Source organism: Arvicanthis niloticus, chromosome X (assembly GCF_011762505.2).
Source record: "Arvicanthis niloticus isolate mArvNil1 chromosome X, mArvNil1.pat.X, whole genome shotgun sequence".
Taxonomy (NCBI): Eukaryota; Metazoa; Chordata; class Mammalia; order Rodentia; family Muridae; genus Arvicanthis; species Arvicanthis niloticus.
Window position 1 is genome coordinate 22881024 of NC_047679.1, and position 144179 is coordinate 23025202.

Below are 144179 nucleotides of genomic sequence, written 5' to 3' on the forward strand. Positions count from 1 at the left end.
TCGTTTTTCACATGCTTCCAAAAAGATACAAATATTTAAGAGTCTTGGTTTTTGTTTTTCTTTAAGTGGTTTCCAGTACCAACCAGCACTACAATAAAATTTCAAATGCTTTCACTGACTCTGAAAGAATTAGTCTAGAGTAATTAATGGCTACTTCCAATTGCTCAAATGAATGTTGGGAGGTGTTGTCCAAGGAGGGTCAGGACATGAGATCTGGTTGGAGAATATTCCAGTCTTTATGGGGGGGGGGCTCTTCCTGCCAAGCAGTTGCCTGGCACCTTAAGAGGAAGCTGGCCACACATTTCAGAAGGAAGTGATCCCTTAGAAGATGGGGACACATCCTCCTTCACCTTGCCATCTGGGAGTTCATCCAAGTGAGACATTGCAGTTAGAGTCTATTGGGTCTTATTCAAGGTTCTGGGGTTCCAGGTACAAAGCAGCTGGCTTTAGCATTGTCAGTAGCCCCAAGCAGGAGCCACAATTTCATCTAAGCTGAATTCTATGATTGATGGTCACCTATCACACTAGACTCCAGGCCAGTGGAATTGGACTAAGAATTTGGCCCTACCAAAAGAGCCCAAATGGGAGACAAAGGCTGGGAACTCTACCTTCATCCCTGTGTGGAAACTGTTTCCCCAGTGTCCTCAAAGCCAGTGACTATGGTGCCTAGACTTAAAATCACACATACACACACACTCACACCCAACTGTGAGGACAGAGACAGAGAGAGCAAGGCAGAGAGAGACTCAGAGAAAGACACAGAGAGACAGAGTGACATCTTTAATGCTGGTTTAAAAAATATATAAAGTTGGTCTATGCAAACATTTAGAGAAAACAAAGACCTACAATAATTTTAGGGTTTTTACTTCTGGTCACTGTATGGCATGATATTCCAGGGTGGAAAATGGCGCTGTTTTTTCTCCCTGTAAGGAAAGAATGAGGAGGGATGTCCTTTTAGAAAATGTTATTAATTTTTGAGATTATAACATAATTATATCATTCCCCCCTTCTTCCTTCAAAGCCCTCTCATATATCCTTCCAGGTTCTCTTTCAAGTTCATGATATATATATATATATATATATATATATATATATATATATATTCCTACATATATACATATATATTCCTAAATATAGTCTGTCTTGCCTGAATATGTATACTTGCATGTATGTTTTCAGTCTGACCATTTAGTATTAGATAAGTAGTTGGTGTGCTGTATTCCTCTCAGGGTTCCTTAGTTGCCTGCAGTTCATGGTGTTGGGTTTAATCCCTCCCCCTTTTAACAGAAAGTTACCGTCATAGTTCTCCACTCAGGAGAAGTCATCCCAGTCAATGTTTGGTTTGGAAGGAAAAAAGAAAAAAGATATGTGGATTTTGGTTAAAAGATAACCCACTTAGCCCAGATAGATGGCTCAGTGCTCAAGAGCGCTTGCTGGAGCTGAAAAGATGACTCTGCAGTTAAGAGCATTGACTGTTCCTCCCAAGGCCTTGAGTTTAGTTCCTAGCACCCATATGGAGGCTCATGACATCTGTAGCGCTAATCCCAGGGAATATTCTGGTCTCAGCACCAGGTATGAATGTGATGCACAGACATACATGCAGGCAAATCATCTATTCACATAAAATAAAATTAAATATAATTTTAAAAGAGAGAAAGGATGATTATTGTTCTCCCAGAGGATTCACATTTGAATCCTAGCACCCACAGCTGCTGGCTCACAATTGCCTGTAACTCCAGCTCCCTCAACGCCTTTTGCCCTCCTGGAATACCTAAACCAACACATGTCATACATTTATGCAGACACACACACACACACACTCATAATAAAAAAATATTTTAAAAAGAAACCTCACTATATTTTCTGCTTCTACAGATTTGCCTATATTGAATATTTCATTTAAATAGATTCATTACATCTATGAGCCTCTTTCCATACTCCTGTAAGTAACCATATACCCATGTACCTATAAGCAACACTAATGACAACTCATTCACACATACACATGCACACGCAGAAAGATACATGAAAGTAGAAAGGGGAAGGAAATCTGTGGGAGCTGGAGGGGAACATATAAGAGGAATAGGGGGTCAACTGATCAATTCATATTATATTTGTATAAATGTACTGCAAAACTCATTATTATATAATTACATATAATTAACACGTTAATACAAATCATGTTTTGTTCATCCATTCATTCATCTGGCTTGGCTACCATGACTAATGCTGCTACAAACATTTCTACATAGGCTTCTTGTGGTTTTAAAGATAAGGTGTCATGTAGCTCAGGCTAGCCTCAAATTCTCTATGTATATCACTGACATTAGGGATCAGACCCCAGGGCTTCATCCCTGTATCAATGGAGCTACAAACCCCAATTCTGCAGGGCTGTGCCCTTTTTAAAAAAGTTTTTCAAGACAGGGTTTCTCTATGTATCCCTGGCTGTTCTGGAACTCTCTCTGTAGACCAGGCTGTCCCGAAACTCAGAGATCCACAGGCCTCTGCCTCCCAAGTGCTGAGATTAAAGGTGTGTGCCACAGCTTCCTGGCAGAGCTTTACTTTTTAATCTTTCCTCAAGCCATACCTTGTGATGTGTGTGTAAAATCCAGGCCTTAAACTTTGTTTTTAAGGCAAGGGCTTGCAATGTAGCCCAGGCTATCTTAGAATCTGCAAAAGTGAAAGCAGGAGAATCACTGTAGGAGTGAGCCACCATGCTGGGCTCTCTTGAATGTCTTTTAAAAATTGGCCGCCAGTGTAGAAGCCAAACTATTTGTCTGCCTGCCTCAGAGAATTTGATCATCCCACCGAGTGAAACTGAACTCCAGCACATGAGAGCATTCATCTTCTGTCTTCTGAGCCCCCTGGCCTCCCAACCTAAACATAGAAGGCCAGAAATGGAGAAATAGAAAAAAAAAAAAAAAGAAGAAGAAGAAGAAGCAATAAATCATTCACATGAGCGGATCATCTTGAAACTAACAATGTAAAACCCGTAGTGAGAGAATGAGTCTGCCAACTGATTGAGGTCTTAGTGGGAAAAAAGAGAAAGAATAAACCATTTTCAGGAAATGAACCGGATGTTAACAGGAAATAGAATGTTCTTCAAATGTTGAACAGTCCTTAAAAAAAAACCTGCTGATTTTTTCAATAACAATCTATATCTAATTAATATATTAATATATGTATAGATATAAGTTTGTTTAATATGACAGCAGGCATGGTGACGTATGCCTATGATCCTAGCACTAGTAGCAAGAGGATTCCTGTGAGTATAGGCCAGCCTGGGCTACAGTGTGAGACCCTGTCTCAAACAAACAAATGATAGATGACTTTCTGAAGAAAAATGAGAGACTGTCCTCTAAAAGCCTGTGACATGTTTCCTGGAGCCGTGTTGGGAGAAAGAACGGATGCACACAGGGATTCTGAGCTGTCTCAGCAAGTAAAAGTGCTTGGCTTACAAGCCTGATGATCTGATTTGGATGTCAGCAACCTACAGTGGGCCCTTTCCCAAAAACTGTCCCTCTGAGCTCCACATGTGTGCATCTGCACACACATATAATCCAGCCACTCCATGAAGAATGGGTGGAATCAGAAAGTGCTCACTTGCACACATTCCTACCACCTGGACCTCAAGCTCCATCGGGTCCCACCCTCTCCTCTGCCCCTCATCCACAGCTCCCTCAGCCCACACAAAGCTTTTTGTTCTCCTAGGTATCTTGCCTCTATCATTCAGTCTCTTCCTGACTACATTCTTGTCTTCCTGAAATTGTTTCTTTAGGAACATATTATCTCCTTCGTCTCCCTGCAAGGTCCAAGGTTGCCACTCATTTTCTCTGAGAAAGAGCTTTGGGAAATGTTTGCTGGAGTGAGTTGGGTTGGGAATCTCTGGGAATGGGAGCTGCTGCCCTGGGGGCTCTCAGGATCTCATTGGGATGTGTTTTGTCACAGTTCTTGGGGCTACTGGCAGAAGTGGAGAACAGCAGGCTCGGGGGCCGCAGCGTCTGTCAGAGCTATTTGGCTCTTCCTCTTCTCTTTTTTTCCTTCCTGTGCCTCTGCTTTCTATTTCTGCCCAGTTTTTCCTTTTCAAGATTTCTATCCTTTTCACTAAAATAAGAGCAAAAGATGGTGGTCATAGGGCTAAAACAAAGCTGTCCTGAATTGTGTGTGTGTGTGTGTGTGTGTGTGTGTGTGTGTGTGTGCACGCACGCGTGCCCGCGCCCACGTGTATCGTTTCTTCATATTCTTGGGTAGAAACAGGGGGAGCTAGGGCTCTGCAGATCAAATTAGCCTTTGTGACTGCTAAACTCACATTCCCATTGAGTCCTTTATTTCATTTAAAAAAAAGAATATTTGGTGGAATGACTTTTGGACATTTGGATTCAGCCTGCATTTTAGATGTTGGGAAGGCTTTGAAATAGCTTCTGCAGGAGCTAGGAGTGTAGCTCGGTTGGTAGAGGCTTGCCTAGCATGCTTATGAAGCCCTGGTTCCAGCCTCAGCATGATATGAATAGGGCGTGGTGATGCACACACAGGATTTCAGCACTTAGGAGGGGTGGCTCAAGGTCATCCCCAGCTACATAGCAAAACTGGATACACGAGTCCCTGTCTCGAGGTAAAAGAAATAGATTTATGCAGACAAAAATTCAGATTTAGCATGAAGGAAGTGATTTAGTTTAAATGCAAGAGAGAACGGGAGGGATACGGAGGAGGGGAAGAAGGAGGGGGAGGCAGCTCTTTGAGAGAAGTGTTGAAGGTAGTATGACTGAGGAAGGCTCAAGGCTACAGCCTGGGGCTTATGACTTCCTGCCCAGAGAGGTGGGTGGGATTTTTATGCATAAGAAAGCTTGTGTCCTAAGGAGGAATTGTAATTGCATTAGCAATGTCTACAAATCTGTTTCATGTAGGATTCAATAGGATATACACCTAGAATCAAATTCAGACTCAGACAGAAAGAAAACTTTGAACGGCTCAGTCTCACAGGTTTTTAAAAGCTCATGGCAGAGCTTCTAAATCCCCACAGCCTCCTACCCTGGAGAATGGCTTGCTTTATTTCTGGTGGATGATTAAATCCAAACTCTGGTGATATGACAAGAATCAGGAGCTAGCAAGCTGGTGATATGTCAAACTCGGAAATGAGTGTGAGTGTCAAGAGGCCTCTCCTGGGGCTCTGGACCCCCCCCCCCCCTCCCTTATCCCCATCCCATCAGCTAGTTTGAGTTAGGTTGCTCCGGAATTAGAATGAAAAGACTTGTTATCTATAGGCAGAATGGCATGTTCCAGCATTAGTGAGAAATGTATCTTATCCGTTAGATTTGTATTAAATGTGTCTGTGAGAATCAGCTGATATTGAGTAGGGCAGAAAGGCAGACATCTGCCCCTGAGCAGTTTCCATGAATTTACTTCCAGAAGTAAGTTCCACTTCTAGCAGATGTCTTAAGACTAGCTTCCTCCATTTTTTTTAATGGGCATTGGAGGTAACACTCAACATTTTTTTAAATGGCATTTACTTCTTTTGTGTTGTGGGAGGGTGGTGTCTGGTGGCCACTGTGAGGGTTTGGAGGCTCAGAAAACGGCCTGTGGGAGTCTGGGCTTGAACTTAGGTGGTCAAGATGGGCAGCAGGTGCCTTTACCCACTGACTGAGCCATGGGGTGAGCTGGCACTCTTTTTTACCACAAGAATAGGTTACACAATACAGCAGCAACAACAAAAACATAGTAATGGGAGGAAATGGAAGCAAGGCATTGAGATAAAAGACACATTACAATTTTGCTGTTTTTCGAAAAGCGTCCCTGTCTGCCTGGATTTTCACTTCTTTCATCTTCATGAGTGTTGAAACCCTGCCTGGAACGATCAAATTCAAGCAGAATACCAGTTGAATCTGTTCCTGGAAGCACACAATTCTCTGAGAAATTGGTCCAGCTCAGCCCCTCTAGCAGTTATATCCATCAGAATTCTGCATTGATGCTGGTTGCCAAGGGGACGATTAGTTTAGGGACCTTGGAAAAGATCCTAGCTAGGTGGCTGCCAGGGAGCCTGCAGCCCAAAGTCTTTTATGACTTCCTAGTCATAAAAGGCACTCTCCCTCTTTGGAGCAACATGGTAAGAGAGCTGTACCCATGTCACTACAATTCTGCCTCTTACGCCTTTGTGGTTCACAACTCATACTGGTAAGAGGGCCAATAGCCAAAACCTCAAGGCCTGTGAGTCTTGAGGTTCACCATTTCTGAAACTGGCAAAAGGCAAATCAAAGGCTTCTGTGGTTTACTGAAGTATTGAGACCGTCTAGAGTATTTTTCCTATGTACACTGGATTTCTGCTCAGCTATCATTTTTCTGAAAGAGGATAGGATGAGGTCCATGGAAAGATGAACCCAGCCTGCTGAGAGCTCTCCTTCAAACTCAGCACCATTTTCTCTCTTTATGCCGGCTGAGGTTCTTTGAGGTAAAGGGCCCTTGGTGTTACAGATACTGTGATGCAATGTAGTATATTTTCTACCCAAGTATCATAGTTCCTAAGGAGCCTGAGAGTTAGAAGAGAAAGAGGGGGAAATGCCTAGTTAGAATCTTCGCCTAATTCCTGGCCACATGGCATCCACTGTGGGGGAGTCAGATGGAATCCCGCCCTGGTTATGCCTTATTTCAAGTGTGAAGTTTCACGAAGGTTTGTCAAAGTCCCATATGCCAATGTTTTCTCCAGGCTTCTCCCATGCCCTCTCTTCCATAAAGCCACCCACGTAACACAAGCCCAAGTAGAAGGCCAACTGCATTACCTCATTCTTTTTTTGTAGGCCATAGTTTCTCTACTGCTACGGTCTGGGCTTTAAAGATGCCAGCTCATTGCAATTTGAACCATCAGACATCGGGTTTGTACTGCATGAAAGAGGAGCAGAGTGCAAAGAAAGTCTCAGAGCGATTTATTGGGTAAATAAGAAGAAAGCAAGAGAGTTAGGGCATTCAAGAGGGAGAGTGCATGAGCAAGTAAGATGTTTTATGTTCATGTCCTGGAAGCCCATTGTGGTTTAATTAGAAGATCTGCCATCAGAAGCTCAGACACTTCAGAGCATTGGTTCTCAGTCCTGGCTGCATATACAGTCCCCTGGGGAACATTTAAAATGTACACACACAGCCTGCCCGGATCAATTACACTGGAATCTCAGGGGGTGGTTCACAGGCATCGTATTTATTAGAGAGTATGCTGCTATCTAGAATCACCAGATGCCAGAGAACCATCAAATTAGGTTTCTAGCAGCAAATTTAGGAAGGCAACATTTAAAAACATTTTCTGCTTTTCTATTTAAATACGAGATATCACCACAATTAGCATCTAGTGTTGGCCCCAGTAACCTCAAGTTGTTATTCTATTCTTCACATTTGCAGTTTCTGAAGGAATACGAGATCTCAGTTTGCATAAAAGCAGTTAGTAGATGATAATGTCTCTATGTAGATAGACTGGCTTAAAACTGTTTCTGGTGATACACAGCATGGCTTCATTTTTACTTGGTATTTGTTTCCTACTGTGACCTTAGACTTGAAAAATGTACCCCCCCTACACACACACACACACACACACACACACACACACACACACATTCACACGTCTTTTGACACAGTCTTGTGTCTCAAATGGTTCAGGCTGTTCTTGAAATTGATAAGTAGCTGAGGGTGAGCTGAACTTCTGATTATTCTGCATCCATATCCTGAGTGCTGGGTTTATAGACATGTACTGCCACTACCATTCTTTTTCACAGTGTTGGGGGAATGGAACCCAGGGGTTTGTATGTGCTAGGTAAGCACTCTGGTACCCTATGAACCAAGATACACTTCCAGCCCTGTCATCCATTTCTTTACTCAGAGACCATATTTGAAACCTGGGATAGAAACTAAAATTGGTCCAAGGGAGGAGACAGCAGAACAGGCTGGTAGAGTCTGACTCGTCTGCCAGGAAAAAGAATATTGTAGCACCCATGGAATGAGTCGGAATGAGGTGTGATGGATGCAACAAAAGTCTCTGGGGTCAGAGAAAGTTTAGAAGAGATGACTTGCTAGGACCAGAGACAAAAGGGTTGGCTTTACTGGCAATCCAGGAGGGATGGCAACACAAGATGGAGGACAGGATGCTCAGTGCCAACAAAGAAATTCTGTTAGACCCCTTCTCATCCTCTCATAACTGAGATACAGCACTAAGCAGGAGGGAACGAGCCTGTTTTGTCTTGCCAGGGGCAGTAGATAGTTTATCAAGTGGGCAAATGAAGTACAACTGTTGCTCTTGAAGAAATGCCAGCCTAACTAGAGGCTCAGGCCTTAATCAAAACGCCCCTCTCCCCACAGTGAGTAGATTCTCCCAGAGGTACACTATTGAATCTGCTACACCGGAATACAAGACCAAACCTTTGCAGAGGCATTCAAAGCCCTCTTAATGTATAAGTATCCAAAGCTGAGGGCCTGAGACTTCAAAGCAGTCATAATATCTGAGACCACTTTGTCTCTTATTAGCATGTACGTGCTCTTGACAAAAGCCCTGTGAGATAGATCAGATCATATTAGGCCGGCCGTGATACTCCTACTTTCCTTCACGCAGAGAGGATCAAGTGAGGAATGGACATGGAGTTACAAGGCAACACATTGTTTCAGAACTATTTTTTATCTTGTCCTCATTTTGTGCAATTCTTTCCCTTCTGGCCAAATACCAATTTGTCCCAAATGTTTCCATGCCATACCATTTAACAAGAAGAGACGGCTAGTCCTGAAATGACTCATTGGAGGAGAAGGTGTGAAAAGTTAATTCCTAGTCTCCAGCTTAGTATCTTAGCAACCACATATATTTAGTCATGACTGCTTCTATGCCTACTTTCATATGATCCACAAGCTGCATCACGATTGAACTGAAGCTTTGCTCTAAAGGCTCTAATGACTCTTTCATACTCGGAATCTTAGTTTTCACTCTCTTCCATGCATATGATGTGCGAAATTCTAGCACTTTCTTAATATAAAAAGAACCCACCCTGTTTTTAAAAGGAAGATGATGCTAATCAAGGGCTTTCTCCCCCTTTAAGGTTGTATATGACTTTCATAAGCCTGAGGAATTTATATAGGTCGAACTTTTTTGAGAGCAATTTAATAGTAACCATCAAGTGCCTAAAACATGTTCTCTATTTGACTTGCTAATTCCACCTCTGTATTCTGTCCTCAGGCAGATTAATCTGAAAAACACTAAAATTTATGCATAAAAATCTTCACCAACGCATTATTTATGAACATCAAAGCATTATTTACAACAGCAAAAAAAGTGGAAAGAACTTACAAGAATAAGAATTTTGTGGCATGGCTGAGTTGAAATTTATATAGTCCTAAAGTAGATAGATTCAAAGAAATAGGGTAGGGGAGATGGCTTAGTAGGTGGTAAAGTGGTTGGTGGGCAAGCCTGAGGACCTGAGTTCGAATCTCCAGAACTAAAGTAAAAACCTCCCCCCTTATATAACACACATAAAGAACAACAAAAGCAAAGTATAGAAAACATCTCATCATGGAAGCTGTAGAATGTCCCAGTGTGTCTCACAGTATATCCCTCTGTCCACAGATCTTCACTCGCAAATGTTCATTGCAGTGAGTCATGGTCTGGTTATAGATCTCTGACTTCTGTGACACCATCAATATTGGATCCTCACTGGGACTCTGCCTGGTTATCTTGTTGCCCTGTGTCATGTAGATCCTGCAGCTTTGAGACAGCAGGACTGGCCTTTCACGCATCTCAACCATTTGCAGATGAGAAAGATTTTTTTTTTTTTAGAGGGCTGATTCAGAGTTCTGGATCTGGGCCTGGGTGGCAGTTGAGCTGGTCAGCACTCTGGCCCTCCCTTATCTGCACCACCAGGGTGAAGTCTCCAGCACTGCTCCAGCTAGGACACCCAATGCTGCCATTAGCAGGAGGCAGGCTCAGCTCTCTTGCTCTCATGACCTCAAGGCTGGTTCATCCATACCCATGCCTCCAGAACCAGCACAACTGTGCTTCCCAGTCAAGGTACCAGACTCACTGTCCCAAGTGCTGCACACTGTGAGGAGCTGGTCCATCAGTGCCTTCAAATTCAGGGCCAGCTCCATTGTGTTCCCAGGTGATGTGCAGGGCTCACACTCCCAATTGCTACAGCCATTGGGGGAACAGGGCTAGCTGTCCTGCTCTCAAGCCCCCGGGGCCAGCTCTCTGAAAAGGCAATAAGGGCATCACCCCTACACCCATGCCACCTCTTGCCAGACAAGTGGCAGGACCAGCTCTCCCCTCATGCTCTCACCCTTGGGAGCTGGCTCACCTGCCAACCCTCCCCAACCAGAGCCAGTTCTACTGTGCGGGCCCAAAGGAGGTGTAGGGCTTGCTCTCTCAAGTACTTTAGCCAGCTCACTTGTTCTCATGACCCCAGGGCCAGCTTTCCTGACTGCTGCAGGCCATGAGGGGCAAGGGGTGGGAGAGGCTATCATTCCAGCATCCATGCCACCCCATGTGCACCCGTCACCAGGGTCAGCTCTGCTGTGCTGTCTAGGTGAGGAGCAGGGCCTGCTCTCCTGAGTGCTGCAGCTGGTGGGCAGGGCTAATTCTCCTGACTTCATGACCTTGTGGGCAGCTTTCTCGACTGCTAGAGGTGGTGGTGGTAGGGTATCACTTCGTGCTACTCATAGCAGATGAGTGGAAGGGTCAGTTCTCCCACACTCACATCCTTTGGACTGACTCACCCACACCCCAGCCACCATGGTGCTTCATGGTGAGGTGCAGGGCCTGCTCTCAAGAATACTGCTGCTGCTGCTGAGATGGGGCCAGCTGCCCGGACCAGGGACATCCCCATGTTCTCTGTTGGTAATATGAGCCATGATTGACACCAACCTTGCCTTGCTGCTTTGTAGCCACAGGCTCAGACATGGCCCTCAGTGGCTGGGACATCACAATGGAGGTCCTACAGGTGGCAGGGCCTACTGCTCCACTCTTGAGTTTCGAATTCTATCTCTCTTCATAGTACTCAAACAGCTCCACTTCTCTTTCTCTCCTATCTGACCACAATATACACATTGTGCTGGCTCCTGTTTTAAGCTGGCCACAGGGCTGGTATGCCCCTGGTGTTATACTCCATCTGTGCTGCAAGGTGTGGTTGCAAGCAGGTGTCTATGGTCTGACTATGCAGTGCACCAGAGGGCAGGTCTGTGGATGGCATGGTGGTACACAAGTATCTGTTTGTCTTTCTCTTCCTGTGCTGCACTGCCTGGATTTCATTTGATTTTTTTTTTATGGGTCCTAGGGAGAAGACAGCTTTGGCCACCATGCCAGGTATTAAGCCAGGCTAACAAAGACCTGCTATCTGCTCTGTCCCTGACTCAGAACTACACCAACAACACTCTTTGTCCATTGCTTGTGTGTGCGTGTGTGTGTGTGTTGCTACGTTTGTCATTTTGGCTATCCTTGAATACTTTATATATACCAAGTTGACCTTGAACTCACAGAGCTCTGCCTGTCTCTATCTTTCACATGTTGGGATTAAAAGCATACACCCAAACCTCTGGATCTTTCTTTTTTTAAGTGAGGGGCTCATGTGGCCATGTGATACAAGCTGGCCTGGAACTCATTATGTAGCCCAGGATGACCCTGAGCTTCTGATCCTCCTGTATGTACCTTTAGAGTACTGAGATTACAGATGTGTGCCACCATCTCTGGAGTTTATGGTGTTGGGGATAAAATCCAGGGTGTCTTTCATATACTAGGTAAGCACTCTAGCACCCACACCTCTTGATTTTCTACTGCTTCTTTTTCTACCCAGTAGCCACAGAGAGGTTTTGAAATGAAGAATGAGTTTCCTGTCTCTGGACAATGTCCTTTAGCATGTTATCAAGGCAGTGTCCCAAGGAAAGCTGATAAAACTCTGAGATTCTCCCACTCCTTTTCTTCTCCACTGGTATCCCTGGTGTCTTATGAATAGGCCAGGCACACTCTCATACACAATAGGCCTTTACCCTGTTAGCGAACACATTTCTCACACATTATTATTATAACTTTAAATTGTGTGCCACAGTGCATGTGTAGAGTTGAGAGGGTAAAGTTCTTCTATGTTTACTTGGGATCCGGGTGTTAAGGTCAGGTTCTTAGGCACTGAACCATCTCATCATCCCCCTAATGAATTTATTTAGCAGCAAAATTAGCACATTTGTGTGTGTTTCTGTCTGTCTGTCAGTGTGATTATATATCTACTTGATTATTTTTGTATTTATGAAAACTGGATGGATAAATCTATATCACAATGGTCATTTTTGCTTAGTGGGTAAAAGCACACTCCTTACCTACTACACACTAAGATTATGTTTAAGAATGTACATGACAATATTGTTTGCATTAGAAAATCACAGATGTGAGATGGTATAACTTTAATTTTTGCAAAGTCTACTTTAAATGATGGTTCTTAAATGCTTCAACCTCCCTTCTAGCCCATCATCCACCAGAGGTAGTGGAAAAGAAAGGATATGGGGGAAGTGGACCTGTTTAGAAATTTGGAGCAACTCCTGTTTGTGTTGTCTGGAAATCAGCAGTTCAGTTCACAGGAGCCAGCAGCAGCAGCAGCTCGATCTACTTTATGGATATATCTGCACTCCAGTTCTGTAGAGTTGGGTTAGCAGCAGGGGTGGTACTACCTAGCAGAGACAGGTCTCAGCCTCTACACAAGTCAGCAGGAGGGACCAGAGACAACAAGAATACCAGGAAAAAGTTCTTGGCTGTACCTCACTCGAGAAGCAAAGATCAGCAAAGACATGAGACCAACAAGCATTGCACAGCTAGCTCTATAAGCAAGCCAACCTCAGCCCTCTTCACTGTCCATCGAGAGTTCTATTTATACTTCTTCCAAACATCACATGTTCTCTGCAAGTCTTGCCTCTCAGCATGTCTTGCCTCAGCACATGCATCTGTCTCAGCTGACATTATTCTGCCAATCAGCCCCAGTCCAAGGAAGCTTCAAGAAACTGCAGCACACCACCAGAAGGTTTTTGGTGTATTTCTCTTTATGGAGTCCTGACAAATGGAGGTCAACTACACAATGTAAGGTAAACCAATACATGTGCGTCCTTATTAAAGAATCCTTCAACATGTGTCCTTTCACATGCTTGCTTTAGCAGAACACCCTTTCTCCTGTGTTTGCCTCAGTGAAATGTCCATTTACAAGTCTGCCTTAGCCTTTCACCTGTGTCCACTTCAGAAAAACACTCCATCATGTGTTTGCCCAGCAAAGTACCATCTAACCCACTTTTCAAAGAACCTTTAAGTTTCCACTTCAGGATAGAGAGACGGCTCAGTGAGTGAAGGTACTTGTCAAGACTCATGCATGACCTGGGTTCAGTCCATTGAGAGGAGAAAACTTAAAGTTATCCTCTGACATCCACATACATGCTCTGACATATGTGCACTCTAACACAAAATAAAGGGCTCTTGAACAAAAACAAATGAAGGAAGGAAGAAAGCAACAGAGAAAGAAAGAGAAGAAAAGAAACATTTCTAACCCTTGCTCAGTGGTAGAATTCTGGTCTAACATGCATGTGGCTCTACATTTTAATCTCCAGCCTGTCAAAACAAACAAAAACTAAATTGTCCAGAAATAAGGAAATGCTGTTTTAAAAAACTACTGTACCCATATAATCTATTTAACAACCCTAAATCTATTTAATGTGACCTATTACTTATCTGTAATTATGTAGTGGCTGATGTAAGATACAGTTGAGTACAAACCAGCGCTGCAACATATTTCCATTTGTGACTAAGTAGATGTCAGTATATATTATTGTACATGTATAAAAATATTATTGTGAATGTATACAGACTTTTTAGAAAGACTCATAACATTACCACTGGGTGATAGGCCTTGGGCCTCCATTTGAGCAAGGAAAGCTTTACCTCGTATTTAATAGCCCCTTTATAGTTCTTACTTGTTTCTATGAGACACATGTGTTATCTTTATTATGGCAATCCAAATCCAGGTTAAACAGCACTCCAAAATGGTGTTGGTACTATGTTTCAGTTATGAAATTATCTTATTCACTAGTCACTTTACCTTCAAGAACAATAAAAAAGAGCATTATAGAGACTGAAAGCTAGACTTAGGGCTTAAAAACTTAAGAACTGACTGGAGTTCAGGTGGTCACATAAGGTTATCATTATAGCCTAATGAAAGTGACACCTCTACTTTCCAATTAAAACAAAGAGATGATGAAAGGGTTAAGAATTTTTAAAAACTCCTAACAGGCAAGCAGAACCAAGAGTGCAGGTCAGCTTGGTCGTGAGCTCTGTGTTTCAGGAACTTGGCTGACCACAAGATAGATGGCTGATTACGTACAGGCTCTTAGAGAATAGCCTATACAAAATGTTCCCCATGGCTGTTCCTTACACACTATCACAAACTGAATAATGGGCTGGGACTTTCCACAGATGCTCTCCAACAACCCTCCTTCACTCCCCCTGGGTTGTGATTTCCCCACTAAGTTGTGGTTTTTGGCTTTAAATTCTCTCTGTCTCCAAAGCCCTGGGGTCAGACCCCACTGCCCCTGCATGGGTCATGGGTCTTGACCTCAATATACTGATTAAAATATGCCTCTTGCTGATTGCATCAAGTTCAGTGTCTTGTGAGTTACTGGGGTGGCCACAAATTCCCGAGGCTTGGGTGAGGTCCTCCATTCGTGAGGGCCTTACAATGATTAGCCCCAAAGATTCTATGGTCTGAGAGATCTGAGTTACCATTAAGAATCTACTTCTTGGTTATCCGGTGACCTAAGGTATGTGGCTCTCCATAAGAAAAATCCTAAATAACATGGTTTAAAAGTAACAGAAGGTTTTTGTTGTTGTTGTAGTTGTTGTTGCTGCTGCTGCTTCCCCTTGCCCCCATCACAAAAGATAATCCAGAGGTGGGACTCTGGGGCTGTATGGTAGCCTTAGCTCCATGGTCACCAAAAACACAAACCCTTGTAACTTTCTTCTTTATCCTCCTGGAAAATGCTTCTATTTTCAAGATGCCTCATGATTCAAGGTGGCATTGAAAGATATTAAAAACTTATGAAAAATATAGAAAGTTTTTATGACCTCCTAGACCTGAGCAAAATAATGCAGGTTCACTAGTTCCAAGAAAGCTAAACTGAATGTAAGATTTCAGGTCTTCACTGCCCCAGGATACATTCCGGGAGGAGTACATTATCCCTGAGTCAGAGGACACTGGCTGGATTAACATTCCTCAAGCCTCAGGGAAGAGAACCCACCTGTGGGTGGGGAAGGCCCAAAGCAGGAAGACACACTCCTGACTACTAAGAAAGATGCAAGTCATCTGGGTGGTCCCAAGAACTGGCTGACCACAAGATGAATGGTTGGGCGAGATTACATTCTTGCAAAAGATAAGTGTATAAGATGGTTTCTGCATGACCCTAACTAAATTTGGGTTGGGACCTTTTAAGACTTTCTACTGTTTTTATGTTATGTTTCCTTGGTAACCCCCTCACCCCCCCCCCCCCCCGTTGGTTTGTGGTTCTGCCCTTTATAAGCCCTCCACTCGCAGCCGAGGGTCGCACTCCTCTGACCCTACGTGGGTCATGAGTCTCGGCCTCAGTCGACTGATCTCAAAATATACCTCATGCTGTTGCATCAAGAATGGTGTCTTGTGAGTTATTGGGGTGGCCGAGAATTTCTGAGGCTTGAGAGAGGTCCTCCCTTCATGGGGGGGGGGGGGTCTTACAGCATCACCAGTCGTTATACCAGAATACCAAATAGCAAGCAGGTATAAGGAAGAAAGGATAAAAAAAGGAAACTTGTCATTGATTAAATTTCTTTAAGTGGCCCAAGAAGTCTCACCGGATAGTTTTGCTTGGCTCTTGTGAGCAAAATGCTGATGTCATGATCAATCATAGCTGCAAGGGAGGCAAGGGAATGTAGTCTTCTAGCTGATCACATTGTTAGTGGGAATAAATCCAGCCTTGTGATACTAAGAGAGAAGAGCTTACAGGGTGGACACAGCCCCCAGAAACAGAAATAGAATGTTTATTTGAACTCGTGCACGTGCATGCTCTCTCTCTCTCTCTCTCTCTCTCTCTCTCTCTCTCTTCTCTCTTCTCTCTCTGTGTGCGTGTGTGCTTCTTTTTGACACAATATTTTGAGGCCCATATTGGCCTCAAAATTACTGTGTAGCTGAGAATGACCTTGATCTTTTGACTCTATTGCCTCCACTTCCAGAGTACTGGGTTTACAGGCATGTGTCATTTTGGCTGGTTTATGTGGTGATAGGAAAGTGCAAATCAGGGCTTAATGAATGCAAGCACTTTACCAACTGAGTCACATCCTCAACCCCAGACCTAAGCTTCACTCCTCTTACCAGTGACAAAGCTGATATTTCCACTTCTCTTATTTGGATACCTGAATTCAGTTTGCAATTAATCTTAAATGTGAGTAGAAAAAAACGGTATTAGCATCTTAATCTCCATAGATAATTATTTCTATGGACTGACTGACTTCCTTGATCCTTTTGTTGTTGTTGTTGAAGTGCAAAACAGAAGGAGAGTTATTCAATGTGGCAGTGTTGCAAAGAGGGACAAAGATCATGTGAACCCTCTGTGGTCGTTTGAATGAAAATGGCCCCCATAGGTTCACTGAAAGCTTGGTTCCCGGTTGAGGACTGTTTAGGAAGGGTCATGAGAAGTGGCCTTTGTGGAAGGTTTATCACTGGGGGTGGGGGTAGTGATAAACAAAGGTTTTAAAGGCCTATGCCATGCCCAGTCTGGCTGTCTCTGCCTCTGATTTGTGGGTTAGATGTAAACTCTCAGTTACTGCTCCAGTGCTATGCCTGCCTGCTTGCTGCCATGCTTCCTGCCGTAATGATCGTGGATGCACCCTCTGAAACTCTAAGCAGGCCCCAAACAAGTTCTTTCTTTCACATGTTGCCTTGTTCATGGTGTCTTCTCATAGCAATAGAACAGTAACTACAACAGCACTCAAGTCTATCTTGGGTCCAAGTGATAGTAACCTATATATAGAGGTCCAAGGATATGTACATCTAAGTTCCAGTCAAGGTGTGGTCCTGCCCACCATAGACTCACCCTTCTCTGGGCTTCAGTCTCATCCTATTAGGTGGTCTGACAAGTTGTTGGAACTGTGTGAAATCTCTTTCCAGAGACAAGTTCCTCCTTTGGCTGGTCCCTTTTCCTTTTTCCAGCATGAAATTCCTGGTGAAATTCCCATTTCTTTGGAGCCCATTGTTTCAATAGTGTGGTATTCAGACTGAGAGAAAGAAATTTCTCTCTCTCCCTCCCTTCTTCTCCCTCTCTCTCTCCTTCCCTTCCTTCCCTCCCTCCATTCTTCAATCCTCATTTCAGTTTTTGTAGTTTTATTTAAACATAGATAAAACATGCATGTGAGCTATCCATTTATTTTCTTTGTTTTGCAGCCTGGCATTAGGATTGGTGATGTTGATGGCCAGCTATGCTGCTCTTTCTGTGATGGCTTTGTGGGTTCTGGAAGAAACCTGAGCCATGTCAGCACAGTAAGATCTGGTGCACATCAGTAGCACTTCCAGTTCTTTGATGTATGGACCAGGAATTTCAGGAAGTGGCCAGGCAGCATGTGCTTAGTTTTTACTCACAACCAATGTTGGGCATCAGGATATGGCCCTTGGGTCTTCTCTGTATCCTACTATCAATACCTGTGGGTTTCTACCAGTTTAAATTCATTTTGCTGTGTCTGTTTTGTTGGTGCCAGATGGATGCCTTGCTCCTCTTTTTGATGATCCTGAGCTTCATCAGATGTCAGAGGACAGCCATAATGCCAAGAAGGAGATGGCAATCACCATATGAGAAAGGTGGAAGAAGAACAAGAGTGTTTTTAGAATAGCTTCATTTTTTCTTAAGGTTTTAACATAATTTAACAACAACAACAAAATGAGAAGACTCCATTAATGCCCAGTTTGTGGAACGTTTTCAGTGTTTTAGTGGGTTTGACATATGTTCATTATACACAATAATGAGTTTCATCATGACATTTTTGTACATATACATAATGTATTTTGGTTTCCTTTATTTACCCCATTGTCCTCTCTTGTCTCTTCTCATTTTCCTTATCCCTTTTATTTAGAATGCTATTTTATGGCTATATTTACTCTGTATATTTTGTTTTCTTATATGTAAAAGACCAAATACAAAATATTGTGCCAGAATTTTACTTTTCCAACTAGAACAAAAAACATATTTTTTTTCCCTTGGAAAGATGACATAAAAGAATTGTGTGCTGGCAAATGTATAGGATGGATTAATAGTCTTCTTTTCATAACTTGGGCAACAGTGGTCTTTTGTGACCTACAGAGACACACTATCTTCTAAGACAGAAGTGACATACATGCATGCCTACCATAAAAAGAACCTTGTGCAGGGAGTGCCACATACCCCAGGGAAAGCAGAAGGGAGTGACAGGAGAGAGCAGCAATGCCTTTTATGGCTTCCTTTCAGAAACTGGCTTCTTATGCCCTTTGCATTTCACTTCCTGCATAATGAGGTTCATGCATAATGAGATTCTCTGCTACTTGTGTTGTTTCTATTTGGCAACCAGTTCTATTTCTACTGTACTTCAAAGGAAAAAAAAAGACCCTTGAAATATCGTAGGAAATGGTCCTAGGCAAAAATAGAAAGGAAATTGACTACTTGTAGAGAAATGAAAAGTTGGAAAGAGCAAGTTACTATAAATGTAGCACAGGTGTGCAGGAGATGTGAGTTCGGAGTCAATGATGGGCACAGTCTGCCATGGTTTTAGCTTCCCTTCATCTTTTAATCTATCTATCTCTCTCTCTCTCTCTCTCTCTCTCTCTCTCTCTCTCTCTCTCTCTCTCTCTCTCTGTTCATGTACATAAATATGGGTGCGCATGTACCACAGTACATGTGTAAAGGTCAGAAGACAGCCTTGGATGTTGGTCCTTGCCTTCTTTTTTGGAAACAGAGTCTTTCGTACACTGTGTACAGCAGGCTCACTGGCCTGTGAGCTTCTGGGGATTCTTTTGCCCTTGCTTCCCATCGCAGCATAGGAATATTAGGATTAAAGATGTGTGCTAACATGTCTGGCTTTATGTGGACTTGAACTCAGGTCTTCATGCAGGAGGTTATTGTCTCTCAGTCCTGTGTTAGAATACCTTTGAGTTGAGAAAGACTTTAAATATTCAAATATTCTATATATCTAGAGAAGTATTAGAAAAATTCATTCTTGGTATAAATTCACTTTTGTTGCAGTTCTTATCTTTTAATTTATTTTTTAGTTGTTGTCGTTCTCTCTCTCTCTCTCTCTCTCTCTCTCTCTCTCTCTCTCTCTCTCTCTCTCTCTCTCTCTCCTCTCTGCCTGAGGTTAATGTTGGGTGTCTTCTTCAGTCCCTCTCCATCTTATTTTTTGAGACAGGCTCTCACACTGAACCTAGAGTTCAAAGCTAGACTCACAAACCAGCATGTCTCAGTGTACTTCTTGTCTTTTCCTATGCAGTGTTGGGATTATACATTTATACTGGGTCTTAGTCAGTGTTCTATTGCTGTGAAGAGACACCATGACTACACCAACTTTTATAAAAGAAAGTACTTAATTGAGGCTGGCTTACAGTTTTAGAGGGTTAGTCCATTATCATCATGCAGCGAGCATGGCAACATATAGGCAGACATGGCATTGGTGACCAGCTGAGGGTTCTATCTACATCTGGATCTGCAGGCAACAGGAAGAGAGAAAGACAGTAGGCCTGGCTTGAGAATTTGAAACCACAAAGCCTACCCCCAATGACACATTTCCCCCATCAAGGTCACACCTACTCCAACAAAGCCACACCTCCTAATCTCTGTCAAGTAATGCTATTCCCTAATTGACCAAAGCATTCAAACATATGAGCCTATGGGAGCCTTTCTTATTTGAACCATCACACGGTGCCTTGCCTAGCTTTTCTACATAGATTCTAGAGGATCAAATTCAGGTCTTCATGCTTGCATAACTGAGATATCTTCCTTGTTTTATTTATTTATTTTTTTCTGACACATGGTCTCTTGCAGCTTTAAACTTGTGATGTATCAGAGGGTAATCTTCAACTCCTAGTCCTCCTGCCTCCATCTCCCAATGCTGGAATTACAGGCATGTATCACCAACATCTGGTTATTTTTTAGTAATCTTAATGGTAGCTTTATTTACATATAATTTGACTACCACAGAACTCACCTAGCTAATGTCTAACATTTGATGGTTTTGGCAGTCAGAGGATTATACAGCTGTCAGTACAGTTTTTTTTTTCCCAGGGAGTTGTTAAGGGATTGAACCCAGGATCTCATGATAAGATCTGCAACTCTCATCAATTGAGTCTAGAATATTTCCATCACTTCATAAGAAAATTTTTGAACTCAGCATGATGGCAACAAACTGCCATTCCACCGACTGAGAGAAGGAGGCAGGAGTACTACCAAGTTAGAAGCCCTCATAAGCTATAGACTTGAGACTATACCCTATAGAGTTGATTATAGACACTCTGTGTCTATGGATTTGTTATTCTGGAGATTTTGTATGCTAGGTGGAATCAAAGAATGTTCAGATAACCTATATGTGGCTATGATTTCACCATTTTCAGGAACAGAATCACATCAGTTAAACAGATGAGAGAAACTCATATTTGTCAATAAATGGCATAATCACAAAACCAGACCAATAATTTGTCCAACAGAAACAAAAAGATGGAATTTGGCTATTTATTCACTTATTATAATAACTGAACTACTTGAAAATTCACATTGAAGAGTCTTTATCTCATTTTGTTTCCACTCAGAAACTAGGCCATAGACTATTTGCTACCCATCCTAAGTGTAAGGTACTTTGCTTCAGCAGCTGATCTGCCTGTATGAGTTGCTCTGAGGTAAGAAATTGTAGTCTCTGGTTTAGCACCTCATAGTACAATATCAGGAGGCTAGGTAAAGTAACCTTTGTTCTATCTGGGCAGTAATTGCTGGGCTCTAATTTGAAGTCTCTGGAAGAAAAGGGGAGGGAGGCCTGTCTCTGCTCTTTGTTCTCAGCACTTATATGACTTTCAGTGTGTGTGTTCACTATGAGTTTGCACATAAATTCAGGTCAAAAAATTAAATAAGAGGGTTACAAGGGAGACTGTCTACATGCATATCCACTAGGAGAAATTATCTGGCTAAACATTTGTTACTAGCTTTCAGGTTCATGGAGAGTTAAAAACCATAACTAAGTTGTCCTTAAAGTTTTGTATAAATAAACCCAGTCAATATTTTATCTCCTGTCCTTGCACCTGTGTACATCCTTAGCTCCTTCTTTATGACCTTCAGTTAATGGTTTTTATAACCCCTTGGAATGTGCTCAAGGTTTTAAAAGTCTGTTATCTCAGAAGCATTTAAGCAGTTCTGTTATAAAAGGGGCTCGAATATCTTTGTTGGCATCACCATCCTTAGGCAGTGGTGACCCTAGCATGCTGCTTGTTTCTGAAGAACAAAAGCTCTTTGTTTTTGCATACTATTTTAGTCTGGGGTCTTCCTTCAGTGATACTCAAACCCTAACAACACTTATATGCTAAAACCATATTCTTGACTCACACTATTCATTTTGAAAAGGATGTTGCTCTTGGTATTTCTTTCATGCTTTGGCCTTTCTGCCAAGTTCCAAATTTAAGCCTTGCCATTCTCTCTGAGCTCATAAAAAAGGGAAGGGTTCAGATACATACAGAACAGAGCAATAGAGAAGTAGTTCCTGCCTTTTAAAGTTTAGAAGCCTCAGCAGGATGGCTCAGTTGTCAAAAGTGCTTGCTGCCAAGCCTAACCAGCTGAGTTTGATTCCTGGGAACTACAGGGTAGAGTAAGAGAACGGACTTCTGAAAATTGTCCTTAGGCCTCCATGTAATACACACACACACACACACACACACACACACACACACACACACACACCATAAAAAAATAAAGTTTGGAAGCCTGGTCCTTCTGGCAGATTTATGTAGTGTTATTAGCTGGACAATATTAAAAACTAGTGTTCATTGGAATGAAGCTGTACCCCCCTATGAGGGAGGGGTACCTTGATTTCATTTGCTTTCTGTCATGGAAGCCAGCAGCAGAACTATCTTTAGCTGGCACCCAGGGGTGATAGGGGAAATACTTGAATTCTAACCAGGTTTTTAAATGAACTCTGTACCTAGACCCCAGAGGGGGTCAGAGAAGTTAATCACATCTCTAGTGCCTTAAAGACAGCTTCTTAAGCCCAGTACGATGGCACATACCTTTAACTCCAGTGTTGTAGTAAATATTAATTGGGGTTTCTACCCCACCTTTGATCATTTAGTTCCCAAATAAGAGACACAAAATCTTTATATTTATAATAACCCTTAATAAAGCATTAGAGCTGGGTAGATATCAACCCTCTATGTTATTTTTTTCTACGTTTCTGTCCATAACCCCAAAGATATCACTTGCCATGTTCTGCCTGGGCTGCCAACAGGCTGGTTTCTCCAACCTGGCCCTCAATGGCCATGTGCTCGTGATCCACCTACCCCATGGAGCTAGCTTCCTTCCTTCCTTCCTTCCTTCCTTCCTTCCTTCCTTCCTTCCTTCCTCCCTCCCTCCCTCCCTCCCTCCCTCCTTCTGTTCCTTCCTTCCTTCCTTTCCTCCTCCTCCTCCTCCTTCTTCTTCTCCCCCCCCCCATATCTACCTCAGACACCAAGCCCTGGGAACCAAAGACCCACCTACTGCCCAGCTACAGGCTATAGGGATCTTTATTAACTTGGGGGGGGGGCAGGTTTAAACAACAAAAACTGGTATACGTGAGGATCTCCCTGTCTTGAGGCACTTATACCCCAGGAGACAAAAAAAATAGCATTAAAATACATAGCACCAGACCAAACCTCAACATCCCAGCACTTAGGAGGCAGATCTCTGTGAGTTTGAGGATCACCTGTTCTACATAATGAGTTCCAGGACAGCCAGAGCTACATAGAGAGATCATGTCACAGCTTCTTAATTTGTATTATGTTTACAAAAATTTAGTTTGTGTGGCTATACTGGTGGAGATCAGAGAGCAACTTGCAGGAGTCATCTCTCTCCTTCCAGTGTTGAGTACCAAAAATTAAACTCAAGTCATTAGGTTTGGCAGGAAGTTAAGAAACTGTCTGAGCTCTCCTGCTGGTTCTTGCTGCTGTTGCTTTAATGATTTTTAGTTTCACCATTTTAAAAGTCTCTGTATATGTGTGTCTGTGGGAGTGTGCATGTGAGTGCAGCTGCCCTAGAAGGGTAGAGGTATCAGATACCCTGGGGCTGGAGTTATGGATGGTTACCAGATGCTCAGTGTGGGTGCTGGGAACTAAACTCAGGTCCTCAGGAAGAGCAGCACGTGCTTTTAATGGTCGAGCCATCCTGCTGGTTCCAGCTGCTTGCTTCTTGATGCAATGTTTGCATACTAGTGCTAGTTGACAATCAGTACTGTGCAACAGAGCTGTGGCTGATGATGGGTGTGCTATCCACTAAGCTGCTGAACACCTGAAATGTCTCAAGTGTGACTCAGACCATATTCAATGATACATGTGGCTACCATCTGCCACACTGGGCAGTGAAGATGTTTCCATCATTGAAGAAAGTTCTTCTGGGGAGCACTGCTCCTCTGGAAACCAGCCCTGAGCTATATAACCTGTAACTGATTTGGAAGCTACTGGAGTGGGAAAACAGGCAGCTGGAAAGGGGAGCTCTGAGAAGCAGGCCTGCACATGGACAGATGGGACCCTGTCAGCCTCAGGAGTTCTGGGAATCAGCAGAATGCACACCTTAGGATCAACTTGTGCCTAATGTCATGGAGTTGGCATATTTCTCCAGCACTTTCCCCTTGTCTGGTTCTCGTGACATTTTGGGCACTTCTCCCTGTCCATAACAAGGGAGGACATTGTGCCCTTAAAGGTTCTCAGTCACAAAACAGAGCAGTCAGTGCTGCCAGGGCCTACAATACTGGTACACATGGGGCTTGCTCTCTCGCTCCAGATCTCCAGGCTCAACTATGTTTTTTATATACCTTCAGAGTTGTCTCATATGTATTTTTTTAATTTCATTTTTATAAATGGCTTTATTCTATACATGCACTCCTACATCACCTTTTTCTACTTAATTGTATGTCTCAGAAATATTCCATTGGAGTAATTTCTTTGATTTTTCTCTTCTTGGCTGTCTTTAGTACAAACAAGTTCAGACTAAAAGAGAAAAAGACCTTCAGGGGCTTGGCTGAAAGAACACAAGGAGCCTCATGTTTGGCTTATAGATTTCAAAGGCAAGCTGTTGTTGAGACTACAGTTTGCTTTAAGTCATTTCAGGATGGTGATTTTCCTGTTAAAAATACAAACAGGAGTTTGCTTGGTGATAAACTCAGGCAGTGTGTGGGCTGATTAGATAATGGAGTAGGCAATCAACGCATTAACCTCCCAGGATGACTGCAGCAGCAGAAGGAAGCCGACTCCTAGTCAAGGTAGCTTCCAGCATGGGGATCCAAGTTGTGTGTTCAGGCCACACCACCTGTCAGCCATGTTACTTTTGATGTCTCTTGAATGTCTTCTAGGCCTAGTATCTTCTTTTTCTATCTCCATTCACACACCCCAGGCTGGTCTTGAAAGATCCCTATGTATCTTTTTCAACTTCTGAGACCTTCTTCACCTCCAGATTGCTGCGATTATAAGCATTTTCCACCATGCACAGTTAAGGAAGAATACATAACACACACTCCTCTTAACTTTCTCCTCTTTGGTAAGTATGATAATGGTTGTTGGAACCAGGTTGTGTCCTGCTCTAAGTTCCTTCCATACTGTGTAAAACTAGGTTTGCAGACTGTCCTTTGCCTTGACAGACTCCATTTTATAAGCAGCTTTTGACTCTATTTGAGGATGGAAAATGACTCTGCACCTTGGAGGACACCTAAAAACAATTTGTCCCATAGCATCCAAATGGCACAGGTTGCCATCCTATAACTTTATCAAAGTACACTGGAAGTATAGGGAGACATGGGACTATTACAAATCACATTAGGATAACAAAGCCCAAAAACTTATTTGATACACTAGACTGAGAAAAGTTTGCAATATTCTCATCTGAACACCATACAGAGGCAGAGAAAGACACCTAAGATTGACGCTGATGGCACCATAGACGTCTGGGATAGGGTGTGTGTGTGTGTATAAAGTTGGGATAAAATGGCCAGTATTAAGGAAAGCAGGACAACTTGGCGATTGCTGTCAACACAATCATCACACCTTGTAAATTTATTGTTATTCAACAATTCTGATATTGTGGAAAGACACTCTTGTTCATTTATGTTTTGCAAACAGCATGCTCATGACTATGGATTTGCATACTGCATTCTTTCTCAATGAATTTGTAAGAATAAACACATTCAGGTCTATGTAAGCCAGGCTAGTCCATGAGTCACATATGTGTGTTCTAGGTAACAACGAGTATGAGTATTGGACACTACAGTTAAGAGAAGAGTAAGTTACATACACTTCTATCTTTCCTCCTTTTCGACACTTAGCCACAAATAAAGAGGGTATCTATGTATTACTTGAAGCCCCTCTGCATGAGTTGTCACCCTTCAAATTTGAGTTATGTCCTGTATATAGAACAGCCGGCCCTGTTGTGACTTTTTCATAAACCTGTAGCCTCTTCAACATCAGCTCCCCCATTTCCATCATCCTTCCATGCAGCAGTCATGAGCATCTATGTTACTTTGTGGGAATCACTTGAAAATCCTGAAGGTTTAGTTTGTGCATCCTCAATCGCACTGTGATAAAGGTCATCAGTCTGGACCTCACATCATTCTAGTGTTTCTGCAACCCAAGGAAGAGAACGGAAAGTATGATTGTGCACAGGCTTATAATGACTTCTGTTTGTTTCTCATTGGCCAGCACAAACCATATGACTCAGCGACTCCCAGGCACAGTATGGTAGCTGGGAAAAGGACTAGAAGTGTCTGCTCACAGCTCTAAGGAAGCAGCAGCTGTTTCTTCTCTCCCTATGGTTTACTGGATAAAGGTGACATGTAACAGCTGCTGAATACTGAGCCTCCTAGTTGGTTGCAGGGTACTTGGTGCCTGAAGTCTTGATAGTGTGAATCCAGCAGGAGTATTGGCTTTCCATTCCTTCTCTTCTAGCTTCTATTGAAAATGGTCTTTACTTCAGGGATGGGGTAGGTAAAAGCAGGGGTGGGTCTGTGGTCTTTTATTCTCTTAGCAGTTAATATCAAACAAATGAAAGATATTCATGCATGTAATTTAAGAGTCAAATAGTCAAGCACAGAATGTAGCTCAGTTGGTAGAGGGCCCTTTTCATTTCTCCACAGAGCTTAAAAAGTTGGTAAAGACTTGTGATTTTAAGTTTATTTTTTTAATTATTTAAAAATCATTCAGGGCTACACAAAGAAACCCTGTCTCAAAAAAAAAAAAAAAAAAAAACCCAAAAAAAACCAAAAAAATTTTTAATCTCTGTCTCTGTGTGTGTGTGTGCGCACACACATGAATGTACATGCTATGTATATGCCATGACACACATGTGGTAGTCAGAGTAAAACATTCAGGAAAGGAACTGGTTTTGGCATCCAACCTTGGTGAGCTAAGGTAGAGACCTTAGCTGGTTGCTTCTGCCACACTGCGTATTCCAGGCTACTTGGCTCAGTGATTTCTGGGTAGCTCTCCTGTTTCTGCCTGCCATCTTGCTAAAGAAGTGGGATTACAAACACCACACACATCCAGCTTTTTACATGGGTTACAGGCCTGGAGGAAGCTTTGGTCCTTGTTTGTATGAAGCTAATGCCTCCACCTGGTGAGCTATCTTAATTTGTTTTCTAAAATATGTTTTATTTTTGACACATCATGTTTGTAAGTAGATATGGGGTACAGTATAATAGTTCAGTACATGGGCAAATGCATACTGACTCATTCGGAATAATTAGTATTTCTATGTTCCCAAATGTTTATCATTTATGGGTTGAAAGTCTTCATAATTTTCTAGTTATTTTGAATCACACCATAAATTTTATAGACAGTAGTTAATCTATTGTGTTATAGAACACTAGGACTAATTTCTCTTTAGTATCCACTATCTAGCCTCTCTAAGTGACATTTGGGCATGGCAAAGGATATGTGTGTGTGTGTGTGTTTGTGTGTGTGTGTGTGTGTATGTAGTGGTTTATGTGGATACCTAGATGTTCTCTTATTTAACTTTTCTCATACTGACATAAACAAGTTAAGGAAGGAAAGGATTATCTTGGTTCATGGCTTTAAAGGATCACAGTGTGTCATAGTGGGGAAGGCATGGCAAAGCTGCAACATGGTGGTAGGAAGGTATACCAGAGTCAGCCCAAAATTTTGAGAGCTTAGGCTAGAACCAAAAAATATGTATAGCCTTCAAGTCTACCCCAATTCAGCTACCTCCAATAGACTGGTCCCAGTTCCCATATGTATCACAAAACACCGAAAGAGCCTCACCACCTAGGGACAAGAGGTTCAAACACATGAGTCTATGGAAGACATTTTACATTCTAACCAAATCAGAGAGTTATGTGGAGAAAAGATTGTAAGAAAGCAAGGGTGGGTAGGGAGCTATTGAATGATTCCTGATTTCAAACAGATGGCACTGTTTGAATAGTATGGAGGTTTGTATGACAATGACCTCATAGGCTCATATGTTTGAATGCTTGGTTCCCAGTTAGTAGAACTGTTTGGGAAGGATTAGGAGGTGGAGTCTTATTAGAGGAGGTGTGCCACTGGGGGTAGGTTTTGAGCTTTGAAAAGCCCACACCAGGTGTTCTCTCTCTCTCTCTCTCTCTCTCTCTCTCTCTCTCTCTCTCTCTCTCTCTTCCTCTCTTTCCCTCTCTCCCCCCAGCTTGTGGATAAGATGTGAGCTTTCAGCTACATCTCCAGAACCATCTCCTACCTGCCTGCCTGCCACCTCACTCCCACCATGATGATCAAGGACTAGCACTGTGAAACTGTAAGCAAGACTCCAGTTAAATGCTTCCTTTTAGAAAATCCCTTGGTCATGGTGTTTCCTCACAGCAACAGAATAGTAACTAAGGCAGATAGGGAGGGAAGGGTATGATGTGAGACATAGGCAGAGCCAGCAAGATTTCGGATGGATTTGTTGAAGGACTCAAAGGGTTGAGTGGCTGAGAGATCTAGAAATATGGAGTTGTCATTTCTGCCCCATCTCTCACATCTATCTTCTGCTCCGTTCTACTGCCATTTTCACAGCTTAGGTCCCATTGGTTCTCATTGTTGTTATTTCCTTCAAACAGATCTTTGTGGGAAATAGATTTGTTCAGTTTAGGCCTTTGTAAAGATTTGACAGTTGCTTACCTAGTCCATAGTAGAACACGGAAAACCTTCTCCAGTTCAAATACTATTTTTCTCCTCTGAAATTTAGTCAGAAATTAATCATCAGTACAAGGTATTAAGAGATACTGGAACCTTAAAGAGATGTTTAGGGCTCTGTCCTCATGAATGGATTAGTTCATATAAGTCCACTCTAAACCCAAGTTTATCTAGCTCTCATGTACATTCACTGTATTCCATCACATGGTTCCATCATTGCCTAAGGACTGTTAGCAAGAGTATCATGTAAACTGCTAGTACCTGGCAAACATTAACTCTCAGTGAATATATCTACTTTGAACATTTCATATCAACGTATGTGTGTGTGTGTTTCTATCTAGCCTTTTAATGATCTAATGTTTCTAGGTTTCTATTCCAGGCACTTATCCTTCCAATAGTGGGTCTTCTTAAGTTCCACCACTGGCTCTTTTTTTTTCCTTTTAGCCTTTGTAGCCATCTGTGGTGGTTTGAATATGCTTGGCCCATGGGAAGTGGCATTATTAGGAGGTGTGGCCTTATTGGAGGAGATGTAGACTTGTTAGAAGACTTACGTCACTGTGAGGGTGGGTTTTGAGGTCTCTTTCTATGCTCAAGCTCCACCCAGTACAGAAGAGAGACACTTTTCCTGGCAGCCCTGTGGAAGCCAGTCTCTTCTTTTGGCTACCTTCAGATCAAGATGTAAAACTCTCAGTTCCTTCTCCAGCACCAAGTCTGCCTGCATGATACCATGCTTTCCACCATGACGATGATGAACTGAATTTCTGAAACTGTAAGCCAGCTCCAATTAACTGTTGTCCTTTAAGAGTTGCCTTGGTCATGGTGTCTCTTTACAGCAATGGAAATCCTAACTAAGACACCACCCTAAATAGTTTATTCTACTTCCTACAAATAGACTCACAGTTGATGGCTCAGACTTCTCTTTCAGTTTTTCAGCAAATGCCCATCTGCAATTCCAGGCAATGGAGACAGAGACTCAAGTCTCCCATTCCAAGAGATGGGGCTCACTCAAATCTTTCCCTCCAACTGCAGATGTAAAGCACATAACAGAGGTAAGAACTCAGAAAGCCTCAAAACCCAGATCAGTCTTCTGTCTTGATATGCCCCTGTTTGAGGGGTTTGGGCAACTTCAAGTCCATTTTTTTTTTAAATTTAGGCAATGAGAAATTGACCTTCAGAGGTATGCTGGGACCAAATCATGTAATGTACATGAAGTGTTTAGCACACAGTGTCACCAATCAATCACACATTTCCCATCTCAGTTTCTGTTGCCTGATAGATTACCACACACACACAATGGTGTGAGGCACACGGCTATATCCTCTTATACTTCCTGAGTTTCTCAGGGCTAAAGTCGGGCATTAAAAATAAAAAAAAGCTTAATTTCTTCTAGAAGCTCTTGGGGAGAATCCATTTTCTTGACATACAATTTTTGGAGGCTGCAGGTAGCCATCCTTCACTTTTTCCAGTCATGCCTTAGCCTTCTGCTTATGTTTCCATTTTTCACTCCAACCCACTAACCTTACTTATAAAGATCCTTGTGACGACAGAGCACACACGGAGAATACAGGATCTCTCCCTTCATGAGATCTTTCACTTCACCGTATCTGCTCAGTCCCCATTGCCATGTTGGACAAGTGCCTAAGACTAGGAAGTACTCCTATACCATTGCTGAGATCTGTGTTCACATCTTCTATACCCAGGCTTTCCCCTTCATTTTCCCTTCAGTGCCCAGGGCTAGCTCTCTCCAGCTCTATCTAGTTTCCACTCTCTTCCCTTATTACTGTGGTTTTTTTTTTATTTTTTATTTTTTTGAGACAGGGTCTCTCTACATGGCCCTAGCTATCCTGGAACTCACTAATGTAGACTAGATTAGTCTTGAATTTAGAGACCCCACTAGTCTTTGCCTCCCAAGTGCTGGGATTCAAGGTGTGCACCATCATTCCCGGCTCTCCTCCTCTTTTGGCCAAGGGTTTAAGAAGATTCTGCCAGAGCAATGGTAAGAGGCTTCTAGCACCCTGGAACTTCAGAACTAAGTCCTAAAGCTCATCTTCATACAGACTTTCGGCTCTTTGTTCCAGGTCATAAACAGCTGTTCAATCTCAGGGTTGAAAACTGATCTGGATGCAAGAGATATGGAGGCAGAAGGATCAGGGGTTCAAGGTCATCCTCTGATCCATAGCAAGTTTGAAGTCTGACTAGGCTATCTAAGACCCAGACACTTTTGTGCTATATGTTTAAGTTTGTTGGGCCTTTTCTTAATTAGTAATTTGGGAGGGCTCACCTCATGGGCTGGTGACCTTGGGTTCTTTAAGAACACAGACTGATGCTGGGCATGGTGGCATATGCCTTTATTCCCAGCACTCTGGAGGCAGACACAGGTGGATCTGCAAGTTTGAGGCCAGCTTGTTCTACAAAGTGAGTTCTAAGACAGCCAGGCTATCTTGAAAAAAAAAAAAAAAAAAACCAAAGCAACTAACCAACCTACCAAAAACAAGGAAAGCAGGTTGAGCAAGCCATGGGGGGGGGGGCGGTGGGCAAGTGAATAAGCAGCATTCTTCCATGGCTTATCATCAGCTCCTACCCCCAGTTCCCTGCTTGTTTGAGTTCCTAACCTGACTTCCTTCAGTGATGGACTACATAGGCCAAATAAATCCCTTCCTCACCAACTTGCTTTTGGTCATGGTGTTTCATCATAGCAATAGGCAGATGGTCCTATATTTCTTGGTGTGAATTCCTGACTCTTTGCCTATCCGTACATTTGCCTATCTGAAAGGTGTGGCATGTCATTGTTTTAATTACCATGGTTCTGATTAGTAGTGGGATAATCCATTATAGCCTTGTGAATATTCTGGTAGAGAGGAATATCATGCTTCTACATCATGATAAGATTTATCGGCTTTGTTTCTGTTCTTTGAGACAAGGTTTCATACAGCCTGAGCTTGTCTCACACTTGCTGTGTAACTGAGGATGCCCTGGAACTCTTTGAACCTCCTGTCTTTACCTCCCAAGTGCTGGGGTTATAGGTGAACACTACCACATCTTGTTTAGGGTGTTGGGGATAGAGGCCAGGGATCATGCATGCTAGGCAAGCAGTCTTACATGAAGCTGCATCAGCCCTGTGGTATGATAAGCAGTATGTACTGGCCTCTGCATCTGGTTCCCAAATGATTTAACTCTGGTAGAGATTGGCCCTGGGAGAACACTAATGCTTGGCCTTTGATTTTCATGGTATGAAGCTCTTAAATCCCTTGGAATTTCCTGCATGATAAGATCATTTATTGACCTCCTGAAGCAATTCTTTGTAGGCTCTCAGATGGTCTCAGTTTGTGAATTTTTGCTAGCAGAAACAAGCATGCAACTAAAGCCATCAGCATCAAAATGGAGTCCCTTACATCAACCTCTACACAGCAACTGTTTCTTCAACTTTGACATCACTCTGGTTATTAGTCACTGTGACAGAGAATATTGTTTCAAAATATCTGACTTGATTGATCCTCCTCTTTTCATCTTAAATCTTCCCTGTCCCAACTTTTCTGAATATGGGCACAGTTTACTATGGCACAAAATATTCCCACTGCTCTGCCTTAAGCTCTCTCTTCTGCTTCCACAGATGCCTCTAGCAGCGCGCGCGCGTGCATACACACACATACACACACACACACACACACACACACACACAGACTAACATAGAATGCAAGTTCCCCAAATGGTATAGCTAATTGGAAGGGATAGTCAATATATTTCAATAATTATTTGCTGAGAAATGGGTAAGCAATGGGTGCACCCTGATACCAATTATCCTAGGTCTAAATTACAGGTGGGCATGAGCTATCCAAAGGCAAGAGTGGACAAGGAAAGATTTCTTCATATTTGCAAGTTTTATATCCTGGACTCCCTCTCAATATTTTGACATTTAGAAAGATCGAATGTGTGATATACATATCGCCTATTTACCATGTGGTCAGCAACATGTGTTTTATAGGCACTGCTCACAGCAGTATTCCTTCAGTAAAGGAAAACCATTACCACTCATTTTAAGGAGCAGTGAGAGAGGAAGGCTGTGTAAGGTAACAAAGCCAGCAGTGGCGGGATGACAAGACAGCATCTCTGAGGTGGGTATAGAAAACAGAACTCTCAGCTAAGTACCTGCTGCCTAGGAAGGCTTTGACTTGTCTGTGTCTGAGTCACATTCATTTTTATCATTTAGGCATTAGAGTATATAAGAAAAAAAAAGGAGGAAGACCAAAGGTGAAAATTTCAGTTGTGCGTTGTCTTGGGGACAACTGAATTCTGATTTTTGTCTTTAGCACCTAAGCACAAACTGTAATGCCAGTAATAAAATGAGAGCTTGGAACAAATAAACACCTGGGGCTACTTGAAAGGGATGTGGTTGTCTCAAGGCAGGGGCTGGATAGAAGCTAAATGTGTTCCTAGGGAGAAACACGTCAATACAAAATCTTTTCACCAACCTTTGATGGATGTGCTAATCTTCTCAGGTCAACACAGGCTCACCTTGGCAATGGACTGTAATAACTTATTTAAAAAGGAGCTGGCTTCTATAAATGGACTGCTCCATCAATGTTTAGATTTCCCTTTCACAGATGTATTTGCTTATCAAATCTTCATTTACTATATGCAGTAAGAGCTCAACTGTGCATTTTGACAACAAAAGAGACTGTAAAAGTGACCAGGTTTGGGAATTACTGTTTGCTATCAATTCTGTTTGACAGCCAAGTTCTGGACAAAAAAAAAAAATGAGATAACAATAATGTCAGATGGGTGATTTTCACTGTTTTACAGCAGCAGTTGTAGATCAAATCCAGTCCATAGCCTGTTTTTTTTTTTGTTTTTTTTTTTTATCAAATAAAGTTTTATTGAAACACAGGCACATTCATTTCTTTATTCAGTAACAATGGCTGTTTTTATACTATGAAGACAGGGTCAGGCAGTTATGACACAGGCAACATGGCCTGCCAAGCCCAGAGTATTTACTCTCAGGTCTTTTATAGAGCATGTGGGTTGACACCTAGCTGAGTAGCAAGTGCCACTTCTCTTACGGTTCACTTGCATTGTTTTCAGAGGGATCCGAAGATCTACAGTCTGAGAAAATACGTGGACAGAAGCCCAGTGTGGGCGGTGCAAACCTATAAGCTAGCATTAGGGAGGTGGAAGCAGGACGATTTAAGAGTTTGCAGCTAGCATGTGCTGTATGAAAACTGGTCTAAAAATGTAGCAACAAATGACATGTGGCTTAAGACTTTTATGACATTCAGGACAGTGTAAAGAAGGAAATTAAAAATGTAAAGCAATAGGCAGTATCTCTAGGCAATAATTTCAGTGAACTGGACTGTTACAGAGAAAACTGAGAGCCAGTCCAATACATACAATTATCACTTTATGTCAAGTAAACACTCTTTGTGGTGGCAACAGTATTGTTGACAGAATTATAAGTGGCTGACAGACTGTATCCACCATATCAGTATATGGGCCTTTTTCTCTGAAAAATGTCCAGGAGAGATGATGAGGGAAAGGTTAGGAACCGTGAGGGTCCCGGTGCCCAGGACTCAGAACTTCAGGGGAATGACAGGCCAGTACTTTGGCTGCTTTCTGTCACAGTGCTTATCAAAGCTCAGCTGCATAGCAGCCTCCATGGCCAGGATCTTGGGAGCACTGTTCCCATACAAGCGCTTCATCTCTGCTTGGCGCCGCTCCCAGGGCTTCTCAGATGGGGGCTCCACTGACCTGTGGTGGCTGAAGTACAGGCCATGGTCTGCGTTCACATAGTCATTCAGGCGCTCCGCATCCAGCTGCTGCTGTCGCCCTGGGAATGGATATGATTAAGACCATAAAATATATACACATGCAGGAAGAGGATCTGGTGGATGCTGACACTCCTGCTACCACACCTCACATGTTGCCTAAGCTCCTTCTGTTGTAGTTTCCAATAGTAAACTTGGACCCTTTGAGGGCAGCTGAGGTGATCTACAGATCCTGAGGCAGGACGCTCACTGCTGACTTTTTAGGGGCCACTACAGAAACTGCAAAATGCCTCCAAGAAATCCATTATTCCAATCCACCAATCCTCTACAGCAGACCTTGAACATACAGGAGAAAAGTGAAAGTACTTGGCTTTCTCTTGTCATCTGACTGGCCATGAACGGCAGGCAGTCCTTGTTTGCTTTCATGTACTGTTTCCCCCATGGGAAAGAAAAGTTCCCTTCAAACTTCAGTGCTACAAGAAGCACATCTTTAAAAATTACATTTGAGGATGTGCATACACCGTGCTATGGCACGTGTATGAGGGTCAGAGTACAATGTTCTTCTACTATGTGAGTCCTGGGGAATCAAACACTGGTTATCAGGCTTGGCAGCAAGCGTATTTCACCACTGAGCCAGTTCATCAGCCCCAGATTCTTTCTTTGCCTTTAGCATTCATGTCTGGTGTGCTTGCTTGTGTGTACAGACGTGAACACGGAGGCCAGAGGCTGATGTCAGTAGTCTTCCTCAATTACTATCCATCTATATACCTAGGCAGTCTCAGTCACTTGAATCCAGAGCTCAAAACGCAGCTAGTCTGGTCAGCTAGCTTGCTCCTGGGACCTTGTCTGTATTTTTCAAATGCTGGGATTGCAGGTTGACTGCCATGCACATCTGGTATTTCTGTGGATGCTTGGGGGGGGGCAGTCTAAACTCTGGTCCTCACACTTTTATGACAAGTTGCTTTACTGGGAGCCATCTATTCAAGCCTCAAGTAGTTCTTACTAGCACAAACGTGGTGTGTATGTGGCGTGGCCCCTCTGTATCCGACTCACATTCTTCCTGTTATATAACAAAGCTGCGTTTCTTGGTGTGGGGCTTCACTTGTCAGGTCCCAGGTGAAACCTGCCAAGTCTACTAATTCAGTAAATCCCTGTAAAGTAAGCATTGACTCCATTTCTTTCCCCCTTCTCTCTTTTTGTTTAAATCACAGCAGGTCCCAATATTACAATTCTTATTCCTATGTAAATAGAAACATAAGAATGTCAACAAAGCAATGCTGCAGAAGGTAGAAGGAAGTGAGCTCACACCAATTTTGTAAGCAACTCTGTCAAGAGGGAAATTGATGACTGCAAGCGCACTATCTGTAGCCACTATTGTTACCCAGAGGAATGCCTCAAGATAAGGAGTCAAGATGGCTGTAGGGGAATAATACAATGGGATAAATCATTCTTTCCTTGTTGGGCCACTCTCTGCTAGTATCTGGAAGGGAAGATAGCAGTGAGCTAATCAAGTGTGAAAGAAGACATTTATATAGCTATTCGCAGTCACCCTTGTAAATTCCATTTTTTTTTATGACTAACACCTTGGAGGTGGCAAGAAGGAGTTTTACAAACTTGGAACCATTACTAAAAATAGATATAGCTAGGCCTGATGGCACAAGTCTTTAATGCTAGCATTCAGGAGGCAGAAGCAGGTGAATAGCTGTGAGTTCAAAACCAGGCTGGTCTACACCTTGAGTCCAAGAGTCATGCCAGAACTGCATAGGGAGATCCTGTGAAGTGCATTCTGCTGTTGCAGAAGACCCAGATTTCATTCCCAGCATCCATGTTGGGTAGCTCACCATTACCTGTAACCCCAGTTCCAATGGGTCTGATGTCCCCTGGCCTCTGAGAATACCCCTACACATTTGCCATTCACGCACACAGACATACACACATAGGCATAAACAGACTGACACATAACAATGGCTATGGCCACACACGAGGCAGCCACTGTTGTCTTCCATCTGTCCTTTACTTTCACCTGTGGAAATAATAGGTAGATAAAGCAAATGACAGGCAAACAGCAGAGAAGGCATGCATGGCTTTACTGGGAGACATGCACAAAACTGGCCCAATCCCAAATGAATTGCAGGTTACCAAGACTTTCCTTCAAAACTTTGGACTTGCTGCCAAGTTGAAAGTATCAGCATTTCTGCTGTTAAGTCCTCAGAGGTGTGTACAGTCTATAGCCATCCTGAGCTCTGGTAGAGGAGTGTGGTGGTGAATGTGGCAGGGGAAATGGCCATTTCACCTCTGACCTCACTTCTATAGGGAGACAAAAATCAAAACTGGGTCAGAGAAAAGCATTTGACAGTTCTTTGCATCTCATTTCTGTCTCATTTCTAGAGATCCCCGTGTTTCTGATGGGAAGCTAGGGTAGACTCCCAGACAGGGAGCATCTTTTTTCCCTGGGCTCACTTTTCTATCATTCTTTCACCTCTGTCCCGAATTGCTCACCTCTGCTTCTTCTGGCAGAACTTTAAAGTAAACTTAGATTTCCTGGTGAGACACACAGTTCTAACCAGCACTGGGTTCCACACTTGGCCCAGGCTGTCTATGTAGCTAAGGTGACTTTGAATTCCTTGAATCTCTGAGGCGTGGGGTTATAGTATAGTGCTGCCATGCCTGGTTTATACAGTGCTGAAGATGGAACTGCAGACTCTTCTCAGGCTAGGCAAGTATTCTATCAACTGACTTATAGCCTCGACTCAACCATTTAGGTCAAAATCAAACGTTCTCTGACCAATCGGCTGTGGACTAATGATCAGTTAGTGTCTGAAAATACTTTAGAATATACTGACTTAGGGAACCAAGAATTGTATGATACAATTCCTGGGCTTCAAGGCCTCTACTCAGTCTGTTTATTATTTGTTCTTTAATTCCTTCCACCCAAGTAAAGACCGGACCCTTAACCAGAAACACATTTTCTTTGTCAAGGTAAGGTGAGGGCTTAGACAACTGGATAGTGAATGGTCCAGCTGAAGTTAAGTAATATCAGCATTACAATGGAGACACAGGACTGTACGGTTGCCTTGCACGAGTAACAGCCTGGCTCATTTTAAAACTGAAAACAGCTGCAGCACTCAATGTTACTGAGCACTTTTTTCTCCTTGTGAGAGTTAAGTCTAGATTGACAGCGTGACTGATTGAGGGACACCTAGGAGACAGTAAAGCACACGTGTTCATGTGTCTAGGAGTGTCTTTCTAGATGATCAACCAAGGAAGAGAGATCTGTCAGGAATGTGGGTGGCACCATTCAAAAGGCTGGGGCACAGAGCGAATAACAGGATTAGCAGGGAGAGGCCCATCACCATAGGCATGTTCTCTCTGCTTCCACCAGAAGCTATGGCCACCGGATGTTTTGAGTTTTTTCAGGCCCACAGCCATGGCTCCATCCACCTGATGTTGGACTGTAACATCTGAAACTCTTGAGCCAAAGGAAGTCTTTCCTTCCTAGTTGACAGGTATGTTGTCACTGCCATGGAAAATGTGATGAACATAAGGGAATTTACTCACTAACTACAAATTAAAACAATACTTGGGTTCCATCCCAGCTTCAAAACAGGGCTGAAGAGGCTGAGCAGCAAGTCCTCATCACTGGTACATCGAAATGAGAGCTCACTTGGAAAGAGGGTTTTTGCAGATAAAAGATAATCATGAGATTATACTCGATTAGGACAGACCCTAAATCTAATGAGGGTGACCTTATAGGAGACAGAAAAGGACACAGAGACACACAGGGAAAGTCATGTATAGACAGAGGCTGAGATTCTGCTACAAGTGAAGGGATGCTAGGAGACACCAAATGCTGCAGGAAGCAAGGCTTTAAGCAGTGGTTCTCAACCTGTGGGTCATGAACCCTTTAAGGGGTTGAACAATCTTTTCATAGGGGTCATCTAAGACCACCAGAAAACACATGTATTTAATTATGATTCATAATAGTAGTAAAATAACAGTTATGAAGTAGCAGTGAAAATAGTTTTATGGTTGGGGGTCAGCACAGCTTAAGGAACTGTATTAAAGGGGCAGAGCAATAGGAAGGTTGACAACCACTGCCTTAAAGCCTCTGTAGGAAGGCAGCCAGCCCTGTGGACACCTTGATTTTGGATGTGAAAAAAATTAAAAAAAAAAAAAATCTCTGTTGTTTGGCCATGAAATTTGCTGTAATTTGCTACAGCAACCCCACAAAACAATATAAGGATTAATATGCATGTGGGATTAAAACAAACACACCCCACCTCTAATCAGTAATTCATTTTAAAGGAAAAACTTTACTGGACTAAGTTTTTGGGCACATGATTTTGACATGTTTTTACCTCAGTCTGAGCATCTAAAAGAAACTACCAGGAGAACTAAGAGATGGCTTAGTGGTTAAGAGTTCAGACTGCTCTTGCAGAAGATCCAAGATTGGTCCCCAGTACCCTGGGCAGGAGACTTAACAACTGCTTTTAATTCCAGGTTCCAGGGAATACACAGCCTCTGGCCTGCACAGATACTGTACTAACACTCATACTCCTCAACCCCCATAATTAAACATGATTTTAGAAAAGAGGTATTACTAATGTAGAATTATAATCCATAATGGGGTAAAATAATCACAGGAAACAACTTGGACTTTAGGGAAATTTTACACAGCAGGAAATTACTCATCAAATATTCTACACATAATTACTCAAAGGCAGTACAGTTTGAGAGACAAAGCACTACAATACTGTGTGTTAAGGAATGGTATTGCCATTCTTCTAGGATGAACAGGGCTTTTGGATGAGATTTTTTTGCTAAGTTGTCACAGTTAATGGTGACAGTATAACCAAGGGACAGCACAAACTTGAGTAAATCAAGAATGCCTTTCTGCCAAATCAGCAACAGACTCGGAATGCAGGTGCTTGCTGAATAATCATTTGATTGGTCTCCTCACTCTGTGTCCCTCATCCCATATCCAATGTAACCCTGAAGTGAGTGGACAGTCACTCGTTTAGCTTTGACAAGGAAAGTGCATTTACCCACTCCACTTTTCTGTGACCTTCAACATCCATTATCTTGATGGATGCTCTTTTGTTCAGAACATCTGCACTAGAGGAGACGAAGGCATACTTGGAATGGTCACAACCAGTGTGCTTTCATACTTTAACCACATTATTTAAACCAAAATAGTTTAGGAAACACTGGACTGTAAGCTTTGTTATATGCTCTAGGTTTTCTAGAGGACAGGCTAGAGGTTTTCAGTGCATTGACTTAAAGGGTCAGTCACTGTAGACACAACAATGAAAACCCTCTAAATGGAGTACACAAAACATAATGGAGCCCATGTTTGCCATGAGATGTACAAACACAAGTGGACTCTTTAGTAAAAATAACACAATAATCTAAGCACCGAGTGAACTTACCTTTTTTCTCATTCCAAATAGATGGTACTCCTCCAAGTCCAAAGCATTCTATTTCTCCACAGCTACCTGGTAACAATCCTCCTTCTACTGCTTTGGACACTGGTTCTACCCCCTGTTTGGATCAGTAACTGTGGGCTCTATACCACAGACACTCTCCTATACATCATTTAAACAGGATTCTATTTCAATTAAGAATATCACACTCTCTGAGAACACGTCCTTGTTTGGAACCAGCATCCACCCTTGAATCACATCTAATAAAGACCTTTGTGGTACAACACCAAGACCATAGGGGCAGTGTTTGTTCTGGAGGGCTCTTTCCTATGGGGGATGTTAACTTTCATTCATGTTCCTTCTAAGTATCATGCACTTTCCGTTGATGGCTATTTATGACTAAAATGTATCCTCCTGAGTGCTAAACATTTTTCCTAATAATTGAAACCACAGCTAACCTTTAAAATGTTACAACTGTCTATTTTCTAAAAAGTACTGTTATCACTAACATTTTGAGGAAGTATGTTAAGAGGAAATGATGACATGTAACATAATGGAAAGCATAAGTGTTTCCAAGGCACCAAAGGAGATTTCTTTTTCTTTTTACTATGCTGGGGATAGAACCAAGGACAATGTGCATGCTAGGCAACTACCTTACCACCAAGCTATAGCCACCTCTTCAGAACTTGTCTATGTGCATGAGTACCCGCAGAGGCCTGAAGTTGGTGTCTGGTGTCTCCTTTGATTGATCTCTCCCTTAATTTTCTTTTTAAGTTGTGGCAGGGTCTCTCACTGAAGCTGGAGCTACCTGAAAGCCAGCTTATCCTGGGGATCAAATCTCTACCTCCGGAGTACTGGAATTACAGGTGGATGCCATGCCTGGCCAGCTTTTGTGTTGATGCCAGAAATCTGAACCCTGGTCTTCATGCTTGTGAGACAGGCACTTTATCCAGTGAGCATCTTCCTAACACCTTCCAGGATTCCTTATCCTGCTTCAAGTTTTGTGCTTTCATTGTTTAAAGATGTTAATCACTGGGAAGAATAGAACTCACAGACAAGAACATGCTTGCTGTCCAGGCTGAAGAATTTTATTAAACAGCCCACTGATAATGATGGACCATCTAAATGACTTACTCTAGTTCACTACTTCTGAAATCTGACGTATAAAAATTCAGGCATGCCTTTTCTCAAAAGTAATATTTTTCTTGTGCTCTCTAACCCATGTTGTACCTCCCAACATTACAATTACAAGTGAGCATGCTCTAACAACTCACCTCTTCATTCGCAGTATATGTCTAAATTAGATGAATTACTGTTTGTATGAATTCTGAGAAAAGCTAACGTTTATTTTTGGGGACCAAGGAAAGAAATGTCCCCCATGGGGCTAATGAGTTGGCTTGGTGGGTAAGGGCATTTGCCATCAAGCCTGATGACCAGAGTTCAATCCCCATGATCCGTATGGTGAAAGGAGAAAACCAACTCTGGCAAGTATTTGCTCTGACCTGTACACTCTCCCACTGATAAATTAATAAACATAAGTTCACACTGACTGTATACTGCAGGGAGCTCTATAGGACCAGCTCTGAGCTGTGTCCCAGGGACGTGCTCAGAGTATAGCATTTGGGAAACCTTGTCATGTCAGGGAGAAGCATGGCACAGAGAAAGCTGCATCATAGAGCACAGTCTGCACGAGTTGAATCCTAATAGCGAGTGGGTAATTGTATAATTAACCTCCTTAAGCTTCACTTTTCTCATCTGTAAAATGAGTTTCATGCCTTGAGGGTCTGCTATGTGGATTAGAGAGGGTACACACGCATGCGCACATACACATTCCATCTGGTTGAATGTCTGATGTTCACAAAATGGTGGATGTATTATTAGGAACTCGAATGAACAGTTCTATATAAACCAACTCTGAGGACCAAATATAACTGAGGTACAACATCACCATAGTTTTTCTAGGCTTAGGACCAGATTTAGATTATTAACTGCACCAAAATGAAAAGCTATAAAATAACTTGGTATGTTAGAAAAGAAAAGAGATGTAAATATCGGGGCAGTGAAGTGAACACCAGGTAACAGGCCTGAACTTACGTCTCTCTTCTCTGTGCTTCTCAGTCTGTGCAAAGTACTGGCGGAGCTCCTCAGTGATTTCCATATTGCTCAGGTCGCACTCCACTTCATCATCTGAATCTGACTCCAGCTCTTCCTCTTCATACAGTGCTTCATTTTCTCTTGTGGATGTCTGGGTTCTATTGCTGTTATGCAGAGGCTGCCCAGGGCTTTTGAGATGGGAAACAGTGTAGGGAGACTCCTGCCGTGCCATGTGCTGGCCTTGAGAGTTCCAAGGATGCCAAGCCTCATAAGCAAGAGAGTTCCAGGGAAGAACTTCATGAGGGAAGAACCATGGAGAAGTGAAATAGGAATCCCTCAACTTTCTGTAGACATTCTGGTGGCTTTGCATCCAAAGCATTGCATGATGATAATGCTGCCAGTATCTTGCATATACTGGGTGACAATACCAAGATGAAGTAGCCCTCCATTTTGAGGCCTACAGAATGAACATATAAGACAGACATCAAATGGTTTGATCTCTAGAGAATCTTCAAATTTTTAACTAAATGGCTGAGTCCATTCCTCAATATCTGAGACATATGTCTAATAGCATATAAGATAGTGTTTTTACTTTTAGTTGTCTGACAGACAGGCTGAGTGTCCCTTATCTCAAATGCTAGGGCCAGAAGTGTTTCAGATTTCAATGGCTTTTGGAATGACAGTATACACTAAGAGAAATAGGTCATCTTACCATTGCTGTAATCTCTGATTGCAAAAGTCCAAATGGGAACTAAAAGACAAACACAGACACAGTAAGAACATTTCGTCACCATTGCTATAGGACAGTCACAGTCATTCCATGGTCTTCAAAATAGCCCTTAAGAGGCTGCTCCTTGTCTCAGCATCATGCCTGGTCTTCACGCAACAAGAATCTGTTACCTGGGTTGTGATCTTATAGTCAGGAGAAGAACAATCTCCCTTAGTTATGATTGAGTCAAAGAACCCTGCCTGGTTTTGTATTCCACTACTACTTTACTGAAAGAAAAGTCTATGAAAATAACTATAACCACATAATTTAGTAGTATCTGTATACAAAATAACATAGATCAAGGGCTCCAAGTTTACAATATTAGTTTACTAGTTCCTTTCGTCCTTTTTTTTTTTTTTTTTTTGAGACAGTTTCTGGTTTCTGTGTAACAACTCTGTCTGGCTGTCTTGAATTCTCTATGTATACCAGGCCGGCCTTCAATTCAGTGATCAACCTGCCTCTGCCTCCCAAGTGCTGGCTTTAAAGGCACGCGCCACCACTGTCAGCCTACTTTACTAGTTGTAAGCATAGGCTAATGTCTATTTAAAATAACCTTGGCTTCTCTTTTTCTTTTTGAACATTTCTTTATTATGATGTATGTGGGTGTGCTGTGTGTGCCATGGGACGTGAGTATGGAAGTCACATGTGAATGAGTCAGTTCTTTCTCTGTGGGCTCTGGAATTGACTCAGGTTGTCAGGTTTGGTGGCAGGCACCTCTACCTACTGGGCCATCCTGCTAGCCCAATCTTGGGGTGTCTTGAAGCTTGAAAGGACTGTATCTTTCCAATGAACTAGAAGCCTTAAGTTTGGGGCTTGTAGAAGGTTCCTCAAACAAGATGGTTCTCCATACTCAGCTTTGGTTTCATACAATACTCTTTCCATAATCACCTTCCTTCCTTACAGGAGGCTCCAGAGGCATGGAGGAGTGTTACCTACACATCTTTTACAACCCAGTTAAAATAAATGTTAGGGCTGAGAAGACGCTCAGCAGGTCATCATACCAGACTGATGACCTGGAACCCACAGTGGAAGAAGGATAAGAGTCCCAAAAGTTGTCCTCTGACCTTGGCCTGTGCACACACTAATAATAAATGAAAAGTTAATTCCTTCTCCTTAACAAGGCGTTTCTAAAATGTTAGGCAACAGCAGAATGTACTTTTAACAAGCTATACCAGGTGTGGTGGTACATGCTTATAATTCCTGCTTGGGAGGCTGAGGCAGGAGGATTGCCATGCTTCAAGGTCAAGGTCGTTCTGCGCTACAGAGCTCTAGTCTCAAAACAAACAACTAACAAAAATAGTATCTTAAAATGCATACAAATTTAAGATCGAATGAAACAAAAGCACAAAAATGTGATACTTAAGGAAGAAGCCCTATTTGTCTTACTTAGCAAGAGGATAGATCCAAGAAACCTCAAACCATTGAAAATAAAACTGACATATTTTATGACTTCAAAGAAATGTTTTCATGAGCATATTTAAAAAAATAAGATGTCACACTGACTCTATCTATTGCTACCAGATTTGTCTTAAAGAAAACCATTCATAATGAAACGTAACAAGCTTTCAGATAGGGCATTGCTAAGAGGGTTGACATGACACTCTGCAAACTTCTCTTAAACACAGTCCATACCTGCTAAATTTAGGGCTTGTATACACACACACACACACACACACACACACACACACACACACTGGATGGAAACCAGGAGGAGAAAGTTATCAAATGCAGTGAATGTGTAACTTGAATCTATCCACTTTTCAACTGTAGTTTAAAGGTTTAAAATAGGGCCCATTTCTTTGAAACTCAGCTAACAGCTAATGTTCTTTATAGGCTATGGAGGAAATAGAAAATAGTCAGTAATTGGGTGTGTTACCATCCAACAGAATAAAATGCAAATGCAATTATGGTAGAAATCAGTGCATGCTTAAGTGCTAAAGTATAAGGCGAAGCCCATAAGTAGTTAATTCACTAAAGCTAGGTTTTATTTCTATCACTGAAACCTGAAGAGCTTTCGGTGACTGCAGCCCACAATGATATTAAAGTGAACTCCATGTGTGTCTTAATCAAATTTGTTTTCTAGATTAACAAACAGTGTCGGAATTAAATGAGAAAAGTCCAAGAGTCATCATGTGTCTCCTGGAAATTAAGAGCTTTGCATCCCAGCTGGGTGTGGTAGTGCATGCATGCCTGTGATCCCAGTACTCTGGAGTCTGAAGCAGAAGTGAAAGTTTGAGGCCAGCATGGGCTACCGCACTAGGTACCAGACTAGCCGGAGCTATATACTGAGACCATGTCAAAAAAAAAAAAAAAGACAAACCAAGATGCTTGGAATACAGATGTTATTCTATGCCTTGCAAATTACACAAGTGGATCAAGTCTGATGAACTCAAATTTAATAAACCCAGCTGTGAATGAACATTTATCATAGGCCAAATCCTATTTTGACTTATAATTGGGAAGATCCAATCTGGCCTTAAAGGTGCTAGCAGATTCTGGAAATCTGTGAGACAGCAGAAGCTGTCTACCATGAGAAAGCAACCTGAGAAAGGCAGTAACCCCTGAAGAGGTCAAGGGTAATTAGAGAAATTTGCCCAGCAGCTCAAATGGCAACAGCTGTGATTAAAAGGCTTCAAAGGAGTTCTACTTTGCACAAAGGTTGCTTAGGATTTGGGTTCAACAAATAATTAGGTAGCAGGTCTGCAGTGATACTATGTAATAGTGCTCACTCAAAATATTTCTGTAAGCCAGAAGTCAGGAAAATCATCCTGCTTCACTTAAGCGGTTGGATTTCAACTTCCCAACCACAAGAGGTTCACCTCGAGCCTGGTGTATCCCACCATCAAGAAGGTAACATAAGGTAACTAGTTAAATTCCAGTGAACCATGCTGAGGAGAGAGCAGAGGTCCTTATACAAGGTAAGCAAGCAGTCTACAGAGTTACAGACACTCCCCCCCCCACCCCCAGCTACCAGACATTTTGAAGACCTAGGCCATAAAGGAAAAATGCAATTTATGTCAATGACAGACTACAGGAACTTTACCAGCAATTTCGTTTGCTTTGAATACCAAGTAGAAGAGGAATTCAATTAGTTTTGGCTGCTGTCGTACTTATAATCAAATCGGTGCCAGCCTTCAGCAAGTACAGGATCCGTGGGGCAGAATATAAGAAATGTTCATTGCACCCTCAGCTTTATTTTCTTCTTACTGACTTCCCAAACCAATCTGTCATATTCTTTTAAATTTTAGGACCCCCCCTAAGATCCTACAGATCTTCAAATTAGTAATTTTGAAGAGTTAAGATGTGAATTTACAAAGAAATCTCTCAAACTTGAATAAGACAAAGCCCAGAGAAACATGTCACAAAGGAAAAGCAATTTGCACTGAGCTTTGTAATTGTTAGCTCAGGATTTCTAGTTATCACTTTTCATATTTTATGCTAGAATTTTTCAGCAAAGGTCCAGATAGGAAATATTTTAGGGTTGTGGGCTACATGCACTGATTTTTCATAGAATGTTAATGTTCAGTTTTGCTTTTAAAAAAACGACAAAACAATACCTTTAAAACATATAAACCCAATTCCCACCTTCCTGTTTTAAGTTAATATGATAATACCTTGTATGTCCTATCCTTAGTATACTGAGCATCCTAAATGATCTTCACTTTTTTATTCGGAACTCAGTAGAGGAATCATGTAATTCTCCTATCTATCACAAATCATCAGGCTCTATGTAAGACTAGCAGAAAAAAAAAAAAGGAAGAAATTATGACGAACTCTAATCTTGGTAAATGATCCCTAATATTTGAGCAAAAGAGAAAAAAGTTTCCATTAATAGGTAAGGAAATTGGAACATTTATTAACGCTCTTCTTAGACATATAAAGACTTAATTAGAAGCCCCAACAAGTGCTGGAGAGACGGCTCAGGGGTTAGGAGCACTGATTGCTCTTGTAGAGGACAGGGTCAGTTCCCAGCACCCATACAGTAGCTCACAGCCTTCTGTGACTCCAGCTCCAGGGGACCTGATGCATCTTTGTCTTCCTTTGGCACTATATGAATGTAGTACACTTACATACATGCAAGCAAAACACTCATACACATAAAAAATCTTTTTAAAAAAGGCAATTAGAAAAAGACCTGTAAAATAGTCTCAATCTAAAGCATGAGGAGGGCCATGATTTCTGGTACAGACTGCTAACTTGACATTATTAGACAGGACCATGAGGAAGCAGGCATGGCAGTTTTCAGTAGATATACCTGGAAAGAATACAGTCTTCCTTGCAACGGGAATCTGCTCCTAAAAACCCCTCTTCTCAAAATGCGTCTGGTAACATTCATAAGCTGGTTAAGGATTTAACAAGAACACTTAGCATCCCTAGCAAAGCTAACACTGCAATACTCCCAGGCATTACAGCAGCACTTTCATCTCAAGAAAAGCAAGCATATGGGGGCAGCAGGTTCCATTTTATCTTTCACTCCCCCGACCCAATAGTTTCCTTCTCCTGTCTGGAACAAGCCTTCAGGGACTGAACAAGTTTTCTTCTGAAGGGCTGATGGAACTGAGAGAAAAGCGATTGGCAATGTCAGGGAAGGCCGGATCCGCAGCTCTGCAAACTGGGCAGCCCTCCACAGCGAACACAATGGCATCATGGTCACCACCCAGCTGAGCTCTGGGGAATACAGAGACCATTCATTGTCTGTCTTCAACCACCAAAGGAGGGAGGAAAAAACCCACAAAGGCATTGAGGTCATTCACTAACCACCGCTGAGGCCTACAGACAAGACAGAGCCTCCCAGTCTTGAATGATATATTTTCCCATACGGCCTTTCTAAGGCAAAAAAAAAGGGGGGGGGGGAGGGAAAGCACATTTGTTCTGCAGTGGTGCTGCTTGCTCTGAAAGACTTATTTTTAAATGCACAACTATACATGAAGAACAACAGTTGGGAGTTTCGTCATTTTTCCCCAGATAAAATATGACTTATTTTCACTAAATTACTAAAAATTTCACCTATTATAATGCTTTGTTGAAAGGCAGTGGTATCATATGTATTCTTTTCATTGCATATTTGTATACCATTTCTTTCTTTTTTTCTTGAATATTTATAATCTTATAATTATAGGATGTAGGACATGTCATGGCAACCAGAAAGTAAAATAAAACCACAAGTCCTCTTCAGAACTATAATGCATATTCTATAACACCAATTTCCTTTCTGCTTTATCTTCCTTTGTGCAATTTTGAAAATTAAATACATGAAAGTTCATTTGCTTTTACACTGGCAAAGGAAGATATTAAAAATCAATTATTATATTAGTCTTTGTGTCTACAGCCTAGAGGGTCAACTTTTTCTTTTCTGTTGAGGTTCCCATCGACTTGGCTTTGAGCCACACTGACCGTTTGGGGATGCAATTAAGACCATCAGAACACACTGCCTGCTTCAAAGGAGTATGCTGGGGACTAAAATGAAGTAAATGAAGGTGCCCTGAGTAACAGAAGTTCACGTGTGACTGTAAATCTTCCTGAACATGCAATGCCAGCCCATCAGAGATGCCTTTCAATTGTATAAATACCAGTAGTTAGCTCAATGGGGAAAATGATAAAATGAGGATTTCTGACAGTCTTGTTTCCTGCCCTCCTACTCTTGCTGTCCCCTAGCTGGTTGTTGTAGTTGTTTGAGCATAACAGGCTTGACACTATCATGGATATTTTTTCCTATGGCTTTGTATGGTCCCTACTTAGTCATTTAGAAATTAAAGATGCCTAAGCCCAAATGGCCTACTTCCACCATGGGAGGAGCCCAAGCTCCACTTTTAAAACAAGAGCATTGGTTTATTGTGTGCATGTGTCAGGTTTGGTGACAAGTGCCTTTACCCACTGGGCTACCTTGCCAGCTCCCCAAACTCCACGCTCAGCTGGAAACGGGGCCTGCTTACAAGCCTACAGCAGCTGACTGTGTTTCCATCAGTAACAGCTACCTTTGAAGCTGAAGATGGAGGGAGACAAGTAAGTATTATTTAAGTCCTTTTCACTTTCTCAAGCCCAGGCTCCAGTTTCCGTTTGCCTGGGTGTTGCAGTAAGTGTCGTTCCAAGGCAGGCATTGGGTGGGGTGGAGAGGAGATTGACAGGGTATAGTTAACAATTCTTGCCACCACTCCCCCCCCCCCCCCGTACAAATCACATTCCACCCACAGAAAGGCACTGTTTAATTGATCAGCAAGGGTGATAAGATTTGTGAATGGTTTACTTTGCAATTCCACTGAATCCTTATGTGGCTTGTGTCAATCAGAAATGAACTAGGATCCCAAGAAAGAGCGAGACACTCTGAAGCAGAGACAACACAGGTAATGGGAGAACTGAAAAACCAGGACAACGGAGAACGACAATGATAATCCAGTTCAAAAGAAACAGATGGCACCTGTCTCATTTCAGGCATGTATTTCATACAAAGTATCCTAGTGTGACCATAAAAGAGTAAGGGCCAAGTAGAGCACACACTCAAATTCTCCAGTAGTCTGGGCAGTTAAGGCCACTTTTATCTTTCCAGAGACCTATTTTAAATTACTTTCTATAAACATATTTCTAATAATTCCATGCTAATTTCTTTCCTGCATACTGTCCTTGCTCTGGGCACTTATTTGGAGGGGATAGACCCTATAATTTATTCCTTTTAGAGGGCCCATTTTTCTTACACCTGAGAAAATAACAGGTATAATCTCCTGCCTTTGGAGGCTACTGGAGTTGTTGAGATTGTTGTATCCTGATAATACTCTTTCCTACCAGTGGTCCCCCAAATTATTAGGGAGTAGTAACTTAAAAAAATCAGTAAGATGTTCCAAATGTCTAAATATATTAACTAACATATTTCCAACTTATCTGGCCTTAAAAGTTAGTCTGCATTCACTTGTCCAAGTGCTTTATGGGTGTATTTCCCAACATAAAGAAGTAATTCTGAGAGTTCTATAGTATGCTTGGGAACTCTTATCTATCCTCCAGCCATGTTTAATTTCCTGCCATCCTTCCTATCTTAAGTTCTCCTTAAATGCTGGACTTTAAGAAACACAAGATAAGCCTCTGCCAGCTCTAAAACAGTTTCAGGATGAAAATGTCTCTCTGCAACTTCGGTTTATTAATTTTGTTTCCTAGCCCAGCAGTCCACAGAAAGATCATACACTTTACCGTGAACTTGCAGTTGTTAGATTTATCCAAAGCATATGTACATGGTTTCTCTTTACACTGCCATCCCAAAGGAACTGTTATCTTGACAAATTATGCTAGCATAAACTATACTTTCAAATATCACAGTCTCACAATTCATAGAGGCTTTGTGTTATTAACTTTTAGTTTGAAGATTTTGAGTAATGTTCTGGCTTTTAGAAAAAAAAAAAAAAAAAACAAGAACAAAATCCCCAAACAAACAAACCCAAACAAATAAAAACCCCAACAAGAGTTGAGTCCAGAGCCTAATCTGTGCAACGAGTTTGTAACAATCATTTCAGAAAAAAAAAAAGGGGGGGGGAAATGGTTCAGAACTCTGGCTATGCACAGCAACTATCAAATGTTCTCAAGATAATATCCACTAAGACTTCTGACCTACGGAACTCAAAAGTTACAAGGGGGGAAAAAAGAAAACTCGGGTTTTGTTGTCATTTGTTTTGTTTTTGTAATGAGACAGTAACTTAGACATCTCTGCAAGAATGTGTCCTGATAGACCTACTGAAACACTGGGATCCACAGCACATTTGAATTACATTGTGAGCTTAAAAAAATACAACAAAAACCCAACCCTTCTCATTCTTGAGCCTCACTTCTCAAGACCTGAACTGAAATAGTCTGAAGTGGAGGCCTGGGAACAAAATTCTCAGCAGGCATCCAGGATTAGGAAGCACATAGGGGTTGAGAGCATAAATTAGAACTAGTTTTAATAATCTGTTAGGGTTTGGGACTCTCATGGGTCTCTCCAACCACCTCGTGCTGCCACAGCGTGAGCGCTAAGACAGTATTCCAAGCTTTTGAGGCAATCAGACCCAGGTCCGCCACGTCACTCCCTTACTCCCCAAAAGCAACCCATCAGCCCCCGAAGTCACCTCGCGGGCACGTAGCTTGAAGATCTCAGGCGGTGGGCAACAACGGACCTAGTTCTCGTGGTGGGGAGGAGGATGGGGCGGGGGGGGGGGGAGGAGTGACACAGGGGATAGGGAGGGAGTTGTTGCCTGGGCAACAAGGAAAGCGCTTCCGGTACGGGGCTAGACAGACGGAAGTCCCGCCTCGGACGTGACGCGGCGTTGTGTCAGTGGCTACACAGAGCCAAGGGCGGCACGGGAAGGGAATTCATTTGTTTGAGCGGGCCAAGCAGAGAGCTGAGTGCCTATTGGGCACCGGGGTCCCAGAACTGAATCGGGACCCTCAGCTTTTGGGGGTTTTTGTTTGCTTGTTTTTCTTTGGCTTCCACTTTCTTAAGTAAAATGGAGGGTGAGAAATTGTTTTGAAAATATAAATTCACTCAGATCTGTGTATTTAACTGTCTCAGCCTGGCTTTAAAGAACCTTAATTTGTACCTAGCATGATACATTGTGCACTGCTTCAGACCAGAAAATAATAAGTACCCTTAGTATTTTTGTCATTATAATCGTCAGCAGTACATGCCCTTCTAGAGTTGCAGAAGAATCCTTAATAACCAAATATGAACTACTAGTAGACCAAGCGGGCTTATTTGGCAAAATGTGCTATATTTGGTGGGAGTGTATTCCTAGGAAAACCAGATTTGGACCAGATGCTTATTGCGTGGTTATTCCAAAAAGTGAAAATCGAAAACAATTTAAATGCCAAACAAAAGGCTGAGATAATTAGGCAATGTCAGTAGTGGGATACTATTATTTTGTTATTCCCGTTATGGGTGAATCAAAGTAGTATAGAAGAATATTTAACAAACATATACTGGATGTCTACTGTATGCTAAGTATCTGCAGTATCTTGTAACCTCTAGGCACACGTGGCTTTGAGATACTTAAATGTGAGAGTTTTGATGTGCTTAACTAAATTCCACAGTATATTTTAAAGAGTTAATATTGGAAAAAAATAATATAAAATGTCTAGTTATTGTTGACACAGACTCACTTTTGGCTGGCTTGAAGCTCACCATCTTGCCCTGGCTGGTTTGAATTCACAGAGATCCATCCACCTGCCTGTCGACTGTTGGGATTACAGACACTTGTATCAACAAGCCTGCCTTAACTATCTCAAATTTTAAGGAATCCTCTACCTGGATAGAATGTTTGCCTAGCATGCATGGTGCACTGGATTATACCATTAGCACATCTCAAAACGGGGCATGGTGTCGCATCTGTAATCCTAGAATTCCGGGGATAGAAGCAAGGTTGTCTGTGGCTGCATAGTGAATCGGAGGTCAACCTGGGATACATGACACTTTGTTTCAGTAAAAATATCCTTGCCTTAAAGAAGGAGAATTTACCTTAAATAAAGAGTAAAATTAATTCCATGTATGTATTTTTGCTTTATTAATCTGTCTAGAAAACATGAAATTATGTATGTGGCATTAATTAATAATTCTAATGGAGAGTAGTATTTTATTTAGTGAATATACAGTGGTAAACAAGACAGTTTTTTTAACTTCATAAAATTGACGATTGGCTGGGTAAAGATCATAGATAATAAAATAAAGTGCAATTATGTTTTTCATTTGTTTGTTTAGAAAGAGTCTCATGTAGCCTGGGCTAGAATTCCTATTTCCCAGGTGGAAGAATGCATTATCATACTTGACATATTGTAGTAAATTTATGTGATGAGTATATTGCAAAAAGGAACAATACACACACACACACACACACACACACACAGAGAGAGAGAGAGAGAGAGAGAGAGAGAGAGAGAGAGAGAGAGAGAGAGAGAGAGAGAGAGACAAGCAGTTTGGTTTAGGCAAGAAATGAGAAAGGGTTATGTGTGTTCATTGGACTGTGACTATCTTCTGTGAAGCAGACAAGTCATTTGGAGCTGGAGAGAAGATAGAAGAAAAGAAAAGAGTGTGACATGAGAAAGAGGTGAGGCATTTGTAGGAAAGGCAGAACACGGTGGGCTTACAGTAATGTATTTCCAAGAGTGCAGTTCCAGAAATACTGAGTGTCTACAAACACAGAGTATGTGTGTGTATACTATATTGCTAGCTAGAATATTACTATTGCTTTGGCCCCTGTTATGGAGATCCAGATGAGTCATTTAGAGTGGTGGTTTCTTTCAGTTGTGACTGTGAGGAGCCCAGAGTAATATGGCAGCTCCATGGAACGAGAAACTTACCCTCTACCTATCTTTTAGCTTTACCCATCTTGCCTTCCTGACTCCCACAGCTTAGTCCAAGTTGACTTATCATGGCACACTCCGCCCCCCACCCCCTCACCCCCCGTTCAGTGGGAGGATAAAAGGGAAACCTCTTTTTGTGCCTCTTCCTCCCAGATAGAGTTTCAAAGCATTAGTCATATTTGAGGCTAAATTATTCTGTGTTCTGAGGGCTGCCCTGCTAAGTGTCCTCTACCTACTATGTGCCAGTAGCATCCCTCAAAAAATGTGAGACCAAAGGAAAAGTCCAGGCATATTGCTAAACGTTCCCTGGGAGCAAAGCCACCCTTGCTTGAGAATTATTGTCTTAGGACTTGTCCAAAGCACCGCTTAATAGTAGTTTGGATATCACAACTCATCCATCATAAAGATAAAGCACTTTTGAAATTTTCTGTCTTTCATGTAGCCAAGAGGCCCAGTGGAAAGTTAGCTGAAGATGAAGTCAAGAAGCTAGAAGATTCTCCCATACCCCATCTCTGATTGAGGTGGCTCTCTTCTTGGCTGAGTTTTAGTGGTTATTTATCTTAATTTAGTTGCATAACAACGTAGGTGGTGGTTAATAGCACCCTAAAAGGTGAGAAGCCAACCCATGATTATCTTCCAATCCTTAGTGTGGAAATTAACGCTGTCCAGAGAAAGTGACATAAATGTATGGATGGTGTTTGATACATTTATTCAGAATAAAGGGAAAGTAACTGTGGAAACAAAGGTGCGAATTCTGTTTAAGAAACAGAATTTTAACTCCCCAGGATGAAGTGGTGAGAGGACCTGGAAACTCTAGGGGAGGCTAGATTATTACTTGTGTTGTCGCGCCCCCTGGTGGCATTTTGTAATTTGACCATTCCTCATCTAGCATTTGGGACTGTACTTTTTCATTTTGAGGGCTGACCTAGGGTATTGTAGGGTATTTAGAAACATCCCTAGTGTTCCTGGCACCTCTCACTTGTAGAAAACAGAAATCTTGTCAGATGTCCCCTGTGCCTCAGAATTACTTCTAGTTGTGAACCACTCCTTTAAACTCTCATGTAAATTTCCCATTTTCACAGCCTGTATAGTTCAGGAATCTTAGAGCAGGGGTTTTCAACCTTTAGGTCTCGACCCCCCCTCAGCAAACTTTTATCTCCAAAATTATTTACATTAAAATTTATAACACTAGCAAAATTACAGTTATGAAGTAGCAACAAAAATAATTTTGGGGGTAGGGGTCACCACAACCTGAAGAACTGTCTGAAAGGTCACAACATTAGGAAGGTGGAACCATTGGCTGTCAGTATCCTGGAAATAGCTTGTATGGGGAAGGTAGGGAGTCAGCCCACCAAAACAATGAAGTTCCACTTATAACTGTCCTGTTTTAGCAGAATATGCCTTCCTTTTCACTGTTTGCAGATCTCAGCCCTGCTTATCCTAGCAATCGAAGGAGAGCTACAGGCTAAGGCTATGCTACAGAGGAAGTAGAACTGAAAAACTCCAGGCTATGTCCACCCCCGACTCCATGGGATGTACTGGTGTGGATGATCTGGTGAACCATCGGGATCCAGAACTAATCTCACGGGCTCTTTGGACTTCCTACTCTAGGACCCATGTATCATGAAGAAAGTTGTTGGGAACCAATCCCTTTCCAGGATCAAGTTAAGAGGTGCCAAACAACCTACCAAAAGTCCCAAATTCTTCCTTCAGAGCTGGGTATTACCTCACCTTTTTCTTTTGTTCCCTTTCCTCTGATCATCAAACATGTTGGGGTTCTCTTATCTTTCCAATGCATTGGTGGATCTTTCAGTCCCTTCTTTTTGGTTTTCCTTCTGTAAAATGAGGGGGTGTCTTTATTTCTTCATTCTCTTCTCTCCTCTCACTGCTGCTTCATTCAGAGCTGACAGCACAGCAGACGTTTCCTTCTATGTTAGTTATCATCTTCTCTGTAGTGCTTTACACAAATTGACAATGCCTTCTTTTGGCAATTAGAACATTCATCCCATATTACAAAAGTAACATGTGCTTAACGCAACAGATAAAGAGAGAGTGGTGTGAAGGGAGGAAGAAAGGAAGGAGCAGGAAGAGACAGAAACTACAACATTAAAAATAAAGACCATGGAAAACCCAGGCAGTTTAAGCAGAAAGGAAAATACTAAGAATCACTTGCTCCAGGTGTGGTAGTACATGTCCATGATCTAGTACTCAGAAGGTTAGATATGAGGATTGAGAGGCCAGCCTGGCTGTCATAGTGAGAACTTGTGTCAGAAAACCAAAACCAAGGCTAACGAGATGGCTCTGTGGGTAAAAAACACTTAGTGTGCAAACCTGATTATCTTAGGTTATCCCTGGGCCTCCACAACAATTGCTTCCTGGGACATTCCTGTCCCCCCCCCCCCCCCCCGCTCTCACACACACACAGAGTTATAAATAAGATAAAATCTGTCTCCTTAGCATGGTAGGCAGAAGATCAGTCTCATAAATAAGATAAAAACATAAAAAAAAAAAAAGAAACAACCGATCACAGCACTCTTTATAGCTGGTGTCAGTTTTCCCACATTTAATACCAGAAAATCTACTCATGAATGTAATAACCTCTCTGTCTCCCCTCCCCCTTCCCCCACCTTACACATGTATAAAACCAAATGGAGTTTTGTCGGAGATGTTATTGTAGAAGTGTTCTCTAGAAAGCTGTTAGAATGAAGTTAAGGGCACAGAGTGGCTAGTAAAGAATGACCTTTGATACTTATGGAGGTAGAGGGGAAAGCAGGAGTGGGTAGAGCAGAGATTCTCAATGGTGACATGCTGACATATTGGGTGGGGTAGTACTGTGTGGTCAAGGCTGTCAGCACACTATAGCGGTGCCTTTGGTCTCTATCCTTTAGATGCCAGCAGCAACCCCCATTTCAACACTGCCAAATACCCTAGTGCCTGGGTATCAGACCTCGCCCAGTTAAAATCCACTAATGTAGCTAGAAGGGTTGAGATTGGATGGTAGGCTAACAGTAGGCTTAGTGGATCCTGTGTCTATCTTAGGAGCCTGAACAGCTCCTCTGAGCTGTAGAGAGCAGAACTGAGGTGACAGGGCCTGTTTTCTTAGAATGGACCAGTCATTGGATCAAAGCCTCTGGAAAGGAGTTCTCTAGAGTCACGGAACTTATGCAATGAATCTACCCCCCTCTCTATATAAAGGGAATTTATTGGAATGACTTACAGGCTGCAATCCAACTAACCCAACAATAGCTAGCTATGAATAAAAACTCCAAGAATCCAAGTTTCTCAGTCTTATGAGGCTGGATTTCTCAGCTGGTCTTCTGCATAACCTGAAGAAGTTGGCTTTAATGCCAGAGAAGGAATGGATATGTTGGCAAAGGAAGGTGAAGAATAAACCCTCACTTCTTCCACGGTCTTTATAGGCTTCCAGCAGAAGGTATGAGCCAGATTAAAGATGTGCTTCAAGATCTGGATCAAAAGCATGTGTCATCCTACTTCAAGACTCAGATCAAAAGCCTCTGTCTTCCAGCCTCAAGATTCAGATCACAGGTGTGCCCTCCAATTCTGGATTGTAGTTTGTTCTAGATACAGTCAACTTGACAACTGAGAATAGCTATCACAGGTGTGATGTTGAAAGTAGTGGTCCTCTGTTATCAGAGCCTTTTGAGAAAGACAGGTTAGTGTTTGCAGCATGGGGCACTCTATGATTGCTAATCTACCTCTTACCATTTGGCACTCAATGATAAGATTCCTGAGAACTGGACCACATATTATGTGATTGTACATAATTAAAATCTACTATACTATGTGGGAGTAAGTTGTGGTGATATGAAATAGTAAAACGGGACAGTACTTGTGGTTATTTGGATATTTACAAATGTAAATTCTATGATCAAAAGCAAAATTGTATTTTCATTAATTTTTTTTTGGGGGGGGCTTGGTCTCACTATGTAGTGCTGGCTGTCCTGGAACTCACTATGTAGAATAGGCTGGCTTCTAATTCAGTTATCTGCCTGTATCTCAAATGCTGGTGTATTAAAGACATGTGCCACTATTTTATGTTTATTCATTTATTTTGAGCTAATATTTTATCAGTTCTTTGAGAATTTCATATAGTAACTTTAAGTGAAAATTTGCATTTTATTATTTCTTTGCCATTTTAAAATAGTTTTATTTAAGAAATTGTAATTGTATTTTTTCACTTAGGATACAGTGTTTATATAAGTGCAATGCTATCTATTTCTTCTCTTGTGCACATAAAAATTGTATGCTCATGTCATTTTGACAGAAGCTAGAATCATTTGGGGAAGAAGGAAATTCAATTAAGAAAATGTTCCCACCAGATTGTCTTATGAGCAAGTCTGTGGCACATTTTCTTGATAGATGATTAATGTGGGAGGGCCCAGCTTGCTGTGGGCAATGCCACTCTGGGCTGGTGGTCCTAGGTACTATAAAAAGCAGGTTGAGCAAGCCAGTAAATAGCATCCCTCGGGGGCCTCTGCATCAGCTCCTGACCCCAGCTTGATTGTTGGCCTGTTTGGAGTCCTGCCGTGATTTCCATCAGCAACAGAGTGTTACCTACCTAAGAGTTGTAAACTGAAATAAAACTTTTCCTCCTCAGGCTGTTTACAGTCACAGTGTTTTATCAACGGCAATAGAAACCTTAACTGAGCAAAACATTACCCCTTTTCATACAGCAGAGGGCATAGTTGTACATGATTATTTGTGGATAAACACTTTCCTTGTAAAGTTGAAAACAAGTATATTAATTTGTCTTTCCCTGTGGTGACTTTTGTCACAGGTAAATGAGTCTAGCTGCACATCTGCAATTCAGTAGCATATTGTTTCTAGATGGTATTACATTAATATATTTCCAACTCCATTTTTTCATGTTATCACATCTTCAACAGTGTTAGAATTGGGTGCAAATTACTCTCTAGCAGTTAATTTCCACCGGCTATTGTTTGAGCCACAGAACATGTAAGGGTCTCGTAGAGCACTTTCCTACATAGTATGCTTTCTGTCCTTACAAGATGCTTCATAATGACAGAGGTAAATCTCCATGTACTGCACAGTGTCTAAGATGCCTTAGAGATTAAGAAAAGAACAGTTTAACAGCACTCCTTCCTCACTGTTAGATTTTTCTTGGTATGGATATTATGTATCTTGAACTTGCCTTGTGTAATAGATGAACTGGTCTAGGTTTGTCTTCGAATTCTCTGGGTTACACCCTTCTCAGAACTTCTATTTTCGTTTGTTAGTCGTGTATCAGTGGTGGCTGCCGGGCCCTCTTTTGCAGGTGAGAGCTGTGTGTTTACAAGGCATAGGCACCCACTCCTCAGAAGTGTGGCCTGTCATCTGTGCCACAGACCAGAGTAACTGAAGCAATAGTAGCCATTGTGATGCAATGATAGACCAGATTTTCTGTTTTTCCTCCTGCAAAGACTTGAGCTGAATGAATTTCTGAGTCCCCGTGCAAAGACTTTATATGAGTGAATTTCAGAGTTCTTGGGCAATTCAGAGAAGTCTCTAAGTGAGAAATCAGAACTCTGCTAGCCTGCTGAGGAGGACCTTGGGTAACATTACAAAATACTTTCACCTTTACAACAGGTCATTGCTCAAAAATATTTTGTACTTTACTCTAGATATGTTTTTGATGCCAGATTGGATAATTTATTCAAAACTATAAAAGGACAACATGGTTATATGTGTGAAGATACTTATTTAGGTATTATTTATGGTCAGTTAGTTAAATTTGAACATGTTGAGGAACGTGGGTTATTAGGCAGCCACAGGAATAAAAAACTTTAACTATTATATAGGTATGTGTAAAGGAAGTGAATGAAGTAAGTAAGCTGAAAATAGAATAAATTAAAATTGTGTTAATAGTTATGTTAAGATTGAGAGCAATGTGTGGCTGAGCAAAGATGGCAGGAAGAAGAAAATGGCAGTGATTCCTAATATGTCACGCCAGGGAACTAGAAATAGATCTCTGTGGCTCTCTGAATCCTTCCCCTTTGAAGTCTCTTCATGGTTGCTACAGTTGTGGTCCTGAAAAAGAGGTGTCTAAAGAGCTTTTTATGTTTGGTTTCAAATCTAATAGCACCCAATTAATCCAGTATGTTAGGGAAGAAGTAGTGTATTTAATAGCTTATGAATCTATCTTTCCTTATGTACTTATGATGCTTGATCCTCTCAACATGCGCACATGCACACAAATGTAAAACTGTTTTGACTAGAAATCTTTCTAAAATGTAATGTTTGCTTTTTCTGTATCGCTCATGGTTTCCAGAGCACTTCTTTTTCTTTTCCTTGCATCACAGCCTTACCAAGATAAAAGTCGATCTCTCTCTGAAATGAGGCTATGGTGATGTCCCTATGCAAAGTTCAACTCTTGGCTGCTTCTGTATGCAGTGATCAAGTCTCTTTGATTTTCAATGGTTTATTTATTTATTTATTTATTTATTTATTTAGCAGATTTCATGTTTGGTTGTTGGAAATCTTTTTCTCTCTTGTAGTCAGTTTTGTCAGGTGCCATTTTCATGGCTGCTGGTGTCTCAGCTTTTGGCAACTTTCTTTCATAACTTCTCCACCAGTTTGCTACTTATGAGGTGCTCTGCGAGAAGAGTCACACAACGGTGTTTACTAGAATTCTACCCAGAGACCTCAGTGGTTGTTTTGTGTTTTGGGAGCATCTTGCTGCTGGAGAGATGTCTATCTTGCTCACAGGTCCATTTTGCTCACTTTTCAGCTCTTGGCTGTTTCTGGTATAGGTTGAGGTCTCAGGAAGACCTCTGTTCATGAGGGACATGATGCTGCAGGGAATAGAAAAGACTGGCTTACTGGATCCAAGCATAGCCATAGGAAATCCAGTCAATGCCAACAAATCAATGGAAACTGAAAGCAGAGTCCAGCAATCGATAGCTATAAAAAAGTTCCCAGTGCCTCTCTCCCTTCTCTTCCATGGCACTTCATCTTCGCCCTTCATCCTCATCAGCTTTACCTCCTGTTGAGGCAGGAGCAATGCAACATGGTAAATCGTAACCTATACAGAGTAAACCAGAGAATAATATTTTATGCCATTTAAGAAGCCTTTTCTTTATAGGCTGGGGATATAACTCATCCGATGGAGTTTTTGTCTAGCATTCATGGAGCCTTGGATTCAACCTAGCACTGCATAAACTGAGTGTGGAAGTGCTCACCTGTGATCCCAAAGCTTGCAGGGTGGATATGGGAAGACTCTAAGTTCGAGGTTCTCCTCCGATACATAGTGGGTTGGAGGGGAACCTGGGCTACATGAGATCCTATCTAAGATAAAGCAAATCTTTTCCTTTATATAAGCAAAGCATGCTACATAATTTGAAACATAACACCATATCTTGAAAATGGAAAGAAAGTTGCTAGGGGTAAAAGGGATGAATTAGACAGAGCACTTGCTGCTCAAGAATCAGGACCTGGCTTCAAATCTCCAACACCTAATTAAAAAAAAAAAAACAGTGTCTTCCTTTGACTTCCATGCAGGAATATACCTGTATAACACACATGCACTCTCTCTCTCTCTCTCTCTCTCTCTCACACACACACACACACACACACACAGAAGGGGAGGGAGGGAGGGAGGGAGAGGGACAGGGGGGGGGAATTTTTGTTCAATGTGCTAGAAACGATCATCATCAGTACTTAAGAAATAATTGAAGGCTACAGTCACAAATATCTAAAATATCTTATTGTTACCTGAATAAGAACATATTGGAAACCGGTAAACTTAGTGAATTCTGGTTTATTCCTAGTGTCAAGGATAACTTTAAAGAAAATCATCTAATAGACGTTTTGATATAAATTCCAGCACAGTGTTGGAAGCTCTGAAACCATTCCAAATCACATTTGATCAAAGTAAAAATTTATGTTTTCTTTGGAAACTCAGTTATGTCTTATGATGTTTTGCAGAAGCAGACACAGATGAAAGGAGGTTTTGCTAAAGCAGACACGTGAAAGAATGTTGAAGCAGACAAGTGAAAGGATGCATGATGTTTAGAAATAATGTAAATATGACCCCACAGACAGTGGGAGGAGGCTCTGGCATTGGTTAGCCTTGCATTGTGTTGCTAATCTTCACTTAGCATAATTTTGTAGAGAGTGACTCACCAAAGAACTTCTGATATTCCTGCAGCTTTTGGCTGTTTCTGCAAACTTGGGCTGACTAGCTGAGCCTCCTGGTATTTTCTGGATAGAACTGCCATTGCTGATTCGTGAGTGGTGACTGCTGAGTGGACTAGATTGCTGAATAGCCCCAAAAACCTATTTCTAAACAGGCTCACAACCCTCATTTCCTATTAACCTTTCTTTTCCACTACCTCTGACTGGTGATAGGCTAGAAGAGAGGCTGAAGCATTTAAGAAGTATTATTAAAGTAGGTTTTGAAAAATCGAAGCCTACATTTGATCTAATAATTAAAACATTCTCTCACTATATTTTGTAGTGTTGTAAAAAAATTCCAAAATAACTGATAATTTTTCTATCATTTTTGCTTATTTTGTGTTGAGAATATTAATGGGAGACAAGATGGCCCAAAAGTTAGGAATTAAAGTACTTTCATTTCTGACTGAAGGATGCTATAAACATCTACACATCTGATGATTAACAACAGTTCAATGAGTTTTGAGGATAACGGATATGATTTGGTTATTATTGATATTTATTTAGTTTACTATGGAAATAAATGTGCAATAACTTTAATATACCCAATTGATAAGACCAATGGAGATAAAGAACCAATTTGTTCCAATACCACATTACTTTTTAGCTCAAGATTCATATTAGAAACTCTTGGCAAACTTAAAATAACCCCAAACTCAGGCCACATTGCAGACCAATTAAATTATAGTCTCCTGGGAATGATACCTAGATATAAGTGTTTAAAACTCCTACTAGATAACTTTAATTTGTATCTGAGTTTTGGATACACTGTTTTATCGAACATCCCTGCTTGGTCTTATTTCAGCTTGAGTGCTTTAGAGACGCTAAAGATATTTAATGGCCTTTTCCTTACATCTGAAGGAACCATTTTTTTTGTTTCTTTTGCTTTAAATAAAAAACAACTCATTTCAAACAAATGATCTTACCTATTTTTGTTTATTCAGTCACTCTATTTCTTTACTGTAGTTTTTTCTCTGTCATATTGATCAAAATTGTATAATGGCATATGGAGTCAGGTCATTCTTGGTTTGAATGTGGAGTAAGCTATTTACTAATTGTCATGAATTACTTATTTAGCTAGTATCTAAGTTATTTTCTCCATTCTCCATGGTACTTTTTCTTCAGATGGAGGTGATTTTACTCACCGTGAAACATTTGGGAGTATGTAAGATATTTTTGATTGTCACCACTGATTTTGACATTTACTGGGTAGAGGGCATGGATAGGCTTTAAATGACACTAGTGCTGAGATCAAGGGACCTTGGTTTATTATTAAAGGATGGAGTTTGGGTGTCTGAATTCAGTATCATTCCTCTACTTCCTAGCTGGGTGACCTTGAACAACTTAGTATGTCTGCCTGAATACCATTTATAAGTGCACTTTGTCTTAACACTGTTCTTGGCCTTGATGTGGGCCAAGTTTGTTGCTGCCTGACCTGCCTCACACTTGGGGGCCAAAATATCTCGGGCCACTCTGTCAGTGTTGGAACCTGCACTGCTAAAAGCCTTGGGAGGCTAAACTGTTAGAGCCTTCACTGCCCCAAGCAGCTCTGGTCTGAGGGTCAGGGTTCAGCAAGAGAGAGAGTGAGGACAGACGTGAGGAATGGAGACCAGACAGAGTGTGATTCAATCCTGTTTATTCTTCAGTCTCTCTTCTTAGTCCAAGTCCCAAGTCTTGAGTTCCTAGTCCTTAGTGCCTCCAAGTTCCAAGTTACTTCTTCCAAGTGCCTGGTACCTAATTACTAACTCCAAGTTGTTCCTCCAAGTGCCTAATTCCTACTGACTCCAAGTTGTACTCTAAGTTGTACTCTCTGACCTAATTCCTAGTTCCAAGTTGTACTCCAAGTTGTACTGCAAGTTGTACTCTTAATTGTTCTCTCTAATGTCTAATAAGTACTCCCAAGTTGTACTCTAAGTTGTTCTGTCTTAATGCCTAATTCCTAGTTCAAGTTGTACTCTCTGAAGTGTCTGATTCTCTGATCTCTCTTCTGTCTGCCTCTCACCTTTTATATGTCTCACTTCTAAGCCACGCCTCTAAGTCATGCCTTTAATCATGCCTTTAGGTCTTTTCTCTAAATCTGATCTCTAAGTCACTCCCTTAAGTCACACACCTTTAAGTCTCATACACCCAAAGGAAAATCCTGGGTATCTAAAGCAAGATGTTATCAGAGTGTGCTCAGCTGTTGTAGGCTATTGTAATCAAGTCTCTTGTCAGGGTATATGGCTCAAGATGGCTGCAAGGATGATAGCTGCCTTCTGTCGGCTCCCCACAGGCTTTAAATGGGATAAATGTGTGTAACATCAACAGTGTTAATTTTCATCAAAATTTGTCTCCCTCTATTCTGGAGAATGTATGATCTTTTGTCTGCACCCCTGATAATGTCAAGACCACTGTTTTATGATTGAGGAGTAGAAAAGTGGAAGAGGTTGGACCACCATAGTGTCTTTAACATGGATCTGCTCTGGATTCCAAGTAACAAACCAATGGAGATAGTGTCAAAGAACACCAGCAAATGCCTCCACCACCATTTACATCCCTCTCTGCCTTACTTTCAGCTGGATGCTTCTGCTGAAATGGGGCCTTCCCATACACATACTTTTATTGGACCTGATAAACAGTAAAAGATAAGCTTCCAAGTGCTGATTTTAAAGGCAGAGGCTTTAATGGTAATAAGCATGATTTGTTAATATACTTTATTATTAACAAGAGCCAGATAGTTACAGGAGTTTGAAGTGCCGGGAAAAGCTCAGCATTGCAAACAGAGATTTGGGAGTCATAACTACAGAAGGCGTCCAAGTTATCAGAGATAATGAAATTGCAAGGGATGGGGTAGGGCAAGAGTGGAAGTCAGGATGTAACTGGAGAAATAACACATGGCTTATCATCTTTACAAACCTACTATGGCTTCCAGCACCCTTGCACCTATTACAGGGCAACTGAATGCTAGCATGGACATTTGTCATGTCCTTGTACTTATGTGCAGTTGAGATGAGTCTGACTTGAAAATAAATTGATCTCCACTGAAGAAAAAAATGGAATGTGTCCCAAACTAGATAGGAAATGTCTTCATTTGATTGCTCCCCATTAGTAAGGTTTCTTGATAGTTTTTGTTGTGCAATAGACATGCCAATGTGGATAGAACTGCCATGAAACCTCAACTCTAGACAAAAAAATCACAGGCAACTAAGGGATGCTGAAGAGTGGGAGAGAGTTTTCCCCAGGAAAGAGCACACCAACTGGTTATCTAATACCAAATGGTCAACCCTGAAACATGCATACAATTAACATTGTACAGACTGAGCAGGTTGTAATTAGGTATATACACACACACACATACCACCACCACCACCACCACCACCACCACCACCACCTTTACTGAAAACAGAGGGCATGGATCTGAAAGAGAGCAAGGAAGGAAAAATAATGTTATATATTAAATTATATATTAATATATTATAATCTCAAAAAGAAAAAAAGTAAAGTTTTTAACTATTTAATTATATTATAAAATAAAATATGAACCTTTTCTATGTATTTCCCTTTCTCTAGTGATATAGTATTATGTAACTATGCACATTTTAGTAAGCACATTACTGCAGGATAATTCACATGCTATGCAATTCACCCACATAAAGTATCAGTGTTCTATAGTTTTGTAACAGAATTATACAACCATCAGCAAAATAAATGTTATAACATGGGTATTTATTACCCTCTGAAGAAAGACTATGCATGTTTTCAGTCATTCTTCATTTCTTAATTTTTAGAAAGATTTATTTAAGTGTGTGTGTGTGTGTAGTTGCAGGTGCCCAGGGAGTTCGGAAGAGGGTGTTGGATTTTCCAAGGGTAGTGTTACAGGTGGTTCTGAGCTGACCAAGTGAATGCTAAATGCTAGAAACTGTCCTGCAACCCTTTGCAAAAACAGTATACTTCCTTAACCAATAGGCCTCTGCCTTCATCTCCTTTCAACCCTCCTCACAGTAGAGAGTTTTAGCTATACATTTGCCTGTTTTAGACATTTCTACAAAATGTGTTCCTTTCTATCTGACTTCTTGTACCCAGCAGAATGATTTTGACATTTGCCCATAGCATTGAACTTCTTCTTCTTGCAGAATGATATTCCATTACTTAATATTCCATTACTTAATAATATTCCATAAATTTATAAATAATATTGTAAGTATATAGCATACTCTGTTTATCCATTCACTGGTTAATGGCCCTTCTACACTTTGGCCATTATAATGGCGAAATAATATTTTTATTATTTGGCCATTATTAGCCACAAATAATATTTTCAACCGATTTTTAAAAAATATTAGTTCTCTGTCTATTTGATCATATACTTTGAAGTAGATTTACTGGGTTATGTAGTAACTTTATGTTTAATCTTTCAGAAAATTGCGTAGTCTGATATTTTAAATTTCCATCAATCTGGTATGAGTATTCATATTTCTCTACATCCTCACCAACATGTGTTATTGTCTGTCTTTTTGGTTGTAAGCACCCTGGTAGGTATGAAGTGGCATATTATTTTAGTCTTAAATGTACATTATTTTAAAGTGATGTTTTTGATCTATATATTTCCATTTATCTATCTTTCAAAATCTACATTGAAACTGCTTGCAAAATATTCCTTCAAATAGCTATATCATAATTTTCTTGGACATTTTTGTATCTGTGGCATTTAAATTGTTTCAAAGATTTTACCATTATAAATAGAGATTGTCTTACTCTGTATATAGGATTGATATTTGCATTGTTTCATTAAACTATAGTCCAAATCAATGTTATGTCTTTTAAAAATATTTTATCATTATTTGTAAGTATGTATATTTATATGCATCTCTCTCTCTCTCTCTCTCTCTCTCTCTCTCTCTCTCTCTCTCTGTGTGTGTGTGTGTGTGTGTGTGAAGGCCAGAAGAGAGTGTTGGATCCTCTGGAGCTGGAGTTACAGGTTGTTGTGAGCTTCACAATGTAGGTGCTGGATATTCACAGCGGTTTTCTTCAAGAGCAGTATGTAATCTTACCTGCTGAGCAATCTCTCTAGCCCATGAAATAATTTTTTTTTAGTTCATGAAGGAAGCATAAAGGAATACTTAACTGAGAAATTTTGTGTTGTAGAGAAGCTATAATTGAGTAACATTTATCATTAAAGATTTAAACGGCCAAAAGCTACCAAGTAGTCAACAATGAACTTGATTCCCTCTTTGTACCGAGATGAAAAGCTTTCTCACCTTTACTGGAAGGAATCTGAACAAATTTTCTGGCATACTTAAATTTAGAGGAAGGTGTGTGTGTCGTGTGAGGATTTATTTATTTATTTATTTTTGAGACAACGTCATGCTGATCTCCAAATTACTTTGTGTTGAGGATGACCTTGGACTCCTTCTCCTAGTGCCTGTACCTCCTGAGATAGCAGACAGTTACACCTGATGCTAAATATATACATTTGTGTACAATTTGTGTGTATGTGTGTTCATGAGTTTGAGTATGTTCATGTTTTGGGGTGTGCATGCATATGCATACACATGTGAATGGAGGCCAGATACAAGCTTGAGTGCTATTTATTTGTTTGTTTGTTTATTTATTTGTCTCTCACTGGCCTGAGGGTCTGCTGATTTGTCTAGGCTGGCTGGCCAGTGAGTCTCAGGGATCGGATTGTTTTCACCTCTCCAGTGCCGAGATCACCACTCCTGCTTTTGTAATGTGTGCTCTAGACGTTGTATCTAGATTCTCAGGTTTGCAAGGCAAGCACTTTCCCAACTGACATATCTACCCAGCCCACTACATTATTTTTATTGTATATAAAACAAGGAATATAAACAAAAGGAAGGAAAGAACTTCCTCTCCCTGAATCCAAAATCCTCGTAGGGATCCCTACTTGAACCTTTTTGGATCACATCCAGGTGCTAACTGCCTCTGATGGTTAAGCCTGAGGAAAACCAACTACAGGCAGTTCTAATAAATGCCCTGCAGGCTCTGCAGGAAATCCCCTCAGAGAAAAGCAATGCTTTTCTATTGCCTTTGGTCTTCTTGTTAGTTTAAATAGTGTAAGAGCAAAACTCATACAAGTACAAGGAAGAAAATTTCAGTGGGTTCTCCCATTGACTTCAGAAAGTAGATTGGAATGACAGTAATTCCAAGTGCATTAATTAGGCAGCTTGCAGAGTTCATTTGTCTCCTAATTTCAATAATTTCCTCACGTTTCACCCCACCTCTTTGTATGAAAAGATGTGTCTCTGATGTAAGTTGATTGTCATAAAATGAACTCTCTCGGTGGGGGTAACAAGTATAAGTCAAAAAGGCCCTTAACAAGCTTTGAATATCAAACTGTGAATCCAGGCACACACTCATCATCCCCTTTCATACATTTATTGGCCACTTACTGCACATAAGGCAAGACACTGAGTCTGTGGACTCAACTGCTAAGGAGAAAGAAATCTAGTCTGGAGGCAGAACAGAAAATGGTGAGTTGCCCAATGATTGTCAAACTGAACACCTATCTAGAGTTCAGCTTTACTTATTTTAGTTTTCCCTTTAGAAAGTAGAGCTAATCCCTAAACCCAAAAGGAGGCTGGGAGGGTCCGGGGGGGGGGGGGCATTGAATACTTAAGGGAAGTGTGTGGAAGGGAAGCTTAAGCAAAACTATATTGTGTTGAAGCCCGAGGAGAAGAGCAGATTTATCTCACTTGGCCATTTTGCTGTGGTCCCTGAATGATGACAAATACCCACAGGCATGTGTTTACAGAGCTGTCTTTCCTTGGAAATTCCTTATGTTTTATTAGAAAAATACAAGTAACTTAGCCCCAAGCCCAGATACTAGGCATGGTTGGTGAGGGGCCTGGGGATCTACTTTTTTTCCTTTTCTTTTCTTTCCTTTTCTCTTTTTCCTTTCCATTTCTTTCCATCCATCTTTCTTTCTTCCTCCCTCTTTTCCTTTCTTTCTTTTCAAAGTTTCCTTGGGTAGTGCTTATGTACAGCCTGGTTTTGCCATCTTTATACCACTGTCTTGTGTTTAAGGTTTGGGCCTGGCCCTTCAGAATATGGGAATCTTTTGGGGGGAATGTCAACAATGTTCGAGCCCTACTGAGTGAGCTCTTAATGTCCTTCAGTGGGACTTGACATTCATTCCCAAGCTTCCCAGGAGATTTCAGGGCAGGTACATAGAGATCCTCTGGCTTACAGCCTTTCCATCCTATCAAAGCTGCAAAGGAAGAAATGTTGGTGGTTTGAATGTCAGAAGCTGATCATTCAGCAGAGTTGAGGCTTCAGAGAGGACAGTTACATAGGGATCGTTATTAATACAAAGCCACCATGAGCAGTTTCTCTGAGCTGGTTACAGCTCAGTTAATAAATTGCTTGCCTAGCATGTGGGAAGTCCTGTATTCAACCCCGGCACCACATAAACAGGCTCTGGTGTTCTACACCTTTCAATCCCACACTTCGGAGAATCAAAAGTTCAAGGTTACCGTTCCTTAAAAAGCAAATTCATCATTAGCCTGGAATATAGAAGACCTTATCTCAGCAAGAAAAGAGTGCTGCATCTTAGAGACAGTTTAGGTTCAGCATTCAACAGAGGGGACAGGAGAGCAGAGGAACAAGCACTTTTTAAAAAAGACTTGCTGCTTCTAGAAGGTTCGTCACGCAGCTAGTGCCTTGATTACGAAATGAAGTTTTTGGCTGTCTGAAGAGGTCTTCAGAGTGAGCAGAATCATGGCTGATCACAGTCTGGTAATTTTTCACCTGCACCTGGTACCCTTACTAGAAAGAGGTTGCTTTCTTGTGGATAACACAAAAAACATCGCCTGTTTTGTTCATGGTCTTTTTACTCCAAACAATGCCGTACATTTTTCTCTTTTCTAAATGGCCCAGCAGATGGCAGTCTAACATAAAAAGAACGAGAGGAACACGCCACCACTTCTAATGGTGACACAGGAGCAAGAGCTAACTGCATGTGGGGATCTCCTGAGCTATGAGAAAGCACCACTGCCTAATGAAACTCTCAGGCCTGCCAGAAGGGTCCTCCATCTGTACAATGCCCAGTACAACGATGTCCAGTATAATGCTCGCAGCCATGTCTGCTCTTGAGCCCTCAAAATATGGTGCCTGAGACTGAAGAAGTGAAAATAAAATGTGTGTGTTTACTAAAAATGCGCAGAGTATAATTGAATGGAGAAGAAAAAAACATGGAATAATCAGACAATAAGCTACACTGATTCAGTTGAAAGCAGCCATTCACAGGCAGAGACAACCACGAGAAAGTAAGCCCCTAGAGGAGTTTTCATAAAATGGGGCTTCACAGCCAGCTCATCTAGATCTAAAAGGCGGGGTTATCACCGCCGATACTTGTATTTTCTGGAAACGAGACCTAGTGCCTACTGAAGGGCTGTGAAGATAACACGAGACGATGCTCACAAAGCACTTGTGCAGAGCGTTTCGTGATAATTGACAGCTGAGTGTGACTTTTCCGTTTTTTAAAGTGACTACAATATTCTTCCAGTCTTCTTGGCGAGACTAAGGGAATCAGGACACGGAGCCCTTGAGTAAGTGTCCTTCTCAAGTGCCATGCTTGTTCCTTCTGAGGGAAGAGGGGCTTTTCTTCATCATCTTTGCTAGTGACATTATTTTACATTGTAGACCCAGGCAGGCCCTGGAGAGTTACTGGAAAAATGTGAGGTCTTTCTTTCTGTCCTGTCTCTAGATGGCATAAGTGTCACTTTTCGAAGACTGTATTGTGACAGTCTAGTACTTATTTTAGGCTGTTATCTAATGTCCGGGTTTGTCTTTCATCTTAATCCACAGCGATCTCTCAGGTTTTTTTTTTTTTTTTTTTTTTCTGTTTCAATCTCCATGGATACATGGCCTCACATGGCTGAGCCCAACTTTTATCTCTTTTCACCAATGTAGAGGTCCTAGTTACCAAATCACTTGCCCCCTGCTTTTCCCACAGGTTTACTCCTTTCTAATTTTTTATTAGTATTATGTTCTAAATGCAATGAATTGTGCATCAAGTATACTCTGCCTTTGGCTGAAATATGTCACTTTCAAGGCCTTTTTTTTATATCTTTCTAATTTAGCTTAGCCTTGTTACTGAGTGAATACTTGTGGATCATGCTTGTGCCTAAGAGTCAATTATTTCTGAAAACATGGAGGAAATGTCTAGGATTTTCAGGTTTTGACCGTGGCTTCTGAAAAACTCAAGTAGTACAGACTATCTTGTGGTCACCTGACAGATGTCTGATATTCATTGTGGATTATGCGATAACATTTTAAGGTTTGATTTAAAAGTGTTGCCTTCATTCTTAAAGAAAACAAACGACAAGCCCCACCCCATTTGCCATCCAGCTACTTTACCTCTAGGTAGTGGCGGTTGTGTGCTTTGGGCTAGCAATAGGTGGGTAATTGCCTAAATGCATGTTGATTGAAACAAACATGTCTTGTATCTCTCACAATATATGCTTTTGATTAAAAGAGGTTAGTATGACATGGCATAATTTATCAACTTTATTACTTGGGTTTTCAGCTGGCTCTTCAAGTTATGGAGAACTGTGGTGGAATGCTTTTTAGATTCTGACACTGAGTAATTACTGATTTGAGGCCCAGAGAATTTCGTGTTTTGGCTTTTTAATGTGGAGGCGCAGGTGTCCTGAGGAAAGACAATTGCAGCTCCAGTTCTGGAGCTCAATAGTGGAATGAGAAGTCAGGCAAATCTGTGTCCCACATACGATGACTAAAGGGGAGTCTCATTTTGTAGTCATATAATTTCAGCGGTTGACTCTCCATGGTGAATAATAAACAAAGCCATAAAGCGTGAAGAGATATTTCCTTTTCTAGGAGATGGGACTGGCTAGAAAAATCCCAGAACTAAAAATACCTCACAAAACCCTGAATATAAATTCTTGTCAGATCTGATAACGAATGCTTCGAATCTTTATCTACTCTAAGTGGTTAGAGTTGCCAAAGAGTATATTAGGAGAAACATTCTGGCTAGTCTCTGAATAGAGAGGGTGTTTATCAGTCAGTGATATAGATGATGAATTCCTCCACAGAGTTACTACATCCTGTCAAGCGCTCCTCTTTTACTGTGTTTGTAAATCACAGAGTGTGGTGGAAATATCGAGTAATGGTGAGCTGTGATCTGTGGTAAAGAGTTACCATTAGTGTCAATTTTTGCCTTTCCCTAGAGCTCCTGCAAAGAAAATACTAGTGGGTAAAGGGATGCCTTCTGAGGAATGGAGGCATGTCTGAAAGCTGCTTTTTGTTATCTGAGGAGGGGCTCTTTAGGTGAAGGTTGGGAGACTGCTTAATGTATGGCCAAGAGACAGAAATCATACACACTATCTCTCAGTGGAATACCTTGTGAAATCTCACATTTCCCCCAAAGCCACTTAGTCTTACTATAGTGCTCCCAACCAGACTGTCATCATAATTGTGTAAGAAAATGAAAAGGTAAGGATGTTAGCAATTTCCATGCTCCAGCCGCAAATATAATGAGAAGTTTATTTGAGAAGTTATGCTTGACCTGAAAACTTATATGGTAGAAGAAGAAAATCCTAATTACACAGGAACATGTCGAAGCTAAATTGCTACATGGACAGAGCAAGTTTCCAAGCCACTTGTATAGACGAAATCCAGTTTTAGTTACTGTGAAATAGTTTATTTAGATCAGACTTACTTCTTATAAATATAAATTATATATGCTTGACATAATATTGACAGTGAGGAGATAAATATTAATAAGGTTTCCCTCTGCAGTGACAAAATACCTGACTGTCTTAGTTAGGGTTTTATTGCTGTGAAGAGACACCCTTGAGCACAGCAAGGTTTATAAAGGAAAACGTTTAATTGGAGCTGGCTTACAATTTCAGAGGTTTAGTCCATTATCATCATGGCAGGAAACATGGCAATGTGAAGGCAGACATGGTGCTGGAGAAGGAGGTGAGAATTCTACGTCTTAATCCATGGGCAACAGGGAGAAACTGTGTGTCACGGGGAGAATGGGGGGTAGGGGTGGAGCATAGCTTGAGCATTTAAGACCCCAAAGCCCCACTTCCCCAGTGACGTACTTCCTCTAACAAGGCCACACCTCCTAATGCCACTCCCTATGGGCCATGCATTCAAACATGAGTCTATGGAAGCTATACTATTCAAACTGTATTAACAAAAGCAACTTATAAGGAGTCTATTTTACCCTCTAGTTTGAGGGTAGAGTCCATCAGGGTAGGGAAGGCATTGCAACAGGAGTAGGAAATGGCTGGTCACATTATGTCTGCAGTTAGGAAGCAGAGAGAAGACAGGAAGTAGACCTGAGCCATAAAAACCTCAAGATCAGCCCCCTTCCTCAGCATCAGTGTCTCCAGAAAGACTTTACCTCCTCAAGTTTCCAGACTCTTCCCCAAAGAGTACAAACAGTAAGAGACTAAGTATTCAAACACATGAGCTGACAGTTGAACTACGGGGGACAGTGCACATTGAAACCATGATAAGGCAAAGGAGTGACAAAAGAAGGCAGAAATTGGATTTGACTCTTGAGAGACAGTGGCTGCATCAGGGAAAAGCCAAATACACACAGCTTTCTCCTGAAGGCATTCTCCAGTCAAGGCTAAAACTCAATCTGAAAGCTGATGTCATATTGTCTAGGGGTGTCAGAGGATCATGTTAGGAGAGTCAAGAGCTGCTGGAATTTGGTCCAATCCTAAAAGGAGTCACTAGGGAAGCTGCATGTAATCTCCCATTAAATCCAATATAAATGTCATATGAATGTATACAAATCTTCATGCAATCTCCACTTAACTTTTACGCAGATCCCCTCATTGAACCTGTACCAAAGAAAATCTAAGAATACCAAAAAGGATACCAGGAGAGAGAGAGAGAGAGAGAGAGAGAGAGAGAGAGAGAGAGAGAGAGAGAGAGAGAATAATTATATGACATTAGTAAGCACGTGGAGATTCCTTTTGAAACACCAGAAAAGCTACTATGCCTGAGCCATTAAACATCATTATAAGACTGGGGTTAGCCTTGAAACTAAGGATGAAACAAATCCACACAGACAAAGTGTAAATCAAGCCTTCACAAGTTCAAGGTTATAAGCTAGTCATTTATGTGTCTGCTAAGACAAAAACCAATAATATTTCATGGAGGATAAAAGAATGCAAAATCTTTAAAGCATACCATCCATAGTGTCCAATGTATAAGAGAAAACAGAAATAGCTCTCTTTATGAACCTAATGACATGAATTTGATTCCTGGAACCCATATATAAAAGTCAGATACAATAAGGCAAGATGAGAGGTAGATATGAGAGAATTTACAGACTCTTACAAGCTAGCTAGCTTGGAGTACATAGCCCTAAGGGCTGAAACAATGTTAGAGACCCTGCCTCAAAAAAAAGATGGAGGGAAAGAACCAACTCCCAAAAAGTGGTTCTCTGAGTTTCACAGGTGTGCTCTGACATATATATGCATGTCTGCACACACACAAACACACACACACACACACACACACACACACATGATTTTTTTTAAAGTAGAAACATATGACCTGAGACAGGAAAGAAAACAGTGAATAGAAATAGATATTGAGTTCATACACAGGAACTCTGTAGAACTATTATTAGCCACGTCCAAGAACCTAAATGAAAAAAATCATAACAAATAAAAAGATGAGGAACAAAAGTATAGAAAGACAAACTACAAAAAAAAATCACATGAAAATCTAAAACTGTAAAATATAAGGAGAGAAGTAAACATTTACTGAATAGCTTTAATAGCAGCTTGGAACTGGGAGCCAAAAGGATCAAGGAATTTTCAAGACACCTCAATAGAAATTATTCAAACATAAAGACTAAGGAGGAAAAGAAGTTGAAATAAAAATGAACAGCTCTCACTGATGGGTGGGACAATATCAAGTGATCTTGCATGTGTGTAATTGGTGTCTGAGAAGAATGAGAGAGACAGGGATACACGAAAAAAGAATTTGAAGAGCTAATGGCTACAAGCTTTCCAGTGGTGAAGATCATAAATTTGTGGATGTAGGAAATGAAGTGAACATCCAACGGAAAATTGCAGACCACAGGTAGCCAGAGCATGGTCAAGGTAGAGGAAATCTTCAAAGCAAGTGATGAGGAGAGGGATACATGAAACAACATCATGAATGTTGACTTCTCAACAGAAATAAAGACCTAGAGGCAATGGAATGCCAGTTTTTTCTTGTTTTCATGTGTGTGGGCATATGTGGGTTTGTGGGTACATGCATGTTTGTATGTATATGGAGCCCTGAGGTTGATGTTAAGAATCATACTCAATTACTATTCTATATTATTCAGTAAGGAAGGATCTTTCAAGTAAATCCAGAGTTAGTTTCTCTAGCAAGTTTGCTCTGGGGATCCCCAGTCTTTACCTTTGGGGGCTGGAATTACAGGCTAGCCACCATGCCCATTTGGTATTCATCGGGGTTCTGGAGATTGGAACTGCAGCCTACTCTCATAGCAAGCCCTTAACCACTAACCCATCTCCCTAGCCCTGTTGTGTCATTTTGGGGGAGGGGTAAGAGACAGGATATCGCCCTATAATTTAGGCTGTCCTCAAACTCAAAAATTATTCTAAGCCAGTTTCCTGACTGGGGGGGGGGGGGGATCAGAGATGTGTGCCACCATGCTTAGCTTGGAATGACAATTTTAAAGCACTGAAAGTAAAAACCAAGAAAATCCTATAAATAGTAAAAGCCAACAAACTGAATAATTTCAAATGGACATCAACATCTACATCAAGAGAATATGATTGTTTAAATGTAAGATAAAAATTAAAACTTTTAAGATGAACAAAATAGTTTAGGGCATTTGATTCAGCAGCACTTTAAAAGAAATGAAAAGGCATCAGATGATATCTCAACTACAAGAGAAGGAAGTAATAGCACTGGGAATGGCAACTCTTTAGATAAATATAAGACTTCATTTTTGTTCTTAATTTTATTGTCTGTAAACTACAAATGATTCTTTTTTTATTGATTATTTTATTTATTTACATTTCAAATGTTGTCCCCCTTCCTGGTATCCCTTCAGCAACCCCCCATCCTATCTCATCCCATCCCATTCCCCCTCCCCTTAATTCTAAGAGGGTACTCCAGCCTCGCCCCTCTAGCATCCCCCTTCACTGGGGCAACAAGCATCCACAGGACTAAGCAGGAGCCATGACCAACACATGTATCCTCTGGCTGGTGCTTTAGTCCCTGGGAGCTCTGGGTGGTCCAATTAGTTGATACTGTTGTTCTTCCTATGGGGTTGCAATTCCCTTCAGCTCCTTTAATTCTTCCCAGTCCAATTTCTTTGGGGTCTTCAGGCTCAGTCCAATGGTTGGTTGTGAGTGTTTGCATCTGTCCTAGGTGCTGACAGAGCCTCTCAGAAGACAGCCGTACTGTACTGTCTAGAAGCAGTTCTTGGCATCAGCAATAGTGTAGGAGTTTGGTGTCTGTGAATGGTATGGATCCAAAGGTGGGACAGTCTCTGGATGGCCTTTTCTTCAGTCTTTGCTCCATTTTGTTGTCCCTGTGGTTTTTTTTAGACAAGGACAATTCTGGGTTAAAAATTTTGAGATGGGTGAGTGGCCCCTTGCCTCAACTGGGGGCCATGCCTATCTACTGGGGGTGGTCTCTTCAAGTTCTATCTCCTCTCTGTTGAGTATTTTGGCTAATGTTATCCACACTAGGTCCTGGGAGCCTTTGAAATCCTTGGTGTCTGGGACTTTCTAGTGGTCCCCACCATCCCCTGTTCCCCAACCCTCATTGCTACATATTTCTATTCATTCTCTTAACCCTCTGGACTTCTCGCCTGGCTCTTCCCATACCTGAACCTGCCCCCCTTTTTCGCTCCCCTCCCCTCCACTCTCCCACCCAGAACCCTCCCTCCCTCTGTGATTATTTTGTTCCTCTTTTAAGTAGGATTAATGCATCCATACTTTGGCCTTCTGTCTTGTTAAGCTTCATATGGTCTGTGAGTTGTATCATGGGTATTCCAAGCTTTTGGGCTAATATCCACATATCAGTGAGTATATATCATGTATGTCCTTTTGTGACTGGGTTACCTCACCTAGGATGATATTTTCTAGTTCCATCTAAAATTCACGAAGTTGTCATTTTTAATAGCTGAGTAGTCTTCTACTGTGCAAATATACCACATTTTCTGTATCCATTCTTCTGTTGTAGGACATTTGTTTGTTTCAGGTTGTTTCCAGCTTCTGGCTATTATAAATAAACCTTCTATGAACATAGTGGAGCATATGTCCTTGTTATATGTTGGAACTTCTTTTGGGTATGTATCCTGTAGTGATGTAGCTCTTTCTTCCAGTAGAACTATTTCCAGTTTTCTGAGGAACCACCAGACTGATTTTCAGAGTGGTTATACCAGGTTACAATTCCACCAGCAATAAAGGAGTGTTCCTTGTTCTCCATATCCTCTCTAGCATCTGCTGTTGCCTGATTGATGTAAGGTGGAATCTCAGGGTTATTTTGATTTGCATTTCCCTGATGACTAAAGATGTTGAACATTTTTTTTAGGTGCTTCTTGGCCATTCAAGATTTCTTGGCCATGAAATATCAGTTTGGCTCTGTACCCCATTTTTAAATTGGGTTATTTGTTTTTTTTTTTTTGGAGGTTAGCTTCTTTTTTTGTTTTTGTTTTTGTTTTTTTGTTTGTTTGTTTGTTTGTTTGTTTTTTGAGACAGGGTTTCTCTGTATAGCCCTGGCTGTCCTGGAACTCACTCTGTAGACCAGGCTGGCCTCGAACTCAGAAGTCCGCCTGCCTCTGCCTCCCAAGTGCTGGGATTAAAGGCGTGCACCACTGCCACCCAGCAGGAGGTTAGCTTCTTGAGTTCTTTATATAGTTTGGATAATAGCCCTCTATTGGATGTGGTGTTGGTGAAGATTTTTTCCCAATCTGTAGGTTGCCAATTTGTCCTATTGACCATATTTTGCCTTACAGAAGCCTTTCAGTTTTATGAGGTTCTGTTTATCAATTCTTGATCTTAGAGCCTGAGCCTTTAGAGTACTGTTTATGAAATTCCCAGCTGTGTCAATGAGTTTGAGGCCTGTACTAGGTATGTAACTCCATTGTGGTGGTGCATACCTGTAATCTCAGCACTTGGAATATAGAGGATAGAGAATCAGAATGGTCCTTTTTGGATGCATAGAGAATTAAAGGCCAGACTAAAATACAGTGTTTCAAACAACAACAACAACAACAACAACAACAACAAGTTTATCTAGAAGAAAAAACAAATGAAGAAAAACCAAGAAAATAACTCATTTCCTCTTGTTCATTTGTTTGAGGCAGGATTTTACTATACCTCTGAGTCTGGCCTCAAATTTCTGATCTTTCTACTCCAGACTCCAAAAGGGTGAAGATTACAGGTCTATGCCATCATGTCTAAGAGAAACTTATTTTAATATTATAGAATGCTCAAACAACTACAGTGGTTAAATAAGGCCTCATGATATTCATTCAGAAGAGACAGATGAATACAGAGAGGGTAATTAATATGGGAGAATTTGGCATTTTCATTTGGTGTTGCTAATAAGGGGCTCATGAATCAACACATCACAGATGGACAACCAAACATTTCCTCCAAAGAAAGCAAAGATATCTGCTTTTACAGTTTCATTACACTGTTGAAATGACTATCTTTGAGAGGGAAAAGAACAAACATGTGTAAAAGTAATGTGAATATTTTCTTCATTTGTAGATGACCTGATCATGTTAAGGCAAAATGAGAATCCTTTCAACACAAGCTTCTTAAATAAGTGGATATCCATATGGAGAGGTTAGCCTTAACCTCAAGTTAATCTATAGATCTTATACAACAAGTCCAATCTAAAATCCAGTGTTTTTTGATAGAAATGGACACACTACTTCCTTGTCCTTGGCAAGTGTCATATTCCTGCCAAGCAGCCCATTTCCTTGTCCTTGGCCCATGTCAGATTCTTGCCAAGCAGGCCCAAAGGCTCTCTGTCTCTCCCCCTTTTTATTTTATTAACAAGACTGAGCCTCTCTTAGGTCATTCTGACAAGAATGCCTTTCTTACCCATCATGGAGTATGCATTTTAAAAAACAATGCACTTCTGTCTTAGGTTGGTAAGGTTCTGTGCAGAATCTTACCTATCCTTGGCTTGCCAGCCTGTTAATTTAATAACTCTGTCTGGAGATCCATTTTCATGTTCAAGCCATGTACTTTGGCTGCCAACATGTGGATGTTGTTAGAGAAAAGCTTTAGCATGATGGGCAGGAATAAAAGTGTTCCCAGGACAAAAAAGGCTAGCATGATCAATCACTTTGGGCTAGGACAAGGAAGTTGGCTCAGATATTTTGGTCATCCTGATAAGCTCTTAGAAACAGTGATCATCGGAGTGTTCATGGAATTTTGTTTATTGCCTTGCTTGTTCTTTGATTATTTGTGTTTACTGTCTTGCTTATTGCTTGACTATTTGCATCTATTGTATTGCTAGTCCCTCAACCTAGAACTGACCTCAACACTTGCATGTAATTAATATGGCATAAAGGCAAAAAGGAGGAGGGGAATGGGATGGGGAGTTCTGGGGGGGGGAAATGGGGAAAGGGAAGGACATCTAAGATGTAAATAATTAAAATATCCAATAAAAAAGGAAAAAGAGAGAGAAATGGACACACTAATCTAAAATATCTAACTTAACATAAAAAAGCCAGAGTTATCAAAAACCTAGTGAGACAGAGGAATATGGTGGGAGAACTATATCTGACTTGCTTGCTATGGGTTAGATTCTGTCAGGAAATGTTTCAGCAACTGTGACACTTGCATGCAAAATATGTACTAAATATATTGTCATGAACAACTTTCTGAGGATGAAAGGGAGTATGACAATGCAGATGGAGATGCTGAATACAAAGGGATTCCAGCCCATCCAGGCAATTCTTCATTTGGTACAGCCCTTTAGATTTGTCTATCTTTGAGGCAAGGATGGTAGTGCTGATTTTTATATCCACAATTTGACCAGGGAGAGGCTGTGGTGTCTGTAGGCCAATCAACTTTATTCTACTCACAGGCATCAGCTACTAATGCTTTCCAGAAGTTGGAGAAAAGAACACTTCTGTCTTTAATGGGGCTTTTACTGGTATCCTGGAACAGTGATTACCACCTACTCTTTTTGCTACTCAGATGCCCTTCTGTCTTATAAAAAGTTATAGAAACAATTCTTCTAGAAACCAAGTTGGTATCTTTCCTTGCAAAAAATGTAACAAAGGAAGATTAGGAAGTGCTACAACCTTCACCTTTTTAGTTTTCCTGTGTTCCCACAGGATACTTCTTAATTCTCATCCTAGATTCTACTCAACATTGACATAGGACTTTGGGAAAACCAAATGGAGACTAATCATACAATTGAATTCCATGGTGTTCATGTTCTAAAAAATGTCTGTGCAATAAAAATGAGTAAATTACAATGACATACACAATGTAGTTTCCAAGGACATCACTGTATGATTCCACTTTATTTATAAAGTTCTTATTCCTATAAGCAGGACCTACAGTAGAAATTAGAACAGAAGTTACCTACTGTAGGCAGGAATGGAATTGAAGGAGACATAAAGCATCTGTTGGGGGAGAAGGAAATCTTCTTGGATTCAGGTAGAGTTAGTTAATGTGTGATATATATATATATATATATATATATATATATATATATATATGCATGCATATATATACATACTATATATACATATATACACACATATATGCATGCATATATATACATACTATATATATACATATATATGTATATATATATATGCCATAGTTTATTCAATTATACAGGAAGCCATAAGTTAAAGTGCGAACCACATTAAAGTTAAATCCTCTTCTTGGAAATGCCCATGTTTTCCAAGTTGCCACAAATGAACACACACACACAAACACACACACATACATACATACACACACACACACACACACACACAAACCATGAAAAAGTGAAACTCCCCTTTAAGTAATAAAATGTTTTGTTGTTTGAGATAATGAGGTACTTTTATTTTTAATAATTTGGCCATTTACAAATTTATATCTAACAAGATCACATTTCCCCTAGATGTGTTTAGTGCCCTAACATGTATTAGCATGCTGCCTACAGGGCATTTCAATGTTCAAAGAAATTATAGCATTTATGTGGCTGAAAAGTAACTTAGAAAAATAAGCTGGTCCAGAAGATTCACATTGTAGTGTTCAGGAGCATTAGTTATATATTTTCTTATGATATATATCTAAGGATAGAACCTTACCACTTCCTTTAGCTAATCAATATTTTAAAAATATTTTTACTATTTAAAAAACTTTAAAATTTAAATACATTTTGATATTTTCCCCCTCCCCTAAGTTCTTCCAGATCCTTTCTCTTTTCCTACCCACCTACCTTCTCAAAAAAAGCCAAACAACAAACAAAAACCTAATAAAACAACAAAACTTCCTAAAACTAAGAAAACAAAATAAAACAACTCCTCCAAAATCCAACAACCAAACCAAACTATAACTAAACAAAAGCACACAAAAACCTGTGAACTCCATTATATGTTGGTTAAGTATTGCTGAACATAAGGCCTGTTCTAGAGTGGTTGGTATACCCAGTGTCACTATATTGGAAAAAAACCTGATTTTTACTCTCCTGGAACATTTTAGCTGTTAATCTTTCTCTAGTTGCTAGGCTTTCATTCATTCATTCATTCATTATAGCAATATAAAATATAACAAGATAAAACAAAAACTACCACATCATATTGGACAAGAGAAACCAACAGAAGGTAAAGAGCCCAAAGAGAAGGCTCAAGAATCAGAGACCCACTCTTTCATACATTTGAGGATCTCATAAAAACGTTAAACTGGAATCCATAATATAAGCACAGAGGACCTGATCCAAACCCATGCAAGCCCCTTGCTTGTTTCAGTTCCTGTGAGCTCAAATGAGTATTGCTCATCTTGATTCAGAGGGCCTTGCTTTCTAAGTGTCTTTCATATTTTCTGAATTTTACATTCTTTCTGCCTCCTCTTCTGTGGAGTTCCCTGAGGTCTGAGTGGGAGGGATTTGATAAATACATCCCATTTAGTACTGAGTATTCCAAGGTCACTCTTTGTATAATGTCTGCCTATGGGTCTCTGTTCCCATTTTCTGTAGGAGGAAGCTTCTTTGAACAAGGCACTAATCTATGAGTATAGCAGAGTGTTAATTAGAAGACATTTTATTACTACATTTTTTCTCTTCTTAGACTAGTATTATTTTGGTTTTACCCTAGGTCACTGGGCTATCTAGTCTCAGGTTTTCAGTTACCCAAGAAGTTTTAGGTATGGGTTCCATCTCATGAAATGGTCCTTAGGTCAAATCAATTATTGGTTGGTTACTCTCACAAGCATTGTGTAACAAGTGCCCTAGCATATCTTGCAAGTAGTACACCACTGGAAAGAAAAGAACTGTGGTTTGGTTGGTGTTTATACTTTTCTTTTGATAGTGTACAGAGTACTGTTCCCTACCAAAGATAGTGGAACAAAGGGGTGAAGGTACCAGCTTGATATCTGAATTTTCAATTTGTTGTGTAGGTGTTGTCTTAATCAATGGGCCCTTGCTTTCAGTTTATAAGAACAACCTGTAGACTTGGCAACATCCTGAGTTGTTTGGGCATTCCTGTGGGGCTCCTTTGGCCAACAACTCAATTAGATGTAATCCTGTCTTGGTACTAGAAGCTTTGTTTAGTGACAAGAGATTCTCTCCATCATTATTTGTTGATTTCATTTAAATTGCCTTCATGTATATTTTGGGAAATTTCTATTGTATTGTTTCCATACTATCACTCAGATGCCCCTTAATTTTAGCTGGCTCTTCCCATATTCCCTCCCACAACTCCTCTTCCTGATCCCATTCCATCCCTCATTCCATTCATATCTATATTCAATTTCCCTTTCCTAATGAGATCTATCTGTTCCCTCTAGTCCCTTACTCTATACTTACTCTCTGTGGTTCCACGGATTATAGTTCTATGGATTGTAGCTTGGTTATAATCGACTTAACAACTAATATCCACATATAAGTGAATGCATACCATATTTGTGTTTCTGGGTCTGGGATACTTAATATTTTAGGATTATTTTTCTAGCTCCATCCATTTGCCTATAAATTTCATGATGCTATTTTTTAAAAAGCTGAGTAATACTTTATTGTTTGAATGTGCTACATTTTCCTTATCTATTCTTCTGTTAAGGGACTTCTAGATTGTTTTCAGTTTCTGCCTACTGTGAATTGAGCAGCAATGAACATGGCTGAGTAAATGTCTTGTGGTAGGATAAGTGTCCTTTGGGTGTATGGCCAACGTAGTGTAACTGGATCTTAAGGTAGATAGATTCCTGTCTTCCTGAGGAACTGCCTCACTGATTTCCATAGTAACAGTATGAGTTTTCATACCTATCAGCAGTGGAGGAGTGTTCCCCTTGCTCCATCTACATCCTCATCTTACATGAACTGTCACTTATGCTATTGATCTTAACCATTTTGACAAGTGTAAGATGGAATCTCAAAGTAGTTTAGATTTTCATATCCCTGAAGGCTAAAGATGTCAAACATTTCTTTAAGTGCTTCTCAGCCACTTGAGTCTCCTCTATTGAGAATTCTCTGTTTAGCTCTGTACTCCATTTTTAATGGGGTTATTTGTTTCCTTCATAAGTATTTTTGTTGAATTCCCCCTCTAGATATTAGCCCTCTAACACATGTGTAGTTAGACACATGTAGTAGCTGAAAATCTTTTCCCCTTTTATAGGATGTTTGTCCAAATGACAGCATCCTTTGCTCTGCAGAAGCATCTGTTTCATGAGGTCACATTTATGAATTGTTGATCTTATAGTCATGGTGTTCTGTTCAGAAAGTCATCTACTGTGCCAATGTGTTTGATGGTATTCTCCACTTTCTTGTCTATCTGGCTCAGTATATCTGGTTTTATGTTGAAGTCTTTGACCCATTTCTATTTGATTTTTATATATGATAATAAATGTGGACCTATTTATGTTCTCCTACATTCAGGCATCCAGTTTTACTAGCATCATTTATTGAAGATGTGATCTTTTTTTCAGTGTGTATTTCTGGCTTTTTTAAAAAAAAAATCAAAACTCAGGTATTCATAGGTATCTACATCTTCAATTTGATTCCATTGATCAAAATATCTGTGTATATGACTTTACAGTGCTGTTTTATTATTATCGCTTTGTAGTACAACTTGAAGGTGAGACTGGATACCTCTGGCAGTTTCTTTCTTCTTTATTTAAATTCAAAGTTGTTTTGAGCTATCCTGGTGTGTGTGTGTGTGTGTGTGTGTGTGTTACCATAAGGTGAAAATTGTTTTATCAAGATCTGTGAGGCTTTTGTGTTGGTATTTTCATGAGGATTAGATTGAATTTGTAGATTGCTTTTGGTAGAATGGACATTTTTACTGTTAATCTTATTGATTCATGAGCATGGGAGATCATTCCAATTTTTTTCTTTAATGATTTGAAGGTTTTATTATACAAGTCTTTCACTTGCTTGGTTAGCATTACACTAAGATATTTTATATTATTTGTGGCTCTTATAAAAGGCATTGTTTCCTTGATTCCTTTCTCAGACCATCTGTTGTTTGTGTACAGAAGGGCTACTGAATTTTTATGAATTAATTTTATATCCAGCAACTTTGCTGAAAGAGTTTATTATTGGTAGGAGTTTCCAGGTGGAATTTTCAGGTCACTTATGTATACTATCATATCACCCACAAAGTACTTTGGCTTCTTCCCTTCCAATTTGTATCCCCCTGATCTCCTTTAATTGTTTGTTACTCTAGCTAAGATGTCAAGTATTATATTGAATAGGTAAGGAAAGAGTGGACAACTTTGTCTTGTCTCTGATTTTAGAGGAATTGCTTTGAATTTCTCTTCATTTAAATTGATGCTGGCTATGGGCTTGCTGTATAAACTACCTTTATTATGTTTAGGTATGTCCCTGTGTCCCTAATTTCTCCAGAACTTTTATCATGAATGGGTGTTAGTATTTGTCAAAAGCCTTTTCCACTTCTAATGAGATGATCATGTAGTTTTTGTCTTTTAGTTTGTTTATATGGTAGTCTGCATTTATTGATTTACATATGTTGAACTATCCCTTCATCTCTTGGATCTCTACTTGATCACGGTGGATAATTCAGTGTTTTATTGAGTATTTTTTGTATCTATGTTCACAAGGATAATTGGTCTGTAGTTTTATTTCTTGATAGGCCTTTGGTTTATTTTTTTTCCTTTTGTTCTTTTGAAATAACATTTCTCTATGTTGCCCTGGCTGTACTCACTATGTAGACCTGGCTGGCCTCCAGCTCAGCTAACTGGGATTCGAGGACTATGCTACCACCACCCAGCACTTTGATAGATAGGTCTTTATGTGGTTTGGGTAACAGGGTAACTGTGGTCTCATAAAATAAATTGGGCAATTGTTCCGTTTGTTTTTATTTTGTAGAGTAATTTAAGGAGTATTGGCACTTAGTCTTTTTTTTTTTTTTTTTTTGAAAGTCTGGTAGAATTCTGCACTAAAACTATCTGGCCTTAGTGTTGTTGTTGGCTTTTGTTGTTATTGTTATTGTTGTTTGTTTTTGTTATTTTTTTGTTTTTGGATGGGATACTTTTAATGACTTTTTTATCTCACTAAGTGTTATAGGTCTGTTTAAATTTCTTATCTGATATTAATTTAACTTCAGCAGGTGATATGTATCAAGAATATTATCAACTTCTTTTAGTTTGGTAGAATACAGGTTTTTAAGTGTGTCCTTAGAATTCTCTGAATTTCCTTGTTGTCTATTGTTATGTCCCTCTTTTCCTTTCTAATTTTGTTAATTTGGTTTGTCTCTTTCCACTTTTTTTGTTAATTTGGATAAGCATATTTCTTTTGTGTTTGGGTGGAATGTTCTGTTAGGTCCATTTGGTTTATGATGTAAGTTAGCAGTTTTCTGGTTAGCTTTGTCTGGCAATAGTGGCTTATTGAAGTCTCTCACTGCCACTGTCAGTGTGTGAGGGTCAATTGAAGCTGTTGGAATTGCTTTTATACAAACTCTGGTGCTCTTGTGTTTAGGCCATAGATGTTAAGAATTTAAATATCATCTTGGTGTATTTTTCCTTTGATGAGCATATAGTGTCCTTCCCCATCTCTTCTGATTAGTTTTGGTTTGAAGTCTATTTTGTCAGATATTAAAATGGCTATAGAAGCTTGTTTCTTAGATCCATTTGCTTGGGATATTTTTTTCAAACCCTTTACCCTAGGCTGATGTTGATCCTTGTTGTTAAAGTATGTTTCTTGGATACAGCAGAAGGATGGATCCTGTTTTCCATCCATTCTGTTAGACTATGTCTTTTATTGGGGTAATTGAGACCACTAATATTGGGAGATGTCAATAACCAATGATTGTTGATTCCTGTTATTTTGTTGTTGTTGTTTATAGTGGTGGCAATGGTGTGTGTGTGCACACGCATGTGCGCATGCATGCCCATATACTTTCCTTCTTTTTACTTTGCTGATCTGGGATTATTTATTTTCTATGTGTTTTTGGTTGTAGTTAACCTCTTAAGTTGCATTTTACCTTCTATCACCTTCTATAGGGTTGGATTTGTGGCTAAATATTACATTAATTTGGTTGTTATCATGGAATGTCTTATTCTCTCCATTTATGGTGATTGAAAATTTCTGGGAATAGTAGTCTGGGTTGGCAAATGTTGTCTCTTAGCATCTGCAGTGTATCTGTTCAGGCCCTTCGGGTTTTGAGAATCTCCATTGAAAAGTTAGATGTTCTGACAAGAATGTCTTCCTTACCCATAATGGAATATGCATTATCAAAAGCAATACACTTCTAACTTAGGTTGGTAAGACTCTGTGCAGAATCTCATCCGTCCTTGGCTCACCAGCCTGTTAATTTAATAACTGTCTGGGGGTCCATTTTCAAGTTCAAACCATGTACTTTTGCTACCAACATATGAAGGTTGTTAGAGAAAAGCTTTAACACAATGGGCAGAAATACAAGTATTCTCAGGATAAAAAGGACTAGTATGATCAAGCTATATATGCTATTCTTGTAGCTTGACCAAAATAGAAATACTGACCTCGGGCCATGGGCAATTTTATCAGCAGTATCTATCGTATTAATGCTTAGCAGAGCAGCCTTCTTGAAATTCATACGCTCACTATGTAAAGTTAAAACAACCAGAGAGGTGTTAGAATTATGCCAAATATACTACAAGTGTCTTTAAACTTTTTCCTAATTATAATGACTACCACTATAAATTTTAAAACTAGCAAGAATCCAATGGTATTTGGCATGACACTTGAGATGGCTCCTTACTCTTAAATTCTGAACCTCCTTCCAATAATTTGAATAGGATAAAAAGCATCAATCAGTTCTTATCAGAATGACATAAGACAGGCTCAGTCTTGTTAATGAAATAAAAAAGGGTGAAAAGCAGAGAGCTTTTGGGACTGCTTGGCAAAAATCTGACAGGGGCCAAGGATAAGGAAATGTGCTGCTTGGCAGGAATATGACATTGGGCAAGGACAAGGAAGTAGGCTTCAGGCAGGAATCTGACATTAGGCTAGAACAAAGAAGGAATTTTAGACAGGAATCTAAATTTTAGGCTAGAACAAGTAAGTAGGCTTCAGACATGAAAATGACTTTGGGCTAGGACAGGGAAGTTGGCTCAGATATTTTGGTCATCCTGATAAACTCTTAGAAACAGTGATCATGGGAGTGTTCATGGAATTTTGTTTATTGCCTTGCTTGTTCTTTGATTATTTGTGTTTATTGTCTTGCTTGTTGTTTGACTATTTGCATCTATTGTATTGCTAATCCCTCAACCTAGAACTGACCTTAATACTTGCATGTAATTAAAATGGTATAAAAGCAGAAAGGAAGAGGGAAGATGAGATGGGGGTTCTAGGGTGGAGAAATGGGGAAAGGAGATAACATCTGAAATGTAAATAAATAAAATATCCGATAAAAAAGAAAAGTTAGATGTTATTCTAAAATGTCTGCCTTTATATGTTACTTGATCTTTTTCTTTTGTAGCTTTAATGTTCTTTCTTTGTTTTGTACATTTAGTGTTTGATTATTATATGACTACGGGACTTTCTTTTCTGTTCCAATCTATTTGTGTTCTGTATGCATTTTTTTTTACCTTGATAGGCATCTTTTTAGGTTAGGAAAATTTTCTATAATTTTTTTGAAAATATTTTCTGTGACTTTTAGTTGGGTTTCTTCTTCTTCCTCTATTCCTATTATTTTTAGATTTGGTCTTTTCACAGTATCTACGATTTCCTGAATGATTTGTTTCATGAGGTTTTTAGATAAAAAATTTTCTTTGACCCATTTCTTCTACCAGGTCTTCAATGCCTGAGATTCTCTTTCCTCTGTTGTATTCTGTTGGTGAAGCTTGCCTTTGTGGTTTCTGTTCAAGTTCCTAAGATATTCACTTCCATATTTCAGTTTGGGTTTCCTCCCTCCCTCCCTCCCTCCCTCCCTCCCTCCCTCCCTCCCTCCCTCCCTCTCTCCCCCCTTCCTTCCTTCCTTCCTTCCTTCCTTCCTTCCTTTCTTCCTTCCCTTTTTTCTTCTGTCTTCTCTTTTCTTCTGAAGACAGGTCTTCTCTGTGTAGCCCTGGCTATTCTGGACTTACTTTGTAAACAAGGCTGGTCTTTAACTCACAGAGATCTACCTGCCTCTGCCTCCTGTGTACTGGGATGAAAGGAATGCTCTACCATGCTCAGCAGTTTGAGTTTTCTTTATTGATTCCATTTCCACTTTCAGATCTTAAGTTGTTTAATTTATTTTCTTTCACTGTTTGTGTTTTTCGTTAAGGACCTCTATTATATTCATAAAGGTTGCTTTAAGGTCTTGTTTCTTGTGTTTCAACTCTGTTGGAATATTCAGGATCTGCTATAATAAGGTTGCTGTGCTCTAGTGGAGACATATTGTCCTGGCTGTTGTTGATTGTGTTTTTATGCTGGCACCTAAGCATCCCAGGTTGGGAAGATTGTATTTCTAGGTGCTGATATCTGTTTTGTTTCTTGTTTTTTATTTTTCTTTCATTGTTAGGAGAGTATGATGGCTGCCAATACCTTCTGAGCTCTTGACAGGTGTGGGGACTTAGGGGAGTTCTAGGTAACTTTATTTCTAGATATTAGAACTTGAGACTTTGGAATGGAGAAGGGCTGTGGCAGTAGAGGGGCTTTCCAAGAGGGAGGAAAGCAGAGTGTTTCACCAGCATATGCTCACTTAGACCCCCTCATTATAGGGACAGAAAGTGAGAAGACACAACACATCAGATGGTCTGTTAAAGAGCTAGGGATGAGACTGGGGGATTCGACTGGGGGAATAAGGGGGACTTGAAGATCTCTGCTGTTATTCTACTGCTTCCTGAATTCACAGGGTGTCTTATGGATTTGGAGAGTGAGATAAAGCAAGGAGTCAGGGAAGAAGTTATGGGGTAAGATATATGTAATTACTTGATATGGGAGCAGTAGTGGAAGGAAGCCTCAGCAGGTGTTTTTTGCTGCAGAGGTGGAAATGAGTCTAGGGTTTTGGATTTGGAGGAGAGGAGGAAGACGAGAAGATCTGGTGTTAGCCAATCTGCTTCCTTAGCCCAAGTGGCTTGTGCATTCTCAGGGAGCCTGATCTCAATATTTAATCTTATTGATGGGTGGTTAATTAGAAGATCCTTTGAGGCATATAAAACCTACATGACATACTATTACATGACACATTCAAGTTAAACTGAGGTTTATTGACTTCTAGAGTCTTCTAATCACTTGATCCTGTTGTTCTGTCACCAGTGTTTTTATAGCTGAAATGTCCTGTTATCTGTGATAAAATGAAGCCCTATTTGTATGTATAAAATATGATCTTATGAAGTGGCTCCCAATATTGAGGTCTAAGCACAAAGTACCACAGATTCACCATGGTGCTTTGTCAAATTAGTCATGTGGCATCCAGCCACTGCCATCTGGGGTATTAAATGAAGAGAAAAATGTCTTCTCAAGAAACTTGTGTAACTGCATCAAACTCGTACCAGGACTTGGTGTTTACAAATAGAGGGGCAAAAGCTTTAAATTATATGTGAGTCAATGAGTAGCTTTCCTTTTCCTCCCCTTCTTTATCCCCTTTCTCTCCTTCCTTTACTTCCATTTTCCAATCCCTTTCCTCTTCTAACCTATTTCCCAAGCCTTTTACACCCTAGCATTTTAGTGATACTTCCAAGGATATTTGGAGGTGTTCAGGAATGATGACTGGGCTTCATAACTCTTTATTATGCCACATCTGAAGAGAATAAAATTATATTTTTGCTTTCCTTTGATTGGATTACAAAAAGTCCAACAAATCCTTCTTATAGTTCATGACTATAAAAATTGTAGGGGTGGCATATGGCACAGTGGAAAAGTAACTTATATAGTAAATAGTTCTAAGCTTAATTCCCAGTACTAAATACATAGAATAAGTAAACAAACAAAAACTCTTAAAATTACATGTCCCAATAAAAAAGATCTCCTAGTTTGGATTGCTGAAAACTATATATACTGATGTATAGGAGTACAACATTAATGGTTTGATACATGTGTGCTTGGTGAAATTATCAAATCGAGCTGACTAATCTATATAAGCCCTTGTATCCCTCATTGTGGTGAGACCATTTAAAATACACTCACTGGGATGATTTTGATAACACAATACTTCACTAATTATAATTGCCACACTGTCCAGTAGATTGCCATAACTCACCCCTAATATCAGACATATACTTTGTATCATTTGACCATATGTAACATTTGAAACATTCCTCCAACTCCACTAATCCCTGAAACAAGGATAGCTTTGACAAAGAAATGGATTTTATTACTAATATTGGCACTACAAAAACCTAGGAAATGCTGTCCTAGGTGATCTGAAGTAGACCAAGGTCTTCTAAAGAGTGGTTAACTGGACAGTGAGTGATGGCTACAGATGCATGTGTATTTGTTCATCTAAGTGGGATAGGAGGGCCGTGTGTAAAGTAGCAGGCAGGGAGAAAGTGTCTAGGGAGATTTCTAAGGCAGGCTTTGCCTGTGTGTGGGTTTAGGTAAAGAGGAAATTGAGTCTATTTTTCTGTTGCAGTCCACAGCTGTCATGAATATTGCAGTAAATACACATTTAATTTTATTTCTGTGGTTCATAATGTCTGCATATTGGTGGGGATATTGCTTTAGTGGATAGCTCTTTTATTTTGAGTTTCCTCTTGCTTCTCCGTACTGATTTTACTGACTATGGTTGTATGTCTCTTTATGTGAGGGAATCTGTTTGCCTATTCATGAGGAAACTTATCTTCCTATTCATTTTCTTGGCCTCTCTCAGCATTTCCCTGCATTCTTATTTTGCTTTATACTAGTAACAATTGATAACTATGACTGACTGGCACGATTCTGATTATATGAGTAATTTTGCACACAAACTGCTTCTTGGTTGCACCTATAATTGGGACAGTGGCTGTAGAGTCATTTTTAGATTTAATTGGTTGTTCTTGACTTCCTTTTAAATGGTTTCTTGTGTAGGAAACAGCTACAGAACACAGTCTGGTGAGAATACTATTTATCAGTTTAAAAGCACAGCAACATTCCTGAACCTGCACTGCAAGGAGAAAGTTTATTAAAGATAAATGTGGACACTTTCAACTGGACTCTTAGTGTTCTGTCATCCCTGGGAACAAATAAAGGCAATGTAGTCATGGCAGTGTAATTCTGCATAATTCAACTGCTTGTTTGTATTTAACCAGATCAAAATCCCATGAATCCAAACTGTTTGTAATATGGACAACACAGCTCCTCCTCTTTTATTTTGATAGCTGCTAATTACTACAGGCAGGAGCTATGGAGTAATTCAATTACTGGCTCTAACATCGTGTCATTTAATTAATAATGCATGCCCCATATCTGAGGGAAAAAGAAGAGTGTGAAGGCTTTGGGGACCGATTACAACAAAATCTTGTAATTCAGATACATGTGAGGGAAATCCTAAGAACCATTGCCAAGGGTTAGCTCCTGATGTAGCCTACAGGGGATGGAAATAATGGTGTGTGTCCAATTGCTTAGTGAAAAAGCTATTTGTCAGTGATATAAAGTAGGATTCATTTTGAGACAGTGATTGATAGTGAGGTTGCCACTTCTGAAATGTACATGTAGTGATAGCAATAGCAGTAATAATACATACAGTACTTACTGTAGGCCTGGTGATTGTCAAAAGACACTAGGTTTTGAACTTGTGAGTGTCCTTCATTCTTTATGTTGAAAGAAATTTTCCTTCTTATCTTCGATTCTCTCAGAGCAAAACTTCATTATATTTTGCTTTTGAGACAAAGTCTTATATAGCCTAGGCTGTCCTCACACTCACTATATAGTTGAGGATGACCTTGAACTTCCAGTGTATCTACCTTCATTCATATCTCCAGAGTTGAGATTGCATGTGTGTCATCATGCCCAATTTCATGGGGAACTGGAGACTGAACCCAGGGCTTCCTGCATGTTTATAAGCAAGAACTCTATCAACTGAATTACAGCTCTATTCATAGAATATGGTGCCCCAGACAAGAATTGATGCAAGTCATTTACTTGGGAGGTGAAGAAATCTGTCAAAGAGTGACTAAGTGAGACAGGAATGGAAAGGCCACACTTGCTGGTGTGGGTGCCTGGAGATCACATAGCAGTTGCTGAGAAGGTGCTGAATCTGTATATGTAATTTATCTCTAGTCTTCACAAGGATGTGGGGAAGGGAATGCCATTATCTCCAATGACCATCTGAGAGTGCCAGGGGCTCTCCACATACAGATAGGATTTGAATCTTATCCAGGTATGTCTGATGTCAAAGCATCCTGGCATCCTCAGTTCTCAACTTCCATGTAGATACTTTTTTGGCTTTTTAGGCCTAACCTAAGTCAGGGAATCTGCTATTGGTTGTTCTCATATGGTGGATTACACATTGAACTTCAGGTTCAAAGACATTACTAACAGCCTCTTATTCAAATGGACCATTTGTGCAAAATACAAGTGCAAAAATGTAAGAACCATCACAATGTGTACAATATGCATATGGAAAGAAAACACAAAAAGAATTCATGCTTGCTTGAATGTGCTGAGGAAATGTTGGGATAAACCATACAAAACCTAATAACACAGAGAGGGAGAAGTAGAGATGGGAACAAAGTTAAAGGAGAATTTTTAATTAAAAAAAGAAACCTAGTTCTTGTACATATGGCGCGTGTGTGTATGGTGCATTATGTGTGTGAATTTGTCTGTAGGAGGTGGATATGTACAACTGTGTGTGGATGCATGTGGAGGCCAGAGGTTGATGCCAAGCATCTTCCTCAGTTGATTTCCATTCAGTTTTTTGAGACAGGGCCCCTCCCTGAACCTGGAGCTCACTGTTACATGTAGACTGGCTGGACACGAGTCTGGTGAGATACTCTTATTTCTGAATCCCACTCCTGGCACTACAGTTCCAGATACATATATCTATGCCAGTTTTTTAAAAATCTAATGTGGGTGCTAGCGATCTGAGCAAGCATTCTTTCTCACTGAACCATCTCTTCAGCCCACAGAGGAGAGCTTTAAAAATGCTTTGCTTGGTCTGGCAAGATGGCTCAGTGGGTAAAGGTACTAGCAGTACATGACAGATGACATGAGTTCCATTCTTTGATCTCTGTGCCCATGCAGTGGCAGGTACACACTTAAACTCACAAATGTACACTGCTGTTGCTGCTGCATGAATTATGAACAATTTAATTTGTATTCAAAAATAAAATGTCAAACATATCTTCATAATATTGACAAAGGGACTAACAAAACTTCTGCCCACTGCATCCTATAGTCCTTTGGTTTTGAAATGCCCAGCAGCCAGATTGGAGGCAGATCATGTGAACATTGTGGCCAAATTTGCTACAGAAATTCATGTAAATTTGTTGAAGTTGTATGTTCCTACTTGATGAATTAACTGGGCCTCTTGGTCATGCTGTCCTTACAGCTTGCTGTTTCTATGGGGGGCACACTCCAAGATTCCTGAAATACAGCTTATGAGATAAACACAACTAAAGCTTTTTATGAATAGTCATCATTTAAATAAAATGTGCCAGCAACCCATTTAAAAAACACATTTTTTCCAGCATTTTTATCTTTAACTGGGCATAGCTGCTAACTTTTGGTGTCAAAAAGAGAAAAGTCGGGCTTTCACTTTAATTGAGAAAAATGACATTCTGCATCGTGACAGGCAGGAAGAATGTTAAGACCTAATTGAATAATTCAAGCTGACTTGTGGGAATCAAAGAAATGCTTTGATGATCCAATTGCCTACCTAAAAGACAGGGATTCTGTCCTCTTCTGTTCTCTCTAGGAAGCTGGCATTATTCATGTGAATAAAATGTGCCTTCTAAAGAGAATGAAAGGCTGTGCTTAGCTTTTGCATGTACCTTTCAGAGGTGTTTTTTAAAGCTTCCTCCTTTAGGGTCGAATTCATGACTGTGCTCCTTGGTAGTGCATAAGGGTCACAGTGTGAGAAATGACTTTAGGTTGGTCTTTGGCTTAAATGCAACAAATGAAGTCTTCAGCTCCTCGAAGTCCTTGGAAGAACCTATGACAGCTGTGATGATGCTGAAAGTAGTGTGTTGACAGCTGGGCAATTCTGTAGCTCAAGAGCCTTGCTCATCCAAGATGTGTCATGCCATTCCCTAATGCAAGTAACTGACTTTGCAAATTATGGTCACTCTTTTACATTTGTGCTTTTCATTCCAAGTCAACAATGGGCTGTTTGGCTGCACACCAAAGAGGCTATATAAATTGCTACATGGCCCAAAATGCCCAGCATTGTATATGGGACCTTCCAGTGCTTAGTAAATGAAATGATGAGCTGAAGCTATGGGTAAGAAAGTCTGTCTGAATTTAGGTTTCCCAGAAACAGTCCTGATAGGTGAATGAACTGGAGATCAAATGGTTTCCTAGGGGAGAGCTGGCAGGAGATATGGGGAGGGAGGAAGGAAGTGTCACCCTCAGTTTGATTCCTGGAGACTTCTGGAGGATGAAGAACATACATCAGGACCCAGGATCCTTAAACAGGGAGACAGTCAGGCCTCTTGGAGAAGAAGCCAATGTCCAGAACATTGTAAAGTACAGTTGGTATAAAAAAACGATCAAGGAGAAATGGTCAGGCATGGTGGGGCATGCCTTTAACTTCAGCACTTTGGAGACAGAGGCAGGCAGATCTCTGTGAGTTCCAGACCAGGCTGGCCTAAGCAAGTTCCAGGCTAGCCAAGTGAGATGCTGTCTCTAAATAAATATCGAGGAGATTTCTTACATTCTTCTTTCCATATTAAGTTTCTCAAACCTAGTGTATGCTTTTGAGTTAAAACTCAATTTCTATTCAAATTTTTAGAATTTGAAACACTAACTTATTAGATTTCATAAAAGTGACAGTTAACAAAAGATATTCACGTACTCAAGATGTTTCACACATACTTAGCTGAACCAAGCACTTGGTTTTATCTTTAAATTCAAATTAATTAAAATGGAATAAAATCCATCCTCCTAGATATGCTAAGACTAGTTTAGGTGTGTAACAACTACAAGTGGCCACACACCACCAAATTGGACAGCATAGCTCTAAGCAGGCTCCCATGCCCAACAGGGTTTCTGGGATTGCAATTGTGCTCCACTATATCTTCCTCCCTCCCTCCCTCCCTCCCTCCCTCCCTCCCTCCCTCCCTCCCTCCCTTCTTCCCTCCCTCTTTCTTTCTTGCCCTTTCTTTCTTTCTTTCTTTCTTTCTTTCTTTCTTTCTTTCCTTCTTTCTTTCTTTCTTAAAGTGAGTTTTGAGGGATTGAACTCAGGCTTGTGAGGCAAGTGATTTTTATCTGCTGAATCATTTCACTGGCTCAATTTTAGATTGTTTTTTTTCAGAGTAATGCAAGGCAATGGGATTACCAGTGATGGGCAGAAAGTGGGCTAGTACTAAATTTCCCCCAATGGATTGATAAGATGGAGGTGTAAGAAAGAGAAGGACACAAACCTTGTCTATCATTTGGGTCAGGGGTACCCAGCAGTTGTCCGAGTTCACTTTTTCTTCACAGATCTCCCCATTCCTAACACAGAGATCCTAGCTATCGCACTTCATAGCTCTGAGCAGTTAGATGATCTCAAATGGTCCTTTGGGGGGAGCCGACAGAAGGCAGCTATCATCCTTGTAGCCATCTTGAGCCATATACCCTGACAAGAGACTTGATTATAATAGCCTACAACAGCTGAGCACACTCTGATAACATCTTGTTTTAGATAGCCAGGATTTTCCCTTGGGTGTGTGAGACTTAAAGGTGTGTGACTTAAGGACATGGCTTAGAGATCAGATTTAGAGACAAGACCTAAGGGCATGATTAAAGGCATGACTTAAAGGTGTGGCTTAGAAGTGAGACATATAAAAGGCGAGAAGCAGACAGAAGAAATTATTATTAAGTATTAGGCCCAGGGAGTAGGCACTTGAGACTCGAGACAGGCAACTATTATTAGGCACTGAGCACTTGGAGAAAGAACTTGGAACTGGGAAAGAGACTAGCAATTAGAACTAGGAATTAGGACCTGAGACTTGGTACTAGGAACTAGAGACTTGGATAGAAGAAGAGAGACTGAAGAATAAATGGGTTTGAATCACACTCTGTCTGGTCTCCATTCTTCATGTCTGTCCTCGTCCTCACTCTCTCTCTTGCTGAACCCCAACCCGCAGACTGGAGCAGCTTGGGGCAGTGTGGGCTCTAATAATTTAGCCCCCAAGGCTTTTAGCAGTGCGGGTTCCAACATTGATAGAGCCGCCCCCCCCAACATTTTGGCCCCCAAACGTGGGCTAGTGCAGTTCTCAACGTTTTTGGCACCCAACATGGGACAGCTCAGGCCACAACAGTCCTTGAGAAGCCACCATCACTCCATTGCATCTGCTACAGCTCCTTGATGAAACATGCAAACTGAGAGTCACTACAGACAGGGGGGATCTTGTTAGCCATTAAACTTCACACTAAGAACAACTCTACAACAGGACAAGACAATCTTGCCCAGTTCCCTGAGATTTGGTCATGTGGGTTAGATTCTTGGTGTCAATAAACACATCATAGAACCCAGGACCACCAGCCCAGGGATGGTACCAACCACAATGGGCTTGACCCTGCCCTATAAATCACTAATTAAGAAAATGCCCTACAGGCTTGTCTATAGCCGAATCTTCTGAAGACAGTCTGAATTGAAGTCCCCTCCTTTCAGATAACTTATGTCAGAACAGGCATCTCTAAAGCTAGACCCCAGTGTTCACTATATACAGCATCAAATCCAGGTGGAGTCACAAACAACTAGAAAAAGCAAAACTTTCCAGGAAATTAGAAAATAATTTTTATAATCTTGATATGAACTCCATTTCTCTCTAAAGCATGGTACCTAAGTCAGAAGATTCAAACTAAAATATTGAGACATTTTACTTCATTTCAAAAATAAAAAAAAAATCCCCTTATAATTTGGACCCAAAATACAGTTAATGAAACGAAGTTGTAGCTCATGGAAAAACTGGAGCATATACAATGGGGAGAAAAAAGCACAGATCAACTACTTGCTATAATAGGTAACAAAGTCTAACAAATTAATGAAACATTCTTAAACAGCTAGATGAACGGGGCTAGGGTTGGCACAGTTGGTAACATCCTTGCCATGTGAGCATGAGGACCTAAGTTCAGATCCCTGGAGTATCCACATACAAAGTTGAGTATGGTAGCATATGCATATAAATCTGGCATTGGGGGCAGAAATGGGAAGATCCCTGCACCTTGCTGGATACACAGTCTGGATGAATAAGAAAGCTCCAGATTCAGTGGGAGACTGTCTACAATAGTAAATGGATAGATAACATTAGAGAAAAAGACATAACCCTTCTGACCTTAACATGCATGCATGTACACACACATGTATATACACATAGACATGTACACATACATATATACAGCAAAAAATAATGGATGAAGGGTGGACACACAGTCAATTTTGTGCCCCCCCCCAGCCTTGAGCAGGCCTAAACGAGTTATTTACCACAGTAGACCAAAACAATAGGACCCTGGAGGCACTACCTGCCTTGGCAGCCTGCAGTCTGCTACAGGAGCTAAGAATAGACAACCTGCTGAGCTTGCATTTAGTTACCTCAGGGCTGTGATCCCCTCACTCACACTGGCTGAAGCAAGAAGAAGTTCTGGTGGTGGGGATGGGGTTTCCCCTTTATATTTGAAAGCAGAATATTAAACTTTGGGCTTTGATCAGAATACTTTGTCTTGGCCCCATGTTTTCTCTTGCCCTCCATTCCCCTTTCATTCCCAGCCTTCCTTTCAGGTGAACCCGGTTGCCTGTAGGTGCTGGAGGCTACACAATTTCTAAAGAGAAGTCAATGACTGATACATACACACACATGATTAACCCTCATTAATAAAAAAGTAAATTCATGCTTACATAAAAATATGATTTATAAATTGTTAAAGAACACTCATAGCAGTAGGTAGCCAACACTGATGATGGTTTGTGCAATGACCTGTCGTAATGAAGTGAAGTGACACACATGAAAATATTCTCATCATATATTAAGTGTATAGTGTGAACCTCATTTTGTTAAAAAAAAAAACCCAAACAAACAAACAAAAAAGGATCGGAAAATGACTTTTAATGGTGACCTCCACTGAGGAGTAGAATTAAGGTTTTAAAAATACTATTTTTTTCCCAAGGAAATAACAGGTATTGTTTAAAAGCCAGACTTCCAGATAGGCAACTGTGGAGTTTCAAACTCTGGCTCTGCTGTGTACTGGGTTCTATGTTTAAGCTTGTTTCTTAATCTTAGCTTCTGTGTTCTCACTTTGAAAATTAGGCATTAGGTGTTTATAGAGTGTATGTTCCCCTTATGAGGTTCTCTCTCTCTCTCTCTCTCTCTCTCTCTCTCTCTCTCTCTCTCTCTCTCTCTCTCTCTCTGTAAGTGTGCGCTTCCGTGTGTGTGTGTGTGTGTGTGTGTGTGTGTGTGTGTGTGTGTGTGTGTGTGATTCCATTTCAGCAGCCAGCTAACAAATGGCAGGGACTTAATATATTTTAGCTATCATAACATTCTTTGCATGCTTTAAATTTTTACCACAGTCGTTTCGATTTCTCAGCAAAAATAGATATACAAAGTACTTCCTGTAAGTCTGGAAACACAAGGAAATAGGCATATAAAATGGCTTATTGACATGACACAATAGAAATTAAGGCTCCTGAGTTTATGACTATCCCATTTATTTCCCCTTTTCCTATTTTTTAAAAAAGAGGTCAGCTTCATGTAATATAAATTTAACTATAAAATGAATTATTCAATGGTGCTCTATACATTCATAATGTTGTATAGCTGCTACCTTTACCCCATTTCAAAATGTTTCATCACCCCAGAAAGAGGGTTTGTACCCAGTAAGCAGCTGTTCACCTGTTCCCTCTCCCCATTGCTCTTGGTAACCTCCAACTTTCCGTCTCAGTAGACTTACCTAGTCAGGTTATTTCTGTTAAGTGGAAACTATTTATCCTTTTGTGTCCTGCTTCTTTCACACAGTGAAATTCCAAGGTTCACCTGCCTTGTGGTATACAATAGTACTTCATCTCTTTTTATGGTTGGATACTATCCCACTGGATTATATCCCACCAATTTGCTTACTAACACATCTCATGAACTTCAGGGCCCTTTCCAACTTTTGGTGACAGCAACTAGTGCTTTCATAAACATGTATGTACATGTGCTTTTGGGTATTTATCTAGATTTGGAATTGCTGGGTCATATAACCACTCTAGAGTAACTTTTTGAGGACTTAACTGACTATTTTTTCACAGCAGATAAACCATTGTATACTCCCACTCCCAATGGTGAAGTGTTCCAGTTTCCCCCACACCTCTCCTACACTTGTGCTTTTCCATATTTTTCACATTATTATTGTCCTAGGGGCCCATGAAAGACATACCTTGTGTTTATTTTCTTTTAACTACTTTAAAATTTATTTTCATTTTTTAAAAAAAAATTTGATGTGCATGAGTGTTTGCCTGAATGTACATCTGTGCACTACATGATGCCCACAGATGCCAGAAAACAACATTGGATCCCTGATGACTAGAGCTACAGAGGGTTATAAGGCATGTGGGGGCTTGGAACTGAACCTAGGACCTCTGATAAAACAGCCAGTGCTTTTAACCACTCAGCCATCACTCCAGCCTGTATCTTATGCTTTGATTTGCATTTATCTAATGGCTAATGATGTTAGACATTTGATATATTTTTGCCTACTTGAATATTTTATTTAGAGAAATATCTATTTATACATTTGCTCATTTCAGTTGGGTTAACTTTTGTTGTTGAGTTGAAAGAGAGTCTTATTATTCCTATTTTGTTTCTGAGACAGAGTCTTATATATCCCAGGTTAGACTCAAATTTGCTACATGGCTGAGGATGTCCTTGAACTAATAAGCTTCTTTGCTACATGTCCCAAGTGCTAGAATTACAGTTACATGCTACCATGTCCAATTTAAGAAATACACACACACACACACACACACATACATACACACATATACTTATAGATGTATGTTTGCCTTTCAAAACAGTCTCTTACTTTTACCTTTTTTTTGAAGATTCAAATTGGATATTCCAAAAGCTCAACATTCTATGCTAGAATTTTATTTATTCCCAAATCAAAAACACACTACAAAGACTGTATCTGGCTCACAAAGTCAAAGCTGTATACCATCTGGCTCTACATAAAGCACTGGCTGAACTGTAATCCTGGAGGACACGGATAGTTTTTAAATGCTTAGAGTGATGGCTTCTAATCACCACCTTCTCCCAAAAAACCTCTAGTGTTGTTCATGTAGTATAAAATATATATTTAGGAAAAATTTTAGGCAAAGTGATTATTATTACAGGCATTTTGAAAGCTGACATTTTTTGAAACCTTATCTACATGAGACACTTCATCTTATGATTAAGCGGAATGCAAGAAGCACTCCTGTAATCCTATTCATTAAGTGTTATAGACAAGCATTTAGGAAAGGAGATGGAGAACAGTTTTCATGCTAGGACTCCACAGTCTAAAGTACAAAGTAAGATGGAGAACATGGTAATCCTTCAGTCTGTTGCTATTCTCATTTGCTGCTGTGGAAACACGACATTACTGGTACGAAGTGTCACTCGATTTATGGTTCAGGGACCGAACCTTGTGGACTAGAGCCAGCAATTACCTTGCTGATAGCAAAGGCCTGTACATGTTGCAGCTTTTACCCTGGAAAGGGTTCAGCCTGACAGAAGAAATGTGCTTTAAAATAATGCATCTATTTTAGAGATCCAGAAACGTGGAGACATTGCTATTCTCTCCTTGGTCTAGGCTTTACTTACACATCAGAAATAGCACAAGGAAAAGGGTGCCTTGCCCTTTTCTTAACAGAATTACCTTTATTATTTTTGGCCCCAGCTTGAGCACTTCTCAGGCTCTGACAATCAGATTTAATTTGTGAGCTGATTGCAGCATAGTGGAGGAAAATTAAAAGTGGTGACTACATTACCCTTTGGTCTTCTGTGTGAATGGCTGAGGTCTGGATCGGATTCTAATTAAAGGCAGACAGGAATTTCTGAGGTGAAAGTAAAAGAGAAATAAGAATCTGTCTTTATCACTAGTGGAGCATATTTGTGAGGGTCTGTGCTTTGTAGGGAGTGTGGAAGCAGATGTGCCATGACAGGATCGGCTGTTTTCTATAAAGGATCCAAATGGGACATTTTCCTAGTTGTGCAGACCACACTTCTGTTGCAGTTATTCAAGTCTGCCATTGTATTTTGTGAGAAGTCATAGGCAATAGTAAAGTTGAGGATAGGGCTATGCTCCAGTGAACTTTATTTGCAAAAATGAGCTACAGCCTTTCTTTGCCAAATGGATGTGTGAGTTTGCTTCATGTTAATATGATGAATACCTGTCAGGTGTGAGTTACGAAATAAAGAAAAGTTTGTTTTGGTTCACAGTTTTAGAGTTTCAAGTCCAAGACTGAGAGACCCCCCACTGCTTTGAATCTCTGGTGATGTTAACATATCATAATAGCAAGAATGCATGCATTCATGCTGTAATCATAATTGAGACAGTGAGATAAAGACTGTGGGTATGTATATACTGGAGGATATCATTTTTAAGGGAAGTACCCAATGACATAGGACATTCCACTAGACCCCACCTTTTCAAGAGCCACAGTATTTCCCAATATTATTATCTTGGGGAACAAAATACTTATGGAACTTTGGGACACACTCAACCAAACTACGGTACCAGATCCTCACAGTTCAGTCTGAGTTTTGGCCAGGGTGTAGTTACTTCTGTCTTTTCTTCATGTTGATGTACTTATGATGATTTCTGGAACCCATCTAAAGAAGGTGTACAGGAAAGAAAAAGAAGTTTTTCTGTTAAGACTCTGCTAAGACCTTTGGTTTGGGACAAAGTTAAAGTTATAGCTCATATAGGAATAATGAGCCATGGAGGCTCATGCATATCTTTTTGCAAGAGATAAGAGGAAAAAATAAAAATTGATTATTATCTATAGGCCTAAATAAATGGGTCAACAGTTTTCCCCAAGACAGTGTGTGTCCCCTATTCTTATTCTTAGCAAAGAATTTTGGTTCACATGTGGTTCTTTTCTTTCAGTAAACTTGATGTCAATCATTTATACTTGTCTTTTGTCATGGGTTGTTTATTAATGCCTTGGGAATATTTTTCCAATAGAAATATATTTATGACAACATTTAATTTTTTGAGAGGAAGTTGGACTAATTAAGTGAAGTGGTCTTTTAACATTCATGTTAACACTAACAGATGTTCAAATACATGCTGAAATGACAATTCTGAAACACTGCAAGGAAGCGTAGTTAGATAAATGGGATGGTTTAGATGTACACCTCAAACTTACCCCAACCTTACATGCTATTTAGATCCATATTTAAACACCAGTATTTACATAAGAAGAAATAAGAAGGAATTGATCATATAATAAATAGGGACAGAAAAATTAAATTATTTCTGTGAGAGTAAAAGGCTTTGGAGCACTCAGTCCTACTTAGTGCAAAGTAAGATGGGATGTCTTCATTAAAGCCCTCCAGAGCCTCAGGGATCTATGTAGAGGAGGAGGAGGAGAAAAGATTGTAAGGAAACAGTGTTCTTCCAGACATGACAGGACTGATACACATGAACTCTCAGAGATGCTGGCAGCCTATGCTGGGCCTGCACAAATTCAAACTAAACAGAGTCACAATGCTGAGAGGAGAATGTGAGCATTGGCTCCCATCCCTAACCAAGATCAGCTATCTCCAACTAGTATCTGTTTGAAAAGGAAAGTTTAGTTTTCTTCAATGTAGTCTCACTGGGTATATTAACCATACCTCAGGGCAGGCCCCATGACTAGAAGTAGTTGGTCAACACACACACACACACACACACACACACACACACACACACACACACAAACTCAATGGAATTCTTGGTAGACTTTTTGGCTCAGTTTGATTTGTTTGGCATTTTTTTTCTAAAAATTTGCTTATTTATATTGATTTTTGTTTTCATGACATTTGTGTTTCTAATTTTTTGCCCATTTTTTGAGAGAAACACACACACACACACACACACACACACAGAGAGAGAGAGAGAGAGAGAGAGAGAGAGAGAGAGAGAGAGAGAGAGATTGCATATAAAATAAAGTTGGGTGGGTAGAAAGATGAGAAGGACCAGGGAGGACTTGAGAGAAGGGAGAAACAATCAAAATATATTGTATGAAAAATTAAAAAAAAGAGTTTAAAATTGTTTCTGTAACTGAAAACACTAAAGCAAAATTTAAATGTCAGTAATATAGGAAAGTAATTTGTCGAGGGAGGGATAATATCTAAAGACCTCACATGAACTTTAACAAACAGCCATAAATTTAGCAACAAATAAGAAAGGATACTCAAGAGAAAATTCACATAAAATTTACAAAAAAGACAAAATAATCTATAATTACATAATAAGATACACATAATATTTTATTTATCATGTATAATAAAGTATGACTTAGGTTCATCTATCAAATTATTGGTAGGTCTAGTTCAATTCTGGATATTCATGAGTAATGTGTGCAAAGGAACTAATTGAAAAGATAGTTAGACAAACACAACCCACTATTTGTTTCTAAAATTTTGGCAAACAAAGTCTATTTTATGACATGTGAAAATGAAATGTTTGCATTGTACCTAGAACTTCTGTCACACATTTATCAGTAGATTTGAGTCCTGTGAAAGAGATAAAGAACCCACAAAACCTTAAGTATTTGCTATTTTATTCTTTTATTTTCATACAAATTTTCACCTTACTGCTAGTACAATAAATAGTATTATATAATATAAATCATATTTTGATATAATATTTATATTCTGCTAAAGTGACATTTCAAATAATGTATAATAATATTGGAAAATGCTTAAGAGCATTTTAAATGAAAAAAAAATCTGGAACTCAACCATTTATCTAGATTGCCCAAGAATTATTCTGTTGGGTCATAATAGTATTCACATATTGATAAAAATCTGAGTTCAAAAAGTTATGCAGGGGACCAGGAAGATGGCTCAATAGCAGGGGACTGGAGAGATGGTTCAGTAGGCAAAGCACCTGTTGTGCAAGTGCATATTTGAACTTGGATCACCAGGATCCACATAAAAGGTTGGGTGAGGCAGCACACACCTGTAACCCTAGTGCTGGACCGGCATAGATAGGATTCCTGGAGCTTACTGGCCCAGCTAGCTAATATGATGAGCTCCAGATTCTGTGAGAGACCTTTGTCTTAAAAATAAGGCAGATTTTGTGCATTTTTTTCATCATGTCCTTGTCCCCTCTGGCTCCCACAATCCTTCCCCAAGCTCTATCTACCTAATGTTTGACTGTAGGCCTCTGTATCTGTTCTCTTCAGTTTCTGGATGAAGCCTCTCTGATGTCAATGGGTTGGGCTCCAGTCTGTTTATAGCTGAGTTTCTTCTTCTTCTTCTTCTTCTTCTTCTTCTTCTTCTTCTTCTTCTTCTTCTTCTTCTTCTTCTTCTTCTTCTTCTTCTTCTTCTTCTTCTTCTTCTTCTTTCTCCTTCTCCTTCTCCTTCTCCTTCTCCTTCTCCTTCTCCTTCTCCTTCTCCTTCTCCTTCTCCTTCTCCTTCTCCTTCTCCTTCTCCTTCTCCTTCTCCTTCTCCTTCTCCTTCTCCTTCTCCTTCTCCTTCTCCTTCTCCTCCTCCTCCTCCTCCTCCTCCTCCTCCTCCTCCTCCTCCTCCTCCTCCTCCTCCTCCTCCTTCCTCTTCCTCTTCTTTCTTCTTTCTTCTTTTTTCTTTTCCTTCTTTTTCTTCTTCCTCCACCTGTGTTTGGTTCCATCTTAGGCCTCTGGGTTATCTAGCCTCTGGTCATAGGAGCTTGCAGAGACTGAAGCTGCAATCAAGGAGACTGCAGAGGTCTGAGCTAGGCCCTTTATATACATTTTGTGGTAATTTAGGTTTTTTTTTTTAACTCCCAACAGTGGGAGTCAGGGTCATCTCTGACTTTTTTGCATGCTTTTGGGACCCCCTTCCTTCTACTGTATTGTTTTCTCTAGCCTTCTGAGGGGAGGTGCCTAGTCTTACTGCAACTTGTTATGTTTGGTTGATGTCCCTAGTAGACCTGTTCTTTTCTTAAGGGAAATGGAGGAGGCGTGGATGTGGGGAGAGGGTAGGTGTGTGTGCATGTGGGAAATGAGGAGGAGTGGAGGGAGGGGAAATTGCTGTTGGGATGGAATATATGAGAAAAGAATAAATAAACTTGAAAAACAATAAAAATAAGGTAAAGAGTGATTTGAGAAAGATACTTGAGGTTGAATTCTATTCATCTCTGGTCTGTACATGTATATTCATGAATGCATTAATCAAATTCCACATGCAAACACAAGTATAGACTCACAATACACTTATAAATACACACACATACACACATGTATACACACACATGCACTATGCAAGACTTCTTAGGGCCTTTACTATGCTATTTTACCGTGTGAATGAATCTCTAAGGTGAAGAATATAGCATGCTGTATTCTCACATTTCTTTTGTTGTCCATGGAATCCAGTGGTCCATGAAGCAAGATTTTGGAAGCATATACTGATAGAGAACTGCCTGTTATTTTAAATATAACTTATGTACACATATACACCAAAGAATGTGATAAAGGAAATGAGTCAACGTGAACTGACTTTTCAGCAACCAGTAATAGATATCATTTGGGGGTTGTATGTTTCATTATTTTATAGAACTATTATGAATCCTTCAATTCTTAAATAATGTTCATTAAGAATGATTACATAGTTATGTTTCCTAAAGAAGAAACTTGTGGAATTACACTAAAACACTTGTGTATATTGGAAATATGTGGAAATATATGTGCAGCACAATGTTAAGGCATTTATCTAATCTGTATTCTAACATATTCATATATACATATCCATATATTTAGGTACATGCAATTTAAAAGCGCAATTTATAGCATAGAACAGATTTTCATATTTACTTACTTATTTTTTAAGATATGGTCTCATGTAGTCCAGGCTGGCCTCAAATTTGCTGTATAGCAAAGGATGACTTTGAACACCTATTTCTCTTGCCTCTACTTCCTAAATACTAGGACTGCATATAAGAATCACCATGCATGGTTTATCCAGTTTGGGAGATCAAACCCAAGGCTTCATAGATACTGGGCAAGCCCTTTACTAACTACACCACCCCCAGCTCTCTTGTAGTCTATGAAATTCTTCATTGTTTATGAACTCAAGGTTCTACATGCTGATTTTGCACTGGGACCCCCAGATTAAGAATCTGGGCTTTCTTGGAGGGACTGGCTTGCTCACAAGGAGCATACAGAATTTGTATAGTTAACTGGGTTCTTGTGCTGCTTTAGTAGGAGTTTACTGTCCCTTCTGTTATATGACAACTGTGACTTGAATCTAGCCTTTTAGCCTGCTCCTCCCTCCTTTGCAAAACCATGTTTTTTCTGGCTCTCTGTCAATGTCTTAGCATTTCTATATAGAATTTTTTGCTTGGGCAACTTTGATTTCTGTTTTTAAAACAAATCAATTGGAAAACTTGCTTACCTGTGGGTTAGACAAACTGCTTTGCTAATTTATGTCAGAGTAATTTCCTAGTGGTGGCTGTTGCCCAAGCAGCTATGCAGATCCTATTTATTAAACAAGTTTAAAGTATAAGAAAAACTGCTCTGTTTTGCTCCCAAGGTTGGATAATTGGCTCATGCTGTTATCAGGGCTGAACTGTGAATTATAACTCCCTTCTTGATGGGATGATATTAATTTTTCTGCAGACATGGAAACATTTGGCTTAACAGTATGATTTTAAAACCAGAGAGCACTGCTTGGCCAAATAACCAGAGTAACGCTCACTAGTGTGGATGGTGGCAGAAGCATATTATTTATGTTGGTATGGGAAGCATTTCATAAAAATTGTTCTGTGGGAGAGATCGAGATAGAGAGACAGAGAGATGGAGAAATAAGGAGAGAGAATTAGATAGATAGAGAAAAGAGTTCAGTCAAGCATAGATTTCTTCCTTGGCTTCATTTCACCAACAGAAATTGTAGTTTTATCTGAAAGCAAAGATTTGGACTGAGCTCTTCTTTCTAAATATCTTTAATAACACTTAATATATATATCTCCACTGGTTGTCCAATAGTGTTGGGCAAAGTCACATTTGAAATTAGTTCACAGATTCAGTGATGAGAATTCAGAATGGTGTGGGATATGGGACATGCCGGAGACAGGAGAGGGTACAGCAGTCAGGAGAGAAGAAATCTTTATGGATGTTGGAGTGGAATGAATATATTTTGAATGTGGGAAGGACATGGGCCCTACTCCAAAGACCAATATACTTATAAGATGAAGGAAATTTTGACAAAGACACAGGGGAGAGCTATATAATGAGAGAGAGGGAGAGAGAGAGAGAGAGAGAGAGAGAGAGAGAGAGAGAGAGAGAGAGAGAGAGAGAGAGAGAGAGAGAGAGATACTGGAGTGATGCACGAACAAGTCAAGGAATGTCAAAGTTTGTTGGCAACCATCAAAAGCTATAAGTGATGACAGATACTCTGCTAGAGACTTTTAAGGGAACTGAGCTCTGTTTTGTAACACCCTGGCTTCAGACCTCTAGTTTTCAGAACTGTGACATTGAAGTTTTGATGTATGTAATGTTTTGTTACAACAGTCTAAGGAAACTTTATATTGGAGGTCTACAAACTGTAAATGACTGCAAAGATAAATGAAAGACAAAATATTCATCATTGGAAAACATGGAGCATCTTCTGAATTAGCCTTGTTTTATCTTTTGAGCTAAGATTATATTTATTGTAGAATAAAAAGAAAAATAAGAATAATCCATGCTGTTGAGATTACTCAGTTGGTAAAGGCATTTGTTGTATATATATGATGATATAAGTTCACCTTGCAGAATCCACTTAAGGTTAGAAAGAGAGAACCAACTCTTCAAAGTTTTCCTCTGATCTCTACATACATGGAATGTGGTATACCCATGTACATCATTACACACGTGTATATACACACACACACACACATACACACATACACACACACTCAAGTATACATGGTAATAATTAATTTAAATGTAGGCGGTCTCATCAGGTGAAGGTACCCGCCACCACCAGGCCTGACAACTCAAATTCAGTCTCTAGGACCTACATGGTGGAATGAAAGAGTTAAGTCCTCTAAGTTGTCCTTTGGCCTCCATCCAGACATGTGTGTACTCACTCACACTAAATAAACAAAACAATTAAAATGTAAAACATTATATGATTCACTTACACATATATAAAAGTACTTTTATCTATCTACATCCAGTGAATTATCATACATGTGCATATATGGGAGTGTGCATAAATATGTATTTCCAACCTATCATCTTTTTCATACTGTCTTCAAGAATGAATACAAAATTACAAAGGCAGCTTTGAAAGAATTCTGTTGAATTTACAATGCTGTCACTGGCATTTTAAAAAACTTTTTATTAATTCTTTGTAAGTTTCATATCATGCAAACCAGTCCCACTGATCTCCATGTCCCCTTGTAATCACTCTCCACCCTTGCAACTTCTCCCCACAAAACAATAAAAACATACAAAATCAAAACAACACAAAGCATAGAAAACATCTCATTACAGAAGCGGTAGTGTGTCATGGTGTGTCCCACAGTATACCCATCTGTCCACACATCTTCACTTGCAAATGTTCATTGCAATGTGTGGCTTGGTTTGAGGTCTTTGGTTTTGTGACATCAATATTGGATCCTCACTGGAACTCCTCTTGGTCATCCTGTTGTTGCCCTGTGTCATGGAGACCCTGCAGTTTGGGAGCAGCAGAACGGGCTCTTTCATGCACACCAACAACTCACAGATGATGTAGATTTTGAGATAGGACAACTCAAAGCCTTGAATCTGGGCCTCGGTGGTAGCTGAGCTGGTCAGCATGGTGTCTCTTGCACCACCAGGGCAAGCTGTCTAGCAGTGCTCCTGCTAGGCTACCCAATGCTGCCATTGGCAGGGTGCAGGTTCAGTTCTTCTGCTCTCATGCCCTTGTGACCAGCAGCCATACTTCCAGAGCCAGCTCCACTGTCTTGCCCAGTTATGGCTCAGGCCCACTCTCCCAAGTGCTGCAATTGGCAAGGGGGGGGGGGGGTGGGCCAGCTTTCCCGCTCTCATGACTTGGGGGCCAGGTCTCCGGACGACTGCAGGTGGCAAAGGGTGAGAGGGGGCATCACTCCTACACCCTCTTCACCTCACAGAAGACAAGTGGCAAGGCCAGCTCTCCCATGCCCACTACGGCCACTAGATCTACTGTGCTGCCCAAGTGAGGTTTAGGACCCATGCTCCTGAGTGCTGGAGCTGGCAAGAGACAGGGCCAACTCTCCTGCTCTCATGAGTCAAGGGCTAATTTCCTTGGCTGCTGGAGGCAATAAGGGGCCAAGGAGGGAAAGGGCATCACATCTGCATCTGTGCCAACTCACATCAGAGGAGGCAGGATCAGCTCTCCAATATTCATGCCCTTGGGGCCAGCTCACCCTCGATTCTGCTACCAGGGCCAGCTCAATGTGTTGCCTGTGTGAGGCTCAGGTTCTACTCTCCCCATTGCTGCCACCAGTGAGAAGTGGGGCCTACTCTCCATAGCACCACTGCCAGTGAGGGACAGGGCCAGTTTTGAACAGCCCCTGGACATCCATATGGTCCCTGGCAGCTGCCCAGACCAGGAATACCCTTGCCACGGGCATTTTCAATATAATAAAAATATTCTTTGAAACATCTTTTATATATACTGAATCTATCATTTGTATTTAATTTTTCCAATCTGTCTGGGTAGATATTTCATAATTTGACTACTTCCAGGATGTTAGACGTTTAAGTTAAATGGATTTAGTCTTTCCTTTAAAAAAAAAACCCTTTATTATTGTTTTAAATTTAATTTTATTATTTTTATATATGGCTGGGTGTTTTGCTGCATGTTTGTGCACCATGTGTGTGCAGTGCCTGAGGGGGCCAGAAGTGGGCATCAGATCCCCTGGAATTCAAATTACAGCTAGTTGTGAGTCACCATGTAGGTGCTGGGAATTAAATCTTAGTCCTCTGGAAGAGTAGCAAGTGCTTTTAATCACTGAGCCATCTCTCCAGCCCTGCTTTAAGCCTTCTTACAATCAAGTTTCAACCAGGTTCCTGATTTTTTCTTTTTATATTAAATACCACAAAGTGGCTTGATATTAAAAATATCATCCCCTTTCAAGCTAATGAAAACGCTTTTCAACAAACAGTATTTTGAAAAATTGGCACAACTAATTTAAGAGTTGTTAGTTATCCAGGAATTCTGGGAAAAGTTACATATGGCAGTTGCATACAAGTATGTGAAGGCCAATACTTAGAGCAGGCTGATCTGTCATGTTGGGAACCTTGGCCATGATGAATGGGATCTATGTTCATGGCTAAAAATTCTGTACTTTTTTTGGCCCGATAATGAAACTGGAAATGAGATGACTACTCCAAGATAGATGAGGGAATCCTGGCAGAGATGAGGTACTCCCTGGCACATATCTAGACTGGCCCATCTGCTGAAATTATCATGTCTATGCATGGAGGAACAAACAAATGGAAGCAGGGTACAAGATAAGTATAAACACCAATTTCTAACATGTAAGAAATACAGTATTTAATGGTATAAAATAGCTAGTACTACGTTAGATGCCAGGGTGAGAGACAACATTTTATTGAAAGGTATGAAACAATACTTGTATAAATGTAGAACTATATCTCTCATAGTTTGGGAAGGCACTACTGTATGAATGTTATTGGTCAAATATACATGAAGGTGAAAAATAGTTCTTATAAGACTGACTGGTTTTCAAACTGAAGCAAAATGGTTCTCTTCAAAAATTAAGTATTAGGCATATATTACTTTTAGTTTCTTTCTATTTTTATTGTTGTACAGACACCCCTGTGCTTATTATTATGACTATGCTGGTTAATTTAAAATATACTTTTTATCATATGATTATTGGTAAAACATATAGGATTATTTGTTTATCTTGATACACGCATCTTTAGATATAAAAATTTACAGGAGATATTTGAATTCAGATTTACTGTAATCCCTATCTTTGGGCAAACCTTGCAAAAGAAAGTCTAATATAATTTGCAAAGTTTTATTTTTTTCCCCACATTTTACTGATACACCTTATGATAGATACCCTATCATAAGGACACATCTTATGATTTATTTATCACAACCTGAAAATGTAAATGTACCTAAATTCATGTAATAGCTGAAACAATCTTTTAAGATGAGTTTGACAGTATTACTGAAAATAATAACAGTAATTTCCCTTTATCTGGTGCTCTGCAGAGTAACTCCATAATCTTTCGGTCTAATGGACTGATGGGTAATGCTTTACAGTGTTTCTCTAGCATCTCTGGGCAGATCACTTAAGGACTTCTTCGTACATATCCAGATAGTGGAAATCTGAGAAAAACCAGAACATCTGAGACCCTGGCCGTTGATGTTCCTACAAAGAATATATTTCATATTTCTGATGTATCTCTCCATGAAAGATTTTTATTGATATTTAGAGGTAAAATTTCTATACACATGTAAGATTTCTCATTTTTCCCCCTACTGACTTCTTTGGAACAGGCATTTTACTGTGATCCTTTTATCTGTTACATTTATTTATGTGTGCATCTCTCTCTCTCTCTCTCTCTCTCTCTCTCTCTCTCTCTCTCTCTCTCTCTCTCTCTGTGTGTGTGTGTGTGTGTGTGAATGTGCTGTTGTAGTCTGTGTTCTCCTTTCACTACGTGGGACCGGGGGATTGAATTTAGGTTATCAGGCTTGGTGGCAAGCACGTTTATTCTCCGAGTCATCTCGTTGGCTCAAAGACATTTTTATCTGTTATAAATAGTCAACTAGATCTATAAGTTTGAAATCTGAATTGGTTTGTTCATTTCTGTCACCTTTTGAGCTTACTGAATAAGCTTTGACTTTCTTCTCTCAAGATACAATTCCTCTCGTGGGCATCAAATAACAATACTGAAGAACCGTTCCCCTCTCTTTTACTGATCAATCTTGGCTGGCCCAGTCAAGCTCTCTACTATTTTTTATGTTTTGTTGGTCACGGAATAGGCATTCTAATTGATCGTTTTCATTTAATTATGCCAGCTTCTCTTAAAGATGAGAGGGGCCATAGGTCTTCATGTTTTATTACTTCTCAGACAACACTGAAATATCATCTATATATCACCTATTGCCCTACCTTTCCTTGCTTTGACAGACAACATAAAACACCAGCAGTGGGGAAGCATCTGTTTTAAAGGCATATAACAGATGGCACAATTTGAACTCCACAGCAGTGAAGAACTGGAACCCAAACTTATTCAAAGGGTCAGAAGTTGCTTCCCTGATGTTCTGCATACTCCAGTGGTACAAATTGCTTCACCAATGATACACCTTCAATTGAAATGCTCTAAGATACACACTACCATCTCAGCTTCTGTTATTTTTCGTTATCTTAAAATTCAAGGTTTTGTTCTTTAACTGTCAGCTATCATCTTCCTCCTCCTCCAACCTCACTAATAATTGGCAGTGGAATTAGAATGGTATAAAGCAAGTTAAACCGATGTAGCTTCTAGCTTTATGACTGACATAATAAAAATAGCAGTCCACAGTGCTAACCACAGTTGAAGGAAAATAACAGCACACAGAACAATGTCATAAACATGTTTTACCAGCTCTCCCTCCTGCCCTGCTTTCTGTTCTTTTAAGCTTTTCAATGCAATATAATTATATACTCTGAAATTCTCCAACCTTATGTGTACAATTCAATGAGTTTTTACAATATTTATACCCTTGTAGCTCATACACCAATGTATAAGATTTTCTGTTACTCCGAAAAATTCCCTTTTCACATTTGTTCAGTTGATTCTCTTCACCAGTCACTTACAGCCCTGATTTTCACCACCATAGATAGGTTAGGTCTGTTCTAGCACTTTATATACACAGAGCCTTGTGAATCGAAATTTTTCCCCACTTAGTGTAAATGATGCCCTTCCCATGTTGCCTTATGTACTCCTAGCTCATTCCTGTTTATTGCTGGGTAGGAATTCACTGTATAAAAACACCATAATTTGTTTTCTATTCTTTTATTGATGGGCTCCCCATATATTCATCCTTTTTAATCCACTTTGAATAGCACTGCAACAACCATTGTCTACTTGAAAAATTTTGAGGACATATGTTTTAACTCTCTGGTTTCAGGGAAGGAATTAAATGGATCATGATATAGTTTTATGTTCAACTTTATTAAGAAATGCCCATATGGACCATCATTGTTAGAGTCCCAACGAAATTGCTCTGAGTCCTTGCCATAGGTATAGTTACCTTTAAAATGTAAATTTGTATTCAAATTTAGAATTTTTATTTAAATTACAAATGTAACCATTTTACTGGTTGTGTCTATGTAATGTGTGATTATCTTTAACACATTTATTGATTTTTTAAAAAGTAACATTCTATTTGTTATTTTTGTTCAAACTTTCTACTCATTTTGGGGAGGTTGTCTTTAAATATTTTACTTGTAGGACTTATTTACACATTCTGGATATAATTTAGTTATTTATTTCCTTTTTCATTTCAAGTCTGAGCATGAATATTTGTTTTTTTTTTCTTTATTTTCTTTATTTACATTTCAAACGATATCCCTCTTCTAGGTTACTCCTCCACAATCTCCCCCATTCCATCACCCTCCCCCTTTCCTTCTATAAGGTGCTCCTCTACCCACTCACCCACTCCTGCCTCACACCCCTAGCTTTCCCCCTACGCTGGGACATCAAGCCTCTCTCTCCTCTCACTGATGTCAGATAAGGCCTTTCTCTGCTACATATGTATTTTTCAATGGCAACTTTTGATGAGTGAAAGTTTTAAATTTTTAGGAAATTCTCACCTTTTCTCTCTTTTCTTTGAAAGGGTGAATCTGTTTGTAGTCTAAAAAAAATTTCCTATCTTTTCTAGTAGCTCTATTGTTAAACTTTGATATTCAATACCACTATCATGTTGAAATATTTCGTTTTGCCTCAATATTAAGGTTTATCTTTTTATTACACTTATTGAGTCTCTCTCTCTCTCTCTCTCTCTCTCTCTCTCTCTCTCTCTCTCTCTCTCTCTCTTTGTGTGTGTGTGTGTGTATGTGTGTGTGTGCACATGCATGCATGCACACCAAAATATTCATGTAGAGGTCAGAAGGTAAGTTTTGGGAGTTGCCTTGTTCATTATATCATGCTGATTGCTATAACATTTTAGTAATCCTTACAGACAGGATGCAAGTGTCCAATCTTGGTTTTCAGTTTTTTGTTTTGAGAATTTTGCCTCTTCATACTTCAATTGGGGATTGAACTCTAGTCACAGTCTGGGTAACAAGTGTCTTTATCATTTGAGCTATCTTGCTACCTTCTACCCCTTTTATGTAAGTTCTCTCTCTCTCTCTCTCTCTCTCTCTCTCTCTCTCTCTCTCTCTCTCTCTCTCTCTCTCTCACTCTCTCTCTCTCCCTCTCCTTTTCTCCTTCTCTTCCCTTCCTTTCCTTTCCCATCCCTTTTTTTCTTTCCTTTTGTTCATTTTAGTCTTTTTGAGACAGGTTTCTCTGTGTGGCCCTGGCTGTCCTAGAACTCTCTCTGTAGGCCAGGCTGGCATTGAACTCACAAGACATCTGCCTGCTTCTGCCTCCCAAGTGCTGGGATTAATGGCGTGCGCCACCACTACCCGCCTAGGGGCTAGAGTATCTTTTATAAGGGAATTCATTCCATTCATGAGGCATTGTGGCACCCTCATTACTGAATCCAGCACCACCATCCCCTCTACAGTTTATGTTGAGGGCTGGGATTTGAGATGGAGGAAAGACATTCAGACCGTGCCCAGAGATCCATTTGTTCAAGTATCATTTGATGAAAACACATTTTTTTTTTTCCATTCAACCATTTGGAACCTTTATGAAAAAATTACATAACTAGAGCTAGGCCCAAGTGAGTTCATGTCTATAATCTCAGTACTCAGGAGGTCGAGGCAAGAGGATCATAAATGTAAGGCCAGTCTTGTTTGCATAGAGAATTTCAGGACAGCAAGAGCTACATTGTAGAGCCCTGACTCATATCATTACCTTTCTCAAATTTTTGACCATTGTCCTTTGAACCTTTTTTACTCTATGATATTTCATTGATACATGTTTATAGATCGTATGTCAGTTTTACATTGCGTTGATTGCCATAACTTTACAGTAAATCTTAGCGATGAGATGTAAGTTTCCAAGCTTTGTTTTTTTCTTTTTTCTTTTTTTTCAGGAGTTTGACTCTTCATATTGTAATGTAAATTGTATACTTAGCTTTCGGTTTCTAAAATAAGACCGCTCAGATTTGAATGGTGATTTCCTTGAATTTTTAGATAAGTTCTGGGAGCACTGATAGCTTAGTGTTAATTAAGGTTTTTCAACCACTGAGTATAACACTGCATTTATTTCTTATAATTGTCTTATCATTTTCTTGCTATAGATGCTGTGTACTTTTTTTAAAAAGTTATTTGTAGGTAAAGTACATATTTTCGGTAGGTAGAATAGTTTCACATGCATATCAAAAGACAGTGGGATGGTTTAATCTAGAAAGGAGAACTCTTAGTGAATAAGAATTAGAATGGGAAGGAATCTTTCTTATCATATTTTCAATTGTGATATATATATAATATATTACACATATATGTATATATATGTATTATACAGACACACACACATATAAAAAACATATCATAATAAAATTGCTTTTAGTCTTTAAGGAAGCCTATATATGCACCATTACTTATGTTTGAGAAGGATTATATTTTGTGGTATGGTATGTCAACTAGACCAGTGAAATATTGTCACATCCAACCTACTGGTAAGAAAGCTGTTGGAAGATCCTGCTGTTAAGGTCACAGCCTACCATGTCTGGATAGCTCACCTCAGCTGGGCACAAAATGGAAGAGGACTCTCCTTCTCAGTGGGGCTTCCTCTTCTTCTCCTGACTTTATCTGGAGAGCCCAACCCCCACATCCTCTACCCGAAGAATGTCTCCTAGTCCTTGGTCAAATTATAGGTTCAACTTCCTGGAATGCCTCTCCATGCAAATGAGGGATTCCCAGTACCTTAACCCTCAGCCAATGAACATTCTCCCTAAGAACCTTTTCCCAGTCTCCAAGGTTTATATAGCCTTGTTCACCCCAATAAAGAGTGTAAATTGTTTCAAGAATATTGTCTAAGAGAGCTGTTTCACTGAGTACCTTCTCAAAGAGATGTAACAGAGAAGACATTCTCCAGCAAGCAATGACTATTGGTGTGTGTACCACTCTCATGCAACTATGTCCTGCTCCAAACATACATGCAGAAGTTTATTTGCATGCAAATTGGGCAGAACAGGCAGAGTAGAAATCTGTCTTCTAGTACTTACCCCACTTAGCAAACTATGAAAATGTTTTCACAGTAGATGTGTTCAATATTCACTTCAGGAATCTAGAATTCCAGTGGTGGTGGAGAATAAGATTATCTGAAAAAAAAAAATGTTTAGGTTAAGTGAAAGGCCACGTGCAGAAGGTCAAGAAAGAAAGGTCAATGTAAGAAATCATAGAGGTAGAATATAAATTGTAGAAGCAGATTTCCTCTGAGGTGGTAAAGTATGGAACTCACAAGTTTTTGAGATATTACTTGACATGTCAAGTAAAAAAATAAAATAAAAATAAGCATTGAGAAGTTTGTCATGAAGATCTTTTACATTTTTGAGGGTCTTGAGTAAAAACTGGAGTTGATATTTACATTGTATTTCTCTAAATGTGGCAACACTCTGGTGTGAATCACTTGAACGTTTGCCTTTAACATGTACAGGTTCAGACCAAAACAAGGATGTATAGCTCAATGGAATGCAAAATAGTGATTTTATAATAACTAGATAATGTAGTTTCATTGAAATAAATGTACCTTTTATCTCTAACAGTTGAAAAACATTAATGATATGTTTCACTTACTTCCTTTTTTATAATTTAAGAGTAATAGACCTCCATTCAGGTCATAATAAGTCTCATGTCATTGTTACTGTTTCTCATATTACATGAACAGCTTAATTACGCATCTGCTGTTTTGATGGAGTAATCAGTTTGGGATGAACTTTCAAATATAATAGTGAAAATCAGAAAAATTGATTTAGCAAATATTTATTATGGATTCTGATCTCACATAAGGTGAATCATTGTAAGTTGGTATGGCCCGAAAGAGAACTCAACCAATGTTTCACTTCTTTGTGAATCTGTGAATGCTTTCACTGTTAGTCTTTCCCCTTTATCCATTCTTTTACCAGTTTTCACTTTTAAATTGCTTTAAAACTTTGCTTCTACAGTGTCCTGTGAGGCTGGCTAGTCTTTCTTTATGAAAGTCTGAGACATCACGTTCTGTTTTTCAATTAACCCTTGACAATGAATCTAGCATTTGTTTCCATCATTCTATGAAGATTGTGGCCAGTAGATTCTCAGGTTCTGAAAAGCTATACATTAGAAAACAAGCAACTATTCCATGAATGCATCTTCTTAGTACTAATTATAATTGCAATGTTAAGTTTTGCCTTTATACATAGTATGAGAATGTAGGATGGCTTTGAAGGTAGATGTAGGCTAACCTCCGTCATTTGAACATTAGGGTTTGCCAACTGAGAAGTAGTCACACATGCTTATCACTACACTGACTTAAACACTGTCACTCTGGAAAATCACTTGGAAACCAAAATGGGTGAAAAAAAAAGCAGCAAAAATGAGACAGATATGAAAGTAAGAGACAGCTCATGGTTTAAAGCTAACTCTGTGATGGGCCACAATGTGACATATTAAACTTTTTGGATTAACTAAATAACAATATAAATTTAGAAAAATCTCTCAGAGTTTATGTGGACATTTAATATGTTAAAATGTGGATCCCATCAGCCTCCATCTCCCTACAACGTCTCCCTTTTCATTCATGCCTTTTTAATCTTATTGTATGACCCACTGATTTTTTATCAGGACCATTTTGTATGAACACCAGTTTGTAATTATTCATTGTAACCTTGTGAGCTCAGTGTTTGGTCCACAACTGTAGGCTGTGACTCACCCCCACCCCCACCCCCAATAAGTGCTCGCCTATTCTCTTCTTATGGAATACTTGCTTTTGTATGGTAATAGGAGGGAGCAGCATATATTCAGGAGGCAGTATATTGGCTATTAAGTATTTTTAGACCAATGAATTGCAAAGAAAGTACATTTCAGATAAAAGAGTTATTTATTCATATTCATGTGCTTACTGAATACTTGGACATCATTTTAATAAGTCAATAAATGAAAAAAAAAAAAAAACCAACATTTCTTGTGCTGTATGTAGTGAAGCAGATGGTCAGAATCCAGAGTTAGTGAACCTTACTTAAATTGGTGGTAAGGAAGGGGACCATTTTACTCACTGTAAACTCAAACCTGGCAAATCAAAGGAAGGAATTGAGTGCTTAGGGCTCCTTAAAGTAGGAGGGTGACTGCACTAAGTGGGGTTAGGGAAGGAAGCTTCCTGGAAGCTAATGTCTGAACTTCATGTTTGAGTCTTAGAGGTAACTTTATGATAGAGACTGGGAGAGAAGGTATAGGTATATAAATCAACAAAATCAGGGAATGGTAGTTAAAGGCAGAGAGATTTCATTAGCATATAAATATAGGAAATGGGCAGAAGTTGAAGATACTTTGCAAGGCAAAGGTTTATGACACAGTAACAGATACTGCCTGATTCATAAGAGGTTCCTTTAGCTTAGCGGCTCTCAACCTGTAGGTCATGACCCCTCTCTTAGCATGTGCTCTACCACTGAGATGTGGGCCCAACTCTGAAACATTCTTTTACAAGACCATGTGTTAATGTCAGAGAGGAAAGAAATGCCTTTAGGTGGAGGTTATGGCCCATTTAATGTCATCTTCTGAATATATTATACCGGTGGTCACATTGTCAAGAAATTTTTTTTTTCTATGCACATTGCTCTCTCATTTGGGCCTACCATTTTGTGGGCCCTATGATTCATCTATGAAAATGAGAATAATTACACATAGCAATTAAAATGTAGTAACTTCTTGAAAAATCACATCCAGTATTTATAATTTTTCTCAAGCCATACACATCATTCAGTATTAATCTGGTCATGAAACCAAATGTAACCGCAATAGTGAGACAGCCCATGACTCTCATAAAAATCAATTTTTATAAGCTGGTTATCTTAGGGACAACTGTAATGACTCAATAAACTTAGTATGCAGGATTTTCTGGAGTTCTATATATCATTTGCATCATTTTATCTTTTAAGTTCCTACACTTCCCCATTTAGCTGCTATTAAAAAAGGAACACATATCAAAACATCTCAAGTTCTGCACCGCTCAGACATTAGTGGTAAAGGAGTAAAAGTTTTGATTCAAATGGATTTTTCTGGGGCTGGAGTGATGATGCAGAGGTTAAGAGCCCTTCATGCTTTTGCAGAGGACCTGGGTTTGATTCCCAGTGCCTACATGGCAGTTCAAAACTCCAGTTCCTGGATGCACATGACACAGGCATATCTGTGACCAAAAGACTCACAGGTGTAAACTACAATAAATAAATATTTTAAAAAGGAGATTTTACTCCTTCAATGGGCACCCTCTCTTGGATGTGATGTGTTGGTACAAGCCTTTAATTCCAGTACTTACTTTGGAGGCAGAGTCAGATGGATTTAGTCTATTTAGGACTAAATAGTAGTATTCTTTCTTAAAATAACAATTTATATCTCCCCTTCTCAAGTAGCTAATATTATTTAAAAATTTTATTTATTATTTGTGTGCATGCCTTCATAATGTCTCTATATAAGGGGTGCTGTGTTGAGCCATGGTGCTTATGTGTGGGTTTAGATGATTATTTTGTGAAGTTGGTATTCTCTTTACCCTTTTATGTGGGTTTTGGGGTTCAAACTCAGGCCCCAGGCTTGCATGGTAAACACTTTTACTGGGTGAGCTATCTCACCAACTCTCAGTGTAGTTAAAAATATTTATTTTTTTTTATTTTATGTGTTTGAGTGTTTGCCACACTTAAGTATGTGTACCACATGTAAGTCCTTGGCCAAGGTGGCCAGAAGAGAGTGGTAGGTCCCCTAGAACTGGAGTTTCAGATGATCATGAGCCACTGTGTGTGTTCTAGGAACTGAACCCAGGTTCTTTGTAAGAGCAGTAAGTGCTCTTAACCATATAGCCATCTTTTCAGCCCAACTAATAAGTTTACAACTGTGACTCTGCTTCTATGGACTATGAATCAGTAGTACATTTAATTACACCTAAGATGACATAAAAGTCATGAGAATGGCTGGAATTAATCACAACGTAGATGAAGCTGTTTAGCCACAATCAATTGTGACATGGTGTAATCCAATATCAATGCATCATTTGGAGATAATTGGGACCCTTCAAAAGACCTTAGAATTAGCCAAAAGCTAGTAAGACTGTGGGGTTGTAATGGGGTTTAAGCACATGGCTAAACTAGAATTCAATTACATTTTGCACAGCTATGTTTTCAACCCAAAAATTCTTACTTGGAATGGAAGCAAAGTCTAAAAAAAGTATTGTGGTCTTGAAGTTGGGTATGGTGGCAGTGACACCGAACAAGCTATCTAGGAAGCTCTTATTTCACAAAAGTCAACACTTGTTCTTATCCCATTTGAAGGAATTGCTAGACTCTATTTTCCAGTAAGGCAGAGAAACTGGAAATGTAAGTATTATCCTGCATTTTGGCTAACTTCTTAGAAAAGTCTATCAGTGGAGTCTTCATAGAGGCTGAGATCTTCTCATTGACCCTGAAGCAAGGGTTCAAACAGAGCCATCCTCATCGCATGATTTATCATCTTTAAGAAGCTGACTCTTTCTAAGACCTTTGGATGGCCATATCATTTATCACTTATTCCATTATACAATAAAGTAGAGATAAATTGAGGGCATTGAGCTGCCTTAAGCTAACCTCCTTCCTTACCTCACGGACTAAGCTGCATTAAGAGTTTTCCTTTTTAATTTGAGCTCCATCCATTTTAGGATTTCAAGATATAAAGCTCACTCTTATTGGGTGCTTTTTAGTCATGAAATAATTTAACTAAAATGCAAACATCATTTTAAAAAATGCTTGTTGCATATGGAGATACAAAAATAGATACAATGGAGGAGCTTGGAGCTGGAATTACAAAGAATCTCCTGTGGTTTCTGCTGAACTCTGTATCCTATGTGTAGACTATATAGCTATTTAATCAGAGGGGAACTATTTTACTTTAGGAAGAATGGGTTGGAATGGGGACAGAGAAAGGCGCATTGCTCTAAGTAAGAGACAATACTATCTCTAATTAAGTCAATGAAGTGTTCCTGCTTGATATTATAACTGTTTGGGAGCTTTACGCTATTAAACTATTTTCTGTCTCTAAAGGTAAATGCATTATTTTTCTAGTTCACTTTTTCTTGGAAAAATGGTTTGTTTTGGCTGGTTTCTAGCTTTGCAGGTTGTATCTTCCTCTTGGCAAATCCCAGTGCATGTAGGAACAGTTCAGGGACAATCACAGCCGATGCCTGCCAGGGATCACTGAAAACCATGAGTGATTCTGCTCTGTGTGTCTTGGTTAGCAATGCCAGCAAATATCCTGGGAGACTGTTTAGTAACTGGACCACAACATAAAACTTGCGACTCAGAAAACTGCAACTCACAGCCACCACTGCATGTCTCGGGCAGTTTATGTGTGATATCTCTTTGCCTTCTTTGTAATGCATGGGTAACAATATCTCTTGCTCTCTAATTATCAACAATCAAAATTTTATGGCATGTAGCTCTCACTGTGATTAACTTAATCTAGAGAAATCCTCTCAGACATGCTCAGAAATGTATTTCCATGCTCATTATAAATCCTATCAAGTTGACAATCAAGCTTAATAATCACAACATATGAGAGAAAACACAGAGTATTTATCTTTCTCAGTCTGGCTCACTTTTCTTAGCAATAACTGCCAGTTCTATTTGTTTTTCTGCAGATGTCATGATTTTATTTTTTATGGCTGCATAAAATTCTATTGTATGTGGATGTTGTATGATACTTCCTGGGAAAGTCTGCAAAAATATTTAAGCATAGGGCATTGATGAAACACCAAAGAAACAACTCCATCCATGCGTAGTCCAGTGAACTCCTTAAAGGTACATACAGGAGAATAGATGATGGGTTACTTCCAGTAGCACAGGTAATTCAAAGATGTGTCACTGAACAGTCCATCATGGCATAGGTGACAGCTTCTGAGAGCTGCATTCTTGAGCTACCTGGAAAACTCACAAAGATCTCAGCTTATCAGACTCTCATTTCTCTTGCAGTTGCTCTGCTTATATAACTTTGGTAAGGGGCCTTGAAACTTTCAAGAGCTTCTCTAGTCTTTTAAGTTTTATTTACTTCCTGGGCCTTCTATGTTGTATTTACTTCCTTTCCAAGAGAGAGTGTTTCAACTTTTAGGAAACGGTTGCACAAAGAAATGTACTGTGTTTATTACATATCTGTCGATGAGCATCTAGACTGGCTACATTCTCTGGATATTGCGAATGATTCAGAAATAAACAGGACTGTGAAAGAATCTCTGTGGTGTGTTGACGTGGGGTCATTTGGGTATATGCTGAGGAATATAGCTTTTGTTTTAATTTTTGAAAGAATTCTCACACTGATTTCGGAGTGACTGTGCCAGTTTATCCTCCCAATAGCATTGTATAAGGGTTCCTCCTTCCACATCCTTGACAGCATTTATTGCCATTTGTTTTGTAGATGACAGTCATTGTGGTTGGGGTAAGAGGTATCTAGAGCAGCTGTAATTTTCCTGTCCCTGATGATGGAGGATGTTGAGCACTTTTTGACATACTTATTGGTTGTTTATATTTCTTCTTTTGAGGAGTATCTATTCAGATCATTAGTGCATTTACTGATTATGTAATATATTTTTGCTGTTTAATTTGTACAGGTCTTTATGTATTCTAAATGTGAATCCTCTACCTGTTGTGTAGTAGCTGAATATTTCCCTCATTATTTTATAGGTTCTCTTCATTCTGGGGATTGTTTCCTTTGCTGTGTAAAGGCCTTTAATTTGGTATAATCTCATTTATCAATTCTTGGAATTATTTCCTGTGGAGTACTCTTCAGAAAATCATTGCCTACGCCTCCATTTTGAAGTATTTTCCCTCTAGCTTCTTTGAAGTTTTGGGTCCTATATTAAGGTTTTTGATTTGTCTTGAAGGAATTGATTTTTGTGCAGGGTGATATAGTTTCATTTTTCTACATGTGAGTATCTAGTCTTTTCATTTGCTGAAGATGCTGGTTTTTTTTTTCCAGTTTACAATTTTTACAGATTTGCCAAAAAGTAGCTGGCTGTAACTGTGTCAGTCTGTCTCTGGGTTCTCTATTCTACCTTCTATGTGACTGTGCATTGGTACTATACCAGGTTTGTTACTATGGCACTGAACATAATTTACAATCAAGTTTCTGTCATTTCTCTAGCTCTACTCTCTCCTCTGAGGATTACTTTGGCTGTTTTTGGTCTTTTGTGCAAATTTTAGCATTTATTTTTAGATTTTTTTTTTTTTTGGAGAATGCCACAGACTTTGATGGAGATTGCATTAAAGTATAGACCTCTTTTAATGCAGTACTTTCCACAGTATTAATCCATCAGTCTGCCAATCTATGAGCAGGAGAGGTATGTCCATCTTCTAGATTCTTCTTTAATGTCCCCCGTTCTGTGTCTAAGTATAGTTCTTACAGATATTTTCTGTGTTCAAAGAGCAGCATTGTGCTTCATTGTTGAAAACTAAAATCTCGAGTGAAATCTTTAAGTGAAAATGTAAGCTTGAATGCGTGTGTTTCTGCAACAATTTGACCTGTTTCTCTTCCCATGACTTCTGTTATGTGATACTTTTCATCTCCAAGCTACTACTATTGAAGAGATACCCTGTTTTGCTAAGAAATACATAATTCTACCCATAGAACATTGTAGGAACAGCAATGTTCCGAGATGCTTACAATTGCAGCAGCTGCATGAATTTAGCCGTAAGCTTGGGGATCTGGGTAAGGAGGTGGGAATGAATATTGAATATGTAGCATTTATCTCCTTGAGCAAACATCAATTCTACTCTTGCCCATAGTTTTATTTTATGAGTGTGAAAGAGACTATAATGTTTCCAAGATGGTTGTGGACAACTCTGCCTTCCCCATACTCTCTTGAAGTTAGGCTTGAATATCTGCTTTGGTCAGAGAACTTGTGTTGTAAGTGATATATGTCCCTCTTACAAGCAATCAAGAATCTGTGCACAGAGAATTCTGAAGATGTTGGACTAGAGACACCCAGCATTTTCTCATGTCCCCAGAGTCTGAAGCAAAGCACTGAGCATGGGATTGTACAGCGAGATGAGTATCACAAAAGGCACAGGAACACAACTGTAAATAACAGAGAGGTAAATCCAGAAATAATAATTTTATTTGTTTATTTTACCATGAAATAATGTTCCATTTACTTTACATATACTATACTGAGAATGATCAGCTTTCTAGGCAGCTGAAAATGGCCAGTTCAGTTACTCCTACAGATGATATAAAATATGACCCCTTCTTCCGAAAATCAATACAAGAGAACTTCTATTAGTGCTATTTCACTTAAATACATTGCATTTGATTAATGGCTCATGCTTAGAAATGGGGACTGTTCCATATTTTCAAGGCTGAGCAGTTGTTTACCATAGTTTAGAAAGAGAATAAACAATAAGTATAAAATAATCTTGGCTTTGGTTAATTCTTATCTTTAGTGAGAAAGATGTAATCTCCACTGACTTATTCACTAGAATTCTTCTATCATAAAATTTTTATTTATGCACATGTATTGGTCACCTTTGTCACCGACAAGATACCTGTCTGAATCAACTTAAGGGTGGAAGAGTTTATTTTTATTCTTGGTTTCAAGGGTCTCTAGTCCATCATGGCAGGGAAGGCATAGTAGCTGGAATATGAGGCAGCTGTTCATAGTGTCTCCAGTCAGGAAGGAGGGACAGGAGGGAAGGATGGAGGAAGGAAAACAGGGAAAAGAGAGATTGGGGGATGGTGCTCAGCCCCCTTTTCTTTTTCTTTTGTCCTAGATCTCAGTCCATAAAACGGAGATGCCCACATCCAGGAAGGGACATCCATGCTCCCTTAACCATTTCTTGAATTCCTTCATTGACACATCTTGAGGTGTGTTCCCATGGTGATTTTAAACCAAGCGTACTTAACGGTCAAGATTAATCACAGCAGTCAGTGTAAGCATTTCCAATTTCACTCGTGAACATGATTACTAAAAAAATGACAACAAAACCCCTTAACTGGTAGTACAGAAATAGTGTTGGGGCGGGGGGAGATGATTCAGTAGGTACAAGTGTGTGTCACCCAAGCACACAGACATGAATTTGGGTTACCAGCACCCACATAAAAGCCAGCAGTGATGGTGTGTATCCGTAATCCCAGCACTGGCAGTTGGGGCAGGGTTAAAGGGTTGCAGCATTAGGAAGGTTGAGAACCACTGACCTAAGGGAACATGACATTAGGATGCAATTACTCTGTGTGGTTGGACATTAGGTGATTCAATAAACAAAAGTCTTCATTTCTTGGGACAGTGCCACTGCTGGTTTAAACAAACAAACAAACAAACAAACAAGCAAATGTGAGCCTTAGAAACCATCCAAATATTTTTCCTTCCCTCATTACAGACCTGTTTAATTCTTTCTGTCTAGTTCTCTGAATTAATTACTAGTAACTATATCACAGAGAGAACAAATAAAGAGATATAAAGTCATAAAAAGGTAAAAAGTCATGCAGTGTTATAACTCTTCATAAAAAGTATCTACCCTGGATTTCTCTTCTTTTCCTTCCTTCCTTCCTTCCTTCCTTCCTTCCTTCCTTCCTTCCTTCCTTCCTTCCTTTCTTTCTTTTTTTTGTTTTTTGAGACAGAGTTTCTCTGTGTAGCCCTGGCTGTCCGCTGTCCTGGAACTCACTCTGTAGACCAGGCTAGCCTCAAACTCAGAAATCCTCCTGCCTCTGCCTCCCAAGTGCTGGGCTTAAAGGCATGCGCCACCACTGCCAGGCTACCTTGGATTTCTTTCTTTCTCTCTCTCTCTTTTTTTTCCTTTTTTGTTTCCTTGAAGAGGTAGGGTCTCATTTTGTTGCCTCTAATGGTTGGGATGAAGTCATTCTTGTATTTTCTAATACCCTATTTGATTAATAGACATCAGATAATTTAAAAGTTATTCATTGTTTTCAGTGTTACAGCAGAATGTCAGTTATTTAACAAGAATCATTTAGTGTAGAATCCAAGTTTCTGTTAAAAATTACAACATGAGATAAGTGTATCTTTATAAATTTGTATCAAATCTGTTCATATCAGGAAAACTGTCAGATGAATTGTCTCAGAATACTTCTAGTGCAAATCAAACTTTTTTATTTTTGTTAAGTCTTGGAGACTGATTTTTTTCATTAGCTACTTTCCCAACCACCCAGACCCCTCTTTAAGCTGTGTCTTTGTCATGAAGGCTAAAGAATTCTCATCCAAAAGGGATGTCCAATTTTTATTGGCAAAGCAGAGGAGACAGGACATTTATATCAGACAAGTGGTACTTATGGCTCAGGGACAATGAGCTTGAGACTTCAGGAATGTATGTGCCCCGTGTCCAGTTCATAAACATTTGGATGTTTTTATTCTCTAGCACATTATTCTCCATGGTACCTACTGACCACACAGTAAATATTGCTGGATTAAAAGTTGTTTTAAATGGAGGGTACACTGCAACAGCCCCAGTATGCATCAGCTTTCCATTAACAGTGGCATAACAGCTTTTTTAAAATCATTTTTCTTTATTGGATGGCATATTTTAGTTTCCAGTTTGTTTTTACCTATGACCAACTAGAGCTTAGTGACAATTTCCAGATTGGTTTTAATTGGAAAATCCATTCCATTAAGACTGGTCAAGGACTGCCAATGAGTACTCATCCTGTAGAGGTCTTTCATGACGTTGCAGTCAACCTGAACCAGACTCCAGGGTGCATAAACCCCATTATCCAAATGAATGGACACAAAAGCATTACTAGAACAGGGCACAATGTCTACCACAGCAGGTGAAAGGACAACTTCTTTTTTGTCTACACGAATATTGTATTAGCTACTTTTTTGTTGCTGTGATAAAATATCATGATACAAACCAACGTAAGAACTATAGGGTTTACATTGGCTTATGGTTGTGGAAGGATAGAGTCCAGCATCACACCAGTGAAGGCGCTGTAAAGGGAAGAATGGAGGAAGGAGCAGAATGCCTGCCTGATCATATTTTCATCCACATACTGGAAGCAGTGAGAGGGAACAGAAAGTGGGATGAGGCTATACGCTCTCAAAGCTTAATGACAGGAAATTTCTCTAGCAAAGCTGCACTTCCCAAACAGTATTAATACCTGTGGTCCAGGTGTTCAAATAAATCAGTCCATAGGGCAGGGGGTGCACATTTCTCATTCAAACTACTAGAAATGTAGTAGAAATTGTTAGACACATAGATGGCCCTCAAGGAACCTATTAGGCATTTCAGTTTTGTGATGAACCATATGAAATATACAACCAGAAAGCCTGCCTTATCTTTAATAAGGAGTTCTATGAAGAATTTGCACATTCATGAAAGAGGTGCAGTCATTGCTATGTTTATGTAGTCAAATGGTGTCTGCTGATGGCACCTTCTAGATTTTCTGGTTAGCATCTGTGTTGGTTTGTATATGCTCAGCCTAGGGAGTGGCACTATTAGAGGGTGTGTTCCTGTTGAAGTAGGTGTGTCACTGTGGATGTGGGCTTTAAGACCCTCATCCTAGCTGCCTGGAAGTTAGTATGGTGCTAGCAGCCTTCAAATGAAGATATAGAACTCTTAGCTCCTCCTGTACCATGCCTGCCTGGATACTGCCTTGTTCCCAGCTTGATGATAATAAACTGAACCTCTGAACCTGTAAGCCAGCCCCAATTAAATGTTGTCCTAATAAGAGTTGCCTTGGTCATGGTGTCTGTTCGCAGCATTAAAACCCCAACTATGACAATATCTAAACTTTATAGTCTGGAGTCCATCAAGTCCTGGCAAGTTTTGGTGCAATTAATGTTGCTACCAGGGTTATCTCCAACAAGCCCCACATGTCTGATGCTTGCAAATTTAGGATTTTGATGAATTCTTAAAATTGATAATGTAATTACTATTGAAACACAATCATAAAATTGTATTTAACAGGATAAAATAAAGGCTCCATGACAAGTTTTGTTACCATTTGAAACATTCAGAGAAAATGTCCTTTGTTAAGAGCAATCTTTTAGACTTTCAACACTAATGATTGTTTCTCTTCCATGGCCTTAGGAGTTACCAGTTTGTGTACCGGAAATACAAAGACATCTTTGAGGGCAGCCTAGCACTTTTGGAATGAAGGGAGGAGAAGATCACTTACCTAATTCCAGGCAAAGGTTTATGTCAGTTCAGAGTTACTCTCATGCTACCAGGTCCCTTCTATGTTTCATGCATCCAGCAATAGTGATGTCTCAGGAGGTTTGCACCCTGTGTTCCAGCCCCTGTGTGTAGGAATGCTCTTCTAGCGGTAGAAATACTAACTTTAGAGGTGTGAAAAGATAAAGGATCACTAGACAGTGCCTAGGAATGGGAGGACTCTCTCTATCAGGGCTTTAACCAAAAGAGAAAAGGAAATCCTCCTGGAGCTCTCCATAAGCTTGATCCAGCATTGCAAAAATACACATAAAGATGGGTGCTCAGTGGTCCCCACAGGAAGATAACCCCTGCACATTTTAACTGGATTTCTCATGCCCACCCTTGTTCCCAATGCAGAAGGTATTGGTATGATTGCTCTACATTCTTAAAGCCTTCCCGAGACATTTGCTGAGAATTTCCTATGCATTATGGGAATGTGTATATATACATACAAGTAATTGAACAAGGCAGGGGGCATGAGCACTCAGCAGTAGACACGCAAATCTCTCTCCCAGGCTCCTCCCTTCATACTAATGCATAACAGATGCTCTTGTTTTTCTCCTTCAATCTGGTCAAACTGTCAAATGAATGCACCCTTCACTTTCCACTGCAGTGCAGCCCACGCACCATCTCACAGATGTTCAACCTTGGGTCTGCACTTAAGACAGAGCTTCCTGGGTCCACACTGATCCTCAAGGTAGTTGCCTACTTAGCTGCTAAAAAAAAGGAGGTCTTTGGAACTTGGAGATATAAAATTCACGGCTTCTGATTCTTCTGGTCAAATAATGGAATGATAAAGTCTCTTCTAATATAGTCCTCAACAAAAAGAAGTACAAACTAGTCAGACTAGAAAGGGCTAAACCTGACCCTGCTGCGGATTTTAATTTTTTCCAGTATTCTTCATATGAAGATCTGACACTTCGGAGACTATAGAACCCACAGATAAGTTGCTAGCATTGTTTCATTTTTAATTTTTGGAAGAATTTTCCTATTGTTTTCTTAAGTAGCTAGACTAATTTACATTTTCTCCAATAGTGAGAAAACTTAAGTTTCCTTTATCTTATAGCCTCACCCAAATTTTCCTTTTTTTTTTTTCATTAATAGCCATTGTGACTTCAGTGAGGTAAAATTTCAGTATAATTTTAATTAACATTTCCCTGATAGCTAAGAATGCTGAACATTTTTCATAAGCGATTTGTACATTTTCTTTTGAGAACTGTTTGTCCAATTAACTTTTATTTTTATTGATTAGATGATGTGTGTATGTGTGTTTATTTTTCAGTATTTTATATATCACAGGGATCAATCCCTTGTCAGATATAGACTGTGTCTTCAATCTGTTGAATGTTTCTTTTGCTGAGCATAAAACTTGTCAATTCTTTTTGATCATGCTGATTAATTTTGAGACAGGGTCTCACTATATAGCCCCCGCTGGCCTCAAACTCACAGAGACCCACCCATTTCTGTCTTCTGAACACTGGGATTAAAGGTGTGCACTACCATGCACTGTCCACTCCTCAATTCTTGATATTATTTCAGAGTTATTGGAATCCTTGCCCATGTTTATATCTTGAAGTTTTTCCCCCTAGCTGTTTAAAAGTTTCAGGTATTAGATTCATTTCAGGGTGAGGGAGAGGACTCAAACTTTGTTATTTTATGCATGAATATTTGGGTTTCCTTAGCAACATTCATTGATGAGGCTATCTTTTCTCTAATATACATTTTTGGTATCTTTACAGACAACTTTTCAGAAAAGACATAGAGATGCAAGAAAAATATCAAACATCTTTTAGTCAATAGTAAATGCAGATCTAAATTATATCGAGATTTCATCCTAACTCAGTCAGAATGGCAGTCATCAAGAAAATTAAAATAACAAATGCTGGTAAGAATGTAAGACAAAAGGAACCTTCATGTGCTGCTTGTAGGAATATGAAGTAGTCTGGGCACTCTACAGTATGCCACTTCTGGGCATATGCCCTAAGTAATCAAATTCAGCTTTCTATAGAGATACATGTCTGCTCATGTTTATTATGTCATTATACACAATTGTAGTCAAGCTAAGGAATCAAGGTATGTCCATCAACAGATGAATATGTAAAAACTGTACTAGAAGCCAAGCACTAGGCATGTGGAGGTAGTCCCAAGTGAATGTGTTTTGTTTAGAATGAGCAAAGCCATGTCATGTCAAGGACCCTAGTGCTTCAGATCCATGAAAATGCAAAGCCTTCCCCATGTTAGGCTTAGGGAAATGGAAGAGTTCCCTCTAGTCTGAGTACAAATGTTGACTGTATTCAGAAGGCATTGACTTCCTTCTCTAGGAAACTTACAGACTGCTCCCCTATAGGTATGGCCTCCTGAGACAAGCTAACCGATGTGCTGTAATAATAAATGAGCTGACTCTCACGGTTTTGGAATAAGTGCCCTCCACCTGTAGCATGTAATTTGTTGACCCCGCTTTGTGTTCCTGGCTGGTCACATACACGTAACCACCCAGAAGCTATCTTGATTCTGTGAATAGAAAACACATATACTCCAGTTATTCTTAAAATGCCTTAGCTAACTCAATGACTGGGCACTCCTTAATCTTCCTGGTACCCAAGGCCACTTCCCAGAAAACTAACAATGCTGGTTGGCTTTATCTCCAATGCTCTTGCCATCCCCTTCTTCTCTCCCAGTCCTCCTAATTCTCTCTGTGTGTCCTACCTGTGCACCTCTCATTGTCGAGCCTTGTGTTCAGCCACTGGCTCCTGGCATCTTTATTGATAGATCAAAATCCAGTAGGGGCAAGGACCTTTAGTACCAGTAAACACAGATTCCTAATCACAGCACCAGAACCACCTTTTCTGTTCAATTAAAAAAAAAAAACTCTTTTTTCAGACATAAATTGTGCAGAACCATAACTATCATGTAAATTACAAAGTATGCTATATAATTAACATCTAGTGCATCATATTTGTCAATTAGATAACGTATTCTACTGTCACTCCTAATTTAAAGAGTTATCATTCTATACCTGAATTATGTTTTGATTTTAGCCTGTAACACCATCTGAAAACTATTTTAAATTTTATATCATATCTCTAACATTTAACAACTGAAGTTTACTTATGGGAATATAGTTTTCAACCCTGTCAAAACCTGAGAATGAATTATTATCTGAGTATATAAGAAGCACCAAACAGCCGGGCGGTGGTGGCGCACGCCTTTAATCCCGGCACTTGGGAGGCAGAGGCAGGCGGATTTCTGAGTTCAAAGCCAGCCTGGTCTACAGACTGAGTTCCAGGACAGGACAGCCCAGGCTATACAGAGAAAACCTGTCTCGAAAAAACAAAAAAACAAAAAAACAAAAAAACAAAACAAAAAAAAAAAAAGAAGAAGAAGCACCAAACATAGTTTCTCAAACAAATTGTAGAAACAACTGACTGCCTGGATAGCCCCCCTAATTTCTTATAATGTTGGAGCATCTGTCTTCAGACTTCTGGCCCAGAACCATTTGGCAAACATTATGTGAAGTAGGAAATATTAAGGACTAGCTTATCCTGTCTTGGCAAAGCTTAGCAGTTAACTATCTCACATCTCTTTGTCTTTTTTAGACAGTATTTTGTCTGTAGATGAAATAGGCAATTTCTGCCCTGTGGCTACCTTGCCAAGATAAGCAACCTTGCCTGGAGGTAAAGATGTTCAATTCTTCTTGAATGGAGAAGCTGTCAGGAGCAGACATGTCTCATTGTCAAATGCTCTTTAATAATGAAATAACACTAAATGCCATATTCTGTGGGCTTTTGATGTTTTTGAAGACTATCTATGTAAAGTGTATTAAACTGTTAAACTTTAGCTATTTTTAGCCATTTTTATTTGAGTAAATTAAAAATATTTTATTATAATTAAATTAGAATCTTACTTAACCATGAGTTTGCTATCTGGCCCTTAACTTGCATTACTTAATCATTTTGTTCTTAAATGAGTTATACAGGCACAATGTCTAAGAGTAACGATATTAATTTTAAATTTGGTATCAACATTTAGATTTATGCCAATGAAAACCTTAATTTTATGTCAATATATAAATTATGTACCAATGTAGGAGATTGTAATTTTAATTTTTCATCAATCATAATGATTTCTATCAATATAAGATTATGTTTATACAATGATTTCAGAAAATGTAGCAAGCCATCCCATCTATTTCTCCCGTGTTTAAAATTATGACTATTTCCAAATTATCCCTTAAAATGACAACCTATCTAATTTGCAAAAAAAAAAAACCAAAAATCAAAAAACCCCATAATCAGACACCTAAACCCAAGGAATTAGGCTGACGATTCTCCAGGCAGTGGCCTGGGGTAAATCTCTGTTGGGCGCTGTGTTTCTTAGTTCTAGATTTGTTCGCTGGAACCACGTAACTCAGTTCCCCTTTCTGAGAAACCAGTTTTTCCTCCTCCTAGATTTAAATCGTGTGTGTGTGTGTGTGTGTGTGTGTGTGTGTGTTCTATCCTAGAATCTCTAAATTATTAGTGGAATTTCATCATATATGTAGCGTGTAATTTTGTTTGCTACACTTTGTGTTCCTGGATGGTTGCACATGTGAACTGGTCCAGGAGCTATCTCAGATCTGCAAATACAAAACACATGTATACTCCAGTTATTCTTAAAATGCTTTAGCTAACTCAATGACTGGACATTCCAATATCTTCTCCTGTTACCCTAGGCCCAGTTGGGAAGTGGCCAGAGGTCCTTTCCTCCAAAACTTACGTTGCTGGTTGGTTTTATCTCTTCTACTCTTGGGTTCCCTTCTCCTATCCTAGTCCTCCCGATTCTCTCTCCGTATCCCACCCAATGTTCAGCCATTGGCTATTGGCATATTTATTGATAGATCAAAATCCAATTGTGGGCAAGGACCTTCAATAACAATAAACACAGATTACTGATCAAAGAATCAGAACCAACCTCTACATCCACCAGAGCAAGATCCTACCTTTACTCTATGTGTGTTTCTCTGTCTGTGCTTTTTCCATTCTCTTGTCATCCCTGTCATGCTTTCATGACCAGGCAATGCAGAACATGGCAGACACTCATATGTAATCACAGCACTTGGGAGGTTGAGACAGGAGGGTTGCAAATTTGAGGGTTACAAGTCTATAAGGTATATAGTGAGAGCCCCTTTCAAATAAAAAGTCCAGGTTTGTTAATGCAGCATAGCCTATTATATTTTGTAGCAGGACTGTGCCCAGGAAAGAACTGCCTTCTTAAGAAGCTAACTGTAGGTTCTGACATTTTAATTATCTTTTATTAGTGATGTATTTGTAAACACTATTGAATGAAGTCCTATAGACTAATGGGAAGCAAAGTATTTAAATCTGAAAAGCCAACAGAAGTAGAAGGTGAGAGGGACTTGGGAGGAAGAGAAAAGGGGAGGGGAAAAAGAAGGGAAGAATCAGGTATGAGAGGAGATGGAAGAGATATACGGAGGGTCAGGAAATTGAACAGAGATGTGTAACAATGAGGGATGGGGAACTGGGGGTAGCAATAGAAAGTCCCAGATGCCAGGAAAGCAGATGCCTCCCAGGACCCCACGGGATTGACATTAGCTGAAGTACCCCACAAAGGGGAGGGAGAACCTGTTGAGACCATATGCAGAGGTTAGGCAAGGCCCCTGGTTGAGGGATGGTACCACCCACCCATCTCCAAAATTTTAACCCAGAATTGCTCCTGTCTGAAGGAAATGCAGGGAAAAATAGTGGAGCACAGACTGAAGGAAAGGCCATCCAGAGACTGCCCCACCTGGGGATCCATCCCATATGCAGACACCAAACCCAGACACTATTGTGGATGGCAAGAAGCACTGCTGACAGGAGCCTGATATAGCTGGCTCCTGAGAGGCTCTGCCAGAGCCTTATTGATACAGATGTGGATGCTCAGACCCAACCATTGGACTGAGCATGGGGTCCCCATTGGAGGAGTTAGAGAAAGAACTGAAGCTGAAAAGGCCTTATCTGGCATCAGTGGAAGGAGAGGTCTTTGGTCTTGTGAAGATTTGATGCCCCAGTGTAGAGTAATGATAGGGCGGGCAATGAAGCAGGAGTGGGTAGGTGGGTGGGGGAGCACGCTCATAGAAATAGGGTAAGGGGGGATGGGATAGGGAGTTTGCAGAGGAGAAACTGGGAAAGGGGATAATATTTGAAATGTAAATAAATAAAATATCTAATTTTTTAAAAAAGGTCTGAAAAACATGTCAGTGGATTCTGAAACTGCCCAGAAATTATCATATGGACATTCTAGAGTACCCACAATAAGTAATATACATCTGAAGTACACGTGTTATTCATATAATAAATATACCTATTAAGGTTCATAAAGTCTTACCTTACTCCCAGATGAAAGCATCCTGACCATTCCTAATGTCGAAGGAGTCATCAAGACTGGCTTCTCGTTATAATTTAGAGAGATTTCAGTGTCTTTCCAAGAGCATGGTCATTCTTTTCTCTACCTGGACCTAAATTGCCTGGAATACTTATGATACCAGAATGAGAAGAACTTCAAATAAAATTTTCTCAAGCAGTCTTACTTTTGGTGGCATTTGATTTCAAATTCTAAGCCAAAAGAAAGGAAAATTGAGCTCAGTGATTATCACTAAATGGAACTTTACCAAAATAATGATGGGAAAATATTTAATGAAAAACATTTTAGGAACATTTTTGCAATGTATCATAAAAGCTCAGTGATGACTAAGGATTTTTGCAGCTGGTCAAAAGTAAATGAATTTGCTTTCTGCACAAACCCGATTGTTTTTACATCCTGATAGGTATGTTTTTGTAGTTGTTTGTTTTTGTCATTGTTTGTTTTTGTGAGACAGTGTCTCTCCTTGAAGCCCAAGCTGGCCTGGAACTCACCTGCTCAGGCTGTCATTAGGTTTGAGCAACCGTCTTGCCTCACCCTCGGAAGTGCTAGAATAATAGGCCTGCACCACCACACCCAGCATGCCAGAAGTGTTGTTTTAACTTCTTTTAACCATCTTTCCTGCAGTTTTTCTCCCCAGCGTTATCAGGTCAGATGCTAGAAGGACCTTGAGCAGTCCACAGACCTTGAAGAACTTGTCTTTCTGTTTGGATGTGTATTACCTTCTTAAAGTAGTTTCCCTGTCTCTCTTTTTATTTCTGTCTCTCTCTCTCTTCCTCTCCCCCGCCCCCCATAAGTGGGAGGTTTCTCAAAGATCTACAGTCATTATTATATTAGGCTTTTAAAAGGCTGCTTTAGAATCCAGTCATTCAGCTCCATTATTTCCAAGGGAACCAAGAAGAAACAATTGTGGAGTGTTTACTGTAAGTTGTGCCTCTGTTACCAGAAATAACAACTGTGAGACTTTATTGTACTTACAAACACCTTGGCTATAAGTGTTGGCACATCCTCTAAATAGCTCATAATGTAATATCTTATTTATTCTAATCTAAGTTCTGCCACATGGCTGGTTACCTCTGCTCAGCTTTCAAGTGTCCTTCTTCCTTCATGTTCTGGGGCACATGGCCCTATACCAGAATCTTTTCTGCCTACTGGATGTTCTGCCATCTATTCTACCCTTTTCTATAGGCCATAGGACTTTTTATTGACAGGTGATGTATCCATACAGTATACAAGAGATTCTCTCTATCAGAAACTCTACTGTGATCCTTGGAGTCCATCCTTGGCAGTGTTACAGCTGTCTCTCGAAGGCAGTGCCACACATTATTATTGTGAGTGACTGGAAGTTTATCCTTTTGTTTGCTTAAATGCTAATATGTTAGAGTAGGGTCTTAAGAGTAACTACTCAATCAGCTTAAAGAGTCAATAGAAATTATTAAAATTATATTTTGTTATAACTTCTTTTGGCCCACGGGACTTGAACCTTATCTAGAATACTGGGTTTACAATGAGCTGCAGATAACAGAGGAAGGAGTTCATCTCTGTATTCAGAAGAGATTTATCACTTCAGCCAAACTTTCTGTTTCCAGTATCTTCTGAGTTAATAGTAACTGCCATATTATGTCTTTTCAGATTGCTGGGGAGAGATTATAAGGCTTCACAGTCCTTAATACACTAATGAGGTCTGATTTTATCTGTCACACTCATTATTTATTGCTGTGTAACAAATTACCTTGAAATCTAGCAGCTTAAACAATAAACATTGGTTATTTTACATGCTGTTCGAAGGTCAGGAATCCAGCTGTAGCTTAGCTGAGTGGATCTGGTTTATGGTCTTTTACTAGATGGAAGTTAAAGTGTTGCTTTTATTTCAAACTTTATTGAGACAATCGAATCTGTTTCTACTATTCCTCATATAGTCACAGGCGTGTCTCAGTTGTGTGCTATCTACAATGTAGGCCTCTGCCCAGGGCTGCTCAAACCATGGCAGCTTGCTCCCCTCACAGAAGGTCATCTAAGAGAACAGAGCAAGAGACTACCTAACTAGGACAGAAGCTACAATAGTTTGTAACCTAATCTTGAGTGCTCTACCTCATCTCTATCCTATACTATTATTTGCACAGACTGATCCTGCTACAATGTGGGAGAGATTACATAGAGTATGAATAACAATACACAGGGATCACTCGGGCTACCTTGGAACTTGTTACCAGGTAGGTAGGTTTCCTTTTATAGCAGTTCTTTCAAGGATTCCCCAGTCTTCTTGTCTCTTTCACACAAGAGCCCAGGTACAGATGCTCTAGGGATTCTTTTTTTTCCTTTGAGAGAGAGAGAGAGAGAGAGAGAGAGAGAGAGAGAGAGGGAGAGGGAGAGGGAGAGGGAGAGGGAGAGGGAGAGGGAGAGGGAGAGGGAGAGGGAGAGAGAGAGAGGAGGGGGCTCTAATATGAGTGTAGGTCTCTCAAGGGAGAGTCACCTTTAGAGTTGCTTACAATGACTATACACAGGATCTTCACTGTTCTCAGGTTATAACTCTACAGGTTGCTCTTCTTTTAAAATATCGCTTAAAAAGTACAGCTTACAACAGGGTTACAAGTTAAAGGGCTTCTTTCTGGAGACAGAACTATAAAATGGATTTACAAAGGTTCAGGAAGAAGAGGGAAGTGCCAAAACTCTCAAGGTCATATATCATTTTGGCCCTAAATAAGCACAGTTTGCTTACTGTCTTTGATGTCTTTTGGAAAAATGTATATTGTCTCCGTGGGCAATTTGGGCTTTATCAACCGTGCCTGAAGTGTTCTGTCTCAGACAGCAGGACTGGCAGGCCAGGCATATTTTCTCATGCACCCCCTCTCTGGACTCTGTAATTTTCTCTGTATTGTAGTTTGACTCACTCACTGACCTTTTCATTCAGCTTGTGTGGCATGCTCATCCTCACCACAGTGCCTCAACCTATGAAATTTGTTTTGTTTCTCAGAGTCAATATCTCGGATCAGCTCTAAGCTCAAGTATCTGTTTCCCACAGAAGTGGTCTTTGACTCTCCCTCCACGCTACTTCTTTGCTCTTGACATTGGTGTACTTTTATATTAGACACTTCCTTTTCCTTAATTCTTCTATTTAATGGTTTTCACACAATGTATTTTGACTATGTTTTCCCCTTCCCCAAATTCTTTCAGACCCCCCCCACCTCCCTACCCATTCAACTTTGTGTGACTATGAATATTCTCTCTTACTCCCTTGTGTTAGGGACTTCTTTAATTAATATCTTGCTTTTCTCCCTTTCTGTCGTAGACTAGGTTTATGTGAGGTTTTCCACAGGACAACACTTGGATTAAAGCTGCTGCAAGGCAGGTGTGTTGAGATGGGTGAATGAAGAGACTTGAGATCAGTATATAAGGAAAGCGTGAGAGACTGTGTCCAAGTATGTAAAGATAGTAAGTATGTGAGTTGGAATTATACAAAGAGAGCAATTAGTCATTCCCCTCCTAGCATTCTCTTTCACTGTCACTGTCTTCCCCTTTCCTTCTTCTCCCCATCTTCCTTTTTGGCTTGTCTGTTCTGCTTCCCCACGACTCTCTCATCTTCTCATTGGTAGCAACTGGGAAAGGGGAAGCACACACTGGAACGAGAAAATGAGAAGTGAAGTGAGCTGTGCAGTAGGAGTAAAAGTTTAATAACACACTCACGGGCTCAGTATTGGAAGCCAAGTCGAATGCCTCCCAGACCAGAACACTTGCTCCTAACTTGTTACAGAAGTGAACCAATCAGGACAGAAGGCCATGGTTTTGTTCATTCAATGAAAAATTCATTGAAATAGTACCCAAGGAGAAGATTTAACCCAAGAGGCAATGGGGGAATATAGGCTTAGATATAAAAGGCTTAGATATCATTCCTGATGGTAGAGATCACTGTCTAGGACCTTAGCACTCAAATTGTGCTCCATGAAATGAAAACATCATCTTATCTGAGAGTTTATTGCAATATGGGTCCTAGCCAGAAATATTAAATTAGGATGTTCAATCAGTTACCATGGTAATCTGTATGTCTACTAAAGTTTAAGAAATGCCTGGCTAGAGGATCATAAAGTGAATAGCTAAGAAATGAGATGAGGAGATGTCAGAGCAGAGATGAACTCAGGTACTTATGGGATCATAATGGAGCACCATGTGGGTCTTCCATGGCAAAGTGAGTAGAGATGGCCAGAAAGGTCACACAGTTGTAAATGGTTGGGAATTTGTAGGATAAACAAAAGCCTTCTGATGCTCATAAACTCTGCTCATTCAAGAAGTTAGTTGTTCCACCTGGATGGAACTATATTCTGAAGTGAGAAATGACAGACAGGGTTCAACATCTGGGTTGAAGTGGTTTACAATGAGCTAACTCTTGACAAGGCTTGGGATTGTTTTTTTTGAAGCACTGATAAATTATTAGTTAGTTTGTGCTAGTGAGAAGTCATTCTGAAAAGAATGGAAGCAGACTCATGATGGTATTATAATATTTGTTGAGCATATATGAGATGCCAGGTACAATACCAAGCATGTAAAATGTCTTATTCCATTTATCCAGAACTCCAAGCCTATGAACAATGTACTACAATGATTTCTAGGGTTCAGAGGATGGCACTATTGTGCGCATGGAGGAAGCAAGATGGAAAATCCCCTTGGTGGAAAGAATAAGGGAAGACTACTGCTGTGCATTTGGATCTTGAAGGTCCACATTACATATGGTTTGGGGGCAATGGACTTTGGAGAAGGAAGGTGATGCAGGTCAATACTTATGCTGTCTTATTTTGCTCGCTGCTTTTTGTTAAGACTCTTTTTTATTTGAAGAACAATCACTTTTGTCTCCTAACATGGCTTATGCATCGTCAGCTGGCATAACACAGAGACCCCAGGTGACTGCAGGTTCTCTGTGGGTTACCTTTAAGTGAATTCTCTGAGTCAACAGTTCAGTCAAAACCCACCAGGTGCCCAATATCCCAACCCATAAAGTCAACTCTGACTTTTGCATCCCGCGGAGAACCATTTTTACCAAGGCTGGCAATAGCTAGAACTGGGAAACAGCACATATTTGTCTTAGGGCGCTCCCTTCTTTCCTGGAAAACTGTCAGACTCAGTGGGGTTTTTCTTCATCATCAAAACACATCTGGCTTGTGTCCATATACTGAGGGTTCTACAATCCTTAAGAAAGTATGCCATTATGTATCAATCAACTGAAAACAATCCATGCTACCAGTCAGTCCATCAATAAAATCCCATTACCTAAATCACACATGTCTTTTAGAGTGATGCTAAATATGCAGCATGGGCAACAAGATTAGATAGTGTTGTCTTTATTGTGATACACTCTTCCTTTCCCACGGCTGCACTTGTCTATCAATGAATATGGCAAAGGAGAACTTCAACTGGACTCAGTTGTTCGTTGTTTGGCTTTGTTATTTCTTTGGCCAATACTGACTATTTTTACGTTTATGCTATGACCTCAGTGTAGTCTGTAAAAGAACTTTATGTATCCATATTCACTGGACAAAGAAAAAAAAAACCAAATTACTTTTAAAAGTAAACTGAATGTAAATCTGAGAGATGGAGGTGTTGATGGGAGACACTTTTTTCTTCTTTTTGTATTTTCTATGGTTTATACAATGCTGTACATTTCAATTCTAAAAATTCTAAAAATTGTAGAAGTAGCATACAAGGAACTTGAAGGAGTAAAAATAATGCAAGGCTAGAGACAAATTTTATACATATGTATGGTACAGTATCCAGAACACAAGAAGACAGAGGCTTAGGGTAGTGAGAGGGCTCAGCAAGTAAAGGTTCTTGTTCCTAAGCCTGGTCTTGTGGACCCACGTGGTGCAAGGATAGAACTGACTTCCTTCAGAAGAGTGTCTTCTGACTACATATGTGCCCTAGCATGTGGGAGTATGGCATGTGCATGAGTTACTAAGTGCATGTGCACTCACACAGACTTATACACACACACACACACACACACACACACACACACACACACGTGCGCGCGCAAATAAAAAGTGAAATGAAAATGGAAAGAAATCAAATGGGGTTTAGTTTATAGCTTTACTTGAAACAAAGTAATGAGACTTTAGTTTCAAAAGACTTTATGTGACAAATTCTGCTTCTTGGTCATGAAAGATTTTTTCTCCCTATGGCTTAGGTTAAAAAGACAATATACTATGTACTAAAAAATTAAAAAAGAAAGAAAGAAAAAATAATTCAGAAAGCAACTTAGGCCACATTTTACCAGCTCTCTTGACATTTCTTGATGACCTAATTTCAAAGCTCAGCTTGGTAAATCCAAGACAAGGAAGGGCCAAAATCAAATGGATAAAGAACACAACTGTCTGATGATCCAGTTTCTCCAATACAAAAATTTAGTGCACCTGGGGCAGAAGTCAATGGCAGAAGATGCTGGCAATTATCTACAAATACTATTCCTTAGACTTTCACAGCAGATTTCATTAACCTTTCTAGTATGGGCTAATGATTAAAAGGGGGAAGAAAAAGCATTTGCCACATAAACGATTATCTTAGTCCCTTTGTGCTGCTGTAACAAAATAGCTGAATGTAGGTAATTTTTATATATGAGACATTTATTTTCTCACAGTTTTACAGGCTTGGACTTCCAGATTGTTGGTGGTCTGGTGAGGATCACAACAACATGATATATTGTTGCTGAATTGTCCAAATAGGAGAGCTACCGCATCTTCCATGCTTCAGGAAAACAAGCACATCACCACAAAATCTGTTTTATAAGGTCTAAATCTCTTTCATGACGAAGGAGTCCTTCAAAATAATCACCTCTTAACAGTCCCAACTTAAAATGCCGTTACACTGATAACACATGAAATTTGGAGAGAACCTATTTAAACCATTAACAATGGGCCATCTGGCAAGCAGTAGCATACGGATTTTCTGTGCTGTTAACACACTTGGTATTCAGATGCTTTGAGATAAGCAGGGATGGATAAGGTTAACCATATGCCCTGGAATTTGAGTATTTCTTGGGAAAAAAATATATATTTGGACTGTGTAGTGGGAAGGCAGACCTACCTAGTGACCACACACAGCACAGTTGTTCTTTAGAAATCGTTTCTGGGTTAGCTTCTCACACATGGTTGATCTGGGAGAACATGGATGTTTTATGTTTTCTAAGTCCAACTTGCCTTCTGCCCCTTCCTTTTTTACTTTGACGACTTCATTAGCTCTTCCTTTTCTTTTCCTTTCTCCTTCTTTGTTCTTTGTCCAACTCACCTTTATTTTTCATCCCCCACCCCTCACACACCTTGAGACTTTCTCTTTCACTTAGTAGGGGTATGGTGTGCCTTTGCACTCAGAGGGAAATCTTTATTATATAATAAGATAAAACTATAGTGAGCAAACATGGACTGCCTGACTATGCACATTAAGGAAGAAAACAATCAAATGTGTAACATAGTTGGGTCTCCTCTTAGGGTTCCTATTGCTGTGAAGAAACACCACAACCAAGGTAACTCTTATAAAGGAAAATATTCAATTGGGGCTGGCTAACTATTTCAGAGGTCCAGTTCGTTATCATCATGGCAGGAAGCATGCCAGCGTGCAGGCAGACATGGTGTTGGAGAAGAGCTGAGAACTCTACATCTTGTTCGGCAGGCAGGCAGCAGAAGGGCACTGTCTCACCTGTTGGTAGTCAGGAAGAGACTCTCTTTTGCACTGGACAGAGCTTGAGTATAGGACCTCAAATCTCACCCCCACAGTGACACACTTCCTCCAACAAGGCCATGGCCATTCTAACAAGGCCACACCTCCTAATAGTGTCACTCCCTGTGGGCTAAGCATTCAAAAACATGAGTCTATGGAGGTGATTTCTCTCCAAACCACCACAGAGATTTTTGTATACTTTTGACAGCTTGATGAAGACTCACTGGGAGCTCATCGCCTTGCAATATAATGGAAAACATTTCTTCTTTCCCATAGATAATGGCTTTTGAGGCTCTTCATTCCTTCTATAGCTTTGCTTTCAGAAAGCTTGTGAACTTTGTTTCTTGGGTTACCAGATGATTCTCTTCTGCCACTTTTTGTTGACTAGATGCACTTACTCTGCAAGAATCTTATACAACGGTCCCTTGAAGAAGTCAGGAGAAACTACACCTTTTTCTTGACCTACCTACTAGTTACCAGTTGGGCTATACCCTGAGAAGATCAAACCTTTCCTCATACCTTTTAGAGTTCAACAAGGACAAAAGAGATCCTTTTTGGTGCTGAAAATATTTTATTTTTCAAAAGGAGGTGTAAAACTAAAGAGTAGCTGCATGAGTGAGTCGCACTTCTCATTGCTGTGACAAGGTACATGGTGAAAGTGCTTCTGTGCTGATTCTAAATCTTGTCAAATTCACAATAAATACTAACATAGCCCTTATCAATGTTACTCTCAAACACAGCCTCATTAAGACACATCCTTCCTCCTCTTATTCTCACAGGTTCATGGCTATCTTATAATACAAAATACATTCAGAGTTTCCATAGTTCTATCACTGTTCAGACTCTAGTCATTTCTGAGATCCATGTCAATTTTTTAACTGTAGACCCATAAAAAACAAGTTCTATATTTCTAACATACAAAGCCACAGAGTATATATTTTCATCCCAAAAGGGGAGAAGTACAGAATGACAAGGAAAGATTGGGCCAAAGCAAGACCAAACCCACCAGAGCAAACACCAAATCCCGAAACTCTATCTATGGCTTCTAGGGTTTGTGTTATAATTATATGGGATACCAAAAGCTTGGGTAGCCCTACCTTTCCAGCCCTGCTCCCTCTAGCAAATATGACCTGTCTGCTGGGCTAGGTCCACTAACATCTGCAGCATTCCTCAGTGAATCTCTTCCCCTAGTTTTGGAACCTCCAACCTTCCCAAGTCTCCACCATGACTTAGGCTCCTTGTTCACAGTTTCAATCAGTGTGCCCTTTTGGCCTCCATGGAAGGACTTCTGACTTCATCACGCTTTGGTCTTAGCGGCTTATTGAAACTTTGGTAAAACTAAAAACCCCCCACAGCCTCCTTCTTCCCGTATCTGTCATACTTGCAAAACCACTATCACGTGAGCAGTGCTGTCAAGTTCTGCTGCCAGCTCAAGGTGTAGCTTGATCCTTTTAGACCACACATCAGCCTCTGTATACATTGGTAGATGGATCTGCGAAAAGTCTTTCCTAGTAAGGAACCTCTTATGTCCTATTCTCTGTTCATAAACAATCCTTTTAAATGAATTTGCACTTTCAAAAACTGGAGACTTTGATGCTTGGGGTATTGCCCTCAGGCACTTTCCTTATTGTCCTAATTCAAAATGCCAATTTCCTCTTTAACGACTCTAATTTCCTTTACAAGTCCGGTTGCTTAAAATCTGCCTTGTCTGTAACTTTAAACTTCTTTTTATTCTCTTGCCCATCAAAATGCACATTTTCCATGTCCTTCTGCTCACTTTCACTGTAAACTTGGATAATAGCAGTGAG

General features: G+C 40.0%; 1 protein-coding gene, 1 long non-coding RNA gene and 1 pseudogene across 5 annotated transcripts; 1 reads left to right on the top strand and 2 right to left on the bottom strand.

Annotated features, from left to right (window-relative positions):
- Nucleotides 1–765: 765 nt before the first annotated feature.
- Nucleotides 766–50603, bottom strand: Gemin8 (gem nuclear organelle associated protein 8). Of its 4 annotated transcripts, none has more exons than XM_076918870.1 (5): nt 50521–50603; nt 42380–42418; nt 41668–42124; nt 34134–34212; nt 766–923 (listed from the first exon to the last, which is right to left on the bottom strand). In XM_076918870.1, the coding sequence occupies exons 2-5, from the start codon at nt 42380–42382 to the stop codon at nt 863–865; spliced, it is 600 nt and encodes a 199-aa protein (XP_076774985.1). In that variant the 5' UTR covers nt 42383–42418; nt 50521–50603; the 3' UTR covers nt 766–862. The 4 variants fall into 4 exon arrangements, with proteins under 4 accessions (XP_076774985.1, XP_076774986.1, XP_034340688.1 ...); XM_076918871.1 differs by lacking the exon at nt 766–923 and adding an exon at nt 22668–29414; XM_034484797.2 differs by lacking the exon at nt 766–923 and having other exon boundaries at nt 33637–34212.
- LOC117694298 (large ribosomal subunit protein eL32 pseudogene) lies at nt 17376–22578 on the bottom strand (annotated as a pseudogene).
- LOC143435579 (uncharacterized) lies at nt 48270–56798 on the top strand. Its single transcript, XR_013106025.1, has 3 exons — nt 48270–48439; nt 48723–48865; nt 51603–56798. It is a non-coding gene; the product is annotated as an uncharacterized LOC143435579 (long non-coding RNA).
- The last annotated feature ends 87381 nt before the right edge of the window (nt 56799–144179 follow it).

What these genes read in the sequence shown, in the direction of transcription:
- Gemin8 (XM_034484797.2), bottom strand. An exon ending in GAAGCACAGAGAAGAGAGAC is followed by an intron (nt 34,213 to 41,667) that starts GTAAGTTCAGGC and finishes ATCCATTCCCAG; the next exon opens with GGCGACAGCAGCAGCTGGAT.